The 131,316-nt window shown below is 39.4% G+C and overlaps 2 protein-coding genes across 4 annotated transcripts; one reads left to right on the forward strand and one right to left on the reverse strand.

The window, feature by feature from the left end:
• Positions 1–20,571: 20,571 nt before the first annotated feature.
• Positions 20,572–38,361, reverse strand: NTAQ1 (N-terminal glutamine amidase 1). 3 transcript variants are annotated; one of them, XM_059902095.1, is made up of 7 exons: positions 38,045–38,122; positions 37,398–37,666; positions 32,421–32,520; positions 31,580–31,630; positions 27,244–27,392; positions 26,491–26,615; positions 20,572–21,261 (listed from the first exon to the last, which is right to left on the reverse strand). In XM_059902095.1, the coding sequence occupies exons 3-7, from the start codon at positions 32,421–32,423 to the stop codon at positions 21,152–21,154; spliced, it is 438 nt and encodes a 145-aa protein (XP_059758078.1). In that variant the 5' UTR covers positions 32,424–32,520; positions 37,398–37,666; positions 38,045–38,122; the 3' UTR covers positions 20,572–21,151. The 3 variants fall into 3 exon arrangements, with proteins under 3 accessions (XP_059758078.1, XP_059758076.1, XP_059758077.1); XM_059902093.1 differs by lacking the exon at positions 37,398–37,666 and having other exon boundaries at positions 38,045–38,361; XM_059902094.1 differs by lacking the exons at positions 20,572–21,261; positions 37,398–37,666 and adding an exon at positions 23,994–24,335 and having other exon boundaries at positions 38,045–38,361.
• An 8,971-nt stretch (positions 38,362–47,332) lies between these two features.
• Positions 47,333–113,885, forward strand: ATAD2 (ATPase family AAA domain containing 2). The gene is made up of 28 exons (XM_059901225.1): positions 47,333–47,534; positions 58,989–59,137; positions 65,476–65,525; positions 67,546–67,711; positions 68,349–68,451; positions 68,706–68,793; positions 69,535–69,738; positions 70,362–70,479; positions 77,266–77,373; positions 80,268–80,376; positions 80,614–80,729; positions 87,065–87,239; positions 88,113–88,201; positions 92,478–92,637; positions 93,515–93,605; positions 94,657–94,971; positions 95,315–95,447; positions 95,795–95,981; positions 96,907–97,092; positions 103,508–103,643; positions 105,403–105,599; positions 106,123–106,282; positions 108,260–108,382; positions 108,505–108,648; positions 109,826–110,218; positions 111,915–112,048; positions 112,892–113,020; positions 113,803–113,885. Exons 1-28 carry the CDS (start codon positions 47,367–47,369, stop codon positions 113,845–113,847), a joined length of 4,176 nt encoding a protein of 1,391 aa, XP_059757208.1. The 5' UTR covers positions 47,333–47,366; the 3' UTR covers positions 113,848–113,885.
• The last annotated feature ends 17,431 nt before the right edge of the window (positions 113,886–131,316 follow it).

Raw genomic sequence — 131,316 nt, forward strand, 5'->3', positions numbered from 1 at the left:
TCTCACTTCTATAATCCACCCAGCATCTCAGTCCAGAGACCAGCTTGAGAAGCAATGCCCTAATTTCGCCTTTGGATTTATTCCAATGTGACTGGACTGTCATCTTAGGGGGTAGTAATTCTGGAGTCAGACCCAGGTTCAGATCACGTTCATCTGAGTAGTAACTGTGCTCCTTTGGAAACATTGTCCACGCCTGTTTCCTCATCTGAGCAACAGAGATAATAATAATCCCTACTTCATAAGGCTGCTGTAAGGATTAATCTTTTTTTTTTAACATAAATTTCTTTATTTATTTAATTTTGGCTGTGTTGGGTCTTCGTTGCTGCACGCGGGCTTTCTCTAGTTGTGGTGAGCGGGGGCTACTGTTGTGGTGCGTGGGCTTCTCATTGCAGTGGCTTCTCTTGTTGCGGAGCACGGGCTCTAGGCACGTGGGCTTCAGTAGTTGTGGCACGTGGGCTCAGTAGTTGTGGCTCGCGGGCTCTAGGCACGCAGGCTCAGTAGTTGTGGCGCACGGGCTTAGTTGCTCCGCGGCATGTGGGATCTTCCCCGACCAGGGCTCAAACCCGTGTCCCCTGCATTGGCAGGCAGATTCTTAACCACTGCGCCACCAGAGAAGTCCAAGGATTAATCATTTTATACACAATCAGTAACTTTGACCAGTGCCTGCTACAAAATGAGTGCCCAATAAATGTTGGCTATCATTATGGGTTCCCGCAAGGGGTAATTTTAAGATTCTTAAGAGAAATCAAGAGACATCTACTAAGAAGGTTTTCTCTCTGCATGAGTTCACGCTTCCTGAGCCTTCCTGCACCCAAACTGCAGCTCAAAGCCATATAAGGCACCGAAACACCCCTCACCAGTGCACAAACAGCTTGTCAGCCAGTCATTTAAAGGTCTCACCTTTACTCACAGCAGTCAAATCAAAGGTTAGAACCGCTGGACAAAAGGCTAAGAGCAGTATAATAGAAAAACAATTTGGGGAATTCTTCCTCGTTCCTCAGTCTCTCGTCATGTGAATACTGCCGGCAATTTCTGTAAGTGTGTGTCACACATCCCGGCTTTTTGTGCTGCTGGTCAATGCAGCTTTCACTACAGAGAGCATCTGAGGCTTTATCTGTTAAAAGCTGTGTTTGTTTATTAAAAAACTAGTCATGTGGGTAAATGTGTGAGTGAGGGAAGGTGTGGTTTATATATTTTTTATTTTTAATGAGTAATATATTCACGGGGCTCACAACTCTTAAAAACACAAAGGGATATACGATGAAGTTTCCCTCCCTCCTCTGACACCAGCCACCCAGTTCTCCTGTCCAGAGGCCACTAACATTACCAGTTGGTTTTGGATGTTGGATATTCTTTCAGATATTCTGCACAAATACATATTTTTTCTCTTTTAGTACATACTTTTTCACTTGCTTTTTAAATTTAATATTACTAAATATCTAATACAGGCAAAAGAATATAACATAAGCTTAAGATAAAGAGTAAAAACACCACTACTCAGCTTAAGAAACATAACCTTCCTCATTTGTTTTCATAGCTTCATAATGTTTTCTTCCATAGCTATATTATAATTCATTTCATCAGTCCCCAGTGGGTGAGCTGGTAGGTGGTTTCCAATGTTTTGTTGTTACACTGAGTAACCTTGTTTATCCATCATCTTACGTATGTACAGTATATCTGTAAGATAAATTCCTAGAAGGGGAATTACTAAGCCAAAGGTATGCGCATAGGTCATTTTTACAAATAAATTATCTGGATTGCCTTCCACAGAGTTTGAAACAAATTGATTTTTTTATTTTTGAAAATTTCCAAGATGCCTAGAAGTTTAATAAGTGCCAACATCATTTAAGTGACAGAGCTAAGAGGATGGGAAAGCGAAAGGGTCACTTTAAAGTGACTTTTTTTTTTTTAAAGGATGCACTAAATATCTTTTTTGTTTCACCCTGAGGTAATCATATAAAACAAGTCCTGGCTTCTCCTTCAATACTCAGTAAAGAGTCCAAGTATATACTTTATTCTGGTTTAATTCCTGTAAGGATTAATATTGTTCAGAACTGACCAAAATAATTATTTCCCGTAATGAGGTAATTATGTAATCAAGTTCAGCAACACTTCTTTGTAATTTTGTTTACTTAAAAATGCCTAATGCAGGGCTTCCCTGGTGGCGCAGTAGTTAAGAATCCGCCTGCCAATGCAGGGGACATGGGTTCGAGCCCTGGTCTGGGAAGATCCCACATGCCGCAGAGCAACTCAGCCCGGGCGCCAGAACTACTGAGCCTGCACTCTAGAGCCCGCGAGCCACAACTACTGAAGCGCTCACACCTGGAGCCTGTGCTCCACAAGAGAAGCCATCGCAATGAGAAGCCTGCGCACCTCAATGAAGAGTAGCCCCCGCTCGCTGCAACTAGAGAAAGCCCGCGGGCAGCAACGAAGACCCAACACAGCCAAAAATTTTAAAAAATTTTTTTAATTAAAAAAAAAATGCTTAATGCCTTAGATATTTAAGAAGTATATCTTGGGTTCCAAATTTTGAAATAAAAATCCCTGTGATATATAAGTTCTCTTGACATTCAATAGCATCAGGAACAAGCAGGATGACTATTAACTAAAGTATTTATCTGGAAATACAACCACTGTCAGATTATAGGAAACTATGAAATGGAATGTCACAGCCTCTGGAATGTGGCATTGGAGATTCATGTAAATAAGTACAGTGAGTTAGTGACTTACTCAAAGCCAACATTACTTCTAATTACGAATCCATTTACAGCAAAAGAATTAAGTCAATGAAGTGGTGCCTCCAGGATTCTCTGGTTTTACAACGCTCCCCATAACCCAGAAGTAGGTGATCTTCTGGATGGTAGAATAAATGACCTATTGAAGGCTGAGGCACAGTACCAGCTGGGAGACACCACCTGGTGATAGTGAGGTCCTGTCCTCAAGAATGCAGTAAGCCATGACGGTGCTGCCAGAATTCATGGGTCCAGGCACCAAGGGAGAGTAGTGAAGCATCTCTGGCTGCTACACCCAATGACCCTGCTCTCCAAATGTTTGTTTCCCTTCTCTGTGACTCTGAATCAAATCCTTTTTGGCTTCAAGCAGCAAGAGTGACTTCTGTTACCTGCAACTGAAGCCTGACTGGTATGCTTACTGAATCAGCATCCCTCAGGGAGGGTTCTGAGCATCTGCCTTTTTTTTTTTAACAAACTCGCCAACAAATCTTAAGCTCAAAAAGTTTGAAATTAATTGATAAACATTGTTTGCAGTAACTACAAAGTTGGTTAATTCAGGTAGATAGCTTTGAAAGACACTTTGCCCAGGCCACGGGGAAACTGGATGCCCCATTCCTGCCCCACGATAGAGAACACCTCTCTAGCGACTGGAATTTGCTTACAGAATGTGGAGGTGAACTGGGAACTGGGTAAAGATGATGGCAGCCTGGTCCTAACGTGGGATTATCTGGATTCAAATCTTGCCTCTGCCACTCACTAGCTATGTGGCTTTGGGTAAGTTACTTTAACTCACTGTGCCTTGGTTTCCCCATCTGCAACATGGGGAGAGTAACAGTTATCTACCTTACATTGTTGTTTTAAGGATTAAATGGGTTAATACACATACAGGACTTAGAAGGCCTATCTAGCACCTACTAGGCACACAATAAGTGTTAGCTATTCAAAACATGTTACCTTCAGAGTTATGAAAAATTCCCTCTCCCTCTCTCAGACACACACACACAATCTCATCTGAGCCTCAAAATAACTCTTTCTTAAGTGAAGCAATGAAGGCCCAGAGAGGTTAAGTGACTTCCTCAAGGTCACACAGCAAGTGACTAACAAAAGCACAGCTACAGGGCTTCCCTGGTGGCGCAGTGGTTGAGAATCTGCCTGCCAATGCAGGGGACACGGGTTCGAGCCCTGGTCTGGGAAGATCCCACATGCCGCGGAGCGGCTGGGCCCGTGAGCCACAACTACTGAGCCTGCACATCTGGAGCCTGCGCCCCGCAACAAGAGAGGCCCCCACAGTGAAAGGCCCGCGCACCGCGACGAAGAGTGGCCCCCGCTTGCCTCAACTAGAGAAAGCCCTCGCACAGAAACGAAGACCCAACACAACCATAAATAAATAAATAAATAAATTTTAAAAAAGCACAGCTACAATGGGGACTAAGGACGCAAATCTGATTTTTCCTGTATTCTGAGTGCAGGCACTAGGTCTCCTCCACACCTGGCCCCGAGGAGGTCACACGCAGCTCTGCACCCTGTGGGCCTTGGGTGGGAAGTGACTCATCCATTGCCCGTGGTTCTAGAAACGGTGTGTGCCAGAACAGTAACGTTATTAACATTTTGCCCCTCAATTTCTTTCCAATGTTCTTCCCAGAAATTGCTCTAAAATACCAGATCCCCATGGAAACCACAGGAAAGATTGCCTACTGACTCTAAGTGAAATTCTGCTACAACTGCTCCCTTGATAACAAATGGATGTTATTAAAAGCCTGGCTCTAACAGATGCCTGCCATAGCTCATGGTGAAAGCCATGCTCTCCTTGGACTGAGAGGGTGAAAGCAATAGTTAATTCTCTGATGCCAGGCTATGTGGTCAGCTTAGAAGAAAGAAGGAAAAAGTAATGTGATCCCCAACTGTCACGACCAGACACACAGGACAAGGTGCTTTCAATATATGTTTGCAACAGGTGACTAGAGTGAGGAACCCACCAAGAGTGTGACAGTGACAATGATTCAATCAACTCGTGATAATCTCTGCTATCTCTGGAAGTCATCTGTAATGTGCTTTCTAGACCAAAAGGTGAAAGAATAGTAGGGCTTGGAGTGGAGGCCTGCGAGACTGCTAAAAAAAAAGGACAGTACAACCTAAACGAGAATTATATATCCTTTCTAAACAGTACTGTTTGCAAAAGGACAGTATAATCTGAAAAAAGAACAGAATCCAGTCAAAGGGGAAAATGCAAAGAGCAAGAATTTAGCAGCACTTTTCCAGCATTACCCAGAGATCCTGTGGGGGATGGGAGGAGACCTGACCTTCCAGACCCCTGCAGTAACAGGAATTGTTCCTTCATTAAATATTTGAGGCACGTTTGTTGAGTGCCTACACTGTGGCAGACACTGTACTAGGCAAGGCAGAGAGAGCTCACAGGCTAGTGAAAAGAAATTGAAAACAGACTTTACACAAATAAATACACAAAATCATTTCAGATAGTGATAATTGCTATGAAGGAAAAAAGTGGTGAAGTAGCCTGATGCTGACTGGGGCAGGCAGCTTCTGACACATGACCAGGGAAGGATTAGTTGACCTGTCAGGGAGCTAACAGCCAAGAAAAAATATGGGGGGAAAGGGTCAAATCAGAGCAAATGGAATGTGAGGTCCTTAAGGAAGGAATGAGTTCATCCTGCTCAGAGACAGAAACCTCACAGGGGAGGCAGAACGGGGAATGGCTGGGAGTGGTGGAGCTGGAATCACAGAGGCAGCCAATTCAGACCACGCAGGGCCTTGTGGGCCAGAGTAAGAACAGCGGATTTTACCTTAAGTACATGTTGAAGCCAGTGTGAAGTGGTGGTGCTGGTGGTTTTAAAGAAGGGAAGTGAGATGATCTGGTTTACATTTTTAAAAGATCACTCTGGCTGCTTTGTGCAGAAAACACTGAAAGGTGGGAAGGGGACAAGGAAAAAAGCAGGGAGCCTATTAGTGGTTGTGGCAAGGCTTCTCCACGACCCGGATGAAACACAGCCGGCCCGCTCTCCACCGGTTCCACATCTGTGCACTTTTTTTTTTTCCTTAAGTTATTTTTATTTATTTTTTAATTGGGGTATAGTTGTTTCACAATGTTGTGCTAGTTTCCACCATACAGCAAAGTGGAGTTCCCTGTGCTATACAGCGGATTCTCATTAGTCATCTATTTTATACATACTAGTGTATATATGTCAATCCCAATCTCTCAATTCATCCCACCTCCTTTTCCCCCCTTGGTGTCCATACATTTGTTCTCTACATCTGTGTCTCTATTTCTGCCTTGCAAACAGGTTCACCTGTACCATTTTTCTAAATTCCACATATATGCGTTAATAGACGATACGTTTTTCTCTGACTTACTTCACTCTGTATGACAGCCTCTAGGTCCATCTGCATCTCTACAAATGACCCATTTTTTATGGCTGAGTAATATTCCATTGTATATATGTACCACATCTTCTTTATCCATTCGCCTGTCAATGGGCATTTAGGTTGCTTCCATGACCTGGCTATTGTAAATAGTGCCGCAATGAACACTGGGGTGCATGTGTCTTTTTAAGTTATGGTTTTCTCTGGATATATGCCTAGTAGTGGGATTGCTGGGTCATATGGTAATTCTATTTTTAGTTTTTTAAGGAACCTCCATACTGTTCTCCATAGTAGCTGTATCAATTCACATTCCCACCAACAGTGCAAGAGGGTTCCCTTTTCTCCACATCCTCTCCAGCATTTGCTGTTTGTAGATTTTTTGATGATGGCCATTCTGACCGGAGTGAGGTGATACCTCATTGTAGTTTTGATTTGCATTTCTCTAATGATTAGTGATGTTGAGCATCCTTTCATGTGTTTGTTGGCCATCTGTATATCTTCTTTGGAGAAATGTCTATTTAGGTCTTCTGCCCATTTTTGGATTGGGTTGTTTTTTTGATATTGAGCTGCATGAGCTGCTTGTAAATTTTGAAGATTAATCCTTTGTCCGGTGATTCGTTCACAAATATTTTCTCCCATTCTGAGGGTTGTCTTTTCATCTTATGGTTTCCTTTGCTGTGCAAAAGCTTTTAAGTTTCATTAGGTCCCATTTGTTTATTTTTATTTCCATTACTCTAGAAGATGGGTCAAAAAAGATCTCACTGTAATTTATGTCAGAGAGGGTTCTTCCTGTTTTCCTCTAAGAGTTTTATAGTGTCTGGCCTTACATACAGGTCTTTAATCCATTTTGAGTTTATTTTTACAAATGGTGTCAGGGAGTGTTCTAATTTCATTCTTTTACATGTAGCTGTCCAGTTTTCCCAGCACCACTTATTGAAGAGACTGTCTTTTCTCCATTGTATATTCTTGCCTCCTTTGTCATAGATTAGTTGACCACAGGTGCGTGGGTTTATCCCTGGGCTTTCTATCCTGTTCCATTGATCTATATTTCTGTTTTTGTGCCAGTACCATAATGTCTTGATTACTGTAGCTTTGTAGTACAGTCTGAAGTAATGGAGCCTGATCCCTCCAGCTCCATTTTTTTTTTCTCAAGATTGCTTTGGCTATTCGGGGTCTTTTATGTCTCCATACAAATTTTAAGATTTTTTTTGGTTTTAGTTCTGTGAAGAATGCCATTGGTAATTTGATAGGAATTGCATTGATGAAATACAGCCGGCCCGCTATCCACAGGTTCTGCATCTGTGGATTTCAATCTGCAGTTTTCCATCCATGGTTGGTTGAGTCCACTGATATGGAACCCATGGTTACTGAGGGCCAACTGCATTGTCCCATTTTACATAAGGTACTTGAGCAACCATGGAGCGTGGTATCCGTGGGGGATCCTGGAACCAATCCCCCACAGGTACCAAGAGATGACTATACCTCTGGGGGTATCCAGCTTTCTTTCTTCCATGTCAATGCTGAGGAAGGCTGCATGAACCAAGGGATGCATCTAGTCAAGAACGGAGCAGTGTTTGCCCTGCATGAGAACAACGGGCCTGGAGGACAGGTCTTTGATGTCCCCAGAAGTCTCTCTGGAGGGCTAGAAATGGTAAATTTGTTCATTATAAAGGAAGAACTGGGTGATGGCCAGGTTCAGAGCTGTCCCCCTTGACCCACGTCCCCCTCCAGTACTGCCCCACTTCTCTGTTCCTTTTACCATACCACTCTGCCTCCTTCTTCCCTTTCCCTCCTGAACCATTTCAAGTAGGCTTTCATCCCCATCACTCCTCTGAACTTGCTCTGAAGACCTCTGAAGACACTGCCAAAGCCAACGGTCATCTCAGTCCTCAGCTTACTGAACTGATCATCAACATCTGATGTGTCAGAGCCCTCTCTCCCTGCTGAATCACTTTCTTCTCTGAGCTTTCCTTGTCTTCTCTTCCCTCCCTGACCAACCCCTCCCTCTGTCCTCCTTCTGGTGTCTCTTCATCTCCTGACCTCTAAACGTAAAAGCTCCCAGAGCTATGTCCCCCTACTTCTTCTCTGTCTTCACTCATTCTCTCAGTGATCTTACTGAGTCCTGTGCCTTTAAATACCGTCTATTAACTGAGGTCTCCCCATTTCATATTCCCAGCCTGAACATCTCCCCTGAATCCCAGTCTCCTTTATCCAACTCCTATCTGACATCTCCTCTTAGACATTGAACTGGCATCTCAAATTTAAGATGTCCAAAATAAAACTCCTGATCTTCCTCCCCAGAAGTGCTCCACCCACAATCTTCTCCAATTCGGTAAATAGCAACCATTCTTCCACACATAGTGTGTGTCCATTGTCTGTCTTCTCCACCAGAATGTGAGCTCTATGAGTGCAGGGGCTTGTTTTCTTCACTGCTGAATCACCAGGGCAGGAACAGTGCTTGGCACATAGTAGGAGTTATTTGTTTGAAAGGATGAAACACTTCCTCAAGAAGCCTCCCAACTCCCTTTAACCAGCTAATTTCCCTCATTACATGTTCTCATAGAACTGGTACCATTCCTTGACAGCACTTTCACAGTTGCAATTGTACAGCCATCTGTGTGATTCTTTGATTGATGTCAGTCTCCATCATCAGCCTACAAGCTACAAGAGAGCAAAAGCTATTCTGGTTTCCGTTACCAGCATCTAACCTGGAGCCTGAGGTTATAGAGTAGGCCCTCAATAGATAAAAATAATAATAAATATTGTTAAATGAATAAATAGGTAATACAAGCTATGTGTCCTCTCTCCAGGAAAATATACTCATATACACACTCAATGTGTGTTAGGACTCCAGGTTAGGAACCCTTTGTCTTAGTCCATTTGGGCTGCTATAACAAAATACCACAGCTGGGTAGCTTATAAGCAACAGAAATTTATTGCTCACAGTTCTGGAGGCTGCAAGTCCAATCAGGGTGCCGGCAAGGTTGGGTAAAATCACAGGTCGCAGACTTCTCGTTGTGTACTCACAGAGCAGAAGGAGCTCCGGGGGATCTCTTTTATAGCACCACTAATCCCATTCATGAGGGCCCCACCCTCCTAATCTAATCTAATCACACACACACACACACCACCTCCTATTACCACCACCTTCAGGGGTTAGGATTACACTATATGAATTTGGGGAGTGGGGTAGGGGGAATACAAATATTCAAGCCATAGCACCCTTGCTATATTACAAGGGGCTAAATTTACTCTGCGGTTCACCATGGTGAAATAGAGGGGTATTGTGTATTGTTCCTTCCCTCTGTCTCTTCAATCATGGCACACAGGAAAGTAGATACCCTGACAAAATGTTCTCATTAGTTGGGACACTTCTGAATCCTCTTCTCAGAAACAGCACAAATAATGTCCAAACAGGATTGGGAGGGAGCACAGTGGGACAAAGGGCAAAAGAATAGGCTGAGAGAGAAGCTCTCCCACAGTGCATTTCTGTCATTTCTCTGCCAAGAGAAAAAACGGTGGTAATAGTTGTCTCACAACCAAATTCAACCTAATCGACTGGCTGCAGCTGTTTTATGTGCACAACTACACATCATTTCATCGATTTTATAACTAGCAGCACTCATGGAAACACACTGAGAGAACCTCATAAATATATATTCATTCATGTAGCAAATGTTTATTGAGCATCTACTGTGTGCCACATGCTGAAAGATAATGCAGTATGGGGGACTACTTAGCACTTTTTGCCCACACTGAGTATCAGAAGCTGGTCTATAATATTTACAGCACTCAGTCTGAACACCTCACTGCAGTTATAACTAGACAGCTTCTTTCACTCAGTGTCTTATGAAGGTGGCAAAAGGACTTGCTCAGAGAAACTGTCACTAGCCTCCAGAATGAGTACTATAGACTCAACTATATATTACTGATACATACCTACAGCTACTACACAGAAGAGGCAGTGGTGCCAACATAAGTCTCCAGCTCTTGCTCACTGAAGAGCTGACGGTAACCCCTAACTAGGGGAACTAAGTGAATAATTCTGGTTCAGGCTGGATTGGTCTTTCTGGTCCTAGGGATGCTCATGTGTTTCCAAATTTTCTGGTTCTGTACTGGAATAATCACTTCTTCCTTCAAGATCCTTTTAAATAATTACAGAAAAGTCCTTCATTTTGGCTTATATATTTGTTCAAAGCGCAATCTCTAAGTGCCATGTCTTTACCAAAAGATTTCTATACAACAGGCTCCTCCAAGGCCGGCCCTCTGCTTTACATGCTAATGAAAGTGAGGTAATAAAAGACATACTAATAAAGGACAGAGGTTCTGTCCCTTGAACCTGAGCACTCTGCATGTCTTCTCTTAGGACAGTTCTACCTTATTCATCAGGGCCTAACTTTGCAAATAGTAGGCATGTAATACACGCTGGGTGGGTGGATAGAGGGAGGGAGGGAGGGAGGGAGGGAGGGAGGCAACCTGCCTGTATCTTCTAACTCCGTTCTCCAAATGTATTCAAGGCAAATGACTATGACTTCCCCTTCCCCGAATGGTAAGTACCTGGTATGTCCCAGGCTTCCAACCACCAGTGAGTACAAACCTATCACTTTTATAGTAATCCCAACTCTTCATGATTTAAGCACATACTCACCAAAACTAAGTCCAGCTTTTTAATAAGCATTCTTCACCAAGAACTTCTATGAATTGTCAGGGGTGCTTGCTATTATAAACTGAATGTACGCAAGCCCCCCACTAGCTTGTGAATCCTATATAAGGTTATTTTCTACTTCGAAGTTCTGATGAGATGGAGACACGCTCAGCCTCCTCACCTTCACAAGCCCCCATGCTCCCCGCTGGCATCAGCATCCTGCTCAGGAAGGCCCTCCTCCCCTCTGCCTGGTTCACCCTGGCTGTGCCCAACCCCACACGACTCCCGGAATTCATCACAGACACAGAATCGACCACTGACCGACTAGCCTTGACCACTGATCAAGGCAGGCTTCACTGAAGATGAAGAAACTACCACTGACTTGTATTTGGAGAACGTGCAGACTTTTGCTGTATCTACTGAGGTGAAATTAAACACCCTGAGCTCTGAGGAAGAAGTCACTGAGGCCACCGTTGATTATCATTCTCTTCCCACAGAGAACTTTCGGAGTAAAGATTGGAGTAAAGAACTTCGGAGTAAAGAAGACGTCATTGCTGGTTTTTCTGAAGAGCCTATGACTGAAGCCCCAGATGAGCCCAGCATCCTCATGGGAAGCAACGAGTCCAGCTCAGTGTTTTTTTTTTTTTCAGAAAATGAAGCAGATTCTCCACTAGCTGTGACCATCACTCTACTAACAACTTTCCAAGAAGATTCTGAGCTTCTGAACAAGGTTACCATTCCATTATAGGAGTCTGAATAACTATAAAAGAATAATGAGACATATGACGATAAACAGAGTGGCAGGAATTGTACACAGACAGAAGAGGGGCCTCTCTTAACCATGCCCCCATTTAACACAGGCTTAATAAGTGTTTATTTGAACTGAACAGCAACCAAAAAAAAGTCCTGATTAAATGGGGATTCACAGAAAATCAGAGCCACAGCCTTCAGGCTTTATCGTGCTTCTGCTCTGTTGCTCTGAGCCAACCACTCAACCACCAGAATTCCAACCTCTCAGGCCACTGGCCTCCACTGTTCTCCTTTGATGCCCAAGACCAGCTACTTGCAAGGTTCCCAGAGAGCCGTGTTGGGCCCCTAGTGACACAGTTCTTTCCCTTCATTCCCAGAGGACAGGGCTTTCAAGAGGGTGAGAGAGCAAGGAAAGGGGTGCACCGCATGAAGGGTGAGCAATGAGGAAGCACACCTCACGCTGTACCTGCCACCGGTGGTCCCTCTAACCACCAGGCCCCGTTGCCAGATCTGGTCCACTCAGCCACGTGTCTTCCTCACTCAAGAGTGATTTTCCCTCAGGAATCTGTTTTCCTCTCCTCTAGCTAAGATAGCTCTGAGGACCCCTAGTCCATCAGACAGGCCCACACATGTCTGAACTGTAAATGAAGACAGGATTCATTTGGCTTCTTTCCCACAAGGCTCTCAAACCTCATGCAAAATAAGAGGTATGGATGGATATCTGTGTTCAGTGTTCCTGAACATTCTGCAAAGGGCAATAATCCCACAAACACTCCAGGACACTTAAAGGGCAGCTTGCACGAAAACACCGAGGATCTAACTCCACATGGAACATCACAAAGTCTCATTTCCAACCCAGGAGAAATACCCTGTGACAAGTCCTGAATGGGCATTGTATTAACTAGGGAGGGCTAAACTGCAGAATCAAGACTCACCAATGACTCTGTGACTTAAAAAAATACACAAGTGTGTCTCTTATGGAACAGTTCTACAATATACTTTTCAGGGAGGCCTGCAGCTCAGCTCCATAGGGTCATTCAGGAACCCAGGTTGATGGTGGCTCTGCCATCTTCAGTGGGTAGCTTCCAAGGTCATTCTAGTCACCATCATATCATCCAGTAGGAAAGCGGGGAGAGGTGTGAAGGAGTGGGTGGGCAACGTCCCACAAGTCAGCCCTGTAAGTGACACACACCCCTCCCCTTACATTCCTATGGTGAGAACCTGGTCACATGGCTATACCTAGCTGCAAAGGACACTGGGAAATGTAGTCCCTGGCAGAGCAGCCACAAGGCCAGCTGCACCTCTGTGACTCTGAAACAAGGGACAGCAAACTGTAGCCCAAGGGTCAAATCCTCGAGCCCCCACATTTTATAAACAAAGTTTTCCTGGAGCCCAGCCGCATCCATTCATTTATATATCGTCTATGGCTGCTTACCAGCTACAAAGGCCGAGTTGAGCAGCTACAGCAGAGATCTTATAGCCTGCAAAGCCTAAAATATTTACTGTTTGGCCCTTTATAGAAAACATTTGTATCCCTTTTCCTAGAAAAAAAGGAGAATGGATTCGGTGGGACAATTAGCAGTCTACACCTCCAAAATTTATCTCAGAAATTGCTATAAAGACACATGGCCAAAAATACTCTTGGAACCTTTTTTTTTTTTTGGGTCATAACAAAAGACTACAACAACTTCAGGACTGTTCAATTATGGACCATGCACACCACAGAATACAATGTATCCCTTAAAAGGAAAGAGGAAATTCAACATGTAATGATTGGAAAATATCCAAATATATTAACTTTAAAAAGTAAAATGCAGTTACAGAAAGATAGAGAAGATGAAAAGGCAGAGGGCTATGTACCAGATGAAGGAACAAGAAAAAACCCCAGAAAAACAACTAAATGAAGTGGAGATAGGCAACCTTCCAGAAAAAGAATTCAGAATAATGATAGTGAAGATGATCCAGGACCTTGGAATAAGAATGGAGGCAAAGATTGAGAAGATGCAAGAAATGATTAACAAAGACCTAGAAGAATTAAAGAACAAACAAACAGAGATGACCAATACAATAACTGAAATGAAAACTACACTAGAAGGAATCAATAGCAGAATAACTGAGGCAGAAGAACGGATAAGTGACCTGGAAGACAGAATGATGGAATTCACTGCTGCGGAACAGACTAAAGAAAAAAGAATGAAAAGAAATGAAGACAGCCTAAGAGACCTCTGGGACAACATTAAACGCAACAACATTCGCATTATAGGGGTCCCAGAAGGAGAAGAGAGAGAGAAAGGACCAGAGAAAATATTTGAAGAGATTATAGTCGAAAACTTCCCTAACATGGGAAAGGAAATAGCCACCCAAGTCCAGGAAGCGCAGAGAGTCCCATACAGGATAAACCCAAGGAGAAACACGCCGAGACACATAGTAATCAAAGTGGCAAAAATTAAAGACAAAGAAAAATTATTGAAAGCAGCAAGGGAAAAACCACAAATAACATACAAGGGAACTCCCATAAGGTTAACAGCTGATTTCTCAGCAGAAACTCTGCAAGCCAGAAGGGAGTGGCATGATATACTTAAAGTGATGAAAGGGAAGAACCTACAACCAAGATTACTCTACCCGGCAAGGATCTCATTTAGATTTGATGGAGAAATCAAAAGCTTTACAGACAAGCAAAAGCTAAGAGAATTCAGCACCACCAAACCAGCTCTACAACAAATGCTAAAGGAACTTCTCTAAGTGGGAAACACAAGAGAAGAAAAGGACCTACAAAAACAAACCCAAAACAATTAAGAAAATGGTCATAGGAACATACATATCGATAATTACCTTAAACGTGAATGGATTAAATGCCCCAACCAAAAGACATAGACTGGCTGAATGGATACAAAAACAAGACCCATATATATGCTGTCTACAAGAGACCCACTTTAGACCTAGGGACACATACAGACTGAAAGTGATGGGATGGAAAAAGATATTCCATGCAAATGGAAATCAAAAGAAAGCTGGAGTAGCTATACTCATATCAGATAAAATAGACTTTAAATTAAAGAATGTTACAAGAGACAAGGAAGGACACTACATAATGATCCAGGGATCAATCCAAGAAGAAGATATAACAATTATAAATATATATGCACCCAACATAGGAGCACCTCAATACATAAGGCAACTGCTAACAGCTATAAAAGAGGAAATCGACAGTAACACAATAATAGTGGGGGACTTTAACACCTCACTTACACCAATGGACAGATCATCCAAAATGAAAATAAATAAGGAAACAGAAGCTTTAAATGACACAATAGACCAGATAGATTTAATTGATATATATCGGACATTCCATCCAAAAACAGCAGATTACACGTTCTTCTCAAGTGCGCACGGAACATTCTCCAAGATAGATCACATCTTGGGTCACAAATCAAGCCTCAGTAAATTTAAGAAAATTGAAATCATATCAAGCATCTTTTCTGACCACAACGCTATGAGATTAGAAATGAATTACAGGGAAAAAAACGTAAAAAGGACAAACACATGGAGGCTAAACAATACGTTACTAAATAACCAAGAGATCACTGAAGAAATCAAAGAGGAAATCAAAAAATACCTAGAGACAAATGACAATGAAAACACGACGACCCAAAACCTATGGGATGCAGCAAAAGCAGTTCTAAGAGGGAAGTTTATAGCTATACAAGCCTACCTAAAGAAACAAGAAAAAGCTCAAGTAAACAATCTAACCTTACACTTAAAGAAACTAGAGAAAGAAGAACAAACAAAACCCAAAGTTAGCAGAAGGAAAGAAATCATAAAGATCAGAGCAGAAATAAATGAAATAGAAACAAAGAAAACAATAGCAAAGATCAAAAAAACTAAAAGTTGGTTCTTTGAGAAGATAAACAAAATTGATAAGCCATTAGCCAGACTCATCAAGAAAAAGAGGGAGAGGACTCAAATCAATAAAATCAGAAATGAAAAAGGAGAAGTTACAACAGACACTGCAGAAATACAAAGCATCCTAAGAGACTACTACAAGCAACTTTATGCCAATAAAATGGACAACCTGGAAGAAATGGACAAATTCTTAGAAAGGTATAACCTTCCAAGACTGAACCAGGAAGAAATAGAAAATATGAACAGACCAATCACAAGTAATGAAATTGAAACTGTGATTAAAAATCTTCCAACAAACAAAAGTCCAGGACCAGATGGCTTCACAGGTGAATTCTATCAAACATTTAGAGAAGAGCTAACACCCATCCTTCTCAAACTCTTCCAAAAAATTGCAGAGGAAGGAACACTCCCAAACTCATTCTATGAGGCCACCATCACCCTGATACCAAAACCAGACAAAGACACTACAAAAAAAGAAAATTACAGACCAATATCACTGATGAATATAGATGCAAAAATCCTCAACAAAATACTAGCAAACAGAATCCAACAACACATTAAAAGGATCATACACCACGATCAAGTGGGATTTATCCCAGGGATGCAAGGATTCTTCAATATACGCAAATCAATCAATGTGATACACCATATTAACAAATTGAAGAATAAAAACCATATGATCATCTCAATAGATGCAGAAAAAGCTTTTGACAAAATTCAACACCCATTTCTGATAAAAACTCTCCAGAAAGTGGGCATAGAGGGAACCTACCTCAACATAATAAAGGCCATATATGACAAACCCACAGCAAACATCATTCTCAATGGTGAAAAACTGAAAGCATTTCCTCTAAGATCAGGAACGAGACAAGGATGTCCACTCTCACCACTATTATTCAACATAGTTTTGGAAGTCCTAGCCACGGCAATCAGAGAAGAAAAAGAAATAAAAGGAATACAAATTGGAAAAGAAGAAGTAAAACTGTCACTGTTTGCGGATGACATGATACTATACATAGAGAATCCTAAAACTGCCACCAGAAAACTGCTAGAGCTAATTAATGAATATGGTAAAGTTGCAGGATACAAAATTAATGCACAGAAATCTCTTGCATTCCTATACACTAATGATGAAAAATCTGAAAGAGAAATTATGGAAACACTCCCATTTACCATTGCAACAAAAAGAATAAAATACCTAGGAATAAACCTACCTAGGGAGACAAAAGACCTGTATGCAGAAAACTATAAGACACTGATGAAAGAAATTAAAGATGATACCAACAGATGGAGAGATATACCATGTTCTTGGATTGGAAGAATCAACATTGTGAAAATGAGTATACTACCCAAAGCAATCTACAGATTCAATGCAATCCCTATCAAATTACCAATGGCATTTTTTACAGAGCTAGAACAAATCATCTTAAAATTTGTATGGAGACACAAAAGACCCCGAATAGCCAAAGCAGTCTTGAGGCAAAAAAATGGAGCTGGAGGAATCAGACTCCCTGACTTCAGACTATACTACAAAGCTACAGTAATCAAGACAATATGGTACTGGCACAAAAACAGAAACATAGATCAATGGAACAAGATAGAAAGCCCAGAGATTAACCCACGCACCTATGGTCAACTAATCTACGACAAAGGAGGCAAAGATATACAATGGAGAAAAGACAGTCTCTTCAATAAGTGGTGCTGGGAAAACTGGACAGCTACATGTAAAAGAATGAAATTAGAATACTCCCTAACACCATACACAAAAATAAACTCAAAATGGATTAGAGACCTAAATATAAGACTGGACACTATAAAACTCTTAGAGGAAAACATAGGAAGAACACTCTTTGACATCACTCACAGCAAGATCTTTTTTGATCCACCTCCTAGAGTAATGGAAATAAAAACAAAAATAAACAAATGGGACCTAATGAAACTTCAAAGCTTTTGCACAGCAAAGGAAACCATAAACAAGACGAAAAGACAACCCTCAGAATGGGAGAAAATATTTGCAAATGAATCAACGGACAAAGGATTAATCTCCAAAATATATAAACAGCTCATTCAGCTCAATATCAAAGAAACAAACACCCCAATCCAAAAATGGGCAGAAGACCTAAATAGACATTTCTCCAAAGAAGACATACAGATGGCCACGAAGCACATGAAAAGATGCTCAACATCACTAATTATTAGAGAAATGCAAATCAAAACTACAATGAGGTATCACCTCACTCCTGTTAGAATGGGCATCATCAGAAAATCTACAAACAACAAATGCTGGAGAGGGTGTGGTGAAAAGGGAACCCTCTTGCACTGTTGGTGGGAATGTAAATTGATACAGCCACTATGGAGAACAATATGGAGGTTCCTTAAAAAACTAAAAATAGAATTACCATATGACCCAGCAATCCCACTACTGGGCATATACCCAGAGAAAACCGTAATTCAAAAAGACACATGCACCCGAATGTTCAGTGCAGCACTATTTACAATAGCCAGGTCATGGAAGCAACCTAAATGCCCATCAACAGATGAATGGATAAAGAAGTTGTGGTACATATATACAATGGAATATTACTCAGCCATAAAAAGGAACGAAATTGAGTCATTTGTTGAGACGTGGATGGATCTAGAGACTGTCATACAGAGTGAAGTAAGTCAGAAAGAGAAAAACAAATATCGTATATTAATGTATGTATGCGGAACCTAGAAAAATGGTACAGATGAGCCAGTTTGCAGGGCAGAAGTTGAGACACAGATGTAGAGAATGGACATATGGACACCAAGGGGGGAAAACTGCGGTGGGGTGGGGATGGTGGTGTGCTGAATTGGGCGATTGGGATTGACATGTATACACTGATGTGTATAAAACTGATGCCTAATAAGAACCTGCAGTATAAAAAAACAAACAACTAATACTAAACTTTCATTGGGTTATTTGTATGGAAACATGTTAATATAAATGTTTCAGACATTACATGAAATTTCTAAAAATCTTATATTTGTATTTGTATGGAAATATGTATGGAAATATGTTAATATAAATGTTTCAGACATTACATGAAATTTCTAAAAAAAAAAAAAAAAAGTAAAATGCAGAACAATACTTTTAGAGTGTTACCATTTGTGGGAAGAAAAAAACCCCAGAATTTAATACATAATGCTATATGCTTCCATGGGCATAAAAAAATTCCTGTAAGGATAGAAAAGAAACTGAAAACAGGTTGTTTCTGGGTAGGGAAATCAGAAAACTGAAGGTAAGAATGGGAGGGAAGAGTACTTTTCACTATATACCTTTTTATATCTATTGCGTTTGTACAATGTACATGTGCCATCTATTTTTAAATAATCAAAAATTAAACTGAGAAAAACCACACACAAAAAAGCATTTGTCTTTACTTCCACTGCTAACAACCCCTTCTTCTGAAAGACACAATCACTTGTAAAAGCCACGGTAATACCCACAATCAGGTATAGTCAGTTCTATTGACCTGGGAGCCATTTTATATTGTGTTTTGCTTTCCCGTCAGATTCTCAGAGATACCTTATTTCTCTTATTTTCATAGTCAACTACAAATTCTATTTTAGTCCCCTGCTTTTCTTGAAAGTTCCTCTTTCCAAACAGCATTTATCAGTATTTATTCAGTTCTCTCACACATATTGAGTATAAAGAGAAGCAAATCTGACCTCAGAGAAAAATTAAGCACAGAGAGACAAAAGAAACAGTTCCTGATAAAATCAACAATTCTGAAGAAAAATCTTGCAAGGGAGCTTACCTTTCAGTTAAAAATGACAGCGATCCAACTCACACAAACTGAAGAGAAAAAGGAACCCACTGGTTTGTATAACTGGCAAGTTCGAAAATTGGGGTTGGTTTGAAGCAAAGAAAGATCCAGGCACTCAGAAATGTCCTTGGGGCTCCCGCTCTGCTTGGGTGCATTATGCAGGCAGGCCTTTCTTCTGTGGCAGTCAAGATACCCACCAGCAGCCCCAAACTCCCAGGGGCCCTAGCCCAGCAGTCCTGATGGACAGAGAATTATCCTCTCTTAATGTCAATACAGCAATTCCAGAGAACACTGTGACAGGCTATTCCTAGACTTGTCCAGGGGTGGGGTCCAAGCCTGGCCCGGTTTAGGCTACATGCCTCTATTTATGGGCCACTAGGACTATATACAATATATGATATACTCAAAGAAGAGTTCCCCAAAGGGCACTGTAGGAGTGGTAGGTAGAAATAACAGATGTCCTCTATTGCTTCTAATAAGTCATGACAACAGCCACTGGATATGTTAACATAACTATAAACCTTGCTCATCACACTGATTAGAAATAGGGGGTTTTCAATTTCAAGGCAAGGTGGCTGGAAAGTTCAAACTTACACACACAAGATTGTCTGACTGGTCTGCACTAGACATAATTTTGAATACCAGATTGGAAACCTGCTCATAAATTGGCAGGAGAAAAAAAACCCCAAAAACCAAAGCTCCAAAAAATGCAATTTGTAAATCAGATCACAATCCTTTGGGGTCTCTGAATTCTTTTTGCTCAGGGCAAAGTATTTCTGTGGTACAACCTGCCAAAATCTATCTTCGTTATTGTAGTCACATACTTTTTAAATGACCATCTGAAACTCAACAAAGTTATCTAAGTTTAGGGTCTATATTTAACTCTAAATTATAAAAATAATTTAGATTGTATTTCTATTCCTCTTACCGAAGTTGATTCACTTTCTCCCAGCATCTTCCAGGTCAGCCGAGCCAAACGGATATATGGTCTTTCCTTTGACTGACTGACTGACTGACTCCTGAGGAAATGACTGCAGGTGTCCCTCCAGAGCACAAGGCAGAGGATTTGAATGGAAGTTTCTGAGTAAGCAGAAGACTCATCTAAGAGCAAAGGTTTGCGCAGCCCTGTTATAAGAAATTTGCTCATTTTTACAACAGAACCATGGAGGACGTGAATGAGAGCTAGTGCTATATGCTGGTTTAATACGAAACATCTTTTATCTGGAATTATATGATGAAAGCCAAATTTCCAAAACATCTTCAGGAAGGAAGACTGATCAATGTATTTTAAAGCAATGATTCCCATCTATAATTGAGACATTCTTGGGTATCCCAGATTATCAAAGAGGGACACAAAATCTTCAAAACAAAATTAATTTAGGTCAATTTTATTTAAAAACATATATAAATAGGCCAAACAACACTTAAGCCTGAGAGGGCTGCGATCTTTGCTAAGAACAGAATGAATGGTCCAGAAAGACTAATACTTATTGCTGATTGAGCTCCCAACGTCAGCCCTCTTCAGGCAGCAGCACAGTCACTAGCAAACATTTTATGGGCACCTTTTATGGGCATTAGAGATTCACAGAGCAACGGGCCACAGCCCTGCCCTCAAGGAGCTTACAGTATAGCTGGAGAGACATGAACCATCCAAAACAGACACAAAGTCCACACATTTATCATAACAAAAGCAATTACTGGCATAAGTCTTCACATTTTTTAACAAATGAGCAGTAGGAATATCTGAGCAACTACATCAAGTTTCAACCTCACATACCAAAAAGAAATTGTTTCTATTTATTCTTTTGTTCACTTATGCTTCAACTCAATTGAATTAAAAGAGGAAAGCATAATTCCAAGCCAAATGTACCATAATGTTTGCTGTCTCAGATGAAGGGGTGGATTGTTCACGTCCTAGAATTTCTCCATGGCTCTACATCCAGAGGTCAATTTCAGTAGTTCTGACTGCCAAACCGATGTACAAATTCAGACAGTGAGTAGACGGCTCCCCATCCTACCTCAGGATCCATACTGATAAAATCATTCAGGTTCATTTTGGAATCTACAAAAATACATGAAAGAAATGTCCACTGAAAGCACAATTCTGGCTTAACAGCAATAAAACAACCCAGAAGACCAAAAGTAGGGAAAATTATTCAAATGTTTCATAAGGGGTCAATATCACATCTCTGGTATTCTTGTCTCAAATGTATAACATCAATCTAATCATGACAAAACATCACACAAACCCAAACTGAGGGACACTATACATAGTCAATGACCAGTACCTTCAAAAGGGTAAAAGTTGTAAAGAAAAACAATAAAAATTAAAATAAATAAATTGTCACAGATTGAAGGAGAATGAGATGAGGAGACATGACAACTACATGTAATATCCTGGGTTAGATTCTGGACCAAAAAACAGAAATAGGGGGAAAAGTTACAAAATTTAAGTAAGGTCTGTAAGTTAACAGTACTGTGTCAATATTTTCATACTGATTTATTATTTTCTTGATTTAGATAATTACACTATGGTTTTCTCAGATCACCCTGGAATCTGAGTAAGAGGTATACAGGAGCTCTCTGTACTGTTTTAACCAATTCCCTAGCAGTCTAAAGTTATTTCAAAATAAAAAGTTAAATGAAAAAATGCATAAATAAGCAAACTGCCAGTTTACTGGATACAGCTGCCAATTTATAGGAAATACAGAGGATAAAAAAGAGATACAATCAGCAAAATCCAGACCGTTTCTCCCAGATTCATTTCTTCAACAAATAAATTACAAGAAAAAAAAAAAAAACAGAGAGTGGGACTAGGAATCTCTACATATTAAAAAAGACTCTAAAGAGACATGCCAACCAAGCACGATGGGGGGGTTGTATCTGGACCTTGATTCAAATGAACAAACTACATGAAAAAAGATTATGACTTCATGAGATAACTGCGATAATCTCAACACTGACTACAGAGATATAGGTTGATTTTAAAGAATTATTGTTAATTTTTTTAGATGTAATAATGGCATTGTGGTCATATATTTTTTAAACTAATCCTTATATTTCAGAGATTCATACTGAAATATTTAGAGTTGAAAGGATATAATATCTGGAATTTGCTTCAACATAATACAAGAAGGGGGAAAGTGGATGGGATATACGTGGATGGGATATCAGCCGTGAGCTGATAAATGCTGAAAGTCTAATATACTGTTCTGCCTTGTTTTGTATATGATTTAAATTTTCCATACTACAAATTTTTAAGTGTGTACAGAGATGCTTCTACTCATCAAAGAACTGTTATGGGAACTGCACTTCCACCACAGACTGTCAGAAAAGTGGACAAAATATATTTAGCGACTGTTTCCAGACACTAGACAATGGGCAACACACGACTGACTGCTAAGAAAAGAGAAACAAGGGCAGGAGCTGTAGGATCCCTCCAGCTCACTGCCCGGGGGGCTGTTTCCAGACCACAGCACTGAGGCAGGGACACAAACAGCATGGGAGTTTCCCGCTGATGGGAAGACAGAGATCCAAGTTCAGGAGGGCCTGGCAGCTACATGTGAGGGACACAGTGTGGTAGAGGAGAGAACTACGCAGGGAGTGTCCCGGATTTCTGCAGAGGGAACTCACTCCTCTACCCCTAAGTCTTTGGTTAAGGACTAATCTCATGAGGCCAGGAAAGAAGCACCAAAAAGCAGTCAGTCTAATAACTCCCAGAACTTGCATGGTCCCCACCAGCCAGGGTAGAGAGAACTCATAACACATGGGCACTTTATAGAATCCTCAGAAGGGTCACACCAGAGCAGTGGGGCTAAATTAGCCCTGGGTGAAAGGCTGCTTTGAACTAAAAAAGCCTAAAACCAAGCCCTGAAAGGATCCAGCTGACCCCCGGGAATTTAAGTGCATGCCAGAAGCAAATCCAACACTGTTTTTAAAAGTACCTCAAATTCACAAAGCCCGGCACCCAACCAAGTATTACGAATCACACAAAGAAACAGGAAAATATGACTCAACACCAGGAGAAAAATCAATCAACATTCACAGACAGAAACGACAGAGATAACAGAATCAGCAGACAAGGACCAGCTATTATAAACATGCTCCGTATACTCAAAAGGGTAGGGTAAAACATGAGCATGACAAAGAGGGAAATGGAAGATATTAAATCAGCCCCAAATGGAATGTCTAGAGATGAAAAAATAAAATAGGTACAATGAAAAAAAAAAAGCACTGGATGGGATTAACAGCAAATTAGTTAATGAAGAAGAAAAGATCAATAAATTTATAGACAAAATAATTATTCAAAATGAAGCACATACAGAAAAAGTCTGAAAAAAAAATGAACATCATTGACCTAAGAGAAGTAACAAGCCATCTAACATACATGCAGGGGAAGGACAAGAATTTTTTTTAAAAAAGGGGAGAGGTCAGAAAATATATTTGAAGAAATAATGGCCAAATGTTTCCAAATTCGATGAAAACTATAAATCCACCAATGTAAGAATCTTAACAAACCTCAAGTTGAATAAGCCTAAAGAAAACTATGCTACAGTCCATCATAACCAAATTGCTGAAATCGAGAGATAAAGAGAAAAACCTTAAAAAGCAGCCGGAGCAGGGAAAAAACACACACTACATTTAGAGAAACAAACACAAGAACAATGGCATGCTCCTTAATCAGAAACTAAGCAAGCAGAGAACAAGAGAGAGACACCTTTAAAAAACTGAAAGAAAAAACATGTAAAACTAGCATACATTACCCAACAAATATATCTTTCAAAAATGAAGGTAAGCACTTAGGATACAGAAAACTAGAAACAGAGTCACTCCCACCCTTACAACAAGAAAAGCTAGATAATCAGCAAAAGCAGGACTTCTGTTGAAGTCATCAGAGAGCCAGGGATGCACGATGACCAAGGAATCCAAAATAAAGGAAAAACAGGCACCTCCCAGGAGAGATGGGGCAAAAGTTCTTGCTTACCTGGGGTAGATGCCAGACTCCATGCAAGTCAGCTAAAATCTTTAACAAATGGCTAAATGAAACCTCAACTTCTGAAATACAACTGTATTCATTTTCTAGGGCTTTTTAATGTAAGTAAATAAAGATGATTACGATCTGCAGGCATTCATTACCTAATAACATATAAAAATAAAATAAGAATTTTTTTAATTTTTAAAGATCAACGTATAACAGATCAGCACTTGCCTATAATCTCCCCAAGAGGCACTACAACATTTCTGTTTACATAACACTGGTCCTCCAGCTGGGCTCAAATTAGCCAGTGTTACTATAACACGTCACCTGAGACAAGGCGATGCGAGGTAAACGCGGACAAAAGGCAGCAAAGGGCTCAGAAAGAGAAGGGAACAAATATGGTAGACCCTATAACTCAGCCCAAGACTTGGGAAATGTCCTTAAGAACTGAACCATCTGTGGCTGGTACTGGAACTGAGCCTTCAGAGCAAGGCTGCAAAACTGTGAATCTCTGTTTCCTTCTTTTTTCAGGGAGGGGAGAAAAAAAAAAAGAGTTCCTTTATTTAAAATACACTAAATGCTGAATTGAAAATAGTGGGCCTGCCGACACATGACCACCAAAATTATTAAATGTATAGGCTTAATTGTAATGTGCAACACATCAAATGTACTAAATTTTAAGCCCTAAAGGCCAATTCCATAACTAAATGCAGGGGACCAAGGAAAGCTGCTATGAAAAAAACAAAGCTGCATCAGTTTAAAGTTTGATGTCTTCTTGAACCATTTTTTTTTCTTTTTTAACCTTTTTTTTTTTACAAAGCAATACTAATTAGCTAAAGGTAATTCCCCTGTCTCCTAACTTCAAATACATTCCTTTGATAAATACAGGGCTTGAAGTAATGGATTTACCACACAAGGACCATGAACATGTGGTTAAATTACTACACGAGAAACCAGTATGTTTATCCCACATTCAGAGCAGATTCCTTTGAGTCCCAATGTCAACCTCAGGAGGCCCCTGACGAGCTAGTACATAGAAGGCAAAAAGAGATACCGCGCTCCCCGCTCCTGAGCACAGGGTACTAATGGAGCCTACCTCCTTCCAGCTGGGCACCGGGGGCAGGCGGAGGGCTGAACCTTCACGCGCTCCAGTGCACGTCTACCAAGTGAAGAGTAAGTGTAAATAAGATGTGAAGGGGTTGGCACAAAGCCTGGCACCTTTGCCAGGCACCTCCTGGGAAGTAGTCATTAAAACCCAAAGGAACGACCGGGGCTGACAAGGTGGTGTTTACTGAAGGTCCACGACGTGTCAGGCTCTGCGTTAGTGCTCACGTGTAAAAGAGAAACGGGGAGCCGTGCAAGCATTGTCCAGACCACGCCGCATAGCAGGGTTTGTGAGACTGAAAGCAAGACCCATGATGCCCCTTCCTGACCTGAGCTATCCCAATTCTAATGGTGAGGCTGGGAACCAGGTTGGTGAACCCAAAGTAACTCCAATATAAACTTTAAAAATCATGAGAGCTTTTCACAGAGAGCCTCAAAATTCAGAGTTGGAATCCTCTTTCAGTGTTCACTCACTTCAAATACACCAAATATATTTTTTACTTTCTCCCGTGCTGAATTCTGAACACTAATGTCCTATTTTTCTGGCATCCTTCACAGCTTACAGAGCATTTTCACTCAGATGGTATCATCCTTGTGAGGGGATGTTCCACCAATAAATGGCAACGTTGCGAATTAATTCCCACCATAAATAATGTTTCCAACTCAGGTGAATGCCAAACAGTAGTAACACGGTGAAGAATCTTTTACCTACTTAAGTCTCGAGAAAGCACATAAATGAGATGAGTGGGGCAATAAAACCTGCTAGCTCTCACCTCCTTCTAATGCAGATTTTGTCACAGAGCCAGTGAAACGACATTTCACATATCCCAAAGATGCACTGGGAATTTCCTTCACCATCACGTGACACCCACCACGGCAAGGCACTACCAGTCCCACCGCTAAGCGGCACAAACATGCAGATCTCCCCAAGTCCAGGGCGCGAGCAGCAGGTACACCCAGCACTCCGGCAACAGGGTCGTGGTTCGGCTCCCTCACGCCTTTCCTCTCCCATGAGTTCTGGCACCTTCCGGTCCTGCGCCCTGTGCCTTCATTTCTGCATCTGATAAATGTAAGAACTACACTCCCTCTTACCTCTCACCACTCAGGGAGTCTTACCCGAAGAACAACGCGCTTCTCGTCCCTGGTTAAGGGGCCACGCTCATCTGCACAGTGATGGGCAACCCCTGTGAGAGGGCGTCCTTGGCTCACCTCCAGTCTCAATGCAGGGATATGATGGAGGAGGTTCTCTCCAGTTTCCACTGGAGTCTTTCATGTGAGATCGGTCAGAAGCAAAGTTCTTCAAATAGGAATCTGCGCGGATCACTCTAAATTTCCTGTACATAAACCAACATTCGTTTATATCACAGTTGAAATTCTAACTCAATTCTCATATAGACTCATTTTCTATGACATGCACAAAACTAGACAGGCATTTTTGTACTATTAGTGATACACAAATATATATGTAGCTTTAATACCTGTTAAAGATGCCATGAGAAATGATCAGCTGAAATCCCAAACTACAAAGGCATGGAAGTGTACCCGGTTGCCTTTACTTACTCAGTGTATATATGAGGGGCAAAGGGCGTAATTTCCAGGTGCTGCCATCTCAGCCCTCAGACTTCTGTCATCACCAGGCATCCAGCTCCGCCACCCCACCACCCACGCACCCAAAACGAAGAGTATGAGAGAAATCCCCAAAACGACTGTTAGAAAATGTTCTGGATCTCATCACACAAATTTTTAAAGACTGCCAACCTTTTATACAACGGACAACCTTTAAAACTTTAAAACATTTTGAATTTTCTGTAGAGCACATGATTCTCAAACATCAACTCAATGGTGAAGCCAAGACAAGTGATCTTTACAAAACCAATGCAAAAACAAACACACAAAGTAACGCTGTCTAATTGTCAAGGCCCAACTTCAGAAAGTAGGTAAATCCACCCTGAATTTCCTCACCTTCTGAACTGTGGATGGATGTCCTCATCAGACTTAAAGGCATCTTCCACGTAAGTATCAAAGGGGCAGGGAAATGGCAGAACAGTGTCAAGATCATAAATGAAGCTCTGTCCTCCACTTGAAACATGAAGCAAGACAACATGGTAATCCTAGAAGTAAAAGTTGCTGAAGTTAACCAGGTTACCTTATGATGGTGTATTCCAAGGTTATAGTAATAATGCATATATATCATCAAAAACAGATACAAGGCACTTCCCTGGTGGTCCAGTGGTAAAGAATCCACCTTACAATGCAGGGGACGTGGGTTCAATCCCTGGTCAGGGAACTAGATCCCACATGCTGCAGGGCAACTAAGCCCGCGCGCCACAACTACTGAGCTCGCACGCCTCAACTACAGAGCCCGCGTGCCGCAAACTAGAGCCCATGCGCTCTGGAACCCGTGCACCACAACTAGAGAGAGAAAACCCGCACACCACAACTAGAGAGAAGCCCGTGTGCACCAACAAAAGATCCCACATGCCTCAACGAAGATACCACGTGTTGCAACTAAGACCCGACACAGCCAAAAATAAATAAATAATAAATCTTAAAAAAAAAAAAAAGTTGAAGCCTTAAAAACAAACAAAAAAACATATACAAGACTAAGACAGTCCTCCTTATAATAGCAAAATAAAGCAAACACAAAACCCTGAAAGCAGACCAAATGTCCAGCGACAGGGAACAGTCAAATAGTGGAAATGTTCATGTACATTAAATGTTCACCTTTCGATCCAGCAATTTTACCATTAGGGATCCAGCCTATAGAAGTATGGCCACATGCATGTAAAGGTATATAAACAAAGAAAATCTCTGCAGCACTGTTTATAACACTGAAAATTCAGAAGCAACCAGAAGTCCACCAAGAGGGGAATGGTTAACAAATCACGATGCAGCCATAGGACGGAGTCCTACGCAGCTGCTAAAGAGAAGTAGGTAAATTTTTGTGGAAATTGGACTAAGTCCATGTTACACAGTTGGATGGAAAAAGCAAATTGAAGATTATGTATTATACATTATTTTTTAAATTTATGTGTATATAAAGACAGACATGTGCATTCAGAAGTACACATGCATGCATATGAGTACAGAGAAACAAGTCTACAAGGATATTCTCCAAACCATTAACAAAGGGGACAGCTTGAGGTGAGCCTGGAGAGGGGAAGGACTTTAAAATGTGGTTGTTATTGTTTTTAAGTCAGCCAAGCCCTAATCTGTAGCCATTAAGGAAGAAGAATACAGACAGCTTCTCCTGCACAGCTGGGTCCCAGCGCACATGTGAATTCTCACTCTCACTCCCGGACACGGGGCACTGCCCAAACCAGCTAAGGGCTGGAAGGGACGTCAGGGAGGTTTATCAATGGACATGAGGGCAGTGTGATGCTTAGAGCTCCTCAGAAGAAAAACGCGCTCACAGAGAACAGCACTGCGAGATAAAAAGTTCAATCACATTAATACAATGTTAGAAATACCATCTTACATTTCTAGTACTTCAGAGCTTACAAAGCACTTTCTCAAACGATGTTTCATTTGACCCAGTGAGGTGGGGAACATAATTGAGACTGGAGATGTTGCACCATCAGAGCTGAAAGTGCTTCCTTTGGCTCCAGTTCTATCTTAGAAAGCAGAATAGCATCGGAAACGAAAGCTTATTCCCTGTCCTCCCCTTAATGCATCCTACCCTCCAGATACATGAACTAAGCGCCGCTCCCCCGGTAACAGTCCACGACTCCCTTCCCCCAGGCGTGCTCGTTACTCGGCTCCATCTGCATCACCTTCTCCTCCGCTCTCCGCATATCTATCACTCAAGCTCCGGCTCAGATGCTTTCTTCCCCATGAGCCCATCTTTGATCTTCTCCCACCCCTGCCAGAAGTAGTCTCCGCCGTATCCAAAATCTGTTTCTCTCTTGACGTCTTCTATGCTGTATTACTGTTTTGTTGGAAATATGTACTCCCTATTTTTTTGTGGGAAACCATGCTATTAAAATACAGATACGAAGATGAGAAAGATAGGTCCTTACCCTCAAGGAGTTCCTAGAGAAGCGAGTGGGAAACACAAGTCAACTGCTGCAGACCAACGAGATGATGAGGTAATTCAGCGGAGGTGGGAGAGCACGCAGGCAAAGGCACCTGAAGCGGGGCCACCTGGCTCAGCCTCAGCCCCACCACCAGCCAGCTTCCTCCTCTATAGGACGGAGATCACTGCGGTGTTTACCTCACAGTATTACTGAGAGAATTAATGAGACTACTATGTAAATAATCAGCCTTATAAAAAGCCAACCAAGGTGTGGGGGGGTGGGTGTGGGCGGGGAGGAAAAGGCAGGCAACTGCTAAGGAGCGTTTCACTGAGGAAAGGCTGCCGTCACTGCCTCTTGCCTGAAGGGGAGAGCTTCCCAGAAGGAGGACACAACTTGTGGAAAGGCACAAACAGGGACTCCCCTGGCGGTCCAGCGTTTAAGACCCCACACTTCCACTGCAGGGAGCGTGTGCTCATCCCCTGGTCGGGGAACTAAGACCAGGGAACGAGGTGCAACCCAAAAAAAAAAGAGAGAGAGGAAAAAGCATAAACAAGGAATATCCTTCTGGTTAGCTCGGGTCCATATTCCTACTTAACAGATGGTTGGTGAACTCGAGAGGGAAAGCAGGTCTCAACTAGGAGTCACCTTCACGGCAGAGATGGGGAACCAAGGAATGCAGATTCCAGCAATAGCCTCACTCTCTGAGTTGGGTACAGAGCTTGTCCAAATGCCTGGAAAAGACCCAGTGGGGCTAGAGGCAGGGATGTCCACTTAGAGAGTGATCAGTTCCTTCAGGGATCATGCCTCTACCCACTTAGGGAAGCCTACCCATTCCCTGCAACAGAACAGCAGTGAGACCCAGATCAATCTGCCAGAGACTTACTCCACATAGAAAATCTGTGGGGACACTTCCTGAAACAAGGTTCCCCACCCTGAGCCGCCATGAGCTGCTGTGTAAAGGGGGACAGGTCCTTTCCCTGCGAGTTTCCTGAAGACAGGAAGCAAGACCGTGACTCAAAATCAGCTGAGCACTTCAGCAATGGGCATGATTGCCAGGGCAGATGGACAGTACGCAACTGGGGTTACTGTAGCTCTGCTAACAATAATAGCTAACTCTTCTAGAGCACTGGTACCAGATACCAGGACAATGCTTCAAATGCATTATCTCACCAAAGCCTCCAGTGACCAGAGGAAGACACCGAAGAAAGAGCGTAAACAACCTGTCCAGCTCACACAGCCCACCAATGTGAGGACTGGGGTTTAACCCCAATGTGTCCGACTCAGCCTGCACTCCTAACCCAACACTGCTGGATTTGGGCTTCAATGTTAGAGCAGCGGATCCCCTGCTGGTGAAGGAAGCAAGAGCATGAGGCCAAGGATTTCAGTCTATTTTGAGCGTGGCATATAAGAGGCACTCAATAAATATATGTTAAGTAAGTGAATGAAGCCAATTCAAATGATATCTTATTCTAAATAAGCATCAGAAACCCGATGTTTGTTGCATTATCATGAATGGAGTTTTACTTTATCTTCATGTTTCTTAGCATAATCAATTCCATTCTTCAGGGGACCAGTTTAAGGTGACATATGGATGTGTACCGGAAAGGACCCAGCCCTGACAATGATCAGCTAAATGACCCTGAGCTAGTCACTTTGCCTTTCTTGGCTTGTTTCTTCACCTGAAAAATGAAGGGGTTGGAGCAGATCCATGTTTTCCAAATGCCAGTCATATTCACTCAGAAGTTTACTAAGAACACTAACTCCTGAACCTCTAGATCGACTAGATCAAAAACCTTTATTTTTTTTTTCTTTTTTCTTTTTTTTTTCTGCCATGTCGCACATCTTGCAGGATCTTAGCTCCCCGACCAGGGATTGAACCCAGGCCCCTGCCAGTGAAAGCCCTGAGTCCTAACCACTGGACTGCCAGGGAATTCCCAGAAACCTGTATTTTTAACAGTCTCTGGATAATTCTACTGTGCAGCTGGACTAGATACTGCTCAAGTTCCTTCCAGTGCTAAATAGACAAGAGTCTAGATAACAAATATATCTGCTACATCAGCCATTTAAAATCATTCCTATAATAATTTCAAAATTAAAAGAAAACATGCCCATAAGTGCTTCTACCTTAGACCAAATAACATCTATCGTCAGGAAGTCAAATTATTAATAATTATCATAGTCTTTCTCTACTGCCCCATCATTTCTGCTCTACCAAAACATAAAGACCACTCATGGATTACAAGTACTATTGCATCAGAAGCTGTCTGTGTTGACCATCTTACCCAGATCACAGGTCCATCTCCAGGTCTTGCCTGCTGTTTCCAGATAGGTATCTACAAAATACAATAACTCTCCTAAGCCACAACTTCAGTTAAACCACTACTAAATTCTTTAAAGCAATACATACATGAAAAATAAAATATTTCTAGGCAACCAACAATCAAGGTGAAAGAATGAATGGATAAGAAGAAATCCAAATCCTTCCAAGTGTCCTTAACAATGAAGGAGAAATAATTAATTACAAGATGTTTTCTGGAGAGTAGAAAGAGACCTAAACTAGGAATTTGAATTCCTGGCAGGTTCAAATCTTGCTTTCCCACTTAATTATTCATGGGACCTCCCTGAGTCTCTATTTCCTCATCTATAAAACGGAGACAGCTGTCTGGACCTCGTCTACTTCACAGGGTTTCCATTGGGATCAAACAAGATGATGCTCGCAAAAGTGCTTTACAAAATATTAAGGGCTTACTTTTCTTAATACTTCATAGAAGTTTACTACAGTTCCATTAAAACTCCAGAAACAAAGAAACCTTTACTTCAAACCTGAGAATATGTGCCTCTAACTTAATTTAAAAATTAAGTTTAATTTAAAATGCTCTAACTTAATACCTAAAGAAAGTAGATTTTATTTGCATAAACATACCATCACATATTTCCTTATCTGCAAGTAAGGGACTAAGCTCTACTAACTCAACCATGTCCTGGTAGGAAAAAAATCTCATTCAAAAACAAACTTTAAAATGTTGCTGTGTTTTATAAAGCACATTTTAGAACAGTGCTAAACCCATGGTCTATTTAGCTTCTAATGTAATCTTAAATTTCCACAATCACTCCCCAACTTACCATCTTCCTCTCATTAGATATGAAGACAGCATAACACTCTTCTAAAGGATACTGGTCGTGGTTTTTGATGTATTCACAGAGCTTCCAAATATTTTCTTCACTGAAATAAAGTAATTGTTTAATCAATATAATTAAGCAAGAACACTCTATGTCTTTCAAATTTGAACAAAAGACTGATAATGACATTTAAAAAAATTGGTAGAGACCTGAAACACCATCTCATCCAACAACTGGCTAACAGTTGAACCTTCTCAAAAACATCCCCAGCAAGGGACTTTGCTGGTGGCGCAGTGGTTAAGAATCCGCCTGCCAATGCAGGGGACACGGGTTTGATCCCTGGTCTGGAAAGATTCCCACGTGCCGCGGAGCAGCGAAGCCTGTGTGCCACAACTACTGAGCCTGCGCTCTAGAGCCTGCAAGCCACAACTTCTGAGCCCACACGCCTACAGCCCATGGTCCGCAACAGGAGAAGCCACAGCACTGAGGAGCCCGTGCACCGCCACGAAGAGTAGCCCCCCGCTCGCCGCAACTAGAGAAAGCCCGCGCGCAGCAACGAAGACCCAACGCAGCCAAACATAAATTAAAAATTAAAAAGCTTTAAAAAAATAAATCCCCAGCAAGCTGTTACCAACCTAAACTGCGCATGGACCCCTCTGCAGACGCAGAGCTCGTTACCTCTGTCAGCAGTACTAGGGTATGGAGGCATTTAATAAACTACTCAAATGCTATGGCAATATTCCATAAGCTTTGAGTCCAGGGACTTGAGATACAGCTGGAACTCCAACTCAGCCACTCACAAGGTAAGAAGTTTTGGACATCTTGACCTCGCTGAGTGTCTGCTTTTCTCCTCTGTAAAATGGGTATAATCACATCATAAACACTCAAGAAATCTTAGTTAACATTGGTTTCCTGCTCCCCTTTGGAATGGGGCAGGATGGGTATTTTGTAGGAGGACTCCTGACTGGAAAGTATCGGGACAGCGATGTGATATGTCCAGGAATTCTTTTGGAGGGAGCCCCTTGTGAGTGGTATTCCCTGAGCCTCTCCGGTACGGAAGAGGTCCTGACTTTTAGAAAGTTCTTCCTCATACTGAACTGAAATCCACCTTCCTTATACTTCTGCCCCAGCTGAATCTCTTCTATATGAGAGGCCTTCAGCTATCTGAAGCAGTGGTAGAGCCCTCCAAGTAAAGCAGTGTCCAGTGCATCAAACCAAGCCACACTGGTAGCCACACTCCAGCATGGGCAAGCCCAGTCACTCCTGGCAGTATTCACAGCCCAGGCTTTGGGGTCCTGTCTTCTTCTAATGAGTCACACAGCACCTCCGCTCAAAATTAGCTACACCAACACCCTGCTCACACAACTGACTCGATTTGTCAAAACCTAATTTCCAGCCACCTACACCATGCTACCCGAAAATGAGGCAAGACACAAACGGCACTGAGGACTGGCGCCTTTCTGTGGAAAGACACACTTTCCCTTCAGTCTTGCTCTCGTCCACCTGTCTCAACGCTCCATACAACTAGGCTTAAAGTACCGAAGTTGAAGAAACATGAATTGTGGACACATTCCATTTCTCTCAAACAGGAAGGGTCAAAAAATGTTTTTCCGTGTGTTCTTTGTTACCCCCTAGAAGCTCACAGCCCCAAGTTCATGAGCTGATTTGGTTGCTTCCCTCTGCCTTGGTTCCCTGTGAGTTTTGATGTCTTAGTGACTTAGTGCATAGAAGCTTCCTCCATATTTTGAAGCAGGTCCCTAAAACATTGTCTGCATGTTCAAAATAACTGAGGACTTGTAGATATGAAGATACACAGGGCCCAGTTTGTAGCAGCAGGTACAAAGGGAAAGAAGAGCAGCTGGAGAGAGAGAGAACGTGTTTTGTACATAACGTCAAACAAATACTTGTGAACATGCCTTACACACATCCTGTAAGTGTTGAAATAAAAAGCATTCTAAAATAAAAAAAAAAAAAAAAAAGTACCGAAGTTGAGCGTCTGTATTTTTCTATGATTTTGTTTTTCCCTAAAACACCTAAGAAGCCTTAACAGAAAAAAATGGTGGTAGAGGTACCAACAGGAGATTGCTACTAATTCTACAGGATGTGTAGCACGGAGTAACAAAATTTTACTGTTTCAATGTGACATGTAACACGTAGTAGCTAAAATTTTTTTAATCTGGATGTTCTCAGACCAAGTTTTGAGAAAACATTTGTCTGCCCATCCTATAGACATTTTGGAGAGTTGACCACAAAGAGCCTGTGATGTACAAAGCACTGTGCTAAGTGCCTGGAGGATGTAATGATAAATTAGAGCTCACAGACGTTCAGAGGAGCCCTACAGATCCATAAATAAGTAAGCGTCATAAAGGCCATAGAACATGCATAGAGCAAACACAGAGGAGGGAGTCATTAATTCTGAGGGATACAGGACGATGGAGGAGGTATAGGTCAGTGGGTGCTCCTTGATGTTCCCCTTCCCCCTCCCAAGAATGGGCACAGAGTTAATCCAAAAAGTTCCTGAATGCATATGTACCACAAGCACTAGTGGTAGGCTGAACACACATGTAGCCTGGACATACTCTGCTATCACTTTTCAAGTATGTGCGAATGTTACACAGAGAAAAAGCAAAATTAAACATGAGTTACTGAATTTGCAATTCCTTTTTCTGGATTTTTTTTTGCAAGAGTACAATCAATATTATGGAGGAGGATCTCGAGACTTTCGATGCTAATAAAAATAAGAGGGCCTTATCCTTGGAAATGCTGGGAGTCACTGCTGGAATAGAAAGTGCCCTGGATCGGGTGTGAGTCCTGGAACTCATTTAACTGGTTAAAAAAAAAAAAAAAAAAAAAAAAGTGGGTGATAATAATAATGCCCCAGGCTGTCAGCTGATTATTTGGGTAGCAGAAATGCTGACAAAGCAGTATTAGGGCTGGGATTCTGCAAGGGTTAACGGTGATGGGCTGAGGTCAGAGAAGCATGCAGAAGGGGAGAATCCCTAGCACACAGCAAGTGCTCAACAAATGTTTGAAAAAATCCAGAACAATTACAACAGAATCAAAAATGCTTTGCAAACTGCACAGAGCCACACAAACATTGGCTTCCACTATTATCATTAAGTTGGGTCTTAAAAGATAAGTAACATCTGACAGAGGCTAACAGTAGTAGAGGAGAGGCATTTATTTCAAGTTAGAAGCATCTGCAGGAGCAAACGTAGAAAGGTGCACCTACCTGATGTGTTCAGACAGGGTAGAGCACTGGTTCTCCATGAGAGGCGATTTTGCCCCCCAGGGGACATCTGGCAATGTCTGGTGACATTTTGGATTGTGATAGACTGGGCGAGGGTGGTATGGGCATCTAGTGGGTAGAGCCTGCCATACACAGGACAGGCCCCCAAACAAAGAATTTCCATGCTCAAAATGTCAACAGAGGCAAGGCTGAGAAACCCTCGGGTAGAGCAGAGACGGCAGGTTCACAATGAGGTCAAAGGAACAGGTGGTGACCAGATCTTCAGACGGCTTGCTACACTCAGATGACAGACTTTATTGTCTAGGCCTGAGTTCCTTGAAACGTGATTGATGGACCAAACTCAGACTCCTCTACCGTGCTGCTCACATATCCAGACTCTCTGGGGTAGGACCCTAAATCTGCATGTTTTACAAGCTCCAGGTGATTCTCTGGCACGTTCATATTTAGAATGGCTTTGAGCAGTGTGAAGCCAGCTGAAGTTAAAGACCTAATAGGCTAGTGGAGAGCTGGGCAGAGATGCTTGTTAGGAAGGACTGAAACAGGCCCCAACGGCCAGCTGAGGAGGGTCTGGCCCATGGCTGAAGGAACTATAAGGAGACGTTCTATTAAAGAGACATTCACCTCCTCCTATTCTTCCACCGGACTGCTCCACTCGAATCGTGGAGGCCTCCTTGTCGTTCCTAGAATACTCTCGCACGCTTCCTTCTGAGAGCCTCTGCACCTGCTGTTCCCCCTGCCTGGCATGATCTCCTGCCAATACCCACAAAGCTCCCGCCCTCTTTTTCTTCAGCTCTCTGTTCAAATGTCATTTTATAAATAATACCTTTTGTGGTTTCTGGAATACAAAAGAATTTCTTAGGGATTTTTTTTTAATTAACATCTTTATTGGAGTACTAAATAAATAAATAAATAAAATCTTTAAATATCCTAATAATATAGTGAGTCATCGTCCCTTACCTTGTTCTATGTTTCTCATAGCACTTAACACTCCCAAACATGGCTAAACTTGGTTTTGTCTGCTTTCCCCCAACCAAAATGTAAGAAGTACGAGATCTTACCAGGGAACATGTCTATTTTCTTCACTGCTGTATCTCTAGTGCCTAGAATCATGCATCACACGCTCCAATAAACATTTACTGAATGAATGAATAAAACAATCAATGGATGTTAAGGACAAGAACTAACAGGACTGAGGTGAGAGACAGGGCAGAAGTAAAGTGCAGAAGAAGCATGGTCCCACCATTGCAGAGGTTCCAGGTTCAGCACCACCACTGGCTAGATGTGTGACCTTGGGCAAACAACAGGCCTCTCTGTGGCTCAGTCTTTTCGTGAGGAGAATGATAACAAAAGACCTATCTCCTAAGCATGGATGGAAGTACTTGGCACTAGGCTTGACATGCAGTCAGAGCTGAACAAATGGGGAGCTCTTCATAGCAGCGGTTTGGTGACCATCTGAAGGAGGGAAAGGTAGTTTTAGAGGGCCCTAAGGTTTTTTGTGCAGGGACTGGAAAGTGGGGTTAGAAGTCATTATTCAAGCAAGGGAAAGGTAGGTGGGAGAGTGAAAAGGACCAAGATAAGAGTGGTGATTCAGCCACAGAGGTGGCCTAGGACAGGGGTACAGTGTGTGGACTCCAGAGCCAAACTCTGCGTGTAAATCCCCATTCCTTCACTCACAAGCTATGTGGCCTTAGGCAAATTACTTGCATCCCTCTGTGCTCCAATGTACTCACCTTTAAAATGGGGACAACAGTACCGACCTCCTCGTGTAACTGTGGGGCTCACATGACTTCGTTTACATAAACGTCTCAGAACAATGCTTGGCATACATCAAGTGCTACGTGTAAATGTAATCACTATTATAATGACGACACGGCGGTTCAGATCCTGGTTTCTGGTACAAAAGGGCCTGACGGGCTGCTATTAGCTGGGTGATCTTGGGAATGTTACTGTAAGATCTTTGCGCTTTCATTCTCTTCCAAAATTAAGATGACCTTCACATCTGTGTGAAACCACGCAGGCTTCAGCAGAATAATTTCCAAAGGCTCTCTGCGGTCCACCCTCCACCTCCAACTCCCCTTCCTGGCCGCCCAAGCCTTGAGATCTGCTGACAAACGTCCAAGCGAAAGGAGCCGGGGAGAAGTAACGCACCACCGACCCTACCACTCTGGCGAATACCCACTCACCCACCCAAACGCCCACACTCGACTCAAGGAACAAGGGCTGCAACTCCCGCTCCCTCCTCCCCTCAAACCGGAAAACTCGCCAGCCAAGGCCCCAAGCGCCCCCGGGGAGGGGCCGGGAAGAGGCGGGGCCCGGCTGCGACGCCGCGGTCGAGCGGGCCAGGGAGATGCCGGGAGCCGGCCCCGCGCCCCCTCACCAGTAGCAGCTGTTGTAGACACAGGCGTCCCGCGGGGGGCTGGCCGGCTGGTAGTGGGCGCCTGCGGCGGCGGAGACGTCCCCTTCCATGGTGGGCCTCGGCACAGGCCTGAGGCGGACCGACTGGACCAGCCCCGCGGGCAGGCTTCGGCGAAGGCGTCGGCGCACTACGCGCAACGAGGGTTCGGGGGACGGAGTGGGCGGAGCTCGAGGCCGCTGGTGGCGTCCCCGGGTGGTGGGGCCTAGGGCAGGGTAGGCGGAGCCTGGGCGAGCAGGCGCGCAGGATCCCCGCGCACGGAGTTTGAAGCGCGCGTTGCAGATTCCGGAAGGGTGGAGCCGAGGCGGGGGGGCGGGGGTGGTGGTGGTCAGTGGGCGGACGCGAGCTGCCCTGGGTTGGTGGGGCAAGTCCTGTTGGGCGGAGCCTGGGCGGGGCGAGCGACGCAAAGTCCCGGCGTGCGAAGCTTGGAACGAGGTGGGCGGAGCTCGAGGCGCGCAGTGCTGGTCCCGTGAGGGTGGAGCCAGGGCGACGTAGGCGGATCCGGGGTTGGGTGAAGGCGTGAGTTCACAGTGGGCGGAGCCCAGGGCGAGGAGGACAGCGTGGTCCCTGGTGGGCGAAGCCCCGCCAGTTGGGTGGGGCCAGGGGCGGGGCGGAGCGGCACGTGGTCCTAGAGCGGCTGCGGCGCCAGGCTTGGTGGAGGTTTTGGGAACAGCGGGGTTGTAGTCAGCGTGGGGGAAAAGGGGGTCACCGGCTGGCCGCTTGAGAGAGGAGTCAGGGGAGGGCTTGGAGTTGGTAAACGGTGCTTCGTGAGTCTCCGAGGAGTCTGAGACCCTGTAACCTGTTGCCGGCTGTGGCAGATGAGACTCGGAAGACTCCACGTGTGCAAATAAAATAAGAGGACCTCTGTGTGAAAAACAAAGGTTTAGTTTGAGTCTGGAGTTGGGGGGGGGAGCGGAGAGGATGATGGGGGGAGGTTAATTCCAAATATATTGGCTCAGAAAGGTATAAGTAAGAACAGTTTTGAAAGGGTCCTCATGATATCCTTTTTGTGTTAATCATATATTTGTTTATTTGCTGGCAGTCTGGAAGGAAAGACACCAGATTGTCAAACGTTTATCGCTACGTGCGCCACAATTCCTGAGCCTGCGCTCTAGAGCCCATGAGCGCGCCTAGATCCTGCGCTTTGCAGCAAGACAAGCCACTGCAATGAGAAGCCCGCGCACCACAACTAGAGAAAACCCGTGTCCTGCGACGAAGACCCAACCCAGCCAAAAAGAAAAAACTTTTAAAAAAAAAGTGTTTATCTCTGGTTAATGAGTGGTATGGAGGACTATCACTTTAGACTTATATCCTTCTGAATGTTTAAATTTGCAAGTGACATATATAGCTGATCAGGGTATTTCCCATTATAAAAACTTAAATTGTTAGATTATTTTATTGGTTTTTAGATTCTCCCAATCTCATGAATTGTAAAGCCCAAAAGTCCTAAAGACTTTGAACATAAGTCATTGTGTCAGTGTATTGCCTCTCAGGTCCAAATACATACTTCAACATAGGCTCTGTGATAAAAAATGGAATTCCTTTAAGCATTTCTTCTTTAAAGTGAGCACGATATTAAGCCTTCTCAGTTAAGTTCGCTGGAGGAAGAAGCTTCCTTCAGTTTCTAGGACCTGACCAGAGTTAGGAGTGTGGTTAGGAGAGACCCGACCAGAGTTAGGAGTGTGGTCATGAAAATATCCAGTAGGGTCTGCTCCAGCCGCAGGCCCAGACTCTGTCCTTCTGCGACCTTGCAGCTTCAGCCTGGCAATAACCTTTATGCAGCCCTCTTGACACAGAAACCAGAGCCCCGCGAGGCCTGCAGGCAACCACCTGCCCATTGTCCTTCAGCAAGCCTTTTGGGGGGCAGGGTCACACACTGAGCAGTCCTTCTGCCCCCCCACCCCAGTATTCCACCCAGGCCTCTTGAAGGCCTTCTGTCCCTGCTGGCCCCCAGGTTCTCGTGGCTACCCACAGGGCCGGTTGGTGATTGCTCGCCTCCACCAGCTTCTCTGCTGTTTGCCTAGCAACTCCAGACTGCCTGCAGCCTAGCTAAACCAGCAAACTTCTCTGCTATCTGGTAGCCAACCCATGCGTTCTCTAACGAGATCCAGACCCCTCTCAAATTTGTCCTTGCGTACTCTCCCTCAGCCCTAGTTACCATATAGTTTCCTTTTATCTTACAGTTCGCTTTTATCGTAGTTAATTCTTGACATTCAAATTCCCTTGTTTAACCTACCATGTGGTTTCTTCTTATTGGACCCAGACTACTGCAGGACTTTGAAGCCAAACTAGGTAGGTTCTACTACTTACTATTTGTGTGACCTTGGGCAAAGTTACTTCACCTCTCTATGCCTCAATTTCTTCATCTAAAATGAAGTTAATGATAATAACACCTACCTCATAGGGTTGTTATGAGGGTTGACTAAATTCATGTATATAAAGCAGTTAGAATATGTGCTGACACGTAATAATAAATGTTAGCTAGGACTTCCCTGGTTGCACAGTGGTTAAGACTCCGCGTTCCCAATGCAGGGGGCCCGGGTTCGATCCCTGGTCAGGGAACTAGATCTCACATGCATGCTGCAACTAAGGAGCCTGCAAGCCACAGCTAAGGAGCCCGCCTGCTGCAACTAAGACCCAGCACGGTCAAATAAATAATTTTTTTTAATTAAAAAAAATGTTAGCAACCACAATTTGTGGTATAATTTCACTCCATTATCTCCAATATACCGTATACTCCTGTCACTGAGTGTCTTACTACTCCTCAGACACTCTAAAACTGCAAAAGGTATACATATCTTCTATCTAATGTGTGCTCTTTCACTTTCCTTACTTGCAGCTTTTCCCAGGGAAAGTTCATTGCTGCCTTCCATTTTTGCACAGCTTTTTTTTTTTTTTCTGTTTTGTCATGACTTTTTAGTCATATGTCTTCAATACTATTATCATCTTAAGTAACTCAACCTGACTCTACCTCTGCCATGAGCAGCTCCATGACACGGTCTTGTCTTGAGAGGTGAGACAAAATAATAGCTCCAGAGTCAGAGACTCTAGCTCAAATCCTTTCTCAGCTACTTCCTATCCTGTATGACCTTGGACAAGTCACCAACCTTTCTGTGTGTCAGTTTCTTTGTAAAATGAGAATAATAAAAGTCGAGTGTCTACCTAATGATGCTGTAGCGAGCATTAAATAAACTAATCTGTGCAAAAAGCATAGTGCCTGGCACAACAGAAGTACCCCATGTAGTAAACAAACACAAGAGTTTTGCAGTTATGATTATTATCATTATATTTCTCTGTGAACAGAGTATAAGCACTGTGACTGGGATAAACCCTTGTTGAATTAATGACTTTGTTTTATTAGGATACAGGTGAGGTTACTGTCACAAAGGACCTCAAAAATGTAGTGGTTTAAATGAGGTACAAATGCATTTCTCATATAACACCCTGAACATTTACATTCCAGAGCTGATGTAGTGTCTCCACAGTGTCTTGTTACCCAGGCTCCTGAGATTTGGATGGAAAGCCGTATCTAGAGTGTTGTCCTGGTCCACATATTTCAAGAATGCTCACCACCATATCTGCTATAATTGCATGCTGGCCAGCAAAATCAGGAAAAAGCAGGAGCGGAAGGTTTAAGAACAAAATCCACAAGTTGTACACGTCACTTCTGCTCACATTCCACTGCCTAAAAGATAACCACAAGGTCACACCCAGGTGCAAGGGAGATTAGGGAATGGAGGGTTTATTTTGGGCAGCCCAGCTAACATCTGAGTATGTCAAGCAGAAGGAGGGAACGAATACTGAGAGAGCCAGCAGTCTCTGCCATAATGTGCTTTCTTTATGCTTCTAAACTTTGTCTCATAAGCAGGAATTACTCTTTAAATTGGAAAAAAATAGATCATATTTTTAAAATACATACAATTTCATGGTAAAGACTATAAAAAAGGATATGGTTTCAGAGGACTAGGAGGTGCATAGACCCAGATTCTGACCTACAAATCCCAGTGATCTGGATGTGGAAGAAATAAGAGATGCACTCACACAAGCCAATACCCACTGAAATCAGGATGTTAAAGGGCAGGGGTTTGGAGGAGGAACACATAACAAAGGAAAATATTAAAAAGGGCCATGGATGTGAAAGGGGAGATTCAGGAAGTCTATAGCACACAATACAGTCAGGTTTAATAGCAAAAAGGGCTTTTGTTTTTTATTGGGGGAGGGGGTATTTTATGCTCAATATTAAGAGCTAGAAGAAAAAGAAAGATAATCCCACTGCTTGAGACCACATGATACGATAATGATCAGACAACTGAAAGAACACAGAAATACCCAATGTCTGTCTATTTTGCTTGCATTTTCTATCAAAGAAAATGATCCTCAAGCTGTAAAGAACAAAGAAAATAGCAGTAAGAAGAAATTAAAAGCCAAGATAGGTGCGGTGGTAGAAATCACCAAGTTGCCTTAAATGGGTTAAAAATCTTTAGACTCAAATGAGTTACATTCTAGCATATTGATAGTGCTTTAGATTATGACCCCAAAGCCTTTCTTAAGGATCTTTGAGAAAATATGCTGGAAGAGATAACATAAGACTAAATATGAATAGTTGCTGTCTTCAGTTTCATAAAAGGAACAATACATATATTCCAGACAGTATACCCTGATGAACTTGATGTCTAGTCCCAGGATGATTTGTGACCATGAAAAAAAGGTGATCATTTAGAGGCCTCTACTGGTTTGCCAAGCCCACTTCGTGCCAAATGGACCTCATTTCATGTTGCTGGAAGAATTATCTGATCGTTAGAATGGGATTATAGAACAAACAGTATAATTTGATTCCCATAAAGCAGCTGTCCCAGTTATACTAGTCATGACTCAATCAGTTAAAAGTCAAGGGAAGAGAGGCTGTTTATTAGCCCGTTGAACAGGAAGGACACTGAAGTGGCTCTCACAGTTAAAGGATGAGCTGCGGAAACCAGGGTCTCAAGGGACCAGAAGCAGAACTCACTTCCTCAGGCCTTCTTGCTCCCCCTCTCTGTCTGCTTCTCAGTGCTTGGCTTCATTCTGAGGTCACTTCACTTCTTGCTGTGGGAGGATGGCTGCTGGCAGCCCCATATTGTACTTTCCAGGCTTGACAACCCTAGCAGAAAGAGAAAACTTCTTTTTCCTCATGGCAATCACACAGAGTGACTTGTACCTTTATTTTTTACATTTCTGTACTGCTTGAATTTTTCACATGGGTTACTTTCCAATAACAAATTTTTTAATAAAACATTTCTAAAAAATCAAGTTTATCAACATCAGTATAAAAAGCTACATGGACAGACTATTGCTCACTTAACTTTTCCCCTACTGTTGTACATTTAGTTTGTTTTCAGATCCTACTATTATAAATAAAGCTGCAGTCAACGTCTTTGTACATAAATCTTGGTCCATGCCTCTAATTATTTATGTTTGGAGGGAGTCCTAGAAGTGGAATTCCTGGGCCAAAGATTTTAAATATTTTCTAGGTCTCTTGATACATGTTGCTATACTGCTTTTAAGAAACAAGCCTATGGGGCTTCCCTGGTGGTGCAGTGGTTGAGAGTCTGCCTGCCAATGCAGGGGACACGGGTTCGAGCCCTGGTCTGGGAGGATCCCACATGCCGCGGAGCAACTACGCCCATGTGCCACAACTACTGAGCCTGTGCTATGACCTCATCTCAAATGAGGTAATGAATTATGATTAGCTCTTACTTCAGGCCTCTTTTCTGTCACATGTGAGGTAAGAACACTTGACCCTCTTTAGGAAGTCAGGGAGTATGGGAAAGAACTTCAGTTTCTACTGCCCCTCTTTTCCTAAATCAAGACATTCCTGTCAACAATAGCTAAGACTTCAGCAAAAGAAAGAAGTGACCTGCCAAAGACCAATTCCAGACCAATTCTATAAGTTCCTAAGGCTGCTGTAACAAATTACCACAAATTGGGTGGCTTAACCCCCCCACACACACATGCGCACACACACACACACACGCGCACACACACACATACACACACACACACATACACACAAATTTATTCTCTCACAGTTCAGGAGGCCAGAAGCCTGAAATCAAGGTGTCAGCAGGGCTGGTTCCTTCTGGAGTTTCTGAGGGAGAATGTTCCATACTTCTCTCCGAGCTTCTGGTGATTGCTGGCAATCCTTGGTGGTCCTTGGCTTACAGATGCATCACTCCAATTTCTGCCTCCATCTTCACATGACCTTCTTCTCTGTGAGTCTGTGTCAGATCTTCCTCTCCTTTCTCTTATGAGACCAGACTTGGATTTAGGGTCCACCGTATATCCAGGATGATCTCATTTCAAGATCCTAATTACATCTGCAAAGGCCCTATTTCAAATTAGGTCATGTTTACAGACGCCAGAGTTTAGGACTTGGATGTATCCTGTTGGGGTACACAGATCAACCCACTACATCAACTAAAGGCTGAAGCAAGTATGGTAATTCTTAATGTTGTTGGAGAGAGAGTAAAGGAACAAAGAAAACTGTTTGGCTGGCTCCATCTCTTGGTGTTATGAAATTTCTATTTCTTTGCTTATTTAAAAAAAACTAAAAACTAAAATGACAGCTATAACTTCTGTGGAGGTCAATTTGGTAATATATAACAAAATCACAAATGTATATGCCTTTTGGGTGGAAGTTCTTTCCATAAATGTTTATCGATGTATAATATGCATAAAGAAAAGTGGACATACCATAATGGTAGACTATGCTACTTTAAATATTGTTCTTTCTGCTTTCATTTATATTGGGTAAACAATCTTTTTTTTATATATTTGAATTTTATTTTATTTTTTAATACAGCAGGTTCTTATTAGTAATCAATTTTATACATATTGGTGCATATATGTCAGTCCCAATCTCCCAATTCATCCCACCACCACCATCCCCCTAAACAATCATCTTAAAGCTTTCTTTTCCCTATTGTAAAAGTAATACATATTTAATGCAAAAAAAAAAAATCAGTACAGAGAAACTACACAACAACCATACTATTACCATCCAGAAATTAACCTTTAACATTTTGTTGTAGTTTCTTTGGGGGTTTTTCCAATGCAAGTATACACATATACTTTTTTTTAAACAAAGATGTAACTGTATGGTATCTATTTCTTTGTACATTCCTAACAAGTTACAATGTACTGTGCACAACTTTCCATATAATTAAATTAACACAGAGTTGCATCATAATTTTTAATGACTATTCTTCTTAAGGTCCCAATGAGGGACATTCAAGTTGTTTTCAGCTTTTTGACATTATAAATAATGCTGTGGTAAATATAATTTTTTTAAACTCTTAAAAGGCCAAATTTTAAGTGCTGAATATATAGTAACTTCTGTATCTTAAATGTGCATGGAAAGGAATTCCTGATATTCCCTCCAAACTTGCTTTAGCCAGAGCCTTCTCTAAGTTAGGTACAGCTCTATCTTGCTGTTAGCTCAAGCAAACAAACAAGCAACCAAATATTGGAGTCATCTTTGACTCTTCTCTTTCCCTCATGCCTAAATCCAATTAATTAGCAAATTTATGTGCTCTTTCTTCCAAAAATACCTAGTATTTGACCATTTCTCATTACCTCCACAGCTCTCATACTGGTCTGTGTCATGTCATCTCTTGCCTGGATAATTGTAGTGGCCTCCTAACTAGAGTTGCCAGATTTAGCAAATAAAAATACAGGACAACAAGTTAAAGTTGAATTTCAGATTAACAACAATTTTTTTTTAAGCATAAGTTTGTCCCCAATATTATTCTCCATGCAGCAGCCAGACGGATTCTTTCAAAAAGTCAGAATAAGTCACTCCTCTGTTCAAAACCCTGTGATGTCTTTTCATCTCATAATAAAAAGCAAAAGCCTAAAAGCTGAGGCCTTGCAGGATCGGCTCCTAGCAGCTTTTTCCTCTTTGATCTCGTCGGCCCACTGTCCTCTCCTTCCCTCTGCTTGCATCTCTCTTCTCCCAGACATACCTAACCTCCTTTAGGTCTTTGCTTACACTTCGTGAGACCTTCCCTAATCGCCGTTTAAAACTGCACGCTTAAAAAAACAAAACAAAACAAAACAAAAAAACTGCACGCGTCTCTTCACCTTCCCTACTCTATATTTCTCTGTTAACACTTACTACCTTTTAACAAACGTATCATTTATTTAGTTTCTTGTCTTTCTCCTTTTACCAGAATTTAAGTTCCATGAGGGCATTTTTGCTCTCTTTGTTCACAGCTGCATCCCCAGTGCTTAGAATACTGCCTGGCACATAACAGATGCTCAATCAATATTTAATACATGTCGAATTAAGGAAATGTAGTTATCCAAATCAATAAATAGCTTTTGTTTGTTTCACTAGGGCTCCTCTCACATTCTGATCATTCAGCATGTTGCTATCTATTTCAAAGTAGTCACGTTAACTGTTTTAATTTTTTAGAGAAGCCATCTTCTGTAATTCTGTAATATTGGCAAACATTTATGTGCAGACACGGTTCTAAGGTATAATAAAATCTTAGAACCTCAGGTATTGTAATTAGAGTTAATACACAGATTAGGAAATTAAGACCCGGCGAGGTGAATCATTTGCTCTAGATCGCGGGATCTGTTGGCGCTGGGTACAGAACCTGCGTCTTTAACAATAATACTCTGAGCCGCTCTCTTTTACCTCTCTTTCTCTTAACTTGTTTGGGTTAGGCTCTTAAGAATCAAAGTCAAAACCTGTCAAAAGCCAAGTGCTTTCTCCCTCTCCAGTCAAGGACTCCGCAATTCGCATTTGAATCCCGCGTGGCGGGAAGCCGAGGGCAGGTGTCGGGAGGGGCGGGGAGGAGCCGCCAGGCACCGCCAGCCAATCACAGCGGCCGGGAGCCTCCCTTCCCCCTACGGCGTCCACGCGCCAAAATTCCAAACGGGACCGCGCGCCACTACCGGACGTCTCCCTCCGCCGAGCTCTGCGAGCCGGCACTATCTAAGAAAAAAGGGAGAGTGGTCTCACGTCACGGTCCGCTCGGCTCCTCGACACTGTCGGTGTGGATTCTCCTCAAATTCGGCCCAAAGTCCTTCGCTCTACAGATGGGAGAAAAGTTTCGAGCCCGCCGTGATAGGGTGGCGGCGTGGGAGGGACAGGCGGCGGAGGGATTCCGGGCGCGCGCGCTGCGGCCATCGGCGCGGAGCTTGTGGCGCCAGAATTCGGAGCGCGGAAGAGCCTGAGCGGCTGTTGCCGGGTTTCGGGTGCGTCTCCCGCCGCGGACGCCCGGGCGAGGAAGGAGAGAAGATGGTGGTCCTCCGCAGCAGCCTTGAGCTGCACAGCCACCCCGCTGCCTCGGCCACGGACTCTCTGGACCTGTCCAGCGAGTTCCTCAGCCTGAAGCAGATCGGCCGGAGGCGGCTCCGCTCGGCCGGCGCCGCTGAGCAGTCCGCCGTCACCGTGGCCGCCGCGGGCGTGAGTACCGGCCTGGAGCGGGCCCCTCGGGCCGGGCCTGGGGGACTGTCGGCGGCCCGTTGCCCGGTGGGGCCCAGGATGGTGGGGTGGGTGGGCGGGCGGTCCGGGTGACAGTTGGCTGGGGGTGGAGGAAGGAGAAGGAGATAGGTTGGGAGGAGTATTGTCGAGGACAAGTAAAATGGAAGGCTTCTCAAGATCCGAGCCCCGGAGGGGTGTGGGTCGGGTGGAGAGATGGACTGACTGCGGGAGGGTGAGCGGTGCGTTACCACCCACTTTTACTCGAGAGGAAACCGGAGCCCTCCGCAGCCGATGTGCAGCTGGAGGCCGAATCTCGGTTTGGGGCTGCCCCGCCCCCCAGCTCACACACCTCCCTGTCCAGTCGCCCGGGCTCCCGCCCTAGGTTTGCAGCGATCGCGAGCCACACGCATTTACTGAGCGCTTCCTGTATGCATAACAAGTGTTTTAGGGGCCGCGGGGGATAGAAAGATTGTAACTCAGGTTCCCTGACCTTCATTTACGATCCAGAGGGGTTCGGTAACCAGAACGCAGTGAATAATACCAGGTTGCATAATGTAGAGAGATGGAGAGCAACGTTTCATGTACGTCTTCTTCACTTAAGCCTCATAACGGCTCCATGAGAATGGATAGTTACGATATGTCTCTTACAGATGAAAAAGACTCAAGAAGCTAGAGTCGAAGCTTCTTGATCTTCTAGATAGAAAATTGGAACTTGGATTCTCTGCCGCCACCACCTTTCCCTTTCTGTTATTTCATGCTACGGTTATAAGCAAGGTCTATAGGTTTCCAAGGAGGTGGAGCAGTATACTAAGGTCTTCCTGAAAAAAGTGCTTCTCCTCCCTCCACCTCCCCACCCCAGCTGCTGAAAGAGACACAGGTGGAGGAGACAGCGTTAACAAAGGGTTAGAGAAATTGAGGAAGCAACGCTAGTAAAGTTAAGGCAGCAGGAAGTAGTCTAGTTTTGTTGAAGGGAGGGTAGTCATGGGGGTGGGAAAAATAGGACCAGAGAGAGGGTTAGAACTGGGAAGTCAGAATGAGAGGCCAAGGGGAGGTACCTGTGGTGGGAGAGAGGGACAAGCCATAGGTAAGAGAGAGATCCCTATAGGAAATTAGTGGTATCTTTTGTAGAGGCCCTATACGAGTTGTTCCTCTACTGAGGGCAATGAAATGGTCCAGTCATTCTCTGAAATTGTGATTCTGAATTGAAAAAGATATTTCCTGACTTTTAGGATCTGTTTCTCAATCACAGGCAGAAGTTAAGAGATCTGGGGAGGCTGGACACCTCTTCAGTGAACTCAGTCACTCGACTCATTAACCTATGTTCAGAAACAGCTAATTATTTCAGTAAATATTTGAGTGTTTATTATCTTCAGGACAAAGCTAGTTCCTGGGACTGTAATGATGTATTGAATACTGGTTAAGAAACATAAGTGCTTAAAACAACTGTTAGTTCTTCCTGTGATAAGCCATAATGGAAAAGAATATGAAAAAGAATGTGTATGTGTGTACATATATATATATATATATGTATGTATGTATAACTGAGTCACTTTGCTGTACAGCAGTAATTAACACAACATTGTAAATCAACTGTACTTCAATTAAAAATTAATTTAAAAAAACAACTGTTAGTTATGAATATCAGTTTACCAATATCAGCAGGTTTCTATACTTAAAAGGGGGTCATACCCACCACAAGGGTAGTGAGAATTAAATGTGATCAGGCATGTAAGGAGATTACCTGAACACTTGGCTGATAGTTAGGACTCAGTCATTGTCAGCTGTTAAGACCACAGTAGATTTTAATGGCCACTCCATCTTTTAAGTTCCTCAGGCTAAAAACCTTAGAATCATCCTTAACTCTTCTCTCCATTCATATTAGCAAATTCTGTTGGCTTTACTTTCAGAATTTTTTCAGAATCCGACCACGTCTCAGCTGCTCCATTGTTGCCATGCTGGTTCAAGCCATTATCTTTTGCCTGGATTAAAATAGTGTTTTGGTTTTTTTGTGTGTGTTTTGGTTTGTTTTGGTTTTGTTTTGTTTGTTTGTTTTGATCTAGCACTGTGGCTTGTGGGATCTTAGTTCCCCGACCAGGGATTGAACCCGGGCCCTGACAGTGAAAGCTCTGAGTCCTAACCACTGGGCCGCCAGGGAATTCCCATGGATTATTAAAATAGATTCTTGACTAGCCTCCCTGTTTGCCACCCTTATATGTAATGCCCTCCTCCCTTGAAAGTCAGTTCGCAGTATAGCTTACAGAGTGATCTTGTAAAAAGTCAAAACAGTTGATCACTCCTCTGCTCAAAAATCCCTATCTGGGCTTCCCTGGTGGCGCAGTGGTTGAGAATCTGCCTGCCAATGCAGGGGACACGGGTTCGAGCCCTGGTCTGGGAAGATCCCACATGCCGCGGAGCAACTGGGCCCGTGAGCCACAATTACTGAGCCTGCGCGTCTGGAGCCTGTGCTCCGCAACAAGAGAGGCCGTGATAGTGAGAGGCCCGCGCACCGCGATGAAGAGTGGCTCCCACTTGCCACAACTAGAGAAAGCCCTCGCACAGAAACGAAGACCCAACACAGCCATAAATAAATTAAAAAATTAAAAAAACAAACAAACAAAAAAACCCTATCCAAGAGTAAAAGTTTAAAAGTTGAGAAGCAGCCCTATACCTCCTTGCCCCCTTCCCTTTATGATGACATCCTCTTCCATTCTCCCTTTTGCGAAACCCAGTCTGTTCTACCCACTCTGGCTTAGCTGCTCTTTGAATCCCAGGGCCTTTGCAGTTGCTCTACCTTCTGTTGGGAATACTCTTCCCCTGGATATCTGCATGAGCTATTCCTTTACCGTTTACATTTTTTTAAATTAAAAAATAAAAAACAAAAACGCAGAACTCATAGTGCTTAATGTGTTCCAAGAATTTTACAAACATTAACTCGATCCTCATAACCTTATGAGGTAGGTGCGATTATCTTTGTTTTGCAGGTAAGAGGACTGAGGCACAGAGACTTAAATAAGTTGCTCAATTGACCTTTATAGTAAGCAATAGAGCTGCGAGTCCTACCTAGGAGAACCTATGAAACAGTCTCTTTCAAGTGTTTGCTAAAATTTCACCTTTTCAATGATGCTCCTCCTAACCACCCTATTTAACATTGCAAACCACTCATTGACAGGCCCTTTGCTCTGTTTTATGGTCCCCAGCACTTACCATCTTCTTAATATTCTATAATTTCCTACTTCTAAAATATTTTTATCTCTCCCCAAATCAGAATGTAACTCCATAGGGGTTTGGATTTTGACCTTTTGTTCAGCTGTGTATTCCTAGCACCTAGAGCATAGTAGGTGCATAATAAATATTTTGTTGTTGATTGTCTTGCTATGTCAGTGGTATGTGGTGGTTGAGCAATTAGCACTCACCTGGTTGTTGTAGGGTAGAAAAGATTCTTTTCCAGACTAGGATTTCCAGTAGGGATTATATCTTTTTGAGACATAGTACTCCTCTCTCAAATCCTCCGTAGAACAGATTGTAATCAGAGTGTTATTTAGTGAGCATGGGATTGGGTCTTCAGGAGTAATGTATTCATGCTGACAAAGTCCACCAATACCAAAAATGAAACATACCTTTGTGATTGGAATATTTTCTAATTAGGGTTCTTTACATTAAATACATTTGATTTGATTATAGCTTGCTTTTTTACATCAATCATGCATTTCAGAAACTTAACTCCTTGATCCACCCTCATTGTATTTGGGTATTTCCTTGTCTCATTCACACATTTATTGACAGCATTTCTTAGGGTAGGTTCCTTAAAGATGGTTGGATTTATTCATATTAATTCTTTAACTTGCATTTTTCTTCATCTAATCTTGGAGGCTGAACTTCAAGTTCTGAAGATACCTACAGTTACCTATTTATCAACCACATTTTCACATTTTACTTTTTTTTTTTTTTTCTTAAGTTTTTGGGTGCACTGCATGGCATGTGGGATCTTAGTTCCCTGACCAGGGATCGAACCCTCGGCCCCTGCAGTGGAAGTGCAGAGTCTTAACCGCCGGACAGCCGGGGAAATCTCAACCACATTTTACTTTTACATTTTGAATATGATCTCACTCAACTGCACTTAAGGGTTTTTTTTTCCCCCTGACTTGTATGGGTTCCCTGAAAATATTTTATTGTTGTTTTAAATCTGTTTCTTTGGTTTTTAAGCTTTTATTTTCTTCCTATTTATAAGTTTGGATGCCCCTTTCCTCCAGAGTCAGGCTAGCCATTGCCTATTTCTGTGCTTTCACAGGTCTGAGGCTCTTTGATTCATTAAATTTAGGGTGGTTTCGCATGCTGAAGAGACACTTCAGGATGGGTAGTAGGGGTTTTCTTGGTGATGATTGTACGTTACTTTTGGGTTGTGTTTATGTACGTTTTTATTCTTAGGTATGTTTTTAGGTAAAATAAAACACTGCAGTATGTAGAAGGTACTGTTTTTGGTTGTTTTTTTTTTTAATTGTATGTTTATTTAGCCTGGAAAAATATCCCAAACTCGACACTGATATGTACAGCCTATGGGAGATATTTTAAAACTTGGAGCATATCACAACACAAAAATGAAAAGTGTACAGCTCAGTGAAGTATCTCAAAGCATGAATAGGGAGATTTTGACAAGTGGCAATGAATGTTGCTCCCTGGAGTTGGCTGCTCTGCATTTGAGAGAGTGTACTTGTTTTGTGACAATAATAGTCCATTATTGTTCATTTTTGTTAGTTTGTGTTGGGCTGGCTCTTGATTTTAGGCTTAGAAGTTGCAACTTTTAGAACAGAGATCTGATGAGATAGTGTTTAGGATGGATTATAGTCAACAAATCTGGAGTTTGGAAGACCAATTAAAAGATTATATAATACTGATAGCTACCATTTACATAGCACTTGCTGTGTGCCAGGCAAGGTACCTAATATGCACACACATATTTCCCCTGTAAAGTAACTATTATTATTTTGTTTGTTTTCCGGAAATTATTATTTTTAAATTTTTATAAATTATATTTTTAATTTTGGCTGCGTTGGGTCTTCATTGCTGTGCGCGGGCTTCTCATTACGGTGGCTTCTCTTTTTTTTTTTTTTTAATTAATTAATTAATTTATTTATGGCTCTGTTGGGTCTTCGTTTCTGTGCGAGGGCTTTCTCTAGTTGTGGCAAGCGGGGGCCACTCTTCATCGCGGTGCGCGGGCCTCTCACTGTCGCGGCCTCTCTTGTTGCGGAGCACAGGCTCCAGACGCGCAGACTCAGTAATTGTGTGGCTCACGGGCCCAGTTGCTCCGCGGCATGTGGGATCTTCCCAGACCAGGGCTCGAACCTGTGTCCCCTGCATTGTCAGGCAGATTCTCAACCACTGCGCCACCAGGGAAACCCTACGGTGGCTTCTCTTGTTACAGAGCATGGGCTCTAGGTGCGCGGGCTTCAGTAGTTGTGGTGTGTGGGCTTCAGTAGTTGTGGTTTGCGGGCTCTAGAGTGCAGGCTCAGTAGTTGTGGCGCACGGGCTTAGTTGCTCTGTGGCATGTGGGATCTTCCCGGACCAGGGCTCAAATCAGTGTCCCCTGCATTGGCAGGCAGATTCTTAACCACTGTGCCACCAGGGAAGTCCCTATTTTTTAATTTTTAAATTGAAGTATAGTAATTTAAAAGTTTACAAGTAAAGTATTATTATCCTCATTACAGATATGGAAACTAAGGTCTCTGTGTAACTTGGAGAAGATTATACAGTTCTAAGTGACGTGTGGAGAATCAATCTTAGGCAGTCTATCTTTAAAAGGTTGGGCTCTTAATTAGTACATTGTTATAACAACAGACCAAAGGAGAGAAAACCAGAGCCTAAATTAAAGTGGTATTAGGAGGCACAGAGAGAAAAAGTCCAAAAGTACTGCAAGGGGTCTGAGAGTTGTTCAGATAGAGCGAGGAAAGGCAGTGTTGTTTCCAGCTGAAGAGGTAAGCTGTACATCTTTGGGAATATGACGCCAGAGTTTGGTGAGAGGTAAGGACTATTTTTCTTTGTGAGTCACCTATATAGAGTTGGGAGTTGAATCCTTGAAGGTGCATAGCAAAACACAAGAATATTTAAGAAGATCTGGAGCAATGGCTTTATTTTAAGGGTGGGAAGAGGATGAATTAGGTTTAAAAAAATGAAAGTATGTAAACAAAGGATCAAAGCAAACAACAGAGTGATCATAGAAGTGAATGAGGTAGAGAAGGCCATTGGATTTAGCTATTTGGAGATAGTTTTAGATCTACTGGAAGAGCTGTATGGTTAGAAAGCAAATTGCTGGAACTTGTGGAATAGATCCATGATGAGTAATTGACCACACCAGTGTTTAAAGATGAAGCTAAGGAGGGCTGTCACAACTATGTAATGTGGGTATAATGTGTATACCATTGTACATTAGCATACACTGCTTTTTACGCTTTCAAGAAGCCCCAAGTCTGGATGAATACGTTTCATGTCAGTAATATAACTGTGATCTTAAAAATCCTGTTTAAATTTCATTTGTTGAATTGATAACTTGAATTAACCAATATGACTCCCATACATATTTTTTACTAATTTAAATCTTTACTAAGCTTGATCTTTTGTGGAAAAATAACATCAGAATATTTCTGTTTCTCAATTGTGTCCACTTTGGGGAAAAACTTTTCTTATTGTTGCATGCTCCCTGTTCTAACTTACTGATTCTGCAAGATTATAACAGACTTAAAATCTAATGAACTATATTTTTTCTCCTTTTAAACTTCACTTTTAAGAACGATCAGTGCTCTCAATATTAAAGTAGATTTTAGTGAAAGAATAAATGACACTACATCTCTAGGTTTAGTTTTCAGACTAAGTATGTTTTCTCTTTGTTTTTCACTTCTTAGGAAAATTTTTTCTGGTAATACATGTTGCAAAAATGTAAAAAATAGATAGTGAAAGTCCCCATTTCTATTATCCAGTGTTAATTACTGTTACTAGTTGGTGTTTAACTTACCTCTTGAGAATTATTTTGATTGGCTGTATTAAAATGTGACTTTGATGTAACAACTGTGCTAGTTTCCTTAGGAAATCAGATGTTCAAAAGATAATTCATCTAGAGGTATTTATAACACAAATTGCAGATTACCTATACGTGATACATTAAGCAGTTTGTTAAATTCATATAATGGCTGAAATACTATTCATTCATGTAAAAAGATTTTTAGAATAGATTTTATGACATGGGAAAATGGTTGTATTACTAGAAAAAAGTAACAAAGAATAAATAATATTATCGCAGTTTTAAAATTGTGTGAATGTGTTTGCAAAGGAAAAGAATGGTTTATGCACCAAAAGGTTAACTGTGGTTATCTGTTGGTAGCTTGGAATTAAGGGTGACAGTTTCATCTTTGTACATTTCTTCATTTTTCTGATTATAATGGGCACGTATTGCTTTTATTTTTGTATTGCTTTTATTTTTCTATTGCTTTTATAAAAACCATTTTTGAAAGTTATATTTTTAAATTCCCCAGTATGTGCCTTTATATAGGTGACTCCCAAAAAACCTGGTTCGTTTTTTTCTCCATGCTGTTAAGGAGAGCCTTTCTTGATACTTAGTGCTTATTTAGGGACGATGAACTAAGCCACTCACTATGCAAATCAGAGATTCACTTATAAGATTAAATTTTCTAAGTTTCTCAGGGAATCTTTTTCCCAGTATTTAGCAACTCCCTCCTTTCTTTTTTCCTATGGAAACAAACCTTTTTTTTTTTTTTTTTAATCCCCAGGAATATAGTGACATTTACTTTCTTTTTTTAATTGTGATAACATATAGATAACATAAAATTATCATTTTAACCATTTTTAAGTGTATAGTTTTGTAATATTAAGTACATTCATTGTTCTGCAACCATCACCACCCTCTGTGTGCAGAATTTTTCATCTTGCAAAACTGAAACTCTGTACCTATCAAACACTAACTCCCCTGGGAATTCCCTGGCAGTCCAGTGGTTAGGACTCAGCCCTTTCACTGCCGTGGCCCAGGTTCACTCCCTAGTCAGGAACAGAGATCCTGCCAAAAAAAACCCCAAAACACACACACACACACACACACACACACACACTCCCCATTTTCCCTCTTCCCAGCCCCTGGCAAGGAGCCTCATAAAAGGAAACCTGCTTCTTTTGTGACTGACTTATTTCACTTAGCATAGTGTATTCGAGGTTCATTCATGTTATTTCAGTGTGTTTAAAATTTCCTTTATTTTTAAGACTGAATAATATTCCATTGTATGTACTATATATATATATATTTTTTTTTTTTTAATCCGTTCATTTGTTGATGAACACTGGGATTGCTTCCACCTTTTGGCTGTTGTGAATATGCTGCTATGAACATGAGCGTTCAAATATCTCTTCAGATCCCTGCTTTCACTTCTTTTGAGTATATACCCAGCATTGCTGGATCATATGGTAATTCTATGTTGAATTTTTTGAGGAATTACCATATCATTTTCCACAGTGTACACAAGGGTTCCAGTTTCTTCACATCCTTGCCAATACTTATTTTCTTTTTTCTTTTTTTGTTTTTGATAATAGCCGTCCTAATGAGTGTGAAGTGGTATCCCATTGGGTTTGATTTGCATTTCCTTATGACTAGTTATGTTGAGCATCTTTTCATGTGTATTGACCATTTGTGTATATTCTTCAGAGGAATGTCTATTTAAATCCTTGGCCCATTTTTAACTTTTTTCGTTGTTGGTGTTAAAATTATAGGAGTTCTTTATATGTTGTGGATATCAGTCCTTTGTCATTGTCAGATACATGATTTGCAAATATGTTCTCCTATTCCATGAGTTTCCATTTCACTCTATTGATAATGTCCTTTGTACAAAAGTTCTTTAATTTTGATAAAGTTCAACTTATCTATTTTTTCTTTTGTTATCTGTGCTTTTGGTGTCCTAAGAAATCATTGCCAAATCCAATGTCATGAAAGTTTTCCCCTGCGTTTCTAAATTTTTTTAGCTCTATAATCTCTTTCACATTTTTTTTAAAGTCTTTATTGAATTTGTTACAATATTGCTTGTTTTATGTTTTGGTTTTTTGGCCCTGAGGCATGTAGGATCTTAGCTCCCTGACCAGGGATCGAACCCGCACCCCCTGCATTGGAAGGTGAAGTCTTAACCACTGGACTACCAGGGAAGTCCCTGCTTTTACATTTTTAAGCTGACCTTAGATGTAAGGTCTCCCCTGCCCCCCCGCAAAGGTTTAAGTAGTTACAAAGGAGATCATGTCTGTCATTTTTTAAGGTTGACATTAAAAAATAAAACTATTACGTCACACTTTTATAAGTATCCACTGGAATGTAAAAATTATAGTTATTTGATACCCGTCTTGAAACATTAAAAATTAATACATGAACAAGTTCTTTTAGTAGTCAGAAATTTTACCCTCTTTTTTTTTCCTCTTTTAATTTGTATTTCCAATCCACTTAACCCACAGCATTTTATCTTGATATATTTTCATGCTTGAAAGTCAGTTATTAATTATCCTTTCATACTTATAAAACAAAAGTTGGATTTTTTCCACTTTTCCGTGATGACAGAGCTCCAAGAAATAAAATTTTTGTGTATTGAGTTATCATTATTAACATTCAATTGATCAAAACAACAAAAAAGTATCTGTTTTGATTAAAAATGATTAAACATAGGAAGTAATATTTTATTAGGATTTCATATGGTTTAAGTCTCCCTACCCACCCAGTTAGTTTAAGTATCTGTGGATGGATCTTATTTATTGCTGAAGAGTGTTTTGTCATCAGTTTCATTGCTTTTATAAAGGTAAGCACTGAGAAACATTGTTCATATAAATAAGTAGATAGTAATGAAGGGAATTTTATTTGCAGTGCCACTCAGTTTTTCTGGCTTATATGCAGAAAATCACTTGCCAAACATTTTTAATGGTCTCTTAGCTTGATTAGGTCTCCTTTCAATTTTGTTAAAAGCGGAAGAATTGGAAACCACCTAACAAAGGAAAGGATTTGTTGCCTAGCTTAGTCATTCATTCTCTTAACACCTACATTAGGGTTTTTCTTTGGCTTTACGAAGGTTTTTAATGCCTTGAAGCAGCCCACAATAGTAAGATTCAGAATGAGTGAGAGTTATGACTTTCTTTTGTAAAATGGGAGAAAGGTAAATGAAAGAGGATGCCTTGTGTTAAGATGCCTTCTTAGATCCGTTTTAAGAAAAAATACACATGGAAGTTGAGAGAGTGGAAATAGATAGCCTTACAGTTTTCCTTGGAAAATCTTATGTTACACTACACCCATCTAAGATGTAGGTATTCATTTAAAAAATAATACACTTACCTAAATGTATAGGTATTCTTTTTTGAAACATCCTGAAATATAGGTACACTGATAAAAGTAACAAATCATACGTATCATTTAATACCGTATGAAGAACCTGTCTAATTTTTTTAATTGTCCTCTCGTGCCTTTAAGAACCTGTCTAATTCTTGCACAGATCCTTGTGGTATAAATATCCTTACTTTACCTTTGAACCAATCAAATATTCTTGCTGAAACAAAATTAAATGACAAAATATCCTAATAAAACATAATGAAATGACCAGGTAAAGCCAGCCTGAGGCGCATGGGGTCGGGGGGCACTGATGTTTTATTGTTTTTTAAAAAAACACTGCCTGTTTTTCTAAAATTATAAATTTTTAGAGTAGTAAGACATAGGATTATAGAGTTGTTAGGTACATTTGCCTTCTCTTTTAACGTAAAAGTATCCTCTGTATGATTTCTAAAAGGCATGTATGAAATTTTGAATACTTTATGACAGAACCTCTGTAGCTCATAAAGCAACCCACTAACTTAGAGAGCCTGTAGTCTGTTGAGCAAAAATAAAGTTAAATAGAGCTGTATGGTTTTTACAAGAAATTAACATACCTAAACAGTCTCTAAATTCATTTTTTACATTTGTGGGTGAAATTGTGTGAGATAGTAATAACTCCTTTTTGTCATCCAAGCCAAAATTACACTTCTGATAGTCCAGTTATTTTAAGGTTGTTGCCAGTGGTTTCATGGTGTATGTGTATCTTTCTAATTTCCATAGCCTTAAAATAAAGGAGTACTTACCGTTATGAACTATTACAACTTTTTATCAGTGGTAGAAAATTTCACTCGAGACTACTTGTTATGAAATAGAACTATAAAACATTAATAAATCTTATACTAGCCACCTCATAGGCATTGCTCATATTTGTTTATTGTAAAATGATTATTCTAGATATTAACTATTTTAGTTTCTTGGGGAGATGCAAAAATGATACTGTGCACCAAAAGCAGTTGTTAAAACTTTTAATCAGAGACAAATCTTAGGAGTTTAACTTGGGGATTTAACTGAAGAAAAACTTAGATGGCTTTCTTAATTTTTTTTTAAAGGATGGGTCTTCAGTTAAGGAAGTTGAAACCTACCACCGGACACGTGCTTTAAGATCCTTGAGAAAAAATGCACAGAATTCTTCAGATTCTAGTTTTGATAAGAATACGGAAATATCGGAGAAACATACTAATGGCAGGCATTTTACAAGGTAATACAAGATGCTTAAATGCTAAATCAAAATAGCTTTAAAGTAATAATTTAGGATTTGCATTTAATTTTTAAGTGTGTTCTTGACTGGTCATCAAGAGTCCAGATTGTAAAATGTAATTTATTTGAGATGAAATTGCACTAAATGAATGTTATTGAATTAAAAATTTAATATGTACTCAGGTCAGGTTTGTTTTTATTTTCTTGTTCAAAGATGGTATCTGTGATATGTGTGAGTGCAACTGACGAGGTTGGTTGATACAGGATGAGTTCTGGGTACTTGAGTACTCTAAAGAGACTTTATGACTATAACTTGCTTATGATATGTGGTTCTGCTTCATAGTCTGTAAAAAGCCTTTATTCAAAATAGTAGTTATATTTCTGATTGCTTACTATCAAGTTTTTCATCAATTCTAAGTCATTTATGAATATCTCTGTTGGTATGCTTCTAAGGCTTTCTTCACATAGGAGGCAGAACATGGCTTTGTTTTTGCTTTTTGACTTGTTCAGTGGTTCAGTGGTTTTTTGACTAGGTGCTTTACACATATTTAAATTTTGTTTCTTAAGAACCCTGAGGTAGATGGCATGAATTCCATTTTAATACTCAAGGAATTAATTTCAGTGAATTAGGAAGTATGTACTTCATGGAATTTGGGTTTATTTGGTCCAGGGAAAATTTAAATCTAACATTAATTAGCTCGAAACCTTCAATTTGTCCCCATTTTGGTGGGCTTAACAGGAATTGGGAGAGGGGTGCCAATTATAATAAAATTTGTTTGATGAAATAATTGTTTTTACATTAATTCTTCTCACAAAGAATTTACTTGTAATGATGTAGAAAACTAGAACCATCTTACTCTCAAATAGAATTTTTTTTTAATATTTATTTATTTATTTATTTTTGGCTGCGTTGGATCTTCGTTGCTGCGCAAGGGCTTTCTCTAGTTGCAGCGAGTGGGCACTACTCTTCGTTGTGGTGCGCGGGCTCCTCATTGTGGTGGCTTCTCCTGTTGCGGAGTGCGGGCTCTAGGGAGCCTGATTCCTCCAGCTCCGGTTTTTTTTCCCCGCAAGATTGCTTTGGCTTGATTCTTATTTTGTGTAGCAGATTTTCCAGATAAGTGAGGTTGTGCCCTTTTAAGTTTCTTTTTGGTACTGTTATTTTTTTCAATTATTTACTTGGTCTTTTATTGTATATATTTAAATCTGCATCTTGTTTCATCCACTATTCGTGGAATATCTACTGTATTTCATGGAATCCAAGTTAGCAACAATTGAAACACACAGCATTATTTTATGAGACAGTAAGAAAGAAAACAACACTGAAAGTTAAACTATGATATACCATCAGTAGTAAGATATATCCCAATTTCAGAGATGTTAAAATGAGGGGGAAATGTACAATTTTTGCAATCAATGAAATACAATTTAAGCTACCCCAGTATTTTTGAAACTTGAAGTCTTCTTGGGGTGGGGTGGGGTTGGGTTGGTGGGGTCTGTGAATTCTCTATGAGGATTTAAAGATTATTTCATGATCTGAAGAAAAAATATTCTGAATCATCTAAATTGCTACCTTATAGAGAATAGCCATAAAATTTCAGGCACTGCATTTATGTACATTTGGCACCAAGTAGTACTGCTTTAGTTATCTCGGGTTCTGGAGTTAAGAAGTCTGGGGACTTCCTTGGTGGTCCAGTGGGTAAGACTCCGCACTCCCAATTCAGGGGGCCGAGGTTCGATCCCCGCTCGGGGAACGAGATCCTGCATGCATGCCACAACTAAGAAGTCCGCATACCGCAACCAAGAAGTTCTCATGCTGCAACCAAGAAGTCCACATGCCGCAGCGAAGGTCCCACGTGCCGCAACTAAGACCTGGCACAACCAAAATGAATAAATAAATATTTAAAAAAAAAAAGAGGGCTTCCCTGGTGGCGCAGTGGTTGAGAATCTGCCTGCCAATGCAGGGGACACGGGTTCGAGCCCTGGTCTGGGAAGATCCCACATGCTGCAGAGCAACTAAGCCCGTGAGCCACAGCTACTGAGCCTGCGTGTCTGGAGCCTGTGCCCTGCAACAGGAGAGGCCGCGACAGTGAAAGGCCCGCGCACCGTGATGAAGAGTGGCCCCCGCTCGCCACAACTAGAGAAAGCCCTCGCACAGAAACGAAGACCCAACACAGCCAAAAATAAATAAATAAATAAATAAATTTATTTAAAAAAAAGAACTGAGTCTGACCTTAATACATAAAGGATGCATCTGCTTCCAAGAGAAAGCCACGTGATGTGATGTCATGACATGCTGTTCAAATGAAGATTTGGAGCACTTCAGATAAAGAAAAATGGATGAATTGAGTCATCATGTTATACAATAAACATGATACATAACATGCCAAACTCAAGAGAAACCCATAGCAGTCTGAACCACATTCACACAGCAAATGGCTAATTTGTTTCAGCAAAACCTCCAATGTATTCCGTTAATATTTTTGTTGGTAGTTGTTTTTATAGTTTCATTTGTATAAAACCTAAATGAATTTATTTATATCTAGTTTGGCTTGTACATAATCATAAAAAACTTAATATTGGAAATCCTCAAAAGTCTTTATCTTTAAAAGGCTCTGTATGTTACTCAGGTCTGTGAAACATTGTGCTAGGTATTAAAGGAATGTATTAAAATAAGTGCTTTTTTAATCCTGATTTAAAGATGAGTGACTTGGTGGGACTTCCCTGGTGGTCCAGTGGTAAAGAATCCACCTTCTAATGCAGGGGACTCGGGTTCGATCCCTGGTCAGGGAACTAAGATCCCACATGCCGCGGGGCAACTAAGCCCACACGCCGCAACTACTGAGCCTGCACACTGCAACTAGAGCCCGCTTGCTGCAAACTACAAAGCCCACGTGCTCTGGAGCCCGTGCACCACAACTAGAGAGAGAGAAAACCCGCATGCCACAGCTAGAGAGAAGCCCGCGCGCTGCGACAAATATCCTGCATGCCGCAATGAAGATCCTGCGTGCTGCAACTAAGACGGACGCAGCCAAAAATATGAATAAATAAATAAATAAATAAAATATTTTTTTAAAGATAATATTTTAAAAAATGAGTGACTTGGTGTTTTTAAATAAGATTGCTTCTAAAATTTATTGAATTCCTATCTTTATTAATTATTTTAAAATAACTTATTGAAATATAATTCACGTACCATTAAAATTCATGACTTTAAAGTGTATAATTCAGTGGTTTTAGAATATTGGCAGTATTGTACAAGTATTGCTGCTATCTAATTTCAGTATATTTTCATCACCCCAGAAAGAAACACCATACCCATTATCCCTCCATCCCCAGCCCCTTGGGAACCACAAATCTACTTTCTATCTCTGTGGATTTGCCTATTCTGGATATTTTATACAAGTGGAATCATACAACATATGTTCTTTCGTGTTTGGCTTCTTTTACTTGGTATAATGTTTTGAAGGTTCATCTATATTGTAGTATCTATCATCACTTCATTCTTTTTATTGCCAAGTAAGATTCCATTATATGAATATGTTACATTTTGTTTATCCACTCATTAGTTGATGAACATTGGTGTACAAATTTTTGTGTGAACATAGGGTTTTGGTTCTTTTGGGTATATACCTAGGAGTGAATTGCTGGGCTAAACGGTAACTCTGTTTTAACATTGTCCAAAGCAGCTGTACCATTTTACATTCCCACCAGCAATGTATGAGGATTCCAATTTGTCTACATCCTCACTAACACTTGCCATAGTCTGTCTTTTTGATTTTAGCCATGTGGGTATGAAGTATCTCATTGTGGTTCTCATTTGCATTTCCTTGGTGGTTAATGATGTTGAATATTTTTTCATGTGCTTATTGGCTGGCCATTTATATTTCTTCCGATCTTTAAAAGAAGAATTCCTATCTTTAAAAAAAACTCCCTGTATTCACATCATTATTACAAAGACTATAATTTTATACAGTGATAACACCAGGATCTGTTTGTATAAGACATATAAAGTGGTCTATAGTATTTTTGAATTCTGCCTTATGTAGTTTTCTTATTTCCTATCATGGTGACCCTTTTTGCTGTTGCCAGTTTGACTATAGTAATCTCTTTACTTACTTCCTTTCTGTGTTTTTTTACCCCTCACCCCTTTATTTTCAATCTGTTTGGGGCTCAAAGACCAGGGGACCAAGACTGTTAGAATAATAAAGATTTGAATAACTGTGCCTTGAGAGCAGGATATATATTTGTCTGGTCCTGGAGTTCTTAACTAGGTCCAGTAATCATGGTTTTCAGGGGGCATATGAAACCTCTGAAGTAATGTTTAAACTTGTATGTGTATATGCAGTTTTCTAGGGAGAAAAGATCCATAGCTTTCGTCAGATTCACAGGAGTTGACAAAAGTCCAGACACCTGTTTTGGTAAATAGTTTCATTGGAACACAGCCATGCCCATTACTTCTGTCTATGGCTGCATTCCTGCTTCACTGTTAGAGTTGTACGAGTAGTTATAACAGAAACTGACAAGCCAAAAATATTTATTATCTAGCTGTTTAAGAACAAGTATAGCAACCCCTGCAAGGGTAAAAAGTGCTTCCCTTCCCCTACAGGCAAAAAACAACAACAACAACAACAAAAAAAAACACTGCTTTAATCTTTGTATCCCTAGCATCTAATAGGGGGTCTGGTTTATAAAAGTGTAGACCTACATGGTATGGAGGGAGGGTCTCCTCTATGAGAAAAGTCTGTGAACCTGTGAACAAACTAGACCTTGATCTGTAGATGGATTGCTGAAAGGTTTTTTATTTTGTTCTTGATTCTTACCTGTGTTCCAAAAGAGATAAGGAATTAATGATGACTTAAATTGTTAGGAGGACACATGAGTTAGCTCTTCTGGATAAGATGGTTTTGTTTTATTTTAAAGTGTCCCATTTGAAACTCTATGGGTATAACCAGCACACTTGCAAATATTGCTTGATTCATAGGTTGATTAATAGATATAGCCTATCCAAGTATGGAAAATTGAGTCCCTAAAAATAGGTTAATGAGACATACTGCTTTGTTGCTCAGTGGATTTGGGGAAAAAGATGAGAGGAGGATACTTTCTTTAAGCTTTGGAAGGTGTTCCTTATAATTCAACAGATTCTGTATACCAGTTTGTAGGTGGGATATCTGATTCACAAATGTGACTCTTTCTACATGTGAGTGATAATGCATGTCATGTAAAGATTGTAGCTAGCAAATGTTCTTAGAAGGAAATGAACACGTCACTAAGTTCTGTAACATGTTTATAGGTCCTCGAGGATGTGGGACCACTATATCCCTGTGGTATAAAACAGATTGTCTTGTTTTTACTCAGTGCTTATTAGTTCAGTTATACCTAATACTTAGGCTAAGGATTTCATTTCTTGCTTTAAGTAAGATACTTTGTTCTGATTAATTCTGTTTAGCTAAGAGTTCATGCATACAGTTGGCCCTCTGTATCCACTGGTTCTGCATACGCAGATTCAACCAACAGTGGATTGAAAATATCCCCTCTCCCCAAATTCCAGAAAGCTCCAAAAAGCAGAGCTTGAATTTACCACTCACCAACAACTATTTACATAGTATTTACATTGTATTAGGTATTATAAGTAAACTAGAGGTGATTTAAAGTATACAAGAGGACAGGCTTCCCTGGTGGCACAGTGGTTAAGAATCCGCCTGCCAACGCAGGGGACACGGGTTCGAGCCCTGGTCCGGGAAGATCCCACATGCGGCGGAACACCTAAGCCCACGTGCCACAACTACTGAGCCTGCGCTGTAGAGCCCACGTGCCACAACTACTGAAGCCTGCGCGCCTAGAGCCCGTATTCTGCAACAAGAGAAGCCCGCGCACTGCAACAAAGAGTAGCCCCCACTTGCGGCAACTAGTGAAAGCCCACGCACAGCAACGAAGACCCAACGCAGCCAAAAATAAATAAATAAATAAAGTTATTTAAAAAATTAAGTATACAAGAGGATGGGCAGAGGTTATATGCAAATACTATGCCATTTTATATAAGAGACTTGAGCATCCTTGGATTTTGGTATCCATGTGGGGTCCTGGAACCAATCCCCTGCTGTTACTGAGACACAGCTGTGTATCATTGAATTTCACAACAGGGTTCTCGGCCTTTGTTTAGCCATAACAATATATGAGCATAGGTATTCTCACGCTATTTTTTCACTGGTTTTTAGGTAGCTTTAAGTATTTGCCCTCCAAGCTGATTTAATTTTTGGTCCTAGTTTGTAGTATTATAAAATATAGGATTTAAAATTATGTCAATTATTTTGAATTATTTGCTATATTTTTTTCATATAGGCAGTTGGCCAGACAGCAGGCTGATAAAAAAAAAGAAGAGTGCAAAGAAGGTAAGTAATGTTAAAGGCATTTAAATTTTTTAAAGCATGTATTGTGACTGATGTGGAACTGTCCATATTTAGGATGTGACTGATGTGACTAATGTATTTAGTATTTTGTTTACAGGCGTATTGTGGTATATACAATAAACTGTCCATATTTGAAGTGTACAGTTTGTTTGGTTTTGATATAAGTGCATGCCATCAAACCATCACCACGATAAGGTAGTAAAGATAACCATCACCCTCCAGGATTTCCTCAGGCCCCTTTGTAATCGCTCCTGGCTCCTCTAAGCTCCTCTCCATGACCCAAGATTCCTGAGCAGCCACCAATCTGCTTGCTGTCACTGTAGAGTGTGACAGCACTCTACAGAGTGCTGTAGAGTATGGTGAGTTTGTATTGTCTAGAGTTTTATATTAATGGAATTATACGGCATGCATTCTTCTTTGGTTTCTTTGACTCAGCATAATTACTTTGAGTATCATCCATGTTGCTTTTTATTGCTGAGTAGTATTCCATTATGTGGATATACCACAATTTTTTTTCCTTAGCTTTATTTTAATATAATTGGCATATAACATTGCCTTAAGGAGTACATTGCATTGTTGATTTGATACTTATATATTGCAAAATGATTATTACCATGGCTTTATCTAACACCTGCATCATGTCACATAATTACCATTTCTTTTTTGTGCTGAGAACATTCAAGATCCACTCTCCCAGCAACTCTCAAGTATACAGTACGGTAGCGGTCTCCATCCGGTTTGGCACCAGGGACCAATTTCATGGAAGACAATTTTTCCACAGACCTGGGGGTGGGGGTGTTGGGGGGATGGTTTGGGGATGATTCGAGAGCATTACATTTACTCTGCACCTTATCTCTGTTATTATTACATTGTAATATATAATGAAATAATTATACAGCTCTCACCATAATGCAGAATCAGTGGGAGCCCTGAGCTTGTTTTCACTTGCCACTCACTGATAGGGTTTTGGTATGAGTTGGCAAGCAATTGATTTATTATGGTCTCTGTGCAGTCAAACCTCTCAGCTAATGATAATCTGTATTTGCAGCCACTCCCCAGCGCTAGCATCACCGCCTCAGCTCCACCTCAGATCATCAGGCATTAGGTTCTCATAAGGAGTGTGCAACCTAGATCCCTCGCATGCACAGTTCACAGTAGGGTTTGAGCTCCTATGAGAATCTAATGCTGCCACTGACAGGAGGCGGCGCTCAGGCGGTAATGCAAGTGATGGGGAGTGACTGTAAATACAGATGAAGCTTCGCTTGATCACCTGCTGCTCACCTCCTGCTGTGCGGCCTGGTTCCTAACAGGCTCGTGGGTTGGGGACCCCAGCAATACAGTATTACTAACTATAGCCTCTCTGCTGTACGTTAGAGCCCCAGAACTTACTCATTTTATGGCTGAAAGTTTGTACTCTTTGACTAACAATCTCCCCTTTTTCTCTCACTTCCCAGTCCTTTGTAACCATCATTCTAGTCTCTGTTTCTATGAGTTTGGTTTTTCTAGATTGAACATGTAAGTGATATCATTCAGTATTTGTCTTTCTCTGACTTATTTCACTTAGTATAATGCCCTCAAGGTCCATCCATATTACTGCAAATAGCAGGATGTCCTTTCTCATGGCTGAATAATATTCTATTGTGTGTTTATTCCACATCTTCTTTATCCATTCACCTATTAATGGACACTTAGGTTGTTTCCCACAATTTCATCTTTTGATGGACATTTGGGGACTGTCACAAAACTGCTTTGAACATTGTGTACAAGTCTTTGTATTATATATATAGCTTTCATTTTCTCTTGAGAGTGGTGTGGCTGGACCTATGGTAGGTGTATGTTGTAACTTTATTTATGTTTTCTAGTATTTTTGAGAAGGGTAAGTTCAAGAAACTAAAATTTCGTTATATGAAAGTGTAGCTATTCAGTTGTTCATTTTAGAATTGTTTTATAAATGCTGTTATTTCAAATCTTTCTATTTGCTTTTATGTACGCATCTATGAAGACAAAGTAATTACAGTTACTCGGTCATTGAGGACTAGAAACATAGTTCAAAAGACAGAACGCTTGCATGAAGAGAATGGTGACGTTGAAGTTCGCCGAAGTTGCAGGATTAGAAGTCGTTATGGTAGCATGAACCAGTCTGTACTATTTGACAAACTTATAACAAAGTAAGTAAAAATTTAGATCAAGATTATTTAGCTGGCAAAAAGTTTTTGTTGGGGACTAAGTTTTGACTAGCAGGAGTATTTAATGCATTCAGTTTATGTAAAGTATAAAGGAGAGTGATTATTAGAGGACTTTGTAATAATTCTGTATGTGTATTTAAATTCTTACAAAGAATATGAAATATTTTTACATTAGTAAATCAGTGCTTCTTATAAGGGTATTTAAAATCCCAGCACTCAGAGAATACAATGGAAGAGAAATTAAGTTTTTAAAAATATACTACTCTTTTATTTTATTTTTTAAATAAATTTCTTTATTTCTGGGTGCGTTGGGTCTTCGTTGCTGCATGCGAGCTTTCTCTAGTTGCAGCGAGCGTGGGCTACCCTTCGTTGCCGTGCACAGGCTTCTCATTGTGGTGGCTTATCTTGTTGCGGAGCGCGGGCTCTAGAGTGTAGGCTCAATAGCTGTGGCGCACAGGCTTAGTTGCTCCGCGGCATGTGGGATCTTCCCGGACCAGGGCTCGAACCTGTGTCCCCTGCATTGGCAGGCGGATTCTTAACCACTGCGCCACCAGGGAAGTCCTAAAATATACTACTCTTTTACAGTTTTAGCTTATTTTTATGTCATTTTTTTTTAAAGCACTGCTGAAGCTGTACTTCAAAAAATGGATGATATGAAGAAGATGCGTAGACAGCGAATGAGAGAACTTGAAGACTTGGGAGTGTTTAATGAAACAGAAGAAGTAAATATATTCTTCCATTAAGGGGATGATTTAATAATCTCCAGTTTAACCTTTTTTCTCTAGAACCTATCCATTTTTTGGTTAAATTATTCATCATTTTGTTCAGCATTTGTTTGATCAGTCACTAGTTATTGCTGGAGTTTTAAGAGTTTATAGCTGGAAATATCTTCATTTTCAGTAGGATTGGAAGGCCCTACTGGATTTTTTAAAATAAACATACTAAACGTTAATGGATTTTATTTAAACATTTTTAGGGGAATCTTAATATGTACACAAGAGGAAAACAAAAAGCTATTCAAAGAACTGATGAAGAAACAACTGACAATCAAGAAGGCAGTGTGGGTTAGTCTTTTCTCTTGTTCTATCTTCTGGGTTTTATTTAGCAGAATATAGCCTTTTTATTCAGAAGCTGTGACATTTATGGTAGTTTATGATAAATTAAGAGGGTTGTCATAGTTTCAAAGAAAAAAGTGAAGGCAGGGGAGATAAAAGGGTAATATGTTTTGTTGGGAAAGTACTTAAACATGCTAAAACAAATGAAACTGGTTTGCTTGTATAATACATCTACAGATAGCATATCTCTCTCTACCTGTTTGAGTTAAAAGTTAATTAAAGTTGAGTTTTACTATTCTGTTTAGGACTTATTGCTGCAATTTCTTAGAACTTTTATTGAATGAAAATCAGTTTTCCGAAATACGTTTTAAATGTTTGGTGAGGGTGTTTTACATTCTCTTAAGTAGATTATTTGAGTTATACTGCATGTAACTCAGTGGCAGCCAGAAGTCCACTATATCAATGAAATTAGCAGTAATGCTATAAACTTTAGTTTGGTAAATACTGATAGTAGCCTTTAAACTACTTTTTTCCTTCCTCTAGTTGTTTTTAATTCTATAGTTTTTTACTTCATTTTTTAAAAATCTTCATTTGATGTTGCAGAATTACAGATTCTTTCTATGAACAATCTAGAAGTAAATAAATTTTAAAAGGAGAGTCTTTTTCTATTCCCCTATTTTAAAAATTGTTAGCATTTGGGTGAGAAGCCTTTACCATGACAAATTCTATTATTATGTCTCTTAATTGTAGAGTCATCTGAAGAGGGTGAAGACCAAGAAGATGAAGATGATGGTGAAGATGAAGATGATGATGAAGAAGATGATGATGAAGATGAAGATGATGATGATGAAGATGATGACGATGAAGATGAAGAGGATGGAGAGGAAGATAATCAGAAGCGATATTATCTTAGACAGAGAAAAGCTACTGTTTACTATCAGGCTCCATTGGAAAGTAAGTGCTATCTATTTTTTTTTGCTTTCCAGGAGAAGATGTAATCAGGTTTCCTTTATCTTCACTGCCTTTCTTCTGTTATGCTTATTTTTCATGTTTTCATTTTGCAGAATACTCATGGCTGTTGTCTTTCATAACTTACCCAAGATGTGCAAGAAGTTATTTCTTCTAAAGAAAGTTAAATGTTAGCCTTGATGAAAGTAAATAATTGGGTTATTTTGAAATTTCATGTCTATCTTTAATTATTTTAGTTTTCACAGCTTTGTACTTTATTTTATAAGTTTGTATAAATAGGACTGCTTTTGATTTATGTTAAAGTTGTACCTCAATACTTCTGAGCGTATATATGCGAAGCTGATAATCAGCTATTATGCATCAGTATAATCATAATGATTGTTTATGGCCAGTGTGTGTTTTGGTTGGTTGTTGTCTGTGCTACACATATATATTCAACAGCAACGTTGCAGGTGTAAACGATTTAAAACATGAACAGTAAAATATTCTACAGTAGATATGTACTAGTATTTTCATGGAAGGTAGCATCATTGTAAGTATTTAAGTGAAGAGCAAAATTGTCTTTATTACATATTTATATGTCACATACATATAATTTTTTTTCTTAGAACCTCGTCATCAGAGAAAGCCCAACATATTTTATAGTGGCCCAGCTTCTCCCACAAGACCAAGATATCGATTATCTTCTGCGGGACCAAGAAGTCCTTATTGTAAACGAATGAACAGGTTTGGTTCTGAAATAGTGATTGATTTATGACAACATAATTGTCTCTATGTTAAGGTAGAATTCTAGAGTCTTAGGATTAGGTGTATCAGGATAGAATTCTAGAATTGTATATTTGGGAGAGTTAGCTCTATGCCTTTAGTGTTCTAATCCCCACTACCACTGACTAGTTTTTGGTTTTGCTTCCACTGATAGGAATTGTTAACAACTACCATGGTAAGGCAGTTTATTCCATTGTTCCACACTAATAATAGAGAGCTACCTTTGCTTCAGTGTTTACTGTATTCCTGGCTTGGTGTTAAGCATTTTACATAGATTGTTTCATTTAATTTTCACATTAAGTTAGAGTATAGGTTTAGTCTTGTCTTCACATACTGTCCTAGATATATTTTCTTACCATGACAAATTCTAAGTTACATAGCTTCTAGACTTATGACTGTGACCATCCATTTTTGGATATATTTTTCAAATTTGCTCTTCTTACATACTGGGAAACATTAATTTTCTATGACTATTCAAATTATTTGTGGGTTTCTTTTCCTTCTACATCCTAACACTTGTTGCCTGTCTGTCATACTTAAGTCTAAAGAGGTAATTCTTGTTATTTCTTCATTCTCCTGAGTAATAAAAGATTTTCTGATGCATTAGAATTTTCTGGGTAATAGTAGCATTATAATAGTTCATGAATGAGAAAGCTTATAGGGTGAAGCCTAAAAAGGCAGAAAAAAATGACACTCATGTGGGGAATGGTGCTTTTTTCCTAATATTATTAATGTGCTCAGAAGTAAGACTGAAGTCTTAATGAGACTTCAACTATTCGAACAGTTTTTAGAAGCCTCCTCATAGAAGCAGACTATATCTGATCATGTTTTGGCCATGGAAGGCAACACCTCTATAGGTACTGACAAATTTCTCTCTTCTAGGAAAAATATGAACTACTGCTTGCGTCTCGGGGTCTTTTAATTTGATGTTCAGAGTCTCAAAATCACAAGTGTACGGTCTAGATTTCTTGTTTCATCATCCCTTTTCACGCAACCAGAGCCCAGAAGCATAGAGAATCAGAAAGACAACCTGTCAGGGCTTCCCAAGATAAACTGCACTTGAAAAGAGGCCAGTCACAACTACTGAAGCCCGCACGCCTAGATTCCGTGCTTCACAACAGGAGAAGCCACCTCAGTGAGAAGCCTGCGCACCGCAACGAAGAGTAGCCCCCGCTCGCCGCAACTAGAGAAAGCCCGTGCACAACAATGAAGACCCAACGCAGCCAAAAATAATAAATAAATTTTTAAAAAAATAAATAAATAAAAAATAAAATAAAATAGGTAACCAACAAGGACCTGTATAGCACAGGGAACTATACTCAATATCTTATAGTAACCTATAAGGGAAAAGAATCTGAAAAAGAATATATACATATTCTTACATATATATGTATGTATAACTGAATCACTGTGCTGTACACCTGAAACTAACACAGCATTGTAAATCAACTATACTTCAATAAAAAAAAAAAAGTTAAACACACACACACAAAAGAAAAGAGGCCAGGGACTTTCATGGTGGTCCAGTGGGTAAGACTCAGCGCTCCCAGTTCCAGGGGCCTGGTTCGATAGCCGGTCGGGGAACTAGATCCCACATGCATGCTGCAACTAAGAGTCTGCATGCTGCAACTAAGAAGTCCACATGCCACAACTAAGAAGTCCACCTGCTGCAGTTAAGTCCACATGCCACAACAAAGATCCTGCATGCCACAACTAAGACCCGGTGCAGCCAAAATAAATAAATAAATATTAAAAAAAAAAAAAAAGGCCACGCTGTCGGTACTTTTCATAGGCCCCATAGGATATTGTTAAAGACCAATATTTTCATAGTGTAATTTAATGATCTTCAGAAAAGGAGAGTAAGGTGTAGTGCTCCCTGGAGTCCCCATCAAGCATAGGGCCCAGGGCAGCTGTCTTGGTTGACTGACTCACAAAACAGGCCTGTGTTTCATCCCGCAGAAGTGAGAGGCTGGCAGTTACTTTGAAATTTTAATTTCTTTTCCCATATTTAATGGGTTTATATTTCTGGAATTAACATGCTTGTTGATTGACTTACCTCTATAATCACCACCTACGATATATCTTGCAGTAGGTAGGAATTTTTTTTGCCACTTTGGTGCTTGAGTTCCCATATTTGGTTCACAGGGTATACTCTTTCTCTATGGAGAGTGTCTCATGTTATTGCATAGCTCCTTGGGTATAGGATTTTTTTCCCCCTCCTATTATTTAACAAATGTTTGAGTACCACTATGCGCCAAGCACTATGGATATAAAAATGACTTAAGTCAGAATTCCTGCCCTTGGGTCTCGGACTAGTGGAGGATTCTGACTCATTTAAACTATGAACCAAGAGATTTAAGCTGTACCGTGAGTCACATTATTTGACTTAATTACCTTGGTGTTGGTTTTGATAACTCCCTTTAAACTTTTTCTTTTTGATAACAACTTTATTGTGATATAACTCACATACCATATAGTTCGCCCATTTAAAGTATACAATTCAATGGTTTTTATTCACTGAGTTGTGTAACTATCACCACAATTTTGTTTTATTTTTTTAATATTTATTTATTTTGGCTGTACCAGGTCTTAGTTGTGGCACGTGGGATCTTTGTTGCAGCATGTGGAATCTTTTACTTGCAGCATGTGGACTTCTTAGTTGTGGCATGCGAACTCTTAGTTGCGGCCTGCATGCGGGATCTAGTTCCCCTACCAGAGATCAAACCCAGGCCCCTTGCATTGGGAGCGTGGAATCTTACCCACTGGACCACCAGGGAAATCCCAACCACCACAATTTTAGAACATTTTTCTTGCCTCAAAAAGTAACCTTGGAGACTTCCCTGGTGGTCCAGTGGTTAAGGCTCTGCTCTCCCAATGTAAGGGGCACAGGTTCCATCCCGGACCAGGGAACTGAGATCCCATATGTGCACGGCGTGACCAAAAAAAAGAAAAAAAAAATGTAACCCTGTACTCTTTAGTTATCACTCGCCAATCCTTCCAGCCCTAACCAACCACTATTCTACTTTCTGTCCGTATAGATTCTGGGTATTTCATATAAGTGGAATTCTTTGTGACTGGCTTCTTTTGCTTGGTATAACATTTTCAAGGTTCATCCGCATTGTAGGATGTATTAGTACTTCATTCCTTTTTATTGCCAAATAAGATTCCATTGTATAAATATACTATACTTTGTTTATCCCTTTATTAGTTGATGGACATTTGGGTTGATTCTACTTTTTGGCTATTATGAGTAATGCTATTATGAACATTCATGTACAACTTTTTGTGTGAACAAATGTTTTCATTTCTCTTGGGTATATACCTAAAAGTGGAATTGCTAGATCAAATGCTAACCATATTTAATGTTTTGAGGAATTGCCAGATTGTTTTTCCAAAATGGCTGCTGCACTTTACATTTCCACAAGCAATGTACTAGAGTTCCAATTTCTCTACACCTTTACTAACACTTGTTATTACCTGATCTTTTGAATGTAGCCCTTTAAACCTTTTTTTTTTTTTTTTTCTATTTCTTCACCATGGTGGAGTTAACATCTCATTCCTTCTAACAACTTTAATGGTAGTCATTTGGCTTATTAGTCTTTTTACTTTTTCTTGAAGAGACCAGCTTCTGTTTATCATTTATATCCTACTTAGACAGGGAAACAAAGCACACATCCAAAGAGTTGTTTGAACATTGCTCTTAGTGAAACTTGCAGCCACAATGTAGGATTTTTGAAGGGTCTTTGGCATACTTACATAGCAGAACTTCAGAAATGCTGCCTTTAAGTAGGATTTTCTTTCTTGTGATTGCTAACCCCTAGTCATCTAAGGTTTACTCTTTAGCTTCAGTTTGGAGTTTCTGGAACAAGCCTAGCCCCTTTAAACAAGAAGGTAACATAAATAGCACAATTGCTTCACCGGTATTACAAAGTACACATTACTGGTTGTCAAGGAACTAGAACTGGCAACTCTAGACGCTCTGGTTAGGTTCAAAGTGCTGGTCCAGTGCTGTCTGTGCCAAATTTTTCAAAAGTTATTAGTAAAATGGAAAAAAGAAAAAATTAATGTGGGTATATATATTTAGATTTTTTTTTTTTAACTGAAATAATGGCCTTTCTACAGTGTAGAGTAATTTTGAAGAACCAGGACTGCCTAGGTTGTGAGTTCAGCTCTACCACTTACTTATTAGTGACCTTTTCCAAGTTATTTAACCTCTCCATACTTTAGTTTTTTGATCTGTAGAATGGAGACAGTAGCACCTATCTCATAGTATTGTGCAAATTAGGTGAGTTAATACCTATAAAATGTTTAAAATAGTATCTGGCACATGTTAAGTTCTATATGTGTTTGTAACTATAATGTTCAAAAATAATCCCTCCTTTGCACATCAGACGTTGGAAACTTTGTCAGTCCACAAGGTTTTGTTGTTTGCTTATAACTTTATTGGTTTATGAAATAAACAACTGGAGATCATCAGTGTGGTAGTGTACAGAACGTGGATTTATTTTTTAAATAGATAGAGGTTTTGAATTATACCATCATTGACTAATTCTGATATTTTAAGCAAGTTCTTTAAACTATGAGCCACATTGGCCCCGACTGTATAATGAGCCTACTAATATGTACTTGTCCAGTTTTAATTAAAATTAAGTTTGATAATATGTCAACCACCTGGTACAAGAAACACTTAGTAAATGTTAGTCCTTTTTATTAATTGTTAGTCTTAATTATGTAAATACCTACTGAATTCACACACAATTATATACATTACATAATTATAAGTAAGATTCTATTTATAATATTAATGGTAGTATTAAATAAGTTAGTCTTTCATATAAAACTGCAGACTTGTACTCAGTGGTTTTACAGGCAGATCACAAATATGGTCTTTGGGCGTGTTTGAGTGGGTAGATGGTGAAGGATTATTTTCTCACTTATATCTGTGTTTCCACAACCCCTTATCAAAACCCTGGGGCTGCTTTATATTTCAGAATTCAGATTTGGGGGGGGCATTTACAAAGAAAACATACAACATATATAATGTGCAATATTAACATTTGTAGGTGTGTCTGGGCCAGCACCGTATAGTCAGATATATTAATTTTATAGCAAAGTGTATGAATAATCATAGTAAGCAGGACAAATAGAGATTTTGAATTGCCTTTATGACATTTCAGGTCATGTTTTGCTGCTAAGTGAATAACGGAAAAAGTTGTTTTCAGAGTTTTTTTTTAGGTATAAGATTCTGGACCTCAATTTTGCAGATAATAGATTGTGAACCTTTTATATTTTTGGACATACCTACTTAACCATTGTACTCTGACTCAGGAAATGCTCTAGACCCTGAGCCAGTAGAATGATTAAAGGTTTTCCCAGCCAGATTCTGTTTTTATTTTGTGGGTCTTTTGCAACTGTCCAAAGGCAGAAGTGATTTTAAAACTTTTTGAGTATTTGCAGCACTCAGCATTGTATTTTTTTTTTGAATTTTTGAATTTTATTTATTTTTTATACAGCAGGTTCTTATTAGTTTCTATTTTATACATATTAGTGTATATATGTCAATCGCAATCTCCCAATTCATCCCACCACCACCACCCCACCTGCCATTTTCCCCCCTTGGTGTCCATAAGTTTGTTCTCTACACCTGTGTCTCTATTTCTGACTTGCAAACAGGTTCATCTGTACCATTTTTCTAGATTCCACATATATCAGCATCGTATTCGATACTACCAACCAGCCTAAGATTTTGATTATTTTTATCTTTTTTTTAAAATTAATTAATTTATTTATTTTTGGCTGTGTTGGGTCTTCATTGCTGCGCACGGGCTTTCTCTAGTTGTGGCAAGTGGGGGCTACTCTTTGTTGCGGTGCGCGGGCTTCTCACTGCTGTGGCTGCTCTTGTTGCGGAGCACAGGCTCTAGGCGCATGGGCTTCAGTGGTTGTGGCTCCCGGCCTCTAGAGCGTAGGCTCAGCAGTTGTGGCGCACAGGCTTAGTTGCTTCACGGCATGTGGGATCTTCCTGGGCCAGGGCTCGAACCCGTGTCCCCTGCATTGGCAGGCGGATTCTTAACCTTTGTGCCACCAGGGAAGTCCTTTTTTTTTTTTTTTTTAAAGTGGGAAAATTGAGGCTTATATGGGTTGAGTAACTCATCCACATTTACACAACTGTTAAATGACAGTTGTGAATTTATAGGGTTGAGGATATACTATAGATAAAAGACCATCTCATTTCTCACAGTTTCTTAGCATTTTTTAACCCTTCTTGATCCCCTTTGGTTTACATAAAAATTCTCTTGTTCTCCTTTTAAGCTTGTTTGACATTTCAAAATAGGTGATTCCCTTCCAAGTGTAAATTATATGTAGTATAATGTTGAAAATACTTTCTAAAATTACAGTCACAAAGATTCTAAAACCCTCTTTATCCCACCTTTCTCTTTGAGGGTAACTGATTTATATTAAGACTAAGAATAAGAAGTCACCCTGCCTGGACCGTGTTTTGTCTTAATGAACATCTGATTGTCTGCTCTACCACAGCTTCCTATCTTTTTTTCCCTTTTCAGTTGTCTAAGTCTTTTATTCCCTTCAAAAGATTCAACCAACAAAGCTTACTTCATTGATTCAGCAAATGTATTAATTTTATGATAAACATTTTTGGATTATTAGGTATTTCTAATGTTTGCATCCCGTAAGATGCCCTTTTTCTCCTGCCTTCCTCCATCATGATTTCAGTTTTCCTCTTTATTTTAGGCGAAGGCATGCAATCCACAGTAGTGACTCTACTTCATCTTCCTCTTCTGAAGATGAACAACACTTCGAGAGGCGAAGAAAAAGGAGCCGCAATAGAGCTATCAACAGGTTAGTGCATGTTGATTCCCTTAAAGCTACCAGCTTTTTTTTTTTTAAAGTGGAAAGAAAGATGAATAATTTGGGAATAGGTGCAGCTTGGCTGAATTAAAAAATTATATGCCAGGTTAATATATAAACCAGAATGCCATCTTGTTTGAAATATCTGCTGTTGAAACTAATAACAGATTAGAACATATGTTTTCTTGTAAAACCAAAATGGTGCTTGGTAAGCACTGACTTGAGGAAATAACTATTTTTTTTCATTGAAAATATATTTTTTCCATGTATAATAATAATAAATTCTTATTGTAGAACTCTTAAGGAAAATTGAAAGGTTAACTCATTTCACACTCCTCGTAGTGTAAGTTCACATGTAATAAATCAACTCATTTGATTTTCACAATAATTATAGAAACAGGGCAAGGATTATTCCCATTTTACGAACATGGGTGGGTAAATGAAAAATGCAGTGCCTGGATTCTAATATAATATTCTTAGGGTAGAAGACAATGCTTGTTAAAGCAATTGGGACATAATAATTGAAGGGGCATGCAAACCAGTCATTCTTTGTATCCTAAGTTCTACGCTTTTTTTTTTTCCATCATGTTAGCTCTGCCCAGTTCAATATGGTGGCTGCTAGCCACATGCAGCTACTGAGCACTTCAAATGTAGCTCATCTGAATTGAGATGTACTATCAGTTTTCGTAAAAAATGCACTCTTGGGGCTTCCCTGGTGGCGCAGTGGTTGAGAGTCTGCCTGCCAATGCAGGGGACGCGGGTTCGAGCCCTGGTCTGGGAAGATCCCACATGCCGCGGAGCGGCTTGTTCCGTGAGCCACAATTACTGAGCCTGCGCGTCTGGAGCCTGTGCTCGGCAACGAGAGGCCGCGATAGTGAGAGGCCCGCGCACCGCGATGAAGAGTGGCCCCCGCTTGTCACAACTGGAGAAAGCCCTCGCACAGAAACGAAGACCCAACAAAGCCATACATACATACATACATACATAAAAAGAATGTAAGCAGAGAAGAATAGCATTAAAAAAATAAAAAAATAATGCACTCTTGGATTTCAAAGGCTTAGTACAAAAAAGAGAACGTAAAATACCTTAATTAATTAATTAATTAATTTATTTTTGGCTGCCTTGGGTCTTCATTGCTGCGCGTGGGCTTTCTCTAGTTGCGGTGAGTGGGGGCTACTCTTCGTTGTGGTGTGTGAGCTTCTCATTGCAGTGGCTTCTCTTGTTGTGGAGCACGGGCTCTAGGCCTGTGGGCTTCAGTAGTTGCGGCACGCAGGCTCAGTAGTTGTGGCTCGCGGGCTCTAGAGCGCAGGCTCAGTAGTTGTGGCACACAGGCTTAGTTGCTCTGCGGCATGTGGTATCTTCCCGGACCAGGGCTCGAACCCGTGTCCTCTGCATTGGCAGACGGATTCTTAACTACTGCACCAGCAGGGAAGTCCAATACCTTAGTTTTTTAAATATTGATTTTGCATGATGAAATGATAATATTTTGGATATATTGGGATATATAAAATACATTATTAAAATTAATTTTACTTTTTGTTTAGTGTGGTTAATAGAAAATTTTAAATTACATTTTTGGCTTGCATTTCATTTCTATTGGACAGCAATGAGATCATTCAAAAGCTATGTACTTTGCCTTCATTTCATAAAAATGTGCATCTAACCTTATGGCTTTTTTAAAAAATTTATTTATTTGGTTGCCCTGGGTCTTAGCTGTGGCAGGCAGGCTCCTTAGTTGCGGCTCGCCGGCTCCTTAGTTGCAGCATGTTGGCTCCATAGTTGCGGCTCCAGGGCTCCTTAGTTGTGACATGCAAACTCTTAGTTGTGGCATGCATGTGGGATCTAGTTCCCTGACCAGGGATCAAACCCAGGCCCCCTGCATTGGGAGCACGGAGTCCCATCCACTGCGCCACCAGGGAAGTCCCAATCCTATGGTTTTTATTATTATGCAGTTCTATTAAGAATTGTTTAAGAAATATCTTTTTAAAAGCCACAACTGAAAACATTTCCGTCTTAGACTTTGCAGTATAAATTCCTCGTGGAGTTTGAGACTAGCAAGAATTGTCACTTGGGGTGAGCATGGTGTGCTTTTACTTGTGCTCAGTTGCAGCAGGCATTTTTTGCTTAGGCATTCTGGTACAATCTTAACTTTTAACATAAGTGTTTTCATTCTTCCAGCTATAAAACAAGCAGGTTTTTCTGGGTATATTTTTTGTAACCTACCATAACTGTTTTTGAAAGTAATTAGGAAAGTAGTGATTCATTCTTGCTTGAAAGGATTGACATGGATCCAGGTGCTGGTGGACTATGAGTATTTTGCTGAGAGGTACAGTAGCAGAGTTGTTGCACATCTGGAGACATGCTGCTTGTATGTGATTCCTAGATTTGCCACTTACTAGTTGCGTGATCTTGGGCATTACAGTTAACCTTTCTGTGCCTCGGTTTTCTTTTAAAATTGGGGAAATAATAATACCTGCTTCATAAGAATATTGTGAGGATTTAATGAATTTATACATGTAAAGCACCTAAACTAAAACAGTGTTTGGCAAATGGTAAACTCTCTGTAGGTCAGACAAGATTATTATAATGTATATTGATACTTTCTGAATTCTCAACCATGAATTACTTTATGTTGCTGTGGTATCTTGAAAACTGGTATTTTCATTTGATTGTATATCTTTAATAATAAAGGTTCAGATATAAATATTTCTAACACTTAAGTTCTCAACCTCTAAAGAAAATGAGGAACTTGAAACACATAATCTCATGATTTCCCCATTTGAAATTTTTTTAATTCTTAAGAAAAATGTCTATATTCTAACATGGAATTTGGGGAAGGAAGGTGGGTTGATGAATGGGGCTTTTTTTAAATCTTTTAAAAATAGGTGCCTCCCACTAAATTTTCGGAAAGATGAATTAAAAGGAATTTATAAAGATCGAATGAAAATTGGAGGAAGCCTTGCTGATGTTGATCCAATGCAACTAGATTCTTCAGTGAGTACAGTCTGAAATGTATTATTTTTTGTTTCAGTTTAAAGTTAAAAAAGAAATCAATTGTTTTATCAAATTTTAATCTTTATAGATTCTTTTCTTTCTTTTTTTAATCTTTAGGCCACAGCTAAGATACTGTTACTCAGTTGACTGTGTGTGGCTTGGGTAGTTTGGGAATGGAGTAAGATTTTAATTTTGATTCCAAATTTAAAAATGTCAATGTTTCCCTTCCATTACCAGGTGCGATTTGATAGTGTTGGTGGCTTGTCTAATCATATTGCAGCTCTAAAAGAGATGGTGGTGTTTCCATTACTTTATCCAGAAGTCTTTGAAAAATTCAAAATTCAACCTCCAAGGTAATTTAATTATACATTTTATTTTAGCCAAAATCTGAGCTGTGCTATGTCCAGAAAGATAATGCTTCTCTGTTGAAAATTTTCAGGTCTACAGCAATTTGTTATACTTGCCCTGCAACATCCTGGGTGTTTCGAATATTTTTACTTTCTTAATGTTTAACATGAAAAATGGTTTCAAAATTGATTCTCCATTAAAAAAAAAATCGTTTTCCATGGCTTTTCATACATTTAGTAGAATTCCTCTCATACATACTCTTTACTTTTTTTCTTTCAGTTTTGTAATTTAGTTTTAAATTTATGTCAAAGTAATACATGTATGTAATTTTTAATATATTCTTTATTTTATTTTATAATGAAGTGTAGTTGACTATATGTACATAATTTTAAAAGTTAAATAGTACTATAAGTTTTACAAAGAAATAATGGTAGTAGTCCCTTCTCTGTTTTTTCTATTTTAGACATAATATATAGACTTCTGTGAACAATGACAATTTGACTCTTACTTTCCCCACCCTCCACACATACACATTTTTCCCCCTTTAATATTTCCAGTAGTTTATTTATATATAGATAAACTTGATTTTCACTGTTTGCTTTATGACTATGTAAATATTTCTTGCAGTTGAGCCTTGTATTATATAACTGCATTTCCTCTTTTACATCTCTCCTCTCCCCACCAACTTTAATATTTGTCGTTTTGCCGGCGGGGAGGTGGGGGCTTGGTACTTAGGTTTTTTTTTTTTTTTTTTGGCTGTGTTGGGTCTTCATTTCTGTGCAAGGGCTTTCTCTAGTTGCGGCAAGCGGGGGCCACTCTTCATCGCGGTGCGCGGGCCTCTCACTATCGTGGCCTCTCTTGTTGGGAGCGCAGGCTCCAAACGCGCAGGCTCAGTAGTTGTGGCTCACGGGCCTAGTTGCTACGCGGCATATGCGATCTTCCCAGAACAGGGCTCAAACCCATGTCGCCTGCATTGGCAGGCAGATTCTCAACCACTGTGCCACCAGGGAAGCCCAGTACTTAGTTTTATATATACTTATCCTTTCACCCACAGAGTTATTGCTAGAGCTGTAAAGCTCTTCTCAGTATAAAGATATCAGGTGATTATTGGCTCCTCCTTACTTTTCTAGAAACATCTTCCTGGAGCCTTTGTTCTTCTGCTTCCGTCTGGGCTGGTTGCTGTTTAGTCTTGTAGCACAGCTAAGTCTTGGGATTTCCGTTTACCATCTTCATGGGATTTCCTTTGTGTTACTCACGGTGCTGGGTTCCTAGCTTCCTGGATTCAACTAAGACCTTCTTGGTTTATAGCTGTGTTTTGGTAGAGCACATTCTAGGAATAGCCTGAGGAAAAGAGTGCATGGGAGATTATTTTTATTTATTTTATTTTTGAGAATGGTCATGTAACCAACACTCTGTTGATGTTCCTCCCCCACACACCCCCGTTTGTTGTGCTGTACCTTTGTGATCTGAAAACATGGCTTTGATTTCTGGGAAATTTTTTTTTTTTTTTTTTTACTTCTTTTGTAATTTTTTCACTCCAGTTTTTCCTCTTCCCTTTCATATCAGTTTAACGTTAGACTTTCTAGATTAATCTGCTTTTCTTACCTTTTTTCTCTGATTTTGGTTTGTCTTGATGTTAGAGGCTTTCCTTAAGTCTCTAGTAACCCTTAGCTCTCTGTCGATGTTTAAGAGTGAAGCATATTTTTAAAAGCTTGCTAGTTGGGCTTAACTTGTAGGCCTCTCCTTAGGGTGACTGGTGGGGATGTTTCTTCTACCAGAAGTTCTCAAAGTCTATATCTAGGAGGGTTCCCTCCATCCGCCCACCAAGAGATGAATCTTCCAGTTTTCTGTCTGATGCCTGGCTGCCAGCATTTTAGCAGTAGACCTGAGCACAGGTTAGGAGTCTCCACCATTAAGTATGACGTTTTACACTTAATTCCTGCAGCAGCTCATCTTGTCCTCTACTAGAAAGTAAACCATCCAAGCAAGTTGCCTGCACAGGGTAGGGAAAAGGGAGATCAGGGTGGTCTCACTGTTCTTTAATAATGTTTTACTTCATCCTGTTTTCACCCCCACCCCTCACTCCTGCCTTGAGATAAATTGCCTCTAAATTGTGAAAGGGGTTTTGCAAATTAGCTTTCCTTTTGGGTGCTTCTTTAGATTTTTAGCTTTTTCAGGTCTCTAAGGTCATCTGCATTCTAACTTGCAAAATTTTGTTGGGGCGTCTCAAGTACTATCATCTCTTTTTGTTGTTCACTTTGTTTTATGTGCTTTAGCAGAATTAATGGAGAGAGCACAGATAAAACCATGTGGTCAGTCTGTCATGTTTAACTGGAAGTCCACTCCTGAACTTTTTATATCACCATACTTTTTTATCCCCTTCCTTTTTCTTCTAGTTTTTATACCTTACTTATCAACCAGTTTTTAAACCCTAGCTCCTGGTTTCCTTTTCCTTTTATTTTCTTGTGTATGGAATTTTTTTTTTTAGTTGTGGCGCGTGGGCTTAGTTGCTCCCGTGACATGTGGGATCTTCCCGGACAGGGCTCGAACCCGTGTCCCCTGCATTGGCAGGTGGATTCTTGACCACTGTGCCACCAGGGGAGTCCCTGATTTCCTTTTCCTTATATAATTTTTCTCCCTGAATCAGCCTCTATGGAAACATTGATTTAAGTAAAGTTTTTTCTTTAATTAATTAATTTATTTATTTTTGGCTGCATTGGGTCGTCATTGCTACGCGCTGTGCGTGGTCTTTCTCTAGTTGCAGCAAGCAGGGGCTACTCTTCGTTGCAGTGCGTGGGCTTCTCACTGCGGTAGCTTCTCTTGTGGCGGAGCACGGGCTCTCGGCGTGCGGGCTCTAGAGCGCAGGGTCAGTAGTTGTGGTGCATGGGCTTAGTTGCTCCATGGCATGTGGGATCTTCCCAGACCAGGGCTCGAACCCGTGTCCCCTGCATTGGCAGGCGGATTCTTCACCACTGCACCACCAGGGAAGTCCCTAAGTAAACTTTTTAAAATTAGTAGGCTTTTCCTCTTTTCCATTATAAAAGTTATGTACCATAAATCAATTACAGTTAAACATTGAGTGAATTCCAAAAAAATATTTTAAATCTAAAAGATACGAATATTAAATAATAGAATCTACTTCTTACAGGAAATGTTGAAAGTACCTAGTTAAAGTGATTTAGTGAATTTTAGGGAATTCCCTGGCAGTCCGAGCTCTCACTGCTGGGGGCCCGGGTTTAATCCTTGGTCAGAGAGCTAAGATTCCACAAGCCGTGGGTTGTGGCCAGAAAAAAAACTGATTTAGTGAATTTTAAAAGAAACAACAAATTAGAGCATTCTCTAAAATCATATACAAAAATAAACTCAAAATAGACTAAAAACCTAGATGTAAGACGAAAAACCATAAAACTCCTAGAGGAAAACATAGGCAGTACACTTTAACATAAATCATAGCAATATTTTTTTGAATCTGTTTCCTAAAACAAAGGAAATAAAAGCAAAATAAACAAATGGGACCTAGTTATAGTAAAAGGTTTTGCACAGCAAAGGAAACCATTGACAAAACAAAAAGACAACATATGGGAGAAAATATTTGCAAATGATATGACTGACTGATAAGGGGTAAATATCCAACATATATAAACAGCTCATACAGCTCAACATTAAAAAACAAACAACCTGATTAAAACATGGGCAAAAGAACTGAATAGGTGTTTCTCCAAAGGGGGCATGCAGATGGCCAACAGGCAGTTGAAAAGATGCCCAGCATCATTAATCATCAGGGAAATGCAAATCAAAACCACAATGAGATATCACCTCACACCTGTCAGAATGGCTGTTATCAAAAAGAACACAAATACGGCTTCCCTGGTGGCACAGTGGTTAAGAATCCACCTGCCAATGCAGGGGACATGGGTTCGAGCCCTGGTCCGGGAAGATTCCACATGCCATGGAGCAACTAAGCCCACGCACCACAACTACTGACCCTGCGCTCTAGAGCCCACAAGCCACAACTACCAAAGCCCATGCACCTAGAGCCTGTACTCCGCAACAAGAGAAGCCACCGTAGTGAGAAGCCCACGCAGCGCAACAAAGAGTAGCCCCCGCTCGCCGCAACTAGAGAAAGCCTGCATGCAGCAACAAAGACCCAACACAGCCAAAAATAAATAAATAAATAAATTTTTTAGAAAAAGAAGAACACAAATAACAAATGTGGGGAAAATGTGTAGAAAAGGGAACCCTCATACATTGTTGGTGGGAGTGTAAATTGGTACACTACTGTGGAAAACAGTATGAAGGTTTCTCAAAAAAATAAAGATAGAACTACCACCATATGCCCCAGTAATTCCACTCCTGGGTATATATCCGAAAAAAACAAAGACACTAATTCAAAAAGACGCATGCAACCCAATGTTCATAGCAGCATTATTTACAGTTGCCAAGTTATGGAAGCAACCTAAGTGTCCATCAGCAGATGAATGGATAAAGAAGATGTGGTATGTATATACGCAATGGAATACTACTCAGCCATAGAAAAAGAATGAAATTTTGCCATTTGCAGCAACACTGATGGACTTGGAGGGCATTATGCTGAGTGAAATAAGTCAGACAGAGGAAGGCAGATACTGTATTATATCACTTATTTGTGAAATACAAAAGTACAATAAACTAGTGAATATAAGAAAAAAGAAGCAGACTCACAGATACGGAGGACAAACTAATGCTTACCAGTGGGGAGAGGGAATTGGGGAGGGGCAATATAGAGGTAGGGGCTTAAGAGGTACAAACTATTAGGTATAAAATAAGCTACAAGGATATATTGTACAACATAGGGAATAGAGCACATATTTTATAAATACTATAAATGGAATATAACCTTTAAAAATTGTGAATTACTATATTGTATGCCTGTAACTTAGTTAATATTTTATATCCGCTATACTTGAATTTTAAAAATTAAAGTAAAAAAATTAAACAACAGATTCCTTCAATTTTTTCTCTTCATTTCCCCTTTCTTACATTTCCCTTTTCTTACATTTCTGCTCATAAAAAATCAATATATGACTATGATAAACTATTTTCATATGGTATGTTCTCTTTCCATTTTAATGGCTGAATAATATTCCATTTTGTGGATGTATCACATTTTATTTAATTGATTTTGCTATTTCTGGCTATTTTGTTTTCTCCTGTTTTTGTTATCACAGATGTCAATATCATGAACATCTCATTGCTTCCTCTTTATGGGAATCATTAAGTTTTTTCTTTAAGATACCATCTCACAAATAAGATTACTGTAAGATATATTTTTAAAAATAGATATATTTTTAAAAATCTGTTTCTGTCTTGACTTTTGTACATTGAAATCACTGGTTTACTTCACTTACTTGTCTGATTGTTTTCTTAACAATTGCTTTGTTTTTTTACCATCTGCATTTGATTATGTTCGTTACTTATTATTTTTCTTTTTCTTTTGGCTGCAATGCGCGGCTTGCAGGATACTAGTTCCCCGACCAGGAATTGAACCCACGCGCTGGCAGTGCAAGCGCCAAGTCCTAACCACTGGACTGCCAGGGAATTCCCTTATTTTTTTCTTGACTCTGAATAGATTTTATCCATCACTTGTGATTTTTTTTTTTTTTTTTTGCCATTCTTATTTTGTCATTTCTGTTTTTCTGGGATCTTCCTTAACTTTTCTTTTCAAGAGCAGTTATTTGATGATCATTTCTACTAAGATTATGAATATAACCCATTTTCTCAGAATTCTGTCCTGAGAACAGTGAATAACTTTGGAAATATGTGAAAAAGCTGTACATTACCCAATGACAGTGCAGTGATGTCACCAAAAATTATCTTGAATTCTTTGTGTTGTCCTAGTCCCTGTTACCCAGCCACTACTTCAAGTTCTCTCTTCTTTTATCTTATTTTCTCTCGTGTTCATTCCCACTGTTTTCTTGCAAAACTTTTGCTGTTATGTTACTGGTGCTCAGACCAAAGATTATACATGAAATCTGCTATTCTTTCCCCTGATATGTTATAAAATTAAACAGTCAGGTCTTTTCAATCATAACTTTTATGCAAGATAAGATAATATGATGAGCATGATGAATGAATGAAAGAAAATATGTTTCACATAAAGGGTTTTATTTAGTTTCAGTATTAATTTTATAGTATGAATATTAATTCCTAGGTTTTTAAGTTGTGCTTTGTGGATTGAAATGATATTTCACTTGTCTTAATTACATTCTTATTCATTAAATGTATTCATGAAATTGGTTTCTAATTTTTTGTTTGGTCTATTTTTCAGTGTAGTACTAAAATAATACTTATTCTTTTACAGAGGTTGTTTGTTTTATGGTCCACCTGGAACTGGAAAAACTCTGGTTGCTAGAGCACTTGCCAATGAATGCAGTCAAGGGCATAAAAGAGTAGCATTTTTCATGAGGAAAGGTGCTGATTGTCTGAGTAAGTGGGTAGGAGAATCCGAAAGACAGCTGCGATTGCTATTTGATCAGGTATGATATTAAAATTTACCTATATAGATCTGTAATCAGTGTAGATTAAGTATAAGGATTGGATAAACCTTGCATTTAATTACTTTTCATAGAAATAAACTCATAATAATTATACCAAATATATACTCTTCCTAGATTATTTTCCTTTGTCATGTCATGATTACACCGACGTATGATGAACATTTTTATAGTAAAAAGAGGAAGGAATAATTGGGTCTAAGTTCTTTGGAGTCTTAGGTCTCATATCTAAAGACTAGAGACAGAGTGGTAGTCTCACACTTAAAAGAGACGACAGTAGTGAGTTGTTTCAGTATATGAGCTGAAGATTAGCTCTGCCCTAGAGTGGCTTTCAGTTTCATATCCCAATTGTATTGACAGTAAGTTGTGAGATAATAACATTCTTAGCTACTGAGGCATATTGTTGCAAATGCTTTTATATCTCTTTGTAGAATTCACTGAGGTTTTTTTATTTTAACTTTACTGAAATAGATTTTAAACTATGGCATCTTATTAAATGTTTTTTTCATCCTGACATGGAGGAAACCTATGTCACTGTCTTCTATTCTTTGTCTTGTTTCGACAGTTGGTCTTTAGTAGATATTTTTTGTGTCCCAATAATTGTAGCTGTATGAAATCTGAGGGTTAGAACTAGTGGAGTATATTGAATGTTTCCAGCTGAAAATGCAAATAAACTTAAATTGTATGCTGTTATAATTTATTATGTCTGAATCCTTAAAACATAGTTCTTGAGTTTATATTTTTAAAAACTTCTTATAAGCAAGTAGGAATGAAAATGAATTAAAATGGTTTATATTAAGTCTATATATTTGAAGTTTTTCATGATAACATGCAATCACTGGACTTGCTTCCTAGGCCTATCAAATGCGCCCATCAATTATTTTCTTTGATGAAATCGATGGTCTGGCTCCAGTACGATCAAGTAGGCAAGATCAAATTCACAGGTAAAACTTGCTTGATGGTACTTCTGCCTTTCTTCCTATATTCTCAGCAGTATTGATGTTGCATGAGGGATAGAATGTTAGAGGGTGAAAGAAAGTTTATAAACCAGTGTTGTTTGGTAGTAGAAACCAATGTATAGTACAGAAGAAAAAGAAAAAGTGAACCTGTTCTAAAGGGTAGGGTGTTCTCAAGCACAGTATTGGTTATAAATTTAACTTGTGATACAGACTTAAATGCCCATTGGCCAGTGAGGTAAGGCAAATAAAATGAGTGAGGCAGGCCAGTGATAAGGGTGGGTCTGGGAAATGGGGCTGAGTGTCCAATCATGAAGAGCATAGCCAATTGTTTTTAGCTCCAGCCTATTACTGAAGTGCAAAAGCTGACTCAGACTTGAAAAATTAATTTTCTTTCTTAAATTTTATATTCAAATTTTTGTGTTAAATATCTTTTAGATGTTGCCAACTAATTCAGATGCTTTTTTTTTTTTTCCCCCTAGTACTAGCCCGACTTCCTGATTTTCAGAATAGGAAAGTTGCATATCCCCTGTGATAATTGCTTACCGAAGGGAGCAGTTTTCACTAGTACCACTGACTCAACTTGAATCTGAATTCATTTTAGTCCTAGTTCATCTTCAGTTTTTCACAGCTTCTTTTTAAATGTAATTATTTAATTAATTTGGGATACCCAAAAGCAAATGTTTGCATGCTTTCATTATGCCGGTATTGTTTTTTATTGTAGATAATATAAAAGAGAAATGAGACATAAAATTATGAGTGATAGGTAGGTTTTGGCTTTTCTAACACCTAACAACATTTACTATATTCTGGTCCCCTTCTTTGACTTGATACTATAAAATTTTATTTGTTGCTCTGAGTAATTTAAAATGTTTACTCCTATATGGTAAAAATAGTTGTGTGTACACATACCCTACCAATAATCATACACACTTTTTATATATGACACATTTCATTATCAGCCATACTGTATTCATTGTGTTGATAGGGAAAAATATATTTAACAATACGACCATCACTTTGCAATCAAGTAATTGAGTACTTACTGTATTTTGGAACAGTTCTAAAAGGGATTGGAGAAATTTTAACAAGAAATATAGAATAATTTTAGCAAGCACTTATCATTTCAAATATATATTTTTAAGAGAAATTTAGTTTTTTGTTTTTTCCAAAGACTTAAAAAATCTGAGAGAAAAACATTTTTGTTAAATTAAGCTTATTTATTTATTTATTTATTTATTTATTTTAAGAAAGTAAATCTTTTTTTTTTTTTTTTTACAAATTTATTTATTTATTTATATTTTTTATTTTTGGCTGCGTTGGGTATTCGTTGCTGCGTGCGAGCTTTCTCTAGTTGCTGCGTGCAGGCTTTCTCTAGTTCCGGCGAGCAGGGGCTGCTCTTCATTGTGGTCCGTGGGCTTCTCATTGCGGTGGCTTCTCTTGTTGAGGAGCACAGGCTCTAGGTGCACGGGCTTCAGTAGTTGTGGCTCACAGGCTTAGTTGCTCTGTGGCATGTGGGATCTTCCCGGACCAGGGCTCGAACCTATGTCCCCTGCACTGGCAGTTGGACCACTGCGCCACCAGGGAAGTCCAAATTCAGCTTTTTTAGAAGTTAGCACATTGAACATAGTTAAACTATACTCTTTATCTTATTGTTGGTAATAATTGTAGGATAATGCAAATAAGTAATTATGTGAATGCATTAGAAAATACGATTTTTAGCCTAAGAAAAGAGGATACAAATATAAAGTAAGTTAAATTAAAACCCTCAAATCTTTACTTGAATTAGAAATACCAGTATGAACTTATGATGAATTTTATTTTTAAAGAAAAAAGTGATTCCTATCTCTGGGCACTAAAAAGGCCTAGAAACAATCACAATCCAGCAGCAATTCATACCCCTAGCACTCAGAGTGTGATCTCTAAATACTAGGATTCTTTAGGAGAGGAGGCGTTAGGCACAACTGAGATGGGAAATAGCAAGACAAGCCTGGAACATATTGTTATTCCTGGAAGTGAAGAAGCAATCAAAGACTACTGGGGTCATATCAGAATGACATAGCCAGTTTGAAGGGGTTTCCATTGGCCAAAAACGGGACAATTTGAGACCCAGTATACTGAGTCTCTTAAATATGTATACACATATTTAAGAGACTCGGTATATTAAAGTGTATCAAGTACACAGAAATCATCAGTTTTTAATGGTCTCTTTAAAAAAAGAACTTAATTGGTCACTCCAAAGGTTGCTAAGACAGTGACTCATTACTCTGAAAATTGATGAAGAGAATGAATCAAGCATTTCTTTCTCCTGTCCTGTAACCATGATTCAGAGTAATTTAATAATAATGATAAAGAGAACTTTGTTCTCTATAGAAAAATCACAGTTAATAAACACAAAGGAAATTATTGAATTAGAAAAATAACCATTTTGCAACCTCTTATGAAATAGTGGATCAAGACCTATGGTTTTCAACTGGGAGTGATTTTGCCCCCCAGGGGACACATCTGGATATATTTTTGATTGTCACAACTGGGAGAGGGGGTACTCTACTGGCATCAAGTGGGTGAAGACCATGGATGCTGTTAAATATCCTACAGTGGACAAGACAGCTCTCCACAACAAAGAATTATCTGGCCCAAAATGTCAATGGTGCCAAGATTGAGAAACCTTGATCTAAGCAGTAATTATCAGTGGTTGCTACGAAAGCAAATAAGGTGAAAAGGTTAATAGTAAAGTTTATGATGAGTGGAGTAAGCTGATAACACCTCAACTAAACCCAACCTACTGATCTTAAAAATGAAAATATGGTATCACTTGCCTCCTGAGGTATACAGTAGGAAATACATGGTATCTTCCGGTGAAATATGCTATCCCAAATAGTTTAATCTATATTTATTAAGCTTGTAGATGTAACTACCAGTTTACAGGAAATATGAAAGCTAGAGGACAAGTTAAATGAGCCTATCAGGAAGCAATCAGCTCAATCCAGATGTGGGAAGGAAATTCTACAAAACAAATGAACCAGTTTCTTCAAAAAATAAATGGCATGGAGGAAGAAAAAAAAAGTGAGGGAAGGGTGATGGGGAACTGTTATGGATCTGAGGGATGTTTGACCAAGTGCAATGTGTGTAGATCTTGGCTTGAACAAATCAAATGTAAAAAGATATTTTGAGACAATCAGGGAAATTGGATATTAGGTGGTATTAACGAATTAGTGTCATTTACGTTGGTGTCATAGTATTGTGGGAGTTTTTAAAAGTCCTTATCCTCAGAAATACATATGTGAAGTACTTAACATGAAATATTTATGGGTTAAATGATCTGAGATTTTTTTGTTTGGTTGGTTTTTTTAAAAGCTATTGGGTGAAGACAAAAAAGGAATACTGATAATTGTTGAAACTGAGTGATGAAGATGTGGAGACTGTTTTACTATTCTCTCTCCATAATGAAAAGTTTAAAATGTAATTAAAACCCTTTTTAAAAAAAATAAATTTATTTATTTATTTTATGTATTTATTTTTGGCTGTGTTGGTTCTTCATTGCTGCGCATGGGCTTTCTCTAGTTGCGTCGAGCGGGGGCTACTCTTTGTTGCGGTGCGCGGGCTTCTCATTGCGTGCGATGGCTTCTCTTGTGGAGCACGGGCTCTAGGCACGCAGGCTTCAGTCGTTGTGGCACGTGGGCTCAGTAGTTGTGGCTCACGGGCTCTAGAGCGCAGGCTCAGTAGCTGTGGCACACGGGCTTCGTTGCTCCACGGCATGTGGGATCTTCCCGGACCAGGGATTGAACCTGTGTCCCCTGCATTGACAGGGGGGTTCTTAACCACTGTGCCAGCAGGGAAGTCCAAATCCTATGTTTTTATGCTTTATGTATATTCTGTTTTATTTTGGGGTCCTCTGATAATGTGTACACAATGAACCATTTTATGATTTTTACTTTGTTTTTCTGCCTAGTACTTGTATTTTTTTGATGTTGTATCCCTGTTTGAGAACTCTAAAGTTCCTATGTGAAATTATGCTTTATGAAATGGCTTCCAGGATCCATTTGTAGCATTCTAAAAACTGTGTTTTCCATTGATTTTAAATGTCCATGTGCCATGTAGTATGTTATTTTACAGATTTTCTTTTTAAAATGCTTATTGAAAGTAGTGTAATGCTCTGAGAAAATTCAGTCACACATTTAATGTATTAAATCTTAGCAAAAAAAAGAAATGATGTGTTCAGCTTCCATACAATTAATCTCTTCTCTCTTATTTTTAAATTTAGTTCAATTGTTTCCACCCTGCTAGCTCTTATGGATGGATTGGACAGCAGAGGAGAAATTGTCATCATTGGCGCTACCAACAGACTGGATTCTATCGATCCTGCTTTACGAAGGCCTGGTCGTTTTGACAGAGAATTCCTTTTTAGCCTACCTGATAAAGATGTAAGAATTTAACATCACTCAAATTTTGACAAAATTGATTGCCTTTATCATGAATAAGTCTTGGTATAGCAAAAAACTGAAGATTGAGTTTTGTATGTTCTGAAGCAAAGTTGTATGATTAACATTCAAATATGTATGTATGTATTTTTAGGGAGGCATTATTTTAAAGAAAATAACTTGGATAATTTTTTATTCTTTTCTTTTTTTTTTTTTTTTTTTTGGGCCCCGTGGCTTGTGGGATCCTAGTTCCCCGACCAGGGATGAACCCAGGCCACAGCAGTGAGAGCGCTGAGTCCTAACCACTGGGCCACCAGGGAACCCCCCACCCCCACCCCCCTCTTTTTTTTTTTTAATAAATAGTGCCTCCCTAGGAATACTCTTAAAATTCTTTCAAATTGAGCACAAACTTTGCATGTTAATTATACAGCTTTATTTTGATTCAGAACACGTGACCTAACAGTCAGTCCTTAGCCAATTCATTAGCCTTGGCTTTTTTCACGGATACAACCATATAATCCTATGCAGTTATTTTAAAGCTGCCTAATATTTTGAGAACCAAGTAAGAAAATATGGGTAGAGCTGTCAGTACTCTTAAAAACAGTTCTTAATATGTACCAGAATAAACAATAGTCCAGTAGTTACTTAATTTCTCTCGTTCACATTTATGATGACTAGAACTTGAGCTATAAATGTAGATCTGTTTAACATAAAATCCTCAAGCTCTTACAAATACAACTTTTTTTCATTTTTACTGTTTCATATTTCTGTTTATATTAGGTATTAAAATCTTTAAAATTTTAGATAAATTATTTTAAATTGAAATTAATCTGAATAGCACTTTATTATTACAGAAAATTTTAACTGTTTTTATTTGTAGGCTCGAAAAGAAATTCTAAAGATTCACACAAGGGATTGGAATCCTAAACCACTGGACACATTTCTAGAAGAACTAGCAGAAAACTGTGTTGGTAAACATTGCTTTAAGCATTAAAAGAAATATTACGTGCATTTCAAAGATGGAATAAGTTGTAGTTTTGCCAAGGTTATGTTTAAAGAAATGCAAATTATATTTGTTTCTTATTTATAGTTTCTGGCATGTTTTCTTCTTTTTTTTTTTGGCTGCGTTGGGGTCTTCGTTGCTGTGCGCAGGCTTTCTCTAGTTGCAATGAGCTGGGGCTACTCTTTGTTGCGGTGCACGGACTTCTCATTGCGGTGGCTTCTCTTGTTGCGGAGCACGGGCTCTAGGCGCGCGGGCTCAATAGTTGCGGCATGCGGGTGTGCAGGCTTTCAGTAGTTGTGGTGCGCGGGCTCAGTAATTGTGGCTCGCAGGCTCTAGAGCGCAGGCTCGGTAGTTGTGACGCACAGGCGTAGTTGCTCCGCGGCATGTGGGATCGTCCTGAACTGGGGCTCGAACCCGTGTCCCCTGCATTGGCAGGCGGATTCTTAACCACTGCGCCACCAGGGAAGTCCTGTTTTCTTCGTATAAAGTCCTAGATATTATATAGAGGTAATTGATATTTTGGCTGTCAGGGAATTTGAGAATGAAGTTAGATCTTTTACTAACTGTTCACATTTTTCTAATTATCCTATTAAGCATTCTACATGTATTATTTCAGGTAATTCTTACACCAGTCCTGCGAAGTAGGTAGCTTTATCCCCATTTTACAGATGTAGAAATGGCTGAGAGCATAAATGAATAAAGAGAGCATAAATCTCTAAAGATACCATGTCTAGTAAATGACAAACTAGAATTTGAACCTGATTGATTTCAAAAGTCGTGCTCTTGACCCCTGTGCTCTACTTCGTGCCTGCATATTTCACTCTCAAAAGTTGATTGATTTGTTAAGGGTTATTATCAACCATGTAAGTTCACTGGGGGAATGAGAGACATTTTAGCCTTATTACTCCTAAATATTTTGCTACTATATTGCTAAGCTGATTTTTAATTTTCTTTTAACCATGGTCAAGCTAATAGGGTAGTGGTATACTTAAAAATTTTTTTTTGGTTGCCTTGGATAGGATACTGTGGTGCAGATATTAAGTCAGTATGTTCTGAGGCTGCTTTGTGTGCTCTGCGTCGACGCTACCCACAGATCTATACCACCAGTGAGAAACTACAGTTGGATCTGTCTTCAATTAATATCTCAGCTAAGGACTTTGAGGTGGCTATGCAAAAGATGATACCAGCCTCCCAAAGAGCTGTGACATCACCTGGGCAGGCACTGTCCACCATTGTGAAACCACTCCTGCAAAGCACTGTTCACAAGATCTTAGAAGCTCTGCAGAGAGTATTTCCACAGGCGGAAATCAGAACTAAAAAGGCATTAGACTCAGGTATGAAACTTGATTGACCATTTAGTTTTCATAATCAGTAAAACTAAATGTTTTGTACATCCCTGTACAGTAATGTTTCTTTATAAAAGAGCCTCTTGAAAGGAATTTGGTCATGCTTTGCCTAGATATTTGAAAGAAATTTACTTCACAGATTGCCCTAGACCTAATCTAAGTTTGGAATGCATTTTTTTAATTTACTTGTTATTTATATCTACACAAACATTTTTGATTCTTAAAAAAATGTCATTGAAGTTCCTTGGTTTGCTAACTGAGGCATTACATGAAGATTTGCTTTGTAATTCAGAAAAGTTACTAATGCACACTTTTTTTGTTTACTTTATAGATATTTCTTGTCCTCTTTTAGAAAGTGACTTGGCATACAGTGATGATGATGTTCCATCAGTATATGAAAATGGACTTTCTCAAAAATCCTTTAATAAGGCAAAAGAAAATTTTAATTTTCTTCATTTGAATAGGTACACTTCCCTTAAAAATTAATATATATTTTTTCTTGTGTAAATTCCCTAAAACTAAATGAAATGATGTTTGAAAAGATAAAAGATGCCAGCCAATTGACTTTTTTAAAAAGTTAAAATATTAGAAAATGTTTTGTTGTTACAGTTGTCAGGATGGTAGAAACTATACTGTATGAAGTATTCCTAAAAATCTGTAGGGGTTGATTGTCTCCAAAAACCATATGAACCTTGCTGTTATGATTGGCCATATTGTCAAAACTTTTGACTTCTAAAGTTCATAATTGGTAATTGGGAGGGAAATTTAAACTTTTTTTCCTAAATCATAGGTTATTACTCATTTCTTTCAGAAATGCTTGTTATCAACCTATGTCTTTTCGACCAAGAATACTGATAGTAGGAGAACCAGGATTTGGGCAAGGTTCTCATTTAGCACCAGCTGTCATCCATGCTTTGGAAAAATTTGCAGTATACACATTAGACATTCCTGTTCTTTTTGGAGTCAGTGCTACATCTCCTGAAGAAACATGTGCCCAGGTAATTCATTGTTGCCCAGACAAATAAGCTGTAAGTCAAAGTAGTCTGCCAAAGACAAAATCTAGAATTGCCTCATTCTTTTTGTACTGTGTTTTTTGTCTTTCTGATTTCTAACTTCAGGTTTTCAAAATAGAACTATGCATAAGTGCTTAGCTATTTAAGAGTATGAGTTTAAATCCCTTTTCCACCACTTAACTTGCTATGTGACCTAGGAGTTATTAGACCTCTCTGCCCCATTTTCCCCATTTTCAAAATGGAGATAATAATAGTCCTTACCTTGTGTGGCTGTTGTGAGGAATGAGTAAAGTACTTAAAACAGTGACGGCTATGCAAAATAAAATTTTAATTTTCTTCATTTGAATAGGTACATTTCCCTTGAAAATTAGTATATATATATTTTTTCTTGTGTTAATTCCCTAAAACTAAATGAAATGATGTTTGAAAAGATAAAAGGTGCCAGCTAATTGATTTTTTTAAAAAGTTAAAATATTAGAAAATTTTTTGTTGTTACAGTTGTCACGATGGTAGAAACTATACTGTGTAAAGTATTCCTGAGAATCTGTAGGGGTTGATTGTTTCCAAAAACCATATGAACTATGCTGCTTCTGTTTTTGCTATACTAAAATTTTTTAAATGTTAAAGTCTTTTATATTTGTATTTTTATATTTAACCTTGGTTACCATAACAGAAAAGTCTTCTAGATTTCTTGAGCTGTTTTCTAATTGCTTGAAGCAATTATGTTTTTCTAAAAATGAGACTTTTATAAAACATTTAAAAACAAGATTGTGGGATTGGGGAAGCATTTTTAAAACTTGAGGGTTTTATATGACAATTCCGGGAAGTTAAACGTTGTTCCAGATTAATAAAGCATATAACTAATGTGCTGACTCTCTAATTGAATGTAATTTTTTTCTCTCTCTACTAGATGATTCGTGAAGCTAAGAAAACAGCACCAAGTATAGTGTATGTTCCTCATATTCACTTGTGGTGGGAAATAGTTGGACCAACACTTAAAGCCACATTTACCACATTATTACAGAATATTCCTTCTTTTGCTCCGGTTTTACTACTTGCAACTTCTGACAAACCCCATTCCACTCTACCAGAAGAGGTAATTTGGGAGAAATCATTATATTTTAAAAAGAGATATACTTAAGTAATAAGAATTTATGGAAAAAATTCCAAGTACTACAGAGGTGAATAAAATTATAAGGAAAAGTTTTCCTATTAAAGATACCATCGTTAGCTATTTGATACATGTGCTTGTTGGGCAGGATGGTATATGTATATGTGTATGTATATAGTAAGACCATATTGTAAATTGTTTTTTCTCTAAATGGAATATGATGCATACTATTCTGTAACTTACTTTATATATCTTATGTATTTTTAATACATAAGTCTTATTTCTTTTAAGAGCAGCATAGCTTTTTCTGTTTTCTTGATATACCATAATTTATTTATCCAAATCCTTATTAATAGGATTTTAGTTATTTCCCAGTTTTTTTCCCATTGAACTGCTACAGTGAGCATTCTTGGGTTTTAAATTATATGAGCATTACTATGTGGATTTTTTAACATGCATTCCTAACAGTGGAATAACTATAGCTTAGCCAAAGAGGATGCACATTTGACATTTTTGATAGTACCAAATTACTCTCCTTCAAATTTGTGCCAATTTAGACAACTACCAGTGACAAAGTTCATTCTGCTTCTGCCTGTAATACTCTTCTCCTAGATACATAGAAAGTAAAGGTGTGATCCTTTATTTTTCTCAGATTTCTGCCTAGATATCACCTCAGAGGTCTTCCTGATCAGTTTCTCAATTACAGCAGTAACACCTCTGCCTATCACTCTCTTCTCCCTTACTCTGCTTTGTTTTTATCACTACTTGACATTAAATATTAATTTGTTTGACTCTATCTCTACTAGTAGAATGTAAAATATGTGAAATCAGGGACATTTTTCCACCTCTCTGTCCCCAGAGTACATAATAAGCATGTTGTAGTCTTGTGTGTCTGTTTTTAGAACATTAGTAGGAAGATAATTCAAATATTTTATTTTAAATATATTTACTGAGCACTTATTCTGTGACAGACATGGTTATAGGCATTGGGAATATAGCATTGAACAATATGGACAAAAATCTGTATCCTCCTAGGGCTTACATTTTAGTTGAGGGAGAGACAAACAAAAATAAAATATAATACCAACCTACCAGTATGGAGAAAAATTTAGCTAAGCAATGCCAAAAGAGTGTGGTAGGGTCACAGTGTTAAATCCGCTAGGTTAGCCTCACCAAGAAGATGACATTTGAGCAAATACCTGGAAAAGGTAAGGTAGTGACCCATTCGAGTATCTGAGGGACAGAGGTTGCTGGCAGAGGAAAAGCAAGTGCAAAAGCCCTGAAGGAAATGTGTGGTGTGTTGGGAAAATTGCAGAAAGTCTAGAGTGGCTAGAACAGAGGGAGTAAAGGACAGAATAGAAGGAAATGATGTCAGGGAGTTATCAAAGGACCAGATTGTGTCCCTGATGGCAGTTTTGTAGTTGTGAATTCTTCAACTAAAAATTAAATAAACTGGGAAATGAACATTAAGTATATATTAATTACAGATTCTTAGGGTGGGAAGAGTCCTTAAAGTTTTCTACTTTAGTCATCTAGTTCTGGACTCGAAGTCTTTCTTTTGTGTAGAACACCTTCACAATTCATTTTGTTAGTTCTGACTCCTAAGAAAAATCAACTTATTTTGAGAGGCTTCCATTTCTTAATCTCCATTTGTTTCCCACATAAAATAGAGAGCACGTCTATTCTGTCTTCATCATGAAAAGCTCTTTGTATGTTTGAATATGGTTTTGTGTTCATTTCTATCTCCTCACTCTGACCCAGGCTTCTTCACACTAAAAATTTCTTCTTCTATGATAAGGTATATTCCTTAGGATTATTAAATACAATAAAGTTTATTTCTTTCTCACTTAACAATACCAGGCAGATGACTAGATTGGCGGGTCCACCCTCCACCATGTAGTCATACCAGACACTCAGGCTGAGAGAGCTTTCTCATTTTCATCATGTGGCTTTCCAGGTTACTTTCATTCTGCCCAGCTGAAAGGATTGGCCTTCTTGTGCCTGGTCTGAAAGTGATACATATCATTTCCTTTCACATTCCATTGGCTAAAACTCACATAGCCATACGTAACTGTAAGGGAGACTAGGAAATATGATATAGCAGTGTGCCCAAAAGGAAGAGAACATGGAGTGTGGTAATAGCAGGCTCTGCTACACGTCACACATATTTTTAGTTTCTTCAAAATTCTAGTCACTCTCTTGAATGTCTTTCTCTTTATATTCCTTTTGAAAGGCTGTACCCAGAATGAATTAAGTACTCTAGCAATGTTCTGATTAACAGAGTAAAGAAGAATTGCTATGTAGTAGCCACATTAACCATTGATTTATTGTACTCACTGTCAATTAAAACTTTGTTAATTATTTCAAAGTTTAAAACGAAGATAAGTTTATACTCTTGGTAATAAGTAAGGCAAACTAGCTGAACTTTATAAAGACGTAGGGAGGGCTTCCCTGGTGGCGCAGTGGTTGAGAATCTGCCTGCCAATGCAAGGCACACGGGTTCAAGCCCTGGTCTGGGAAGATCCCACATGCCGCGGAGCAAAAGGGCCCGTGAGCCACAATTACTGAGCCTGCGCGTCTGGAGCCTGTGCTCCGCAACAAAAGAGGCCGCGATAGTGAGAGGCCCGCGCACCGTGATGAAGAGTGTCCCCCGCTCGCCGCAACTAGAGAAAGCCCTCGCACAGAAACGAAGACCCAACACAGCCATAAGTAAATAAAATTAAAAAAAAAAAAAAAAAAAAAAGACGTAGGGAGGTTGAAAAGCTGTCATCAGTTTAATCTTGGATAACTTTATCAAGAATGTGGGAATTTTGTACTCAAAAAAATTTTTTTAAAGATAGCTTCTTTGTTTTCTTATGGTAATATTTCCTAAGCATATCACTGTAAACTGAGTAAAGTATCCCAGTATCACACTGTACTGTAGGGTGGAATGGGCACTGGACCAGGAATTGCTCATTTTATAAAATGAATAGTCTATGTGGATACAAATAAGCAAGTCCGCTTTGAGCCTTATATAGTCTATGTAGTCCTTAGTGATCCAGTGATATTGTCTATGTAGCATTGGACTATAATATGTGAGAAGTACTGTGTATACCATTATTAGCTACATTAAAGTTTGTCCATCTCAAAACTGCAGTCAGAGTATCTATATGCATGAGTACTAGTGGACCCTAACAACTCAGCAGCATGGAAAAATGACAAAGAAAGTCATCAGTGGATTAGAAACTTTGATGAATTGTGAAAGACAAGCAGTGGGGATTAGATTGATACAGGTAACCACATTTTAAAGCATGTGCATGAAAGGACTGCTTTGAAAGATGGGAGTGGTTTCTAGCTCTGGTTCAGTGCTAGGAGGGAATTGAAAGAGTCTTTGGACAACTTTGGATTTTTTTGGCTTTCTTCACTTCTGGCCATGCCAGACAGCAATCAGCTGAGTTGTTTGTCCTCAACTAGAGCAGTGAAGGTGGGCCCAAGGACTAGTGTGGCAGATCAGTGACTTATGTATAGGTACTGAATGGGAGGAGTAGGGAGACCCTGTGCCCAGAAGACAAATTACAGGCACATTCTGTGTCTAATATAGGCAAGCTTCTTTCATAATCACTGGAAGTAGAGCTAGAATAAACAGAAAAGGCACCTGTGGACAGTTGAAGATTTCAAAGGCAGAGATGAATTTATAAGTAAGCTTTTGAGGAAGGACAGCTCCATGGAAAGTCATATCCATGCATCAGCAACAGACTGTTGTGGAAAAGAACCAATTGAAGACATTATAAATGAAATAACTCCCCCCAAATAAAAAACCCCACAGGGCTAAAAAGAAGCAGACACAGATAAGAGTGAATTAGCAAGATGGAAGATCCTGAGATCAGAAATTCTTATAGCAAATAATAAAAACAAGACAAAGATTTGAAAAGTGAGGAAGAAGTTAAAGGAAACAGAGGACATAGATTCAGGTCTAACATCTGTTTAATGGGATTTATGGGAGGAGAAAAATGTAGAAGAGAAAAATAGTCACATAATAGAACATTTCATAGAATTAAAGAATACCGTAATCTTCAGATTTAAAAGGTCCCTTGTTCTAACTGATGGGAATAAAAAGGCCCACATCTAGATAAAATTTCAGGACACCAAAAGTATAGAGAAAAATCTAAAAATCTTCCAAGAGAATAAAACATTACTAGAAAGGACTGAAAATCAAATTGCTTCTACATTCTCACTGGTATAATACCAGCTACTAAGGAGGCAACTGAGCAATATTTTCAAAGTTAGAAGGAAAATAATTTTGAACCTGTAATTTTCTTCCCAGCAAAGTTAGCATTTGAGTGAAAGAGCAAAATAAAGATATTTTTGAACATGCAGTGCCTAAGACACTATTACCCATAAACCCCTGACTGAAATAATTATTAAGGGATTATTTCTCCTCTTGGATTATTTTTATTTTGCAGAAGTTGCATATAAGAAGCAGTGAGCAAAGAAAACAGTAAAACTCGTCACAAAACTGTGCTAGTAACATTTTTTTAAGGACTGTAAATCTAAGTTGATCTTGGTTCTGAACTCAAAACAGCAGGAAGGACATAGTGAAGGAGAATGAGGAAGTAAAAGCACATTCAGATTTGTATCTGATATGTAGATATTGATTAACTTCACAGTTTGGTAGGAAAAGAAGCTTAGAGATATGTCTGTTAAAACTTGTAACAATAAAAGAACAGAAATGCAGCATACAACTTCCAGGCCACCAGAAAGGGGGGAAAGGTACAAATTGCAATAGAAATATCAACAAAATAGATTCTAAAATTTAATGTAGAAGAAAAAACTGCTTGAGGGACTTCCCTGCTGGTCCAGTGGTTAAGACTCCATGCCTCTACTGCACAGGGCACAGGTTCAATCCCTGGTTGGGGAACTAAGATCCTGCATGCCACGTGGCATGGCTAAAAAAAAGTTCTTGAATTTCCAAGAAAATTTTGAAAAAGCCCACCAAATATGGTAAAGCATACCACAATGTTAGTGATTAAAACTGTGAATTTGGGCCAGAAATGACAAATTAATGTAATACAGTTCATTAGTAGACTCTTGTATACATAGCAGTTTAGTAAATGGATTAGCAAAAGGAGAGACTTATTTCATAAATGATGTTGTGTATGTAGTTTTCATAAGTTTGGAGCATGGAAGAACCTACAAAGCAGAAAATGCAAAAGCTGTGATGTAAATTTCTCTGTATCAGAGGTAGGCTGAACAAAGTACACAAACATCATACAAGGAATAAACATTATTATCCTCTAATAATTCTTGGAAAGATCTAGAGGTTTGTTTAGAAACATCCTTTTGAGACCTGTTTTGCCTTTATTCTTTTTTTGGTGGTAAAATATACATAATTTACCATTTTAACCATTTTTAAGTGTACAGTTCAGTGACATCAAGTACATTGCTTTAAGTTCGTTCATGATGTTGTGCAGCCATCACCACTATCCATTTCCAGAACTTTTTCATCATCTCAAACAGAAACTCTGTATCCATTAAACAATTATTCCTCATTCCTTCCTCTCCCAGCCCTTGGACACCTCTAGTAACTTTCTGTCTCTTTGAATTTACCTATTCTAGGTATCCTCATATAAGTGGAACATAAAGTATCTGTCCTTTTGTGACTGGCTTATTTCACTTAGCATAATGTTTTCATTGTTCATCCATGTTGTAGTGTGTGTTCAAATTTCATTCCTTTTTGGGCTGAATAATATTCCATTGTAGGTACATACCACATTTTGTTTATCTCTTCATCTGGTGATGAACATTTGGATTGTCTCTACCTCCTGCCTACTGTGAATAATTCTGCTATGATTATTGGTATACAAGTATCTGTTGAGTCTTTTATTTTTTTTCTTGCAGTTTTTTTGAATATACTGGGTTACATGATAATTTTGTGTTTAACTTTTTGAGGAACCGTCATACTGTTTTCTACAGTGGCTGCACCCTTTTACATTCCTACCAGCACAAGGGGTCTAACTTCTCCACATCCTTACCAATACTTATTATTTTCCAGCCTTTATTCTTACTGAAGAACCACTCATTCTCATATCTCACTTTGGGTTGTGAAGGTGAATTACTTGATCTCAACAAAACCCTTTAAGTAAAATATCACCATATCAGTTATTGTATGAACTATAGTTTGGAACCTTGAGTTCTAAAGAAGATCCCATGTTTTTAGTTCCTTATCTATTGCATACATGGTTTATATAATACATAAATTCAATATAAGTAAAAGATTTAAGAAATTATTTCTTTATTACACAATTTAGATTGTCATTAAAAACGTGTACAGTAACCTACTGTGGCATTGAATGATTGATACATAGTAATGTGTGTGTATACATACATATGTATATAAAATGCATCTGTTTTCTTTTTTAAGGTGCAAGAATTATTTATCCATGATTATGGAGAAATTTTTAATGTCCAGTTGCCTGGTAAAGAAGAACGGACACAATTTTTTGAAGATTTAATTCTAAAGCAAGCTGCTAAGCCTCCTATATCAAAAAAGAAAGCAGGTTAGTTCCTGTATCAAAGTTAATATATAATAATTTTGAGAAAGTGGAAATAAAATATCAGTTAATGGCATTGCCATCTTCTAATATCAGAAGCTCAAAACCTCAGTTGAGGTTGATACCTCTTACTTACCTCTTAAAATCCCTATGTTTCCCATTAAAATAGACTAAAGTTCTTATTTATTTGTTTGTTTGTTTGTTTATTTAGGCTGTGTCGGGTCTTAGTTGCAGCATGCAGACTCTTAGTTGCCATATGCATGCGGGATCTAGTTCCCAGAGATTGAACCCCGGTCTCCTGCATTGGGAGCTCAGAGTCTTACCCACTGGACCACCAGGGAAGTCCCTAGACTAAAGTTCTTAAAGCATACAAGGCCTTTCATCGTATAGCCCTCATCTATGTGGAATTGGGGCTAGAATTCATAGCATAGCCCCAATCTGTCTTTCCAAGCGCACCTTTGGCACTTTTCTCTCCCCCACCTTTTTCCTTCCAAAGCACTCTATCTTTAAACCATACACAGCATATTGTGTCTTTTCATAATTTCATTCATGCTTCCTTCTAGTATAACTTATTCTTTCTTCCCTAACATCTAGACAAGATTAATTTATTACCTTTATGATGCACTGTACTTTTTTCATACTACTAATATGATATTACAGTGATGTTATAATTATGTCTCTTACTCCCTTAATAGATTGCCAACTTACTGGGGCAGCACTCTCATATTCCCTTTTTTATCCTTATTACTTATTAGTGCAAATCTGTTTAAACAAAATTAAACTTTTGTTATATTTGAAACATACCACAATTTTTTGTTAGTTTAAAAATTAAGGGGCTTCCCTGGTGGCGCAGTGGTTGAGAATCTGCCTGCTAATGCAGGGAACACGGGTTCGAGCCCTGGTCTGGGAGGATCCCACATTCCGCGGAGCGGCTGGGCCCGTGAGCCACAATTACTGAGCCTGCGTGTCTGGAGCCTGTGCTCCGCAACAAGAGAGGCCGCGATAGTGAGAGGCCCGCGCACAGCGATGAAGAGTGGCCCCCACTTGCCACAACTAGTGAAAGCCCTCGCACAGAAACGAAGACCCAACATAGCCATAAATTAAAAATAAATAAATAAATAAAAATTAAAAAAAAAAAAATTAACTAGTAAAAATGACTTTTTAGGGCTTCCCTGGTGGCGCAGTGGTTGAGAGTCTGCCTGCCAATGCAGGGGACACGGGTTCGAGCCCTGGTCTGGGAGGATCCCACATGCCGCGGAGCAACTAGTCCCGTGAGCCACAATTACTGAGCCTGTGCGTCTGGAGCCTGTGCTCTGCAACAAGAGAGGCCGCAATAGTGAGAGGCCTGCGCACCGCGATGAAGAGTGGCCCCCACTTGCCGCCCTAGTGCAGAAACGAAGACCCAACACAGCCATAAATAAATAAATAAATAAATAAATAAAATTTTTTTAAAAAATGACTTTTTAAAAAATTAGAATATTCTTGTCTTGGAAATATGCATTTTCAAAATTTTAATAGACTCTTAAATGATCTTAAAATGGTAATGATTTAGGAATTAGCACTCCAAATTACAAGTTAGCGATTATTGCTGGCGGGGGCGTGTAGAGGTCGAGATTATGGTACCTGTTTAGTATTCCAAATCCTCTGATTCCTGGCAAATACAAGGAGGATAATCCCTGAGAGCTTGTCTACTTTGTGTACTGAATTGTTTGTCACCCTTGATATGGTGGGAGAGTGGTAACTAAAATCTTCCATTCATGTAAAGTTTTGCAGGCCTTGGAGGTACTCCCTGTAGCACCACCACCTGAACCAAGACCATTGACAGCAGAAGAAGTGAAACGACTAGAAGAACAAGAAGAAGATACATTTAGAGAACTAAGGATTTTTTTAAGAAATGTTACACATAGGCTTGCTATTGACAAGCGATTCAGAATATTTACTAAACCTGTTGACCCTGATGAGGTATTAATTTAATCTTTGGATCAAAATGCTTCAGAATTAGAGACTATTTGACTAGTTTATGTGGTTCCCTCTGTATACTGTGATCTTGTTTTCTGTATTTGGAAACATACCAAGTAGTGTCCTTCAAGAGCTATGTAAAGCATTTTCCTTGCCTGCAGAGCATAGACAATTAACTTTGCCCAACTCAAATGTTGTAGAAGTAATTTGAGAATGTCTTAATGCTACATTATATTACTGTGACCTACACAGTTAAGAATGAGGTCCTAAGTTGACATTGAAGGGTGGGTGGCATTTGGATGAGGAAAGAGGTTTAGGATGTTACTGGAGATATAGGTGCCCAAGAATAAGAATAAATACAAAACAAAACTCGCCTTAAATAGAGTCACAGTTTTGTATTAATATATTTTCATTATATCTTATGTATTTATTCTCTCTCCTTTATTTTGCCTGGTAGAAAAACTTGACTCAAATTTTTTACTGTTCAGAGTTAATTTAGTGATTTGGTCATTTGCTTGAATTTTAGGTTCCTGATTATGTCACTGTAATAAAGCAACCAATGGACCTTTCATCTGTAATCAGTAAAATTGATCTCCACAAGTATCTGACTGTGAAAGACTATTTGAGTGATATCGATCTAATCTGTAGTAATGCTTTAGAATACAATCCAGATAGAGATCCTGGAGGTGAGCATTACTGGTTTTGTTTTTCTTCCTCAGGGGGTGGAATGGGGGCTGCTAACGCTTAGTGGCGGGTGATTTCATACTAGGTGCTATATTATAAACATTTTATATTCACAGTGCCATTCAGTCCTCAACAACGGTATCCTCATTTTACAGTTGAGAAAAATGGAAGTTTAGAGAGGTTAAAAAACTTACTCAAGGTCATACCATCTGGAAGTGGCAGAGGCAGAATTCAAATGCAGGTTTCTTTCACTCCAAAACAATTATATGATATAGCCTCTAATGAAACACAAAATTGCATAACAACTTAGCTTGTTTCCTTTGTTTATCAATGTTCTTTCTCAAAGTTGAAAAATTAAAGCTCTCTGTAATAAAATAAGTTTGAAAGGATTTTCTTAGTTAAAACCATTATAAATTTTATTACAGAAGTAATATAGCATAATACTTGCTAACAGTAATACTTAAAAAACTAAGTCACCCATTTCCTTTCTCCAAGGGTGGACACTGTTAAGTTTGGGGATATCTTTCCAGACCTTTTCGATGCGTAGAATGCATTCACGTTCTACCTCACATACCCAGTCCGTTAAATAAAATGTATAAAGTAAGGGATTTTTAAGTGATATATTTGTTCATATTTATAATGATATATTCAAATATCTATATGTTTGTTATAAACTTGTTCATTTCCAAAAAATATTCTCTCAGGTGCTTTTTCCTAGCTTCCTATTCTTGCTTTATGGATGCTGTGCCCTTAACTGTCTTAGTGGATAATTTTTTTTAATAGTTCTATTTCCTGCATTGGCTCTCTCCTCCAGTACATTGGCGTTCTGTTTTTAAATTTGTAGTGCTTATAAATTAGATTGATTTCCACCACTAAGAGTTTCCTCAACAATTTAAAAGCTCACTGTTCTTCCCTTGCCAGTCTTCTGCCCACACCTTCCCTAGACTTTATCCTGTAGTTCAGAGTTCTGGAGGTAAGCAGTGGGAAACAGGCTACCAAGTTGGGAATACCCCTTAACTGTAGAAAGAAGGAAGCATTTATCCTGGAGGAAGAGGGCTTTTTCTGTTTCATTGCAGTCATACTGCCGCTGCTTCCCTTTTCGTCCACTGTGACAATCTAAAATTACTTTAGAGCAGTGGTGTTCACACTTTAGCTACCATCAGCATCTCCTACAGGACATGTTAAGATGCAGCTTGCTGGGCCTCACCTCCACAATTTCTGATTCTGTAGATGCAGGGCCGGAGAATGATGTGCATTCTGACAAATTCCAAGGTTTTGCCAATGCTGCCACACTCCAGGAACCAATGAACTTTGCCTGGCCTTTCTTCAGGCCATGTTAGAAGCCCCCAGCAACATCCCTTCTGTTACTACAGCTGTTCCTGTCAACTATGAACTGAATATCGTGTGAATTTTGCAGCCTACTGCCCTGTGAGGGGGACTGATCCAGCTTTTCAAGCAAATTTACATTCACTTATTATCTGCCTGTTGCCTCAAGGCATTTTCCAGTTTACAGTGCTTACGCTCAGTTTTGGATTTTTTTCTAGTGTTTCCTATGTAGGGTTGCTGTTTCATTGTCTTTGTTTAGTTTCTCTGTCAATGTAATAACATCCTCTATATCTCTTCCAAAATTGTTTTACATCCCTAGTTCACTCATGACACTGATAGCCTTCCTTGCTGTTTTGTGTCATTATGTTGTTTAGTTTTGCTACTAATTGATTCTTATATTTTCTCTGGTATTTCAAAGGGATCTGGATAGGACAGGGCAATGAAATTAGGTTTAGTCTGCCGTGTTGAATCAGATGTCCAGAACATTAGATTAACATCAAAAACAGAAATAACACAATTCCAGTAACTTTTACTATTCATGGTGGAAGTAAAAAAGGAATTGTAACGGCTATAATCTTAGCCCAACATATGGTGTTAATTTTTGTTACATTAGCAAAAGGAAAACATTTTAAAATTCTTTATTCATTCCATAGATCGTCTTATTAGACATAGAGCCTGTGCTTTAAGAGATACTGCCTATGCAATAATTAAAGAAGAACTTGATGAAGACTTTGAGCAGCTTTGTGAAGAAATTCAGGAATCTAGGAAGAAGAGAGGTAGGAAAATGATTTGATATCAGAAAAAGATGCTTTAGATGTGTTGAGTCCTTTTAATTAATTGTTTATGTAATTTTCAAATCTGGAAATTTGATTTGATATTCCACATGTCTGTTTATAAGGTTGTAGCTCTTCCAGATATGCCCCATCTTACTACCATGTAATGCCAAAGCAAAATTCCACTCCTGCTGGTGATAGAAGACCAAATCCAGAGCAAAATGAAAAGCTGAAGACCCCCAGTACTCCTATGGCTTGCAGCACTCCTGGTAAGTGCACTTATGTAAATTTTACTTACAAAACTATAGCCTTTATTCTCCTCTAATGCTGTTTACTTTTTCCATCAGTTTCCTTTGTCTATATTGATGCAGCGAATTATGTTGATTTCATTAACAGTAAGGCAACTTTGCATTCTTGAAATAAATCCAGGCTTGCAATAAAGTACCACTTGCAATCCCAGTTTACCTTTCACCTCTCAGTTCACAATCTAACTGTGGTATGACTTGATTTGAAACTGACTTTTATTTCCTATAAATGCTAGTCTGTTTCCTGTTCCTCTTTATTCTTAGGGTATAACTCCTTGGAGTACCAACCCAAATCCTGTGGGGTTCCTGAGACCTCTCCTCTTTGGCAAGCTCTTACTTCCAGTTTTTGCTGTTTAAGCTCCATGAATTTCAGACTGTCCTCAGCTTCTTAGCCTCTCAGCTATTCATTTGTTTTCCCAGATTTTGGTGCCATAATTCCTCAATGCTTTTAAACAGAATGTTCATAGAGACAGTATTCAGTGGGAGCAGCCCAAATGCAGATCAACAGTAGAATGGAAAAATATGGATTATTATACAAAAGTGAAAATTATTAAACTTCAAGTACATACAACAGTATGGATGAGTCTCCCAAACATAAGGTTGCAGTGTGCTTATACTGCGTCTAGTCTAGGCAGAATGTTGAATCTCTGTATAGTGTAGTTTCTTCATCTGTAAAATGATGTCGATAATGGTAGCAAACCTGATCAGGTTAAAGTGGAATTTCAGTGAGTTAGTACATATAAAGGCCTTAGAAGAGTTCCTACTATACGGTAAGCACTCAGTACATGTAAGCTATTTTTAGTCTTGCCCTTCCTTCAGTTCATTCCTTATACTACTGCCAAAGTGACCTTTGTAATATATGCATCAGACAATTCATGTCATTGCCCTCCTTACAATTACTTGATTTTTAAAAAAATTATTCAAGATAAAATCCAAATTCCTTAGAATGACAGGTCATTGACCACTTTCTACCTTCTCACAGTATTCTCTACTTTTGTTTGTATATTCCAACCATACAATACTATGGTGATATCTCAGGTTCTCCTCTTAATATCGCAGGAGGTATTTTTTTCTCCCACTTACTTAGACTTTAAAAAATTGTTGAATGTTCTCTTACCCTTTTTCTTTAAATTATTTGAAGCTCAGTTGAAGAGAAAAATCCGCAAAAAGTCGAAGTGGTACTTAGGCACCATAGCAAAACGAAGGAGGATTTCACAGGCAAAAGATGATGGCCAAAATGTCGTAGATGACAAAATTGAGAGTGATACAGAGGAAAATCAAGATACAAGTGTAGACCACAATGAGGCTGGAAACACAGGGGAGTCTTCAATGGAGGAAAATGAAAAGCAGCAAAACGCCTCTGAAAGCAGAATAGAATTGGGAAATAATAATTCAAGTACTTGTTTTGAAAATCAACTTGAAGAATCTGGAAAGACTATAGCATGTACAGAATTGAGGAAAGATAAGATCGCTTGCAATGGAGATGCTTCTGGCTCTCAGATAACAGATATTTCTGATGAAAATGAAGCAAAAGGTAAGTCTCAGTCAAGCAACTTACTAATTTTAAAAGATGTTTCATTCAAAGTTCTTAAATAGTTAATTACCATCTCAGTTTACTCCTTTTTCCTTGTCTTTCAGAGTACAGGAGTTAATTAGGGAAAATAGCATTATCTTTAATAACTATTGAGCTAGTAAATCACTATTGTTAAAAGCACACTATAGCATCAAACAGACCTGGATTTGAGCCTGTAGTCTACTGCTTAGTAGCTTGTGACCTCGGTCAAGATTCTTGACCCATCAGCCTCAGTTTTCTCATTTGCAAAATTGGGGTAGATAGTTGCTGGGTAATAAGATATTCTGACGATTGAATAAGGTAATTCATCTAAAGCATGTAGCAAAGTGCTTGGCTATACAATTTTTAAAAGCTGGCAGGATACCCTCTCATTTTTAAGCAAGATAAGCAGTTTCATGTGATTTCTTGCTGAGTGATGTACAACAACTGTTACTCACCCCCATCATTCCTCTATCCCTACTGTAGGTTTAGTCCAAGGTTATTTATATTTATTCTAATGATCCCGCTCCCAAAGTCTTTCATGTAGAATTGTTTCCTGTCTGCACCTTTTTGGACCTTTGGCATTAGATTTGTTTGGTTTTTGGAAAAACCAAACATTATTTAGTCTTACAAAGCAAAAAAAGGGTAACAGGGTCAAAAATTTATTTTGGTCAAAAACAAGTATTGACTAAGTTAATGAGACTGGTTTTCTTCAGTGGCTTATATGCTGTAGATAAATCTTTTCCAAGTACTTCCTTAAAATGAGTTCTCCTGTGTTTGAGTAATCTTAGAATGGTCTAGGATATAGCCTTTCCGATGTGGATATTTTAAATGTTAATCCTCTGGCTGTATAATTTAGTATGTTTTGTTTAGGTTCAAAGTTTATTTTTTCTTTTATCATTATCTTTTTTAAAAGGACACTATTTAGTGAGACAGGTACCTGTTTACATGTCAGGAGATTTGGGTTCTTGTCCTGGCTCTTAGAACAGTTAGGTATGTTGACCATAGAAAAGTCTTCACCTTTCTTTGGCCTTATTTTTCTCATCTCTCAGTGAGTAGATTGTTCTAGATCAGGGATAGGCAAACTTTGTCTGTAAAGGACCGGATAGTCACAACTATTCAGCCCTGCTGGAGAAGCCACACTGACACACATATGTAAAATGGGCATGGTTGTGTTCTAAGAAAACTTTAATTATGGCGTAATTAAATCCAGATTTAGCCTATGCGTAGTAGTTTGCAACTCCTATTCGAGATTACTGAAGCCCCTTCCAGCTCTTAAATTCTGAGTTTTATGCCTAAATAGGAGACAGTCTAATCTGTTGAGGATTCCTTGAAATACTCTATTTGAGAAAATATTTCTGAAATGTCCTTTTTTTTTTTTTTTTTTTTTTGGCCGCGCTGTGTGGCATGCAGGTTCTTAGCTCCCCGACCAGGGATTGAACCTGTGCCCCCTGCAGTGGAAGCTCAGACTCCTAACCACTTGGACCACCAGGGAATTCCCTGTCCTTAATTTTTGAGTGTGTAAATGGCAGCATCTTAATCTCACAGCAGAGTCAATAAACCAGAACAGGGGTTTGTGTCTAAGTAAATATGTCCTGCTCTTTAATCTGCCTGATATTTATTTTGGGTATTATAAAGTGTCTGTGAAACAAACAAGTTATTTATTTTTTCATTCTAGAAATGTGTGTCCTGCGGATGACTCGAGCTAGACGTTCCCAGGTAGAGCAACAGCAGCTCATCAGTGTCGAAAAGGCTTTGGCGATTCTTTCTCAGCCGACACCCTCCCTTGTTGTGGACCCTGAGCGATTAAAAGTATGTAAATTGAAATCGTAATGCTTTCATTGTGCAGATTAGAAACATGACCCACCAAAAGAGGGATTGTAATAGTATATTGTATCAATTTGGCATGTAATAAATAATGATCTTTTATGAAAGGATAAACTTGGTATAGAATAACTTTCATAAAGGCAGTGGTTGGAGATGGCTAGGATGTTGATATTATTGTTTTTAACATACTTGTCTATGTCACTGATCCCATACATTGTTTTTACGACCATTACATATGACCATTTTAGTTGGTTTTTACTTAACAAAAACATGCAACCATGGTTAACTATGAGGTAATGGAATATCAAGGTACGACCAGACTTGAAGAATCACAGAAATTTATCAATAGTAAGTCCGTTTCAGTCATGACAAAAAAACACTTTTTGTAAGAAATTCCTTTTTGTAAGAAAAGAACCCTGATGTGGTGAGGTAGTTCATCATTTATGTACTGTCTCTTTTTATTTCACATAACAGAATTGATTATAATGTACTCATAGTGCCATAAAATGTTCTGCAAAAATGTTGCCTTTTTTCCTGTTAGTCTAATTTGAGATTATTTTTTAATTTGTCTCTAGTGATGTATGGCTAGAATTGAAATTGGCAACGTCCTCAGCTGTAGTTTTTAGGCTGAGAGGCCAGAGTCATAGAATGTTGATAACATTAACTTACAGCTCAATGTCAGAGTCACTATCAGAGGCTGCAGTGTCTCATTAGATGACTTGGTCTGCCTTCTCTCTGGCTTATATGCTAAAAATGCCCCCAAATCTTCAAAATTAAAATATCTCAGGGAATTTCTCTCACATATGTAACACTTACGTTTTCTTTTAGAATCTTTTGAAGACTGTTGTTAGAAAAAGTCAAGAATACAATATTTTTCAGTTGGAAAATTTATATGCTGTAATCAGCCAGTGTATTTATCAGCATCGCAGGGATTATGACAAGACAACACTTATTCAGGTAAACTAATATATATGAGAAGTTAACACATTATAAAAATTTTTAAATACCGTTTTTTTAATGTGTGGATTATGGATTATTTCTAGGTATAACTGTGTTCTGTGCTTTTTTAAATCTAGCACTTAAATTAGTTTGTGTTTCTTTAATAAGCAGTGGAACACTGTATTATCTGTAAACTATGAAAAATCTATTTTGTGTGTATATTGATGAAGATATATAGTTCCTTTTTAAGACAGACTTAACATAGACCTATTTGTCTTTACTTAATCTTGCTTTATAGTGGGCATTCAAGTACTAATGTTTAAAAATAGAGTTTGGCTGATACCTATATAGTATTTTATATATATATATATAAAACTGGTATCTACTATATACCTATTAGCATGTAATATATATAGTATTTAGTATATCTAATAAAGTATACTATGGTACCTACACAGAATAATATATATGTAACAGTAGTACCTACAAAATATCAAGTATTAATATCTATATGTACACCAATGCCTTGATTAATAACTGTATGAATTTAATGTAAGATGAAAGCATCTCAGACTTACTTCAAAGAGGTTTAAATAATGAAGTCCCGTCAGTGATACCAGTCTATGTGATAGTCATAAACATGAACAAAGTTTCTGTTTCACTATCAGATATATACATGGATAATAATATCCTTAAGGTTGTTTACTGCAAAAAAAAAAAAAACCCCAGCAATGGAGTCATGTTTCTTTGATTTTTTCCATATTGAAACTTACTATTTTTCCTTCCTATCCTTTATCTAGAAAATGGAGCAAGAGATAGAAAACTTCAGTTGTTCCAGATCATGATGTCATGGTACCAAATATTCTTTATATTCCGTTCCTATTTAATTCACCTTTGTCATGTTGACACAACTGATGCAAGATGAAATCCTGCATCTTTAAGGAAAAGATTAAAATAGTAAATAAAAATATTTAAACTTTTCTGGTATTTATGTACATGTGTAAGATAAATTACAGAGATAACTGATAAATATTGGAATTTTCATTGAGTCACTGTAGTATAGTATTCCTGTGGTTATCAGTAGTTAAAGTGTGGCCAATTCTTAATAAAGTTATTTTGATAACTAATGTTTATGGCACTTAAGAGTAATTAGTGACATTGACATTCTTTTGTTTTAAGCACTTTTAATTTTATCCTTCCTAAAAATAGTTTATTGTGTCAGACTAGAAACTTACTTAACCATTGTCTCTTTGCCATCATTTGTCACCTTTGTTTTCTTCAATGCCCATCTCCCATCTGCCTTTAGCGTCCCCGCCTGTTCACTTAAAAGCTAGTGTTCAAGTAGTGATTTGCAGGAGGGCCCTTGAACAACTTCTAGCTGCACCACAATTCTGTACTTGAAGGTCAAAATTAATGCTTTTTAGATAAACATTTTTTATAATTCTCATTTGGATTAATAAAAATTTTAAATATTTTTTGGTTTACTTTTATGATTATATATACAACAAATATATTAATGACTACTTTGTTAAACATCTTTTTAATAGCACGAAATTTTTATATTTGAAAACTATTTATATCCTTCTAAATGTGTTTAGGTTGTAGTCTATAGATACCTTTTATATACAATTATGTAAATATTATAAATTTTGTATTAATGATACCAAAAATACATTTCTTTCTTAAAGCAATAAAAACATTCACTGCCATGCATATTCACTGCCTTCCCCCCCTACCACCATGGTTTTTCTTTTTAGGAGACATTCTACTATTAGTTTGTGAAATAGCTTCTGTTGGAAACTTCTTTTGAGGGGAATAGGGGATAATGATCTCATATGAGAGATTCTGGATTCTAATACAGTTTCTGAGTTAAACTGCCTTTTGTTGTCGTTTTATCTGGATATTGTATTTAAAGCCTTCTAAAACTCAATTCAGATACCTTAATTAGTAGATACTGTCTTATGTAATGCGTGATGCAATGCGAGTCACTGAAAACGTTTAAGTACCTGTATATTCCTGGATTCGCATAGACACACACGTACTCATTTTTAGTGAAGTTTATTATAACTTATTCTAGATGCATTTTTTATAACTAGGATTTTATTTTATATGTCTAGCTTCTGTAATAAATTTTAAAGGTGAAAATTGCTTCTCAATGTTGTTTCTGTTTCTTAATTATTTTAAAATAATTCAGTGCAAAACAGTTGCAAAAATTTGTTTTATTACTGTGCATAATTTAAAATGCTGTTGACACTGAGATGTGTATATTCTTTAGCTACAAAGACTAATCTGCTTCCTGTCCTTTTCATGACATACTCTCTGCAGACGTGGGAAGTAATATATCTACATTCCTATGTAGACTTTCAAAACCATGCTGAAATTGCAAACCTAGAATTTTTTTTCTCATTTTTTTGCTTAAAAGTGCAATCAGGCTATAGTAATTAGGCAAGAAAAAGAGATAAAAGGCATATTCACAGATGATCTTATATATAGAAAATCCTAAAGAATCCACAAAACATCGGTTAGAGCCAATAAATACCGCAAAGTTTCAGGATAGAATATCAGCATAAAAATCAGTTGTATTTCTGTATACTAGCAATGAACGATCCAAAAAAGGAAACTAAGAAAGCAATTCCATTTACAATAGCACCTAAGACAATAGAACACCTAGGAATAAATTTAACCAAGGCAGTGTAAACTTGTACACTCATGACTAAAAAATGTTGCTGAAAGAAATTAAATAAGACCTAAATAAATGGAAAGAGATCCTGTATACATGTATTGGAAGACTTAATGTTGTTAAAATGGCAGTGTTCCCCAAAGCAATCCGCAGATTCAGTGCAATACCTTTCAAAGTCCCAATGGCCCATTTTGCAGAAATGGGAAGGTCAGTCCTAAATTCATAACGGAACTGCAAGGGACCCTGACCGGCCAAAACAATCTTGAAAAAGAAGAGAAAGTTGAAAGACTTATACTTTCTTTATTCCAAAACTTACACGAAGTTACATTCACAAAACAGTGTGGTACTGGCATAAAGGACAGACAAATTTAAGAGCTAAAAGTATAAAATCCTTAGAAGAAAACGTGACCTTGAACTTGGCAATGATTTCTTAAATATGGCACAAAAAATACTCTAGCAACTAAAGGAAAATTGGATAAATGGTATTTCATCAAAATTAAAAACCTTCATAGTGCTTCTACAGATAGTATCTATACTATAATTATTATATAATTATGTAATTTAATATGATACTATCTTAAAACTCAACAAGAAAAAGACAATCCAGCAATGGATGTTTCTGATGACTTAACAGTTTTGAGGAGTACTGGTCAGGTATTTTGGAAGATCTCCCTCTGTTGGAATTAGTCTGTTTTTCTCATGATTAGACTGGGATTATGGGTTTTGGGGAGGAAGATCACAGAAGTAGAGTGATCATATCAAGGTTACTTACTATCATTGTGAGTTATGACTGTTGATTGACCTTGATCACCTGGCAGAAGCAGTGTTTCTCAGGTTTCTCCATTGTAAAATTACTCTTTGGGTACTGTGCTCTGGAGGAAGATCGCTGTATACAGCCCAGTCTTAAGGAATGAGAAGTTATGCTCTCCCTTCGCCTTTTTTTTTTTTTTTTTACTGTTTCTATCAGGGATCCCTATAAGTGTACACCATGGGATCAAATTGAGATTATTTCAGTCCCACTTATCTTCTCTTCAGTACAACCTCCCTGCCACATAACACACACACAATACATTTTTGCTCAAAGTAATGCAATTGAGAGATTTCCCCATAATAAGAGAGACTTTATTAGGACTTGAGTGTAAGGTCACTACTTGCTGAGAGATACTATATGTGGGGGTAAAAACTCTATTTTTTACTGACGTAGAGTTGATTTACAATGTTATGTTAGTTTCTGGTGTACAGCAAAGTGATTCAGTTATACATATATTTCTGCACATCTGTGTTTCCTTTTACCTGGTGCCTGGAAAAAATTAATATTTATAGTTTTAAAATATATTTATATATTATTATATGTATTAAATATATATATAAGCAGAGAAGGGCAGAAAATGCTCTCACCCCTTTCCTTCCAGAGACCTTTCCTAGAAATTGTGCACACTTCCCTTTTTTATCTCACTGGCTGGAACTTAGTCACATGGCCCCATTTTGTTGAGAGAGAGAGAGGGAGAGGGAGGGAGAAAGGAAATAGCTGGAATTCCAGAAGCTATCTTGGACTGTGAGGTGACCTTAAAGATGGAAAGATTCAGGGACTATAATATTTCTAAATTCAGGACTTGTTGCTTATAGGAAGTAAAAGCTGAAAAAGTAAGGAGCCACTGAGTCCTTGAGCACACAAGTGGCATGGTCAAATGGACTTGAAAGCTTTTCTTAGATGGTCTAGAAAAGTGACAGGCTAGAGGCAGGAAAGTCAAAAGAAAGACTTAGAAGGCATATTTGTAAAGGCTTAGTAAGACCTTGATTAGTAGTACAGTGCATATTAAAGATAATTCCATAGTTGTATACATAAGCCCCCTGGGGATTGGTGGGGATATTCATAGTAATACAGAAAAGTTGCCAGTTTCAGAGATGAGTTGAATACAATTGAAAACATTTTGATTTTCAGGTAATATGGGGAGGCAGAAGAGAGTACAGTCTTTATAGTCCATATTTTGAACATAATTGTTGTGGTGGGCTGAAAAATGGCCACCAGAAAGATATCTTCATCCTAATCCCTGGAACCTGTGAATGTTTCCTTCTATGGCAAAACAAAAAAGGAAAGGGTTCTTGAGATATAATTAAGGATCTTGAGATGGGGAGATTATTCTGGATTGTGTGGACCCTAAATGCAATTATGTATCCTGATGAAAGGGAGACAGAGGGAGGTTTTAAAGAGAAGGCAGTGTGACCATCAAGTCAAAAATTGACATCAGGGACTTCCCTGGTGGCACAGTGGTTAAGAATCTGCCTGCTGGGCTTCCCTGGTGGCGCAGTGGTTGAGAGTCTGCCTGCCGATGCAGGGGACACGGGTTCGAGCCCTGGTCTGGGAGGATCCCGCATGCCGCGTAGCGACCGGGCCCGTGAGCCACAACTACTGAGCCTGCGCGTCTGGAGCCTGTGCTCCTCAACAAGAGAGGCCGCGATGGTGAGAGGCCCGCGCACCGCGATGAAGAGTGGCCCCCACTCGCCGCAACTGGAGAAGGCCCTCGCGCAGAAACGAGGACCCAACACAGCCAGAAATAAATAAATAAATAAATTGGAAAAAAAAAAAAAAAAAACAACCGCTATTTCAGCTTCTTTAAAAAAATAAATAAAATAAATTTAGTTTCCTTATCTTTAAAAAAAAAAAAAAAAAAAAAAAAAAGAATCTGCCTGCCAATGCAGGGGACACGGGTTCGAGCCCCGGCCCGGGAAGATCCCACATGCCGCAGAGCAACTAAGCCCGTGCACCACAACTGCCGAGCCTGCGCTCTAGACCCGTGAGCCACAGCTACTGAGCCCACGTGCCACAACTACCGGAGCCTGCATGCCTAGAGCCTGTGCTCCGCAACAAGAGAAGCCACCGCAATGAGAAACCCACGCACTGCATCAAAGAGTAGCCCCTGCTCACCGCCAACTAGAGAAAGCCCGCATGCAGCAATGAAGACCCAGCGCAGCCCAAAAAAAAAAAAAAGAAAGAAATTGACATCATGTGGCCACAAGCAAGAAAATGCTGGCAGCCAGCCACCAGAAGCTAGACAAAGCAAGGAACAGATTCTCCCCTCGTTCCTCTAGAGGAGTGCAGCCCTGCCAACATTTTGATTTTGGCCTAGTGATATTGATTTTGTACTTCTTGCCTCCAGAATTGTAGGAGTTATAAGTAAATGATGGTGAGAGGGGCTTCCCTGGTGGTGCAGTGGTTAAGAATCCGCCTGCCAATGCAGGGGACACGGGTTCGAGCCCTGGTCTGGGAAGATCCCACATGCTGCGGAGCAACTAAGCCTGTGCTCCGCAACAAGAGAAGCCCTCAGTGAGAAGCCCGCGCACCGCAACGAAGAGTAGCCCCCAGGGACTTCCCTGGTGGCGCAGTGGATAAGACTCCGCACTCCCAATGCGGGGGGCCTGGGTTCGATCCCTGTTCAGGGAACTAGATCCCACATGCATGCCGCAACTAAGGAGCCCGCATGCTGCAACTAAGGAGCTGGTGAGCTGCAACTACGGAGCCCACCTGCCGCAACTAAGACCTGGCGCAACCAACTAAATAGTAAAAATTAAAAAAAAAAAAGAGTAGCCCCCGCTCGCCGCAACTAGAGGAAGCCCGCGCGCAGCAACGAAGACCCAACGCAGCCAAAACTAAAGTAGAATTAAAAAAAAAAAAAATGATGGTGAGAAAGAGCAACTCATCTCCCCTTGAGATGAGTCTTCCTCGGAAGATGAGGTGGTCATATGAGAGTAAGATGAGGAAGGAAATTACAGAGGTTCTGAATCAATTTTATATGAAGGGGAATTTCTCACCTTGGAATAGGAGTGCTACACGTTTCAAAGCAAAAGGAAGGAGGTTTTCGCTTTTTAAGAAAATATTTGTTCAGGGAGAAGGGCATGATTGGAATAGGGCATAGCTGGCTGCTAAAATGCTTCTTCAAACTGCACTTACTAAGGGGACTAGTGACTGCCTTTTTGCTGACTCAAATGTGCACTTCTTGGTCTTTTTCTTACTCTACTTCTCAGCACCATTCTATGTGATAGAACACGTATATGTTTTGAAACAATTTTTTTCTCCTGCCTGTTGGACACTACACCCGTGTGGTTTTCTTTCCAGATTCCAGAGCTGCTCTTTTTTTTTTTTTTTTTTCTTGTGGTGGCCTTCTTTCTCTACCCTTAGTCTTCATGTTGTTCTCTAGAGCTTGGTCCCAGGCTCTCTTTTCACTCTGCACTCTTTCTCCACATGGTGTTCCTTGCTCTTAAGGCTTTGAGTATCACCTGTATACTACCAACTACTCCCAAATTTATATCTCCAGGCCGTATCACTTTTCTGAACTAAAGGCCAGTATTTCTTGATCTTTCCCTGAAACCTGCTGCTCCTCCAGAGTTCCTTTTATCAATAAATGCCGCGAGCAGGCACCCAAATGCCAAAGCCAGAAGCCTCACGCTTCCCTCCCCTTCAGCATCCAGTCAATTGCCAAGTCCTGATTTTCTGCCTCCCAAATCTCTCTCAATTCTTTCCACTTCCTCTAGTAGCTCTCTCAACCCATTGAAATCACACGCCTGTACTACTGCAAGAGCCTCCTGATTGGTCTGGCTTCTAATCTTGCCCCCTGCCATCCATTCTCCACTCAGTAGCCAAAATATTCATTTCAGGAACTCAAATCTGATACCATCATTTTTTCATACTCAGTGTTTCCCATTGCAGATCCTTGTTATGGCTCCTGCCTACCTCTCAGCTTCCTCTCGCCACTCCTCCCCTGGCTCACGACACTCTAGCCACAATTAGACTTTTTTCACTTCTTTTTTCCTACCTCTGGGCTTTTTCATGTGTTGTTCCCTTTGTCTAGAATGCCCTTCCCTTCCCCAGTGCATTTCTAACTCCTACTCCTATCCTCTATTTCTCAGCATGAAAGTAACTGTTTTAGAGAAGTTTTCCTGACCCCCCTCAATCTAAATGCAGTTTCCTATGTTAATCTATCATTTAATCTCTAATAGTCTTACATGACACAATTTTTGCTGTATATTTTCTAATGTTTATTTAATGTTTATCTCACCACAAGATCATAGGCTTTTTAAAGTCAGGAGCTAAGTTTGTTTCGTTTTTATGATTATAGATCTAGCACTTACATAATAGGTTCATGGTTGACAATAAATAATCAGTTGACTTAATGATTGTGTAATGGATAAGCAGAGCAGAAGATTAAGGAGCAGAATAGGAAGATATGAAGTTGTTAGAAATAGAGGCCCATGGGGGCTATGGTAAGGGGAAGCCTGCACTTCAGAAAAGGAGAGGGATCTAGCTAATAGCATCTAATTTTTAGAAAGATAAAATCATGTTTATATTTTTAGAAGCTGCTTCTGTTAGATTTATCCAATTTCAAGGCTATAAAAAGAACAGATTTTCACTTCAATTTGCTAGTAGTTAATTGTCCACATATTGGGCATCCTCATGAGATTGAAACCCATCTAATTCATGATTGTATATTCTTAGCTTTGCATAGTCAGAATAAAGAAACTGAATAAAGAAACTGAGGCTTAGATTAGGTAATTTATTCAATTTCACACGTAAGTGGGAGAAGCAGGACTCCACTAGGTCTGTTTGATCGAAATCCATGTTCTTAATCACTTTCCCTGAACACATACTGTAGGTGCCCTACTCATAGGCTCTTGGCATTCAACACTCTGGTATATGCCATGGTTGGCAACCTGCAAATATCTATAACCCCACCTGAGTGTGTTCTCATGATCCATGCTGGATGTAGGCTGGAAGTGACAGGAAGTTAACATCCCTGGGAATAGCTGCCAACCAGACAAAAGTAGGAGTCAGTGAATAATACCCCAGCTCCCTTGCCCCTTGGGTGGGAGAACTCTGAGGTGTGTTCTACACTTTGTCTCTAAGTTCTCCATGGAGGTTGAGCCCTAGGTCTCAGAGCAATAACCTGCTTGAAACTGACTCTGTTAGCTTTCTTCCCTTCTCTGTCTCACTTCACTCCCCTGCCTGTACTTCTTGGCATCACCTCCCAAATAACCACTTACTCACATCCTTTACTCCAAGTCTGCTTTAGGAAGAATCCAACCTAAGACACTCGCTCCATTTATAAAGTAAAGGAGAAAAATGTGAAATGCCGCAACAATAGCTGTAAATTTCTTTTAGTTTTCTCAACTATTATTGAACCTCACAAACCAACATTAATTTCCTCAATATTTATTGTGATAGCCTAAACAATTTTATTTTCAAATTCCTTCCCATTTTAAAGATTGTCTTAGTTATCTTGTAGCAATGTTAAATTATGTTTTTACTCTGTTTTTAAGAGGAAAACTCTGGAAGCTTCATGTTTAGGCTATGTAATTTTAGTATGCAAAGGTTGGAATTGAAATCACTATATTTGAGCAATCAACCCTGCCAACATCCGAGCTCTGGCTGAGAGTCAGAGAATAGCACTTAACATGCAGTGAGAGGACTCTTGGCATTCTACTACCTTCAGAGCACATGCCAAATCAAAATGATTTAAACGTCCAAAAGATATGGGACTAAAACATTTAATGGATCAAAAAGTGCCAAACGTGGGTACCCTGGACATGCAGACATTGTGAGCTACAAGTGCCATTGTGAAACTTCAACTGGCTTAAAGATTGACTTGGGGAGAAGGCGGGTGTTGCTCATTGCAATAGATAATGTATTCACGAAATAATTTGGAAACTGATTACGTGTGATGAATCCTAATTATAGCTATTTACTGTGGTGAATATTTAGGAAAATCAGGGACTTAAAAAAAGACACTAGCATCTGCTTTAATTATTTAGGAAGAAAAATAAGTTACCCCCCAATCTTATGTTCTGTAATTATTTTTTACATTCAGTTTACGTGTTTTATATTTAGGACCACAGCATATGTCCCTTTTCTGTTTCTTCCTTGAATTTTCCTTAAGACTGCTTTCCCAACCCATCAAGGAGAAAATGTAAATTACCACCATCACTCAAATAAATTCCCTGGTTTCTTCTGAACCTTCACCTCACAGCTGTTGCATGAAGTATAATCACTAAAGTACTAGCTAAATGAAAATGTCTATCCAAAGTGACAGTTTTCTAATATTCTTATACCAAATAACTTTGCAAGAGAAGAAACAGATAGTTAAACACATTTTTTTTCCATCTAACAATAGCTGATCTGGAAATACACCAAAATGCTAATAGTGGTTAGGAAGGGAGAAGCATGAATGAATTCTTATCTTTTTTAAGTTTCTGTGAAGTGATTATTTTGTATTATCCTGCTACTGCCTTTGGGCAAATAGTTCTCAGAAAAGTTGTTAAAAGTCTGCAGATCTTCTTATCTGTGTGATCAGAAAGGAGGTATTCAACCTTTGGGTACATGTATAATATAAGCATAACATTATATCACCTTGCTGGCTGCAAACTGTATACCTCTCACCCAGCTATGAAACAGGAGGGAAATGTGAAAGGAGGAAGTAAATTACAAAATACCTGAGCTACAAAGTAACTGAAAAGTTAACAATGAGAAATCCAAGCTAATTGGCCTACATTTTCAATTTATAACATTCATAATTAAAATGAGATAATGATAGTTAAACTACATTACAAATGACAAGACACAAAATGAAGATGCTATTAGGATATTTTAATTGTAGTCATGAGGGCAGGGACTATGTGTCTTGTCCAATTAATATTTGCTGAATTTATATATGTATGTATGTATCCTAATACCTATAAGGCATTAGGGAGATTTTTTTTTAAAAAAGAATGAGATATGGTCCCTGCCCCCTCAGGAATGTGTAATATGGTAAAATTACATGTTAACACACCCGAATTGCCTCATAACTCACTAAAGAATATGGGTTTGCCTTTACTTTATCATCCATGGCACAGAAGGACAGACTGTAGGCTTCACTGTGCAGTGGAGAAGCAGAGCCTGTGCAGTCAAACATGGGCTTCAATCTTCCTGAAGATGTTCTCCAAAAAAGAAGCCTTTTGTTATAGGAACATGGCAGAGGCATTTACCACTCACCAAAAGGTCCTTGTGCTCCCTCACATTTCCTGTGACTAGGGCTGATCAAAGAGCTCTAAGCAGAAGTGCCATGTGTCACTTCTAAACCAAAGCATTTAATAGCTGGTGGAAATCTCTCTTCCCTCTGCCTCGGCAACCTGGAAGACAGGTATTCCAAATGATATAGCCAAAGAGAGGAAGCAGCCTGGATCTCTGAGTCACCATTTGGTAGGCGTTGCCCCGGAGAGTCACTAAGAGCTGTAAGAAACCTTGATGAATAATGAATAAGTCATTATATGTTAAACAGAGGGTATTTGGGTTTGTTACAGCAGCATCGCCTAGTCTGTTCTGATAAATAGAGATAATACATTCACTTGATGATTGGTGAGCCCGTGATGGAAGAATCAGTATGAAGGCAAGACTATGAGATCTGCTTTTTAAAAGTAGCCAAGGGCTTCCCTGGTGGTGCAGTAGTTAAGAATCCACCTGCCAATTCAGGGGACATGGATTCTAGCCCTGGTCTGGGAAGATCCCATATGCCGCGGAGCAACTAAGCCCGTGCGCCGCAACTACTGAGCCTGCACTCTAGAGCCCGCGAGCCACAACTACTTTAGCCCGCACGCCTAGAGCCCGTGCTCCGCAACAAGAGAAACCACTGCAATAAGAAGCCCGTGCACCACAGCAAAGAGTAGCCCCCGCTCACTGCAACTAGAGAAAGCCCGCGCACAACAACAAAGACCCAACACAGCCAAAAGTAAATATATACATTTATTAAAAAAATTAAAAGTAGCCAAAACTTGATGTGTCTTTCTGTGCTGATTCACTTCACAAACAGTGGAAAAGACCTGACCAACCTCCAGACCTAGACAGGCCCCTGCTACCCAATATTTAAATTCAAATAAACTTTTGCCTCCACAGCTTTTGGGATTTGATCAAAGCAACCAAAGACCCAATGCAGCCATAAATGATAGGTAGATACGTAGATGGATAGATGGATGGATAAAATCATTAGAGAAGTGTTTTTTTTGTTTGTTTTTGTTTTTAGTTATTTATTTGGCTGGACCGGGCCTTAGTTGCAGCATGCGGGATCTTCCTTGCAGCGTGTGGAATCTTTAGTTGTGACATGTGGGATCTACTTCCCTGACCAGGGATGGAACCTGGCCCCCCTGCATTGGGAGCACGGAGCCTTAGCCACTGGACCACCAGGAAAGTCCCTGTGAAGCTCTTTTTTTTTTTTTTTTTAGAACATTAGACACATGCGTGTCTTTTTTTTTTTTTAACAAATTTATTTAATTTATTTATTTTTGGCTGCGTTGGGTCTTCATTGCTGTGCACAGGCTTTCTCTAATTGCATCAAGCGTGGGCTACTCTTTATTGCGGTGCACAGGCTTCTCATTGCAGTGGCTTCTCTTGTTGCAGAACACGGGCTCTAGGCACGCGGGCTTCAGTAGTTGTGGAGCGCGGGCTCAGTAGTTGTGGCTTGCAGGCTCTAGAGCACAGGCTCAGTAGTTGTGGCCCACGGGCTTAGTTGCTCTGTGGCATGTGGGCTTTTCCCGGACCAGGGCTCGAAACCACGTCCCCTGCATTGGCAGGCAGATTCTTAACCACTGCGCCACCAGGGAAGCCCTGGGAAGCCCTTTTTTAAAAAAAAATTAATACCTGTATCCCACCCTAAAACAGATAATCAGAATCTGTGGAGGTGAGGCTGGGGCAGATGTTTTTTAAAAGCACCAGGTGATTCTGTTGTCCAACCAGGGTTGAGAACTATTGCCTTAGGCAATGTGTAGGCAAAATATTTGATCACACATAATTTAAAATAAAGCCTTCATCATCATCATAATAATAGGAAAAAAAACTTCAAACAATACACAGGATGGCCACTTTTTCACAGACTTGGAGCTTTAAAAAAGGCTTATTTATAAATGACAGACAGAGTCAATAAGTAGTTACTAGATGCTCTTGGGACTGAAGGACATTCTGATAAGCCCAGCGATGTTGCAATGGAAAGAACAGGCTCTCGAGATACCATTTATGTTGTTTATAGTGATGACTGTTTTTCTGTTGTTATGGGCTGAATTGTGTCTCTCTCTGAATTCATATGTTGAAGTCCTAACCCCAGTACCTCCTAATTTGTATCTGGAGGTAGAGTCTTTGCAGAGGGAATTAAATTAAAATGAGGTCATTAGGGTGGGCCCTAATCCTATATGATTGGTGTCCTTAGAAGATGAATTTGAACACAGACACGTACAGATGGAAGATGATATGAAGACACTGGGAGAAGATAGCCATCTGCACGTCAAGGCGAGAGACCTGGGGCAAATCCTTCCCTTACAGCCCTCTGAAGGAACCACCCCTAACAACGCCTTAATCTCAGACTTATAGCCTCTGGAACTGTGAGAAAAATAATTTCTGTTGTTTAAGCCACCCAGCCTGTAGTACTTTGTTACAGCAGCCGTAGCAAACTAATATACCTGTGTTATAGCTAAACTGTGTGGTAGGTTTTTGGTGAGTGGGTGGGAGAAATAGCCACCCTGCCTCTGTTTTATTAAGAGATGTTCAGAGAGAAGACGGGGTTTTTGTAAGGTTCTTGAAGTTGAGTACTTCGACTATTTGATAGGAAGGTAGTTTTAATTAGAGAAGGCCAGGAAATGTGAATCATTGTGTCTTCTGGCTCACAGCCTCTGTTGCCCACATAAAGCTGCCCTTTTCCCCCACAAGAGTGCCTACCCCTCCTGCCATGGCAGATTGGACTAAGCTGACCTTTCAAGAAAAGATGTGCTGGACCAATCAGATTCTCTCTTTAGATTTTGGAATTGCAACACTGAGAACCAGACCATTTAGCTCTAATGAACAGAGTTGAACAGTCATATTGGACTCCCTGGCCAAGGCCACTTGGCTGGGCCATATTCTAGAAGAGTCTTAAAAGGTGAGTCGAGGGAGGAGAGGATAAAGGAGACATGCAGGGACAAACAGTAGATTTGACTTCTTTAGTGGAGCTAGCTTGAATGGGTTTCTGTACCACAAACAGAAGAGTGTTAACTGGAACATCATGAAATCAAGAGTGAGAACCTTGAGGCCAAAGCCCTGCCCTGAGGGGCCACCAAAAAATCAGCCTAATCTCTCTTCTGTGCAGATACAGAAGACTTTCAGGCTGGAAAAACCCTAGAGGACAGCAGCAGCAGCATGGCTAATATTTTCTGAGAAATTAAGATAAGCCAGGCCCTTTGCATGAACTATCAGCTTTTGAGATAGGGCATGACAACAGATGAGTAAAAACAGAGAGGTTAAGAAACCTGCCCTTAGTTGTATAGTTATTGTGGTAAATTGATTACAAATATGGCCACAATTATTTGCCCTTCCTGTATCCTCCCCATTTGCAATGTGACTTTATAGCTGCTGTCATCAAGAGGTAGAATCTGGGCTGGCCCTGTGACTTGCTCTGGGCCAGTAGAATGTGGCATAAATGACATTGTCAGTTCTGAGGCTAGGCTTAAGAGGTCTTTTTTTTTTTTTTAAACATCTTTATTGAAGTATAATTGCCTTACAATGGTGTGTTAGCTTCTGCTTTATAACAAAGTGAATCAGTTATACATATATCATATGTTCCCATTTCTCTTCCCTCTTGCATCTCCCTCCCTCCCACCCTCCCCATCCCACCCCTCTAGGTGGTCACAAAGCACCGAGCTGATCTCCCTGTGCTATGCGGCTGCTTCCCACTAGTTATCTATTTTACATTTGGTAGTGTATATATGTCCATGCCACTCTCTTACCCTGTCACATCTCACCCCACCCCCTCCCCATATCCTCAAGTCTTAATGCTGCTTCTTGATTTCTTAGAACCCTGTACATGTGAAGGAGTCCAGGCTACTCTAATAAAAGATGAGACACATGTGGTCCAGTAACCCCTGTGATCAATAGCCAGCCAACTACTGGAGGTGTGACTGCGGCCATCCTAGATGAGTCAGCCCCTAGATGATCCCCTGACACTCAGCCAACTAACAGATATATGAATGAGGCCAGGCAGCTCCGGGACAACCCACCTGCTGACCATGGATGCATGAGTGAGTCCAGCGAAGATCAGCCGAGCCACCCAGCCAACTTCACAGAGTTATGAGCTAAATAATTACCTTAGACTTTTAAGCCACTAAGCTTTGGTGGGTTTGTTATGCAGCAACAACTGCTGGTGCTGAGGGTCGGGGACCTGAACAGAAGAGCATCTGACTTCCACACCAGTGTATGCTCTCAAATCCTCTGCACACTGTAGCCTGGCCAATGCATTACCTTCCTTCTGAGAAGCCCTATATGTAGCATCTTCATTAGATTGCAGGATTGGTCTAAGTGAGTTCAAAACCCACTTTACTTTGCAGGTTACTGGGCAACTGTCTGGGCAGATTAACTTGTCCAAACCTTGGCTTCCTCATTTTGTTAACTGCAAACAATACCAACTACCTCACAGAGACACCAGGAAGGTAAAATGAGATAGTACATCTAAAGTGCCCAGAGTTTAGCAGGCCATGAGGTTTCCTGGAAGATGGAAGTTTGCAATGGGGGTGGGAGCGTCCAAAATTTCTTAATAGCTAAAGTAGAATTTCACTTTCAGTGTTGATGTTCAACCAACTGACAGTTTTAGGAATGGAAATCTCTTCTTAGAGATACTGACTCTTGGGGGGGAACGTCCCTGGCAGTCCAGTGGTTAAGAATCCATGCTTCCACTGGTTTGATCCCTGGTTGGGGAACTAAGATGGCACGTGCCGCGTGGTGAGTCCAAAAAACACAAAAAACAACTGACAGATACTGACTTTGATATAGCTTGTAACCCTTAATTCTAAAAGAATGCAGTAAGTTTTTTCCCCAATTATAAGCTTTTTTCTAGTTCAGCATTTCTCAAAGTAAAATCTACAGGTCACTCACATAAGAGTCACCAGCTGCCTGTCAAATGCAGATTTACGGCCTCATCCCAGACCTAATGAATGAGACACTCCTGGGAGCAGGGTCTGAGAATCTACATGTTAAACAAAGTGCCCCGATAATTTCCATGCACATTAAAGTTCCTCTGCTAAGACTTTAAAAACAGGGACGCAAAGCGAACACATATATATGGAATCTAAAAAAAAAAAAACGGTACTGATCAACCTAGTGGCAGGGCAGGAATAAAGACGTAGACATAGAGAATGGACTTGAGGACACAGAGGGGCAGGGTGGGGAAGCTGGGGTGAAGTGAGAGTGGCATGGACATATATACACTACCGAATTAAAATAGATAGCTAGTGGGAAGCAGCAGCATAGCACAGGGAGATCAGCTCCGTGCTTTGCCATGACCTAGAGAGGTGGGATAGGGAGGGTGGGAGGGAGGCTCAAGACGGAGGGGACATATGTATGCATATGGCTGATTCACTTTGTTGTACAACAGAAACTAACACAGTATTATGAAGCAATTATAATCCAATAAAGATCTATTTTTTTAAAAAAGTTACATTTGAAAAAAAAAAAAAAAACAGACGCATTGCATGTTCTCACTCTAGTATTGCTTTCTAGTTGGGTGTTCCCCTAGAGTTATTTGCGTCCTAAGATTTTAGGTCAAAAACTAATACACTTAACCTTTTTTGCAGAAGTAGTGTTGACATAGCCACTAACTTTTTGGTGGAAATAGAGTACACACCAATGAATGACCCAACCCAGGTGACACCATGATTTTTTTAAGTGCATCAACATATTACTCTCTGAATAAATACTGGGAAATCAGTTTTTCCTGTTTTTCTTGCTTTGCATCTATAATCTTTATATATGGACTTATGCTAGTTACAGAAATACGGGAGGAGAAGAGTGGGGAGGGCACTTACCAAAATACTAACTTGTTAACAAAATTAACTTATTTTTACTGTTCTTATCAATTACATTATTTTCACAAAACAAGCACTAAGAGGAATAGGAAATGACTTGACCCTAAATTGACTTTGAAAGTTTGTGCAATCTGAACTAGCTTTAAGCAGGAATGTTTTTGTTCACCTTCTGAATGTAGCCATTAGAGGGACTTCCCTGGAGGCGCAGCGGGTAAGAATCCACCTGCCAATGCAGGGGACACAGGTTCGATCCCTGAACCGGGAAGATCCCACATGCTGCGGAGCAACTAAGCCCGTGCGCCACAACTACTGAGCCCACGCACCGCGTCTACTGAAGCCCGCGTGCTCTAGAGCCTGTGCTCTGCAACAAGAGAAGCCACCACAATGAGAAGCCTGCGCACCACAATGAAGAGTAGCCCCCCGATCAGCGCAACTAGAGAAAGCCCGCACGCAGCAACAAAGACCCAAAGCAGCCAAAAAATAAAAATTAGAAAAAAAAAAAAATCGTTTGAAAGTAGCCATTAGAGAGAATAGTGGGAGTATTTTACTAGGGCTAAATTTTCAGGTTCACCTAGCTCTAGTTAAAAGTGTCTCAGTTTGATGTCTTTTTGGCTGATCTGTTTCATGGTATCATGTTTTTCAGAAGACATTTTCACCAAAAGTAGAAAAAGGAAAAATAATAACAGAAGGAAACAACTTCAAAAAGTAGGGTTGGAAGTCTATTCCTCTTCAGATGACACCAGTGCTTAGAACTTTTGATTCAGAGCTTTTCATTTCCTACAAATATTTTTTTTTCACTGTTCCAAAGGTAGAAGTGGCTCTGAATAGCAAAAATTCTGTGCTTTTTAAAACCTGCTGGACAACTTCTCATCTCTAAGAGTACTGAAGTTTTGCCACACCAGACTGTGTATGACAAATCACAAAACATATGCATAAAGAAATCTAGACTCTTCTAATTGTGCCGATCCGTGGGTAAAAAACTTACTTCTGGAGCCACACAGCTGTTGAAATCAGTCATATTTACAATTTTTACAAATGAGTTTATTTTAATAAAAACAAGTTACTCTGTGAACATGATCTCTAAACAGATTTATGTGGGCTGGCACAATCTGCTATGCTAAACATATATTCATATGGCTTAGGTCTACAACCAGTTTTTTGGTTTTGGGGTGTTTGGGTTTTTTTGTTTTTTTGTTTTTTTGAGTGGTGATGATAACAGTCTTGCTTTGTACAAGGATACAAATAATTGGCAGCAATTCAGCTAAGGGCACTGTTCTCAGCACTGAGCTGTTGAAATTGTTTTCCTGGACAGAACTGCCCTCTGGGCATGGCCCTAAATTGGGAGGACTCTGGGCTGCTGGCACTGGGCAGTGAACCAGGCAGACAGCTTATAGAGGGAAGAAGGTGACTATAAACTGATGTTAAAGAAGAGGAGGGGGAGGGGGAGGGGGAGGAGGAGGATGGGTGGGAGGAAAGGAAGAAAGGAAAAAAGGGAGGGAGAGGGAGAGAGAGGAAGAGAGAGGTGAGATTTATATTCATTAGTCCATACCCTTAAAGGGGTCTCTATGTATTTCTCCTTGATCTTTCTGACTGCCCACCTTGCTTGAGGTTTTTATGCTCATGTTTTTTGCTTGGTTGCTAGACTGTAATCTCCTTGAAGACAGAAATATTGCCTGACTCAGCTTTGCATCTTCCACAGTGCCTGGCGTACACTGGTGCTCAAAAAACTAGTTGTTAAATGCATGAACAAAAGAATAAATTTCCATATCTAAAGCCTTTCCTTTCCTTAGAG

Source organism: Balaenoptera ricei, chromosome 17 (assembly GCF_028023285.1).
Source record: "Balaenoptera ricei isolate mBalRic1 chromosome 17, mBalRic1.hap2, whole genome shotgun sequence".
In the NCBI taxonomy this organism is placed as follows: domain Eukaryota; kingdom Metazoa; phylum Chordata; class Mammalia; order Artiodactyla; family Balaenopteridae; genus Balaenoptera; species Balaenoptera ricei.

Bases quoted from the DNA above. Each gene is read 5' to 3' on its own strand.
- ATAD2 (XM_059901225.1), top strand. From the start codon at position 47,367: ATGGTGGTCCTCCGCAGCAGCCTTGAGCTGCACAGCCACCCCGCTGCC. The intron at 80,730-87,064 runs GTAATTTAATTA...ATTCTTTTACAG, and splicing joins TTCAAAATTCAACCTCCAAG to AGGTTGTTTGTTTTATGGTC. The intron at 95,448-95,794 runs GTACACTTCCCT...CATTTCTTTCAG, and splicing joins AATTTTCTTCATTTGAATAG to AAATGCTTGTTATCAACCTA.
- NTAQ1 (XM_059902093.1), bottom strand. From the start codon at position 38,133: ATGGAAGGGGACGTCTCCGCCGCCGCAGGCGCCCACTACCAGCCGGCC. The intron at 32,521-38,044 runs GTGAGGGGGCGC...ACTTTATTTCAG, and splicing joins GTCTACAACAGCTGCTACTG to TGAAGAAAATATTTGGAAGC. The intron at 27,393-31,579 runs GTAAGATGGTCA...TTTTACTTCTAG, and splicing joins GAGATGGACCTGTGATCTGG to GATTACCATGTTGTCTTGCT.